This window comes from Podarcis raffonei, chromosome Z (genome assembly GCF_027172205.1).
Source record: "Podarcis raffonei isolate rPodRaf1 chromosome Z, rPodRaf1.pri, whole genome shotgun sequence".
NCBI classification, from domain to species: Eukaryota; Metazoa; Chordata; class Lepidosauria; order Squamata; family Lacertidae; genus Podarcis; species Podarcis raffonei.
The window spans coordinates 13,204,713-13,305,928 of record NC_070621.1 but is presented as its reverse complement, the minus strand read 5'-3'; the positions used below and the strand labels follow the sequence as shown (position 1 = coordinate 13,305,928).

The window sequence follows — 101,216 nt, the reverse complement described above, 5'->3', positions numbered from 1 at the left end:
TTAAATAGGATGGGAGCAGGGTTCTAGCCCTCGAGAATGGGATGATGAGGCTGCAACTTCTCAGGCAGTGCTCAGTGATAACTAGAACTGGAGGTAGAGGTGGTTTTTCAGGCCATGTGGCCTCATTGCATAGCTTTTGTTCCCCTTTGTGTGCAGTGAAAACAGGATGCTGTAAAATACAAACACTGAGAAACAGTACATCATCCACGTGGTTTGCAAAATTCAGCGTTCCTTGAGCAGAATACAATGTCACCTCTTTGCAGAACTGATTTTTATTTAATGAATGTAAAGTTCAAAAACAAGTCTATTGATTGATGGTCTGTGAAGCCACAATAGCACCATTTAAACACTCCCATGTTTACAGGACTGTTTGCCATGAACCCTGAATTAAAAATAGTAAGGGGCCTTATGCTGTGTCAGACCATAGATGCATCCAGCTCAGTATTGTCTATGCCAGTCTTTCTCAGCCTTGGGGCCCCAGATGCTGTTGGACTACAACTTCCATCATCACTGGCCCTGTTAACTAGGGATGATAGGAGTTGTAGTCCAACAACTTCTGGGGACCTCGGGTTGAAAAAAGCTATACTGACTGACAGTGGCCCTCTAGGGTTTCAGACAGAGTCTTTCCCAGCTCTGTCTTAGAGATGCTGGGGATTGAATTTGGAACCTTTTGCATGCAAGGCAGATGGTCTAGGACTGAGCTACCACCCTTTCCCAAAAGCATGGTCCTGCCCATGCATCTTTTTCAGATGCACCACTGCCTGATCTATGATCCCTTTCAGTACTTGTTACTCATTTAAATATAATCTTTACAGAACGTAAAATGCCTGCAAATCTTCAATCACTGATGCAAAGAACTAATTCTTTTTGCTTCAGAATAAATACTTAGAGCCCCACACTATGCATTTGAATATTTCATGAAAGACATTCCCTTTAGTGAAAAGAGAAGCAAGGCAAATCAGAAGGTCTCTGAGAAGTCAGGTCTTTAGCTGCCTCCTTCCACTCTGCACAATAAAGTGGCATTGGTGGACTTCCTTGTGCAGGGAATGCTATGGAAATATGGGAGCTAATATAAGGAGACGCTGTTACTAGGTAGGGTACTTTCCTATTTTAAAAGTCATGCTTTCTCTTGTGATGCAGTTTCAGCACCACCACCCCACATGACATGAATCTGGTACAACCACCATAATTCTTGTGGGTTTTTAGTACCAGCAGTGGTCATTTTGGAGCACCGTGTGGACACAGGGCTGATGGGGATACCTCCTGTCATCTTCTGGGAGGACTTTGGTAAATCTACAGTAGCCCCATTCACTGCAGTGCTCCTGGGCTTGCTCTGAAATTCCCTCTTAGCAAGGCAGAACAAAATTTTATCTTGCACAACTGCCTCTTAATGCAAACTAAGCAAAATCAGAATGTTCTGGGAAAGAGATTGGTGTCCAACCATTGCTTCCCACTTCTTTGCTCCTGCAAAATATATACATGCCTTTGTGACATAAGTAACACCCCAGCTTAAGTCAGACCATTGGTCTGCCTAATTCTGAATGCCCTCAGTTTCCCAAGTTTCTCAAGCAGAGAAGTCTTTCCTAGTTCTACTTCTGAAAATGGCAGGAACTGAATTTGGGATCTTCGGCATGGGAAGATGTTTTTCTCACTGAGCTATAACAAATTACCATTCAATACAGTCAACTGCATTCTTCCCAATGCCCCATTGTGTTTCTGCGCTTCAGTTCTGGAAGTCCCCAACCAGAAGGTGGCCTCAATGTGGACACAATTCTGTTTGGACACCATGTACCTCAGTTTTTGAGCTTCTGGCATGGAAAAATTGTGTATGGCAAGGAGTGCACTGCATTCTAAAGCCATGAACCTCTGAATTTTGTCCCAAACCTAATCCTTTTTTTAAATAAATAAATAAAATGAAATAACTGATTAGCTGACATGGTGGCATTTTATCCTCACTTCATTGCTCATTACAATTGGCAATTTGTACTGTTCACTGAAGACCAGGACTGTACTGGGGTTGCATTAGAACTTACCTATTCCAGTATACAGCAATAACACATCAAGTGGGTCGCCTGTGACAATAACCCCATTCTTTCTGGCCCTTGGTCTTCTCCAAGGAAGTCCATTTTGTGAGGCCCATGCCATGTCTTACCATCTTGATCTCCAGGATCATTCTCTCTGTTGAGCATAAATAGCATCCTGGCTCCGCTGTAGCTATGAGCCTCAAGCTTTGGACAGGAGAAATATTATATTTGGCTAGATTCCTAGACTTTTGGACGGGCATGTGCCAGATTCTGTGGTTACCGTTAGCTTGTTTTGCAGCCTTGCCATTTTTTTGGTGCAAAAAGGGGTGATTGGGTTGGTCTGAGCATCTATAGTGCTCTCCACAGTGGGCTGTAGAGTGACACTGAGGCCTGGGATAGAAAAAAGATGCTATATGTCAAGGGCATTTCACCAATATGACAGTTAGCTAAATGTCTTCACAATGTCCCAATTTGGAGGGTAACTAGAAAGTTGGATTGATGCAAACTAGTGGCACTGATAGACATGGTCTTATCATGAAGGATGCTGTGTTGGTGAATAGATTCAGTTTTTGTTTTTCACAAACAAGTGGATAGTATTACCTGTCCTGCATAATCTGAAGGAGATATTTGTTGACTGGGGGAGGCATACAGAAGACATTCAGTGTGGTGTAGTGCTCACCACTGCAGGTAATGACCAGGGAGTCCCTCATTCAAATTCTCACTTGGCTATGAAACTTATTGAATGACCTTGGGCCAGTCACTATATCTCAGCCTAACCTACCTCACAGGGTTGTTGTGAGGATTAAATTGTGTGTTTAAGGGCAGAAGAACCTTGGGTGCTGCTCTGAGTTTTGTTTTTAGAAAGGGCCATATAAAAATGTAACATAAATACAGAAGAGGAAAGCAAGCTCTAGCTTCTTGTGTCTAATTCCCCCAGTGAGAGAGATATTTGGAACATCACAGATGAAACTCCTGAAACTGGAAAGCTTTTGAGTGTTGGAACTGGGCTGCTTTTTAGTTTTCTGTTATGCTTTTGGTAAAAGACACAGGCTGTGATACATTTAAAGGACAGAGAACGAACTCTGCATTTAGGAATTGCTATTTTCAACACATCTGCTTCCATTGCAGAAGAAACTTGCCTCCTCTGCAGTGGGAGATGCTAAAACAGAAGTGCAAGGGTAGACAACAGGGTGCCCTCCTTTTCTTGTTTGACCACAACACCCATCAGTCCCTCCCATCATGGCCTGTGGTCAGGATGGTGAGAGCTGCCTCCCATAGCATTATGTGCAGTTCTCTCTGTAGCAGCCGCCGACCTCAGGAGTATAGGGTGAGGTATGTGAGCATAAGAATTATCTTGTTGGTTCCCACCAAGGCCAATGGGTTGTATCCAATGTAGCGCTGAATTAAAATCACTTAGCAGTGTACTTGTCTCTGCTACTGAAATGTTTTGCACAAGTGTAACATAGTTGTGCAAGAGGCATAAGTAGGTTGCTCACCTCTCCACTACAGCCTTGGCGCTAGCAGGCAGCAAATGTTGGATACAACTGGAGCTTTGCTTTCAGTCCCTGGCTCCATCTGATTTACCACTGTTGGGAAGAAGAGGCTGGGACCCTGGTGTGATCCAGCAACACAGTTCTTAGTTCCTAAACCTCCTTCATTGTCCTTAAGTAGTTTTAAGGCTGGCCTTGTTGGTTCATCACCGTGCAGGTGGTCTTTCGCCTCCCGCCTCTTCAAGCTGGGCTTCTCATCTCCTGTCTCACTCACCTGTATTCAATTATCATTTCTGAAATAAATGAAAGTTTATAGGTTTTCAGATGTGATTTAATAAAAAGAACCCTTGGGGATGACTGACATTTGGTGTCCTTTGTTCTTTCCACGACACATACCTTGTTTGCTATGCGCCTTGTTTATCAGCCACCCTCAGCATTGTTTCCATTATACAGGAATTTAGGAGACTCATGTTTTCATTATACGGAACACAATTTACTTATTTGGAACATACAGAGTCAGTGTAGTGGTAAGAATGCTAGACTGGGACTTGGAAGACCAGGGTTCAGATTCCCCACTGGGTGACCATGAGCCAGTCCCTGTCTCTCAGCATAACCTACCCCACAGGGTTGTTGTGAGGATAAAATGGGAAGGAGGAGAACCCTGGGTAACAACTTGAGCCCTTTGAAGAAAAAGTGGGCTATAAGCATAATAAGATTTTAATGAAAAAGCTATGTTGTTTAAGTTTTCAATCTGTTAAAGCAACTCACAGGAGGATAGTATGATGATATAATTTGCAAGTGCGGACCTATGTTTTGGTTTTGCTGAGAGCAAAGCATCTTCAAGTCCATGTTGAAGTATCTTTCTGGGCATTATGTGTTTCCAGGATCCAAACTAGTTCTGCCTACCTGAGCATGTTATTGGGTGTTTCTAGACAGGAGGGCTTCCTGTTTGGCCTGGGACTTTGCACGCACAGCAATAGTCTTCCTGGCAAGGGTAACCAACATGGTCCCTCCAAAATTGGTGGACTCCAGCTGCCATCAGTCCCAGCTGACCAATGGTGAGGAATGATGAGTCATCCAGCAACAGCAGGAGGCCATCGTATTAGCGACCCCTTCTCTAGTGTATTTGTTTGCTTCTGACTTCATTGTTCCTGCCTTCTAGCATCCCTCAGTTGCCTACAGCTTAGCCCTCGTAGACATGCACCCATTCACATGGCAGCCATTTATATATCAGTCTTAAACACACCATTCACGTGCACCTTTTTTCTGTGGCTTTCTCTCTCCTCACCCTAGGAAGACCCCACTGCCTTAGGACTTGTAGAGTATCTCTAAAAACAGCAACACAGGTGCAGCCGCAATGTTAGCGGATATTCCATTGTATTCCAATGTTCGAGTCAGTGACCCTGGAGCCCTAGAACTAGCAAGGCTCCAAACATGACCGCTTGTGTTTACTTCCACCCCACCCCCTTTATTTTATCAAGCTTCTCTTATCAGGAAGGGACTGTAAATTGGCAGAACTTCTCGTTTCCTGTAAAGTGACACATTTACATGTCTTTAAGCCAACATGCCTTAATCTGATACTTCATTTATTGTTATACTTGGTGCCTAAAATAGAATCCAAAGTTGGCTTTGCCTTAGTGATCTAGATACAGACTAGATTCCAGCCTGTTGACAATGCAGAAAAGCTTACATGTGGCTTACTGAAACTGGGTTGACCTTAGCAAAGGTGTGGCTTCACTGACCCAGTGGTTGCTTCCATCTGTGAGCTTGGTTTCAGAGGGTGAAGCAGAAGAGGATGAAGGGAATCCCTTTTGCTGACCTGAATCTGGAATGTTAAGTGGCTTCGAGTTGAAGTGGACCTCCTGCTCTTCACCCTACAGTAGGCTTAGCTGCCAGATGTTGTCTTCCAGTGGTGTCTCTGGACGAAGCATAAAGAACCATTGGAACACAACAACACAATATTAATTTGCAGATTTATCAAAGAAAGTGAAAGTGGGGGTTATTAAAGAAATAAAACTGAACATTATAAAATAGAGAAATAAAAAAGTGAACAATACTAATACTGTAGTATCAAAACACACACCATCAATTCACACTATGGATGCAGTAACCATTAGTACATTCAGCTTAAGAGAAACAGACAGATTAATATAAGCCCACATTCATACCACAATCATACTGTGATGCCGCTTTAAATAGTCCCAACAAATTCAGGGAGCTGCAGCTTGCTAGGTGTGCTGAGAGTTATTAGGACACACACACACACACACACACACACACACACACACACACCCTGTTCACCTCACAGAGCTGCAAATTCCCAGAATTCCCTGTGAGGAGGGATTGATTGTTAAACCACTCTGAGAATTGTAGCTCTGGAAGGGAAACTGGAGTCTTCTCACAACTCTCAGCACCCTTAACAAAATACAGCTCCCAGGATGCCTTGTGGGAAGCCATGAATGCTTAAAGTGGTATCACAGTGCCCAGTATGAGCAGTGTAAATATGGCCCAGATGTCCAAATAGGTGTCCACATGAAACTCAAGTTGATAAGAGATAAGTTCAAATGTGGCCAGGGCTGTGACAATTCTGACAATTCTGTAGCAGATGCTGGTTATTTATTTTTCCAGGCTCACAAGTGTATATGAGTTTCTTAGCAACCATAAGGGCTAACAAAGTCCTCTTTTTTTGCCCTGCCATTTAATCCCCATAGTACTGAGATATAATTTTTAATATACATATGTGAGGATTAATAATTTTGCCAATAGCTACATAATGGATGTGGATAACCACATTGTCTGCCTCAACACATCAGCTGCTTCAGTGAGGCATTACAGCATAAAGAATCCAAGTTTATGCAGTGGTAGAGAGTTGGTGGCCACACCAGAAACTGTGAATTAAAACAGAAGTGCTCCCCGCCCCGCCACCCCAAATACTGCTCAGGGTGGAGTCCCACAGGAGGTAGATGATGTGAAATTGTCTCATTTGGGGGGTGGAGTTGATAGAGGATTCAATGGGCAGTAGATATTGGACACAATATCAAAATCTCAGCCTTGCAGAAGCTATGAAACAGAACGATAATTTTTTTGGCTTGCTACCAGATGAAGGAGAATATATTAAAGATGGTGTATAAGTGGTACCTGACACCAACAAAAGAGCGATGGTTAGATAAACTGACCAGAGTTCGCAGAATTAGTGAACATGACCACTAAAATAAGGGATTGTGATGAATGGAGGACAAGGGCTGAGTGGGAATATTTAAAAAGAAATGATATTACAACTGATCTGCAAGTAGGAGTAACCTTTTGAACAACAGTAAGATAAAACTGAGGAATTGGTAGAATTAAAATAAGGTGAAGAAAATAATGGAAATGCAACAAACCAAGACTTTATTAGGATGCCACTGAAAGTTAGGTTGGGAAGTCTGAAAAAAATAGTGTAAGATAAAATGAGTAAGGCCCACTGTAAAAACCAAAAGTGCATAAATAAAAATAAAAAATACACAGTGGGGGGGAAATGAAAGGATACTCTGAGTTAGGGATGGAAGTACAAATTGGTTTCTGTTAAATTCAAACTGACCTAATTTGCACTTCCTGAAACTAAATGCTGACTGGAAAGGCAGCTATCCTTGAAATTTCTCACTTTGCCAGATTCTACAAAGTGGCTATCCAGCCCAAAAATGTGCACAGTAACACACATTAGGGGCAGTAGGGCATATGAATGCACAGGTGGGTGAGAATCACATACAAAAATGTGTTATACCAGGAAAGGGCACTTGGAAAAATGCATATATATTAGGAGATAGGGTCATTAAGATGCCGATGAATTTTCATGAGGATTTGAAAATGGCAGTGTGTGTGATGCAGAATTGTGGCAAACAAGACATATTCATCCACCTGTATTCTGAGGGTGCTCCATGAGGGGATAATGGTGCTTCCCCATGGGGCATCTGGTTGGCCACAGTAAGAACAAGATGCTGGACCAGATGGGCCACTGGCTCCTCTTACATTGTTAGCAAGCACAGGTGAAATGTGGAAGGGTTGTAGCCCAGTGGTGGAGGATATGCACTTTGCCTGCAGAAGGTCCTGTGTTGAATCCCCAGCATCTCCTGGTAAGAGTGGGAGAGACTCCCTGTCTGAAACTCTGGAGAGCTGCTGCCGGTCAGTGAAGACAACACTGTGCTAGATGGTCTTATTCAGTATAAAGCCGTTCTTAAATTGTCAGTTCATAATCGCAGAACATGTGTTAATCACCCTCCACAAGCCAGTGTTACATGCACTCTTAAAAACAAATGCGTAACACAGACACCTTTTGAAGGCAAAAGCAGGAAGAGGAAACTGGTAAAAAAAATGCACAGAATGAATAGGAAGTATCAGGGAGGGGGAGTGCATTGGTTTCTGCTCCCTACCCTCTTATCATACATCTTTCAGCGTCTTTATGTAAATCCAGTGGAGCGATTTGAATTGCCAGGTGGCCAAGTTGAAAAAGAGGCATCCCAGAATGCTGTTGGCTGGGCCTACGTGTCATTGCTACCGTCTCAAGCTAAGCTCGCCTTACAGAAAAGGCTTTTGTGCCTGCTTAGAGGCATTGTTGTCCGGCCACACTCCAGACACTCCCAACTAAGAATTTATTATCATGCCACCTCACTGTACCTACAAATCTTGGTCTTTTGAAAAGGGTTGTCTTGTGGCTCAGATGATGAGTCTTGGACCTAGGCCATGGGATGAGTCTTCTGAGAGCTGCCATATTTTATCAGGTTACAACACACACAGAAACTAATTTTTGCTGAAAGCAGACCCATTGAAATTTGACCCATTGCAGCAGTTTTTGTTCTTTTAGTAAAAACAAAATGAAGCGCTGGTACTCATCTACTGATAAAAGTGCTGTGGGTGCCAGCACAAAATGGCTGCCATGGGCTGCATAGAAAGAGGTGGCAGTGAGTAGTGTCACAAAAAAGCTCTGCATCCAAGTTAGTCACATCAATTCCAGTGGGTTTACTCTAAGTAGGACTTACACTGGATACAGCCCTCCAAGTTGCCTCCAGCTAAATTCTACTCAGAGTGAACCACAGACTTGTTTAATTTAATGGACCTAGTCCTATTATTACAATTATTAGGGTTGTCTCCAGCTAAATTGTACTTAGAATTGATCTTGTTGAATTTAATAGATGTAGTCATAGTAATAATAATAAAAATAATAATATAATTTAAATATTTTGTGTAAACTGCTTAGAGTTTTTGTCACAATCAAATAGCAAAAAAATGTTGTTAACTACATAATTGTTGTTGTTGTTGTTGTTATATAACACAGGGTAGCCACTTGACAGTGGAAAACATCAAAGCTTGCAGGACATCAGTTGAATTGACATGAAAGTACATACTTGGGGCTGGTGGATAATAAAACCAGCTTGCTGATATATCCTTGAAGAACATGGGTGCCTTTTGCTAAAAAAAACAACACAAAGCACCTTTTCTGTTTTAAGACAAAATATATTTTTAAACTATTTTATTTTCTTCATCCGCCAGACTAAGAAGGGTTGCTACAGTCCCTAACTAAAAAGGAAATGTGCCAAGCAATAGTTTGCTCACACCCCTGTGTGTTATGGTTAATTAAGGGGTGAATAAATGTTGCCTCGGTGACTGTAAAGGCAGGAACTCTGCCTCCATGAGCTAACGAGTGATAAATGAGGACACCTTGAACTAGTCTGGACCTTAATTACCTATGAGATGTCCTTCCCATGAGACCATCATATAATTGAAGCTCTGTGGAGCGTGCCTTCTCAAGGATGCTACTTTGCACTTTAAGTCTGAACAGGAGTAACAGAACCCCTGGTGTCCTTGGTAGTTCCCCTCCAAGTCTGACCAGGAATGGGCACTCCTGCTAGTAACTCACCTATTTAAAACACGGTCTTGAAGTCCTCCAAAGTGTGAGCCTTTTCCTCCACCAGAGATTGGGTACATGTTGTTTTACCTGTGCTAACTGCTCACATTTTCCCTTTCATCTGATTCCTGTAGTGTAAAGGCTTGAACCCTCAATAGAACTAGGTTGTTCCAAAGGACAGATCGGGGCCATAAAATACATGCTGGCATGGATGAATGGGCACTAGATTTCCCTATTTAAGAAAACATTCCTTGTGGGGGCTGGCTTTTTCTACTGCGTTGATCAATATAACAGATGGGCAATTCTATAATCGCTTGCATTATACAATCTTTGTATACAGAGGTGATAGCATGCTGGTTTCTGGACCTTAACTGACCCAACCTACTTCCAATACTGGGTAGAGTGAGATGGCACTTAGGTATGGGGTGAATAACAAAGCCCCCAGATAAAATTTCTCTAAAACAAGTTGTGTTTTTCTTAATAATCTAGTAAGGCAATGTTTAGCAATTTTTGAGAAATGTATATTAGAAATAATATAATTTTACCCAGAACAGCAAATATTTTTTAAAAAAACCCAACAGAGATAAATTCATCCAGTTACATCAGTTCTATTCTATTTTCAGTGTTCCAGCTCTCATACAGTTTGAACTATTTTTTATTTATTGCAGTTCTTCAGTCCCAGCTATGCAAGTTTTCATCTCTCTGACTTTATGACTTGCATAATAATAATTTATTATTTATACCTCACCCATCCGGCTGGGTTTCCCCATACTAACTACCCTGTATTCTATCTTTTATCTTCACATATAAAATATTTTCATCCCCTCTAACCTTTTAGCCAAACAGGACAAATGTAGACTTCTGGTTAAGTTTCTGTTTCTCCTTGATTGTCAGGTTGCTAAGATGGACTTTTGACCCTCCTGTGTAAAACTTCCTGAGCAAGGTATCCTCTTAAACTTAACCTTCCTGTGAATTTTTGACCGTCATATGCCCGAGAATATTTTAAGCAAAAAGGAACAACTTTATAAGCCACGTTTTGCAAACAAAAACCTAACAGAAAATGGTCTATACCTTCACAACACCCACAAACCTTCTTCCCCTCATCCATCTCTCTATTTTTGTGCAGGCACATTTTCACACACTTGTTTGGGAATTGTAGTGAAGGCGCAATGAAAGTCAGCATGTTGCCTAAGCAACCCTGGGATGCTCCTTTTCATTCTGTGTATGTAATGCCAAGAAGATTGGAACAGAAGTAACGAAGTCATGCATCTGGGGCTTGGATGCTCAACTTGGCCAGGAGGATCCAATCAACAAGAACCAGAGTATACCTAAACAAGTTCTAAACACAAACACAAAACAAAGAATCCACTCAATGAACAAGGAGAGTCTGAAGTGGCTTAGTAAGCAATCCCTTTTATTAGGGAACTCTGAGAATTGTAGCTATGGGAGGGGAATAGAAGATATCTCTTAACAACTCTCAGCTCACATCACAAATTACAGCTCCCAGAATTCTTTGGAAGAAATCATAACTCGGCATGGAAATATCTGCCCATTTCAATTCTCTGTTTTTCGTTTTCCCATTCTTCAGTTCTCTGGATTCAGCAACATTTTAGTGTGATTTTCTCACAATAAACACATTTTTATATGCAGATTTGATGAATATACACATTATTTGCAACACAATGTTCACTAACAGTACATTTTTATATGTTATTTTCTGTGCTTTTTTTCTAGTAAAATAGCACTAAACCAACACCATGTTGTTACAGTAAGTGACACACTTTTAACAACAACAAAAAGAGGTGCCAGTACTGCGTATCCTTGAGTAGCACTGGTTTAGGGAAGTTTTTAATGTTTGAGGTTCTATTGTGTTTTTAATATTCTGTTGAGAGCTGCCCAGAGTGGCTAGGGGCCCAGCCAGATTAGTGGGGTAATAATAATAATAATAATAATAATAATAATAATAATAATAATAATGTTATTTCTCTAACACCTTCATTTTTATGCACACTTACCACTAATGTATGCATTTCTGTGAACATTGGTTGGAGAATTTCACTGCAAAGCTCAGGTAACTATGAAGTTTGAAGGATAGCTGTGTTTCAGAAAGTATGAATGTGATAGATTTGGCTTTAAGTGAGCACTGGATCAAATTTCTCATCCATGCCTAGCCATGACTGTCAAAGCAGAGTAAGAGTGCTTTAAATGTCTGATACAGAAGTGGCCATAGAGGGATGAGTTGGCTCAAGCAGCCTGGTGGTGATTGAGTGGTATATGATGGGGGTGGCAGCCCCTCCTCCAAATGCCCCCTGAGCCCTCTAACCTCACCTGTTGATTTCAAGTGTGGTGAGGATACATTCAGATCTGGGGAATATTGGGCTAGTTTCCCTGAATATAATGCTGGTGCTTCTGTCCTATTTTCTAACATTTCTTTCATGCTGTAGCACATTTTGTCTTACAGAACCATGGCTTTTCGACTGATATGCTGGCATTTTAAGCTAAATTTCATCCACACCTTTGTGACACATCAATGAGCATCACTGGAGAATGCTGCAACTCATGCTGGTATGCCACCCGAATCTTCGTTATTTTATTCCTGCAATTTTCTGGGTTGAGGCAGCTGCAACTGGATCCCCCCCCCCGCCAGGAATCAAATGGCACCAAAAGGAGTGTTAAGCATGTACTGTATTCTGTTAACATGTTATTTATCTTATTATTTATTTATTAAATTTGTATAAAGATCTCAGGGTGGTTCACAGCACAAAAAATAAAAAATAAAAACACAGAATACATCATAAAAACAAGAACGAAAACAAAACAATACCCCCCCACACACAAAAAACATTTAAAAGGTCACACAATGATAGTCAGCCAAAGGCCTGGTTGAAGAATAATGTTTCCAAAAGTGATTTTTACATCATGGGAAAGCTCATATACAATCTATCCTACTAGATAGATGCTGAGGCTATTCTTGCCGAAGAGCAAGAAGGATTTAGGCAAGGCAGATCTACTCTAGATCATTGCTTTGTCCTATCTCATCTCATTAAGGGGTTCTTTAATTCCTCCTCACTTTCTGCCATCAAAGTTGTGTCATCTGCATATCTGAGGTTGTTGATATTCATACGGCAAACTTGATTCCGGCTTGGGATTCATCCATTCCAGCCTTTTGCATGATGAATTCTGCGTATAATAAGCAGGGAGACAATATACAGCCTTGTCTTACTCCTTTCCCAATTTTCCTCTGAATGAGGGTGAAAGAGGAGAGCACAAAATATGGTCTGAAGCTCAACATCAAAAAAACGAAGATCATGGCCACTGGTCCCATTACTTCCTGGCAAATAGAAGGGGAAGAAATGGAGGCAGTGAGAGATTTTACTTTCTTGGGCTCCATAGTAACTGCAGATGATGACAGCAGTCATGAAATTAAAAGATGCCTGCTTCTTGGGAGAAAAGCAATGGCAAACCTAGACAGCATCTTAAAAAGCAGAGACATCACCTTGCCAACAAAGGTCCGTATAGTTAAAGCCATGCTTTTCCCAGTAGTGATGTATAGAAGTGAGAGCTGGACCATAAGGAAGGCTGATCGCCGAAGAATTGATGCTTTTGAATTATGGTGCTGGAGGAGACTCTTGGGAGTCCCATGGACTGCAAGAAGATCAAACCTATCCATTCTTAAGGAAATCAGCCCTGAGTGCTCACTGTAAGGACAGATCCTGAACCTGAGGCTCCAATACTTTGGCCACCTCATGAGAAGAGAGGACTCCCTGGAAAAGACCCTGATGTTGGGAAAGATGGAGGGCACAAGGAGAAGGGGACGACAGAGGACGAGATGGTTGGACAGTGTTCTTCAAGTTACCAACATGAGTTTGACCAAACTGCGGGAGGCAGTGGAAGACAGGAGTGCCTGGCGTGCTCTGGTCCATTGGGTCACGAAGAGTTGGACACGACTAAATGACTAAACAACAACAACAACAACAAGCACATTTCATAGATAAGTATGCTAAGAAACCACATAATGTGATCTACGCAGCTTTCATTGACTTGAAAACTGCATTTGACTCAATCTCGCAAGTAAGACTATGGGTGAAGCTGAACTCAACCATAGGCAAAAGATTACTGTACCTGATTAAATGCTTATACAAACATACTGTGCTTAAAGTGCGCCGCTCCACAAATGGTCAACTTACAGGATGTGTACCAGCTACAAAGGGAGTTAAGCAAGGGTGTATCCTAGCACTGTTCAACTTATATATAAATGACATTGTCCAGTGCCTAACATCTCCAGGGTATCATGCCCCACTGGCCAGACTCAATTCTACTATATGCAGATGAAGCGATTCTCCTATCTCATACAAAAGTAGGCCTAAAAAGACTGATCAGAGCATTTTCAGGGTATTGCCAGAGAACAGCTGGCCGTGAATTACAAGAAAACCAAAGTCATGGTCTTCTCAAGAAACTTTAGAGCCCATAGATGGCATATGGACAACCAGCCAATCAAACAGGTCAAAGTTTTCAAATATCTTGGCCTTATTTTCCAGTCCACAGGGTCATGGGGAGCACACCAGAAATGTGCAAAAGAAAAAGCACCCCAAAGCACCAAAATTCTGACACACTTTTTCCACACAAAAGGTTGCAAACATATAACCTCAGTTCTGGAAGTGTTCCAAACTAAACCCCTAGCACAGCTATTATATGGGGCTCAGATTTGGACTGGCACTCAACTGGCCTAAACTCAAATCTCTCTGGTCTAATACCCCTAGTGCAACAAGACTGTCACAAGAGTGCCTGGTCTAAAACTGTCAATCAAAAACTTCTCTCTTGTGGTTTATCCCCACAGCCTAAATGATATCGAGCGTCAGAACAACTTGGCCACAATAAGGAAATTTTGCCAATGGTATTTAAAAAATACAGACGTGCCTTTACCCTCACAAGACTGAATGTACTGCCCTTGGATTCCATACGAAAAACGCTTATGTCCCTGTGGAGATGGCAGCACTGAATCAGTGGCGCATGCCCTCCTAGCTTGCACTCTTTACAAAGACCTGAGGAACGAGATTATTGCCCCTCTTTTACTGTCCATCCTGGGTTGCCCAACCACTGCCACAGTGTCTTTACTCCTGGCAGATCAAGAGGAACAGATCACTACAAAGGTTGCAAGGTTTCTAGGTGGGGCAATCAGAATAAGGTCCACTATTTGACTGCTCATTCAGGACTCTAAACTGTGTTTTATATAATCGACTTTTTATTTTGTTCTGTGTATATTGCAATGTTCTTTTGTTGCTATGGCTGATGGCTGATGCAAATAAAGTTTCATTCATTCATTCAAAATGGAAATTAAGAGTTACAGAAACACTGGGGAAATGCAATAAACTGCCGTGTGAGTGCAGCCTAAGATTCAACTGTAAGTCTGTCTTCCTGACACTGACTGGCAGCAGTTCCTCTAGGTTAAATTATTATGAATGTGGTTATGATTATGACTGTAATTATAATTATAATTATACATTATTATTACTGCGCCCATCTGGCTGGGTTTCCCCAGCCACACTGGGCGGATTCCAACAAAAGATTAAAAATACATTAAAACATCAGTCATTAAAAAGTTCCCTAAACAGGGCTGCCTTCAGATGTCTAAATATCAGATACTTGTTAATTTCTTTGACATCTGATGGGAGGGCGTTCCACAGGGCGGGCACCATTACCAAGAAGACCCTCTGCCTGGTTCCCTGTAACTTCTTTTCTCGCAGGGAGGGAACTGCCAGAAAGCCCAGTGTCCGGGCTGAACGATGGGGGTGGGGACGCTTCTTCAGGTATACTGGGCCGAGGCTGTTTAGGGCTTTCGAGGTGGCCACCAACACTTTGAATTGTGCTCGGAAACGTACTAGGAGCCAATGTAGGTCTTTCAGGACCAGTGTTATATGGTCTTGGCAGCCACTCCCCGTCACCAGTCTAGCTACCGCATTCTGGATTAGTTGTAGGTTCCGGGTCACCTTCAAAGGTATCCCTACATACAGTGCATTGCAGTGGTCCAAGCGGGAGATAACCAGAGCATGCACCACTCTGGTGAGACAGTCCACGGGCAGGGAGGGTCTCAGCCTGCGCACCAGATGGAGCTGGTAGCTGCCCTGGACACAGAATTGACCTGTGCCTCCATGGACAATTGTGAGTTCAAAATGACTCCCAGACTGTGCACCTGCTCCTTCAGGGGCACAGTTGCCCCATTCAGGACCAGGGAGTCCCCCACACCCGGCTGCCCTCTGTGCACCCAAACAGTACTTCTGTCTTGTCAGGATTCAACCTCAATCTGTTAGCCACTATCCATCCTCCAACCGCCTCCAGACACTCACACAGGACCTTCACTGTCCTCACTGGTTCCAATTTAAAAGAGAAGTAGAGCTGGGCATCATCCGCATATTAGTGAACACCCAGTCCAACTCCTCTGATGATCTCTCCCAGCGGCTTCATGTAGATGTTAAAAAGCATGGGGGAGAGGACGGAACCCTGAGGCACCCCACAAGTGAGAGCCCAGGCGTCTGAACACTCATCTCCCCCCACTTTCTGGACACCGCCCAGGATGAAGGAACGGAACCACAGTATAACAGTGCCCCCAGCTCCTCTAGATGGTCCAGAAGGATGTTATGGTCGATGGTATCAAAGGCTGCTGAGAGATCCAAGAGAACTAGGAAACAGCTCTCACCTTTGTCCCTAGCCCACCAGAGATCATTGCCCAGCGCGACCAAGGCACTTTCAGTCCCATGATGAGGTATGAATCCCAACTGGAAGGGATCCAAATGGTCCGCATCCTCCAGATGTGCTTGGAGTTGTTCAGCAACCACCTGCTCAATCACCTTGCCCAAGAATGGAAGATTTGAGACTGGGCGATAGTTGGCCATATTGGCTGGGTCTAAACATGTTTTTTTTTTAAGAAGCGGTTTAATGACTGCCTTTTTCAGCGGGTCTGGGAAGGCTCCCTCACAGAGCCCATTGCCCCACAGAACCCTGCAGAGTCCATCGCCCAGCCCTTCCCAGCTCGCTTTTATTAGCCAGGATGGGCAAGGATCAAGGAGACAGGTGGTTGGTTTCACTCGTCCAAGCAGCCTGTCCACATCCTTGGAGGTAACAGATTGGAATTGATTCCATGCAACTCAACTAGAGTTGATTCCGTGCAACTCAACTCTCCTGCCCCGGCCCTGCTCCCACGGCAGAGTCTACCTCTTTCCAAATCTGAGTAACTTTATTTGCAAAAAAGTTTGCAAAATCGTTGCAAGAGATCTTGGGGTCTTTACCAGGCCAGAATGCCAAAGGTGGTTCCATTAAATTGCAAACCACCTGAACGAGTCTCCTGCTGCTGTTTTCTGCAGATGCAATAGAGGCAGTGAAGAAAGGCCTTTTCGCTGTCGCTATCACCACTTGGTAGGCTCAACGTTGAGCTCTAACCCGTGTCCAGTCCAATTCAAAATGAGTTTCCTGCCACTGGTGGAATTATTATTATAATTATTATTATAATTGTTATTACAGACAGGGCTCCTTCCCACCCTACCTGATGATGGCTGGTATTTGAATCCAAATCTTCTGGCACGATAAGGCATGTGAGCTTAGCTATGGGCCTTCTTACCTAGGGAAAAAGGCTGACTTTGTCTGTCACTGGAGCCCTCCCTCCCTCCCTCTCTTCCCTCCCTCCCTCCCGGTTTGGCACAGGTGACTGCTCACCTGCCATACTTAGAAACAGGAAAAGAAAACACCATCTCCTTGACCCTCAATTGCACATGCATCAAGGAAATTCTTGCTTGACATGCTCCACTAAGGAAATCGCCTTGCCAAGGCCCCGGCTTGTAAACAAAACCTGTGGGCAGGATGTGCCAAAGAGGTGTTGCTCAACTGGGCGTCCACGACACAGAAATGGGCAGGCAAAGCAGAGTCCCAGTTCCAATGACAGGGAGGGAGGGAGGCAGAGGCGGAGGAGGGCATGATTGGCTGCATCAATATCTACAAGAAGGCAACCTTTGTACAGTGGCACATCCACCTGAGTAAGCTTTGTTTGGTGGCGACGGGATCAGACGGTTCGCTAGCTGCATTCCTGCTCGGGGTCATCCAGCTTGCCTCTTCTGCCCCCTGGAGGTAAGTGGAGAGGGGCCCCCTCTTACCACGCACGCACCAAAGGCAGGTATGGGGAAAGTGGGTAGCAAAATAAGTTTTCTCTTTCTCTCTCTTAATCATTACTAAAATCAGGAGCCCCATCCAGGAGGTTCAGAAAGGACTGCCGCTCCCAATTATCTTGCGGAACATGCTGCCACAAGAGGCTTGTTCACACATCATACTGAGCTCAGCTACAAACTTGTCTCTAGATTTTTGCAAGTGTTTGTGTGGAACAGTGTGTGCCCCCTTGATTTGTACAGCTCAGCTGTTTGCGTACAGATTGTACACATGTTGGATGTTATTGGAAGACCTCTAAGGTGTGGGCTGTGGCGATTGTAGCCCCTAGGTTTTAGTGATGTGAAAAGAAGTTTGGGTTAGGATCAGAGTTCTGTCCATGACTACTAGTCATGATGGGGAAATGGAACTTCCATGTTCAGGGGCAGTGTATCTCTGTGCATTCAAGAGTGCCAGTTGCTGGGCAGCAATATTAAGATGTGGCTGTTGCTCAGCAGCCAGCAATTGGTTGGCTGCTGTGTTGGGGAGCTCTTTTTATATGAATATATATATGTGTGTGCGCGCATTAATGGAGGATTGACTATTGGCCAAGCATGCTGACTGTTAGTTCCCTCGTAATATCAACATGGCTGCTAGCCATGACAGTTATAGAGCATCTAGGTTCAGGAGCAGTCTATCTTCAAATGCCAATTAGATGGGAAGCAATGGTGGGAGCAGGCAGTTGCTTTCATGCCCTGCCTGTAGGATCCTTGCGGGTCGTTATGGGAAATGGGAAGCAGATATTTCATGGGATCTGGGTCTGATCCAGCATGGCTCTTTTACTTTCATTCATACAAAGTGGTGCTCTGTTTGTTTGTTTGTTTGTTTGTTTGTTTGTTTGTTTGTTTGTTTGTTTTATTGATTAAATGTTGATACGTAATCTGAACTTTTCATAAAAGTGAATCAAGTCAACAAAATCATAATCAGTAAAAAGCAAAATAAAACATAATAAAAAAACCCAGTAAAACAACAGTAAATACCAGTAGGTTAAAAGAAAGTTTCATCCTGCGGAGGCCTGTCTAAGTGGTATAGTTTTTAGAAGATGTCTGCCAAACCTCTGCTGGCAGGGAGTTCCCCAGGGCAGAGCCTGCCACACTAAAGGCTTGCTCCTAGTGAAGACCATCCTCAGAGATGTGGGGCACCACTGGAAGTGCCCCATTAAGAGGTTCTCGGCAACTGAGATGGCGCGTAAGGGATCAGATAATACTGAAGGTACCCTGGGCTCAGGCTGTTTAGGACTTTGTGGATTAACACAAGTACAGTGGTACCCTGGGTTACAGACGCTTCAGGTTACAGACACTTCATATTACAGACTCCACTAACTCCACTAACCCATAATAATAATAATAATAATAATAATAATAATAATAATAATAATTTATTATTTGTACCCCGCCCATCTGGCTGGGCTTCCCCAGCCACTCTGGGCGGCTTCCATAGAAACCAAAAATACACTAAAATATCATACATTAAAAACTTCCCTGAACAGGGCTGCCTTAAGATGTCTTCTGAATGTCAGGTAGTTATTTATCGCTTTGACATCTGATGGGAGGGCGTTCCACAGGGCGGGTGCCACTACCGAAAAGGCCCTCTGCCTGGTTCCCTGTAGCTTTGCTTCTCACAACGAGGGAACCGCCAGAAGGCCCTCGGTGCTGGACCTCAGCGTCCGGGCAGAACGATGGGGGTGGAGACGCTCCTTCAGGTATACTGGGCCGAGACCCAGAAATAGTACCTCGGGTTAAGAACTTTGCTTCAGGATGAGAACAGAAATCGCACAGCGGCAGCGCGGTACCTCAGGTTAAGAACAGTTTCAGGTTAAGAACGGACCTCCAGAACGAATTAAGTTCTTAACCTGAGGTACCACTGTACCTTGAACCTGGTATGGTAGCAAAATGGCAATCATTGTAGTTTTCTTCCTGCTCTGATTTGCAGAGAACGACTTGTGTCTTGGCTCCATTATAGCCTGAGATAATGGCAGCATTCCTTGTCAAAATGATGGTACACCTGCCATGTGTCCCCAGGCAAAGCATTTATTTAGAGCATTTGCAGCCTGCTCTAGAGGAGAAAAGCAAACTCTGGCACCAATTCTTAAACTGATTGCCACAGCCACCAATGGCAGTTTCATTTATTTAACAACAACTACTACTACTACTACTTTATTATTTCTATCTCGCCCATCTGGCTGTGTTTCCCCAGCCACTCTGGGCGGCTTTCAACAGAACATTAAAAACAGAATAAAACTTCAAACATTAAAAACTTCCCAAAACAGGCTGCCTTCAGATGTCTTCTAAAAGTCAGATAGTTGTTTATTTCCTTGACATTTGAAGGGAGGGCATTCCACAGGGCGGGTGCCACCATCGAGAAGGCCCTCTGCCTGGTTCCCTGTAACCTCGCTTCTTGCAGTGAGGGAACCGCCAGAAGGCCCTCAGAGATGGACTTCAGTGTCCAGGCAGAACGATGGGGGTGGAAACGCTCCTTCAGGTATACTGGGCCAAAGCCGTTTAGGGCTTTCAAGGTGAAAATCGACACTTTGAATTGTGCTCGGAAATGTACTGGGAGCCAGTGCAGGTCTTTCAGGACCGGTGCTATATGGTCTCAGAGGCCGCTCCCAGTCACCAGTCTAGCTGCCGCATTCTGGATTAGTTGTAGTTTTACAACTATAAATTGCACAAATGTTTTGTGCATCCGTGCCTAATCTCGCCCTGAATGAATGAATCTTTATTTGCGTCAGCCAATGGCCATAGCAATAAAACAACAATACGATATACAAAAAATAGAAATAAAAAGTTGATTATATAAAATACATTTTAGGGTTTTGAATTAAATAGTGAAATAGTGGATCTTATTTTGATTGCCCCAGCTAAAAACCTTGCAACCTTTGCTGTCACCTGCTCCTCTTGATCTGCCAAGATAAAGGACACTGTGGCAGTGGTTGGGCGACCCGGAATGGACAATAAAAGAGGGGTGATAATCTCGCCCTTTTCTACATTTTTTTTATTAGTGTGTGTTTTTCTTTTTGTAAATCTACCAAAATATAAAATAAAATTGGGATTAAGGTTTTTTCTCAGGACTGTGGAAGGCGTGTGTGCCGTTGGTGAAGTGGTGGTCTTCTTCTTCTGATAGGACATGCTGGGGGTGTGTGGAATGGGGGTTTGAGGAGGGTTAGCTAAAAATGTCCCTATTTTCACCTGAGGAATGTTGGAGGGAATGTTAGACCGGCTTCGTCTTTCTTATCCTTCCACAGGTAGGCTAAAGCCTTCCTGTCCAGACAGACCTTTGGAAACTTAAGGAGCAGGCGACACTGATCACTGACTGGGCTGTGGTCCAGACAAGCAGGATTTTAGTAACTGGTTCCAAATGTGTTCTGATGTATTTCAGGTATTATTTTTAACTAGTCTGTTTTTATGACTCTATATTTTATAATTGAAGTTTTTAAATGCTGTGATCCAACTTGAATCCCAATTTGGGAGTAAGGTGGGATAGAAATGTAAGAAAGAAAGAAAGAAAGAAAGAAAGAAAGAAAGAAAGAAAGTCTGGGGAAATTTCCTGAGGGCCAGACAAAGAGGTATGGAGGGCCGTATTTGGTTCTCAGGTCTAAGGGATACAGCAAACATCCCACACACATAGCAGCAACACATTTGCCCCCCCAACGTAGTGAGAGTATAGCAATGCTCTACCCATCTCTTAAAGCTCCATCATTTTAACACTCTCATAGAAAAGAGAATTCTGGCCAGGGCAGATTCTCTAGTTTCTGTAGAACTGAGAGGTGATAAACCCTATCTGTAAAGTTCCCTCATCCACAAACGGCGAATGGTTCCGCACCTCATATTCTAGGCAACTATTCTGCTTATGTTTCCTCTCCTTGCTACTATTTCCCATGATCTTTTTTGTTTATATGATGTTTTATTCTGATTTGGTTCCATCAATTGTTTGTAGCTATAAAGAGAAAGCAAGATACGTGTTTATTGTAATAATGATTTTAAAAGTGATTTTCAAATAAGTCATGTACAGAGGAAGTAAAAAATAGATGGGCTTAAGTGTCACTAACATCTGGATATGATTATGTTGATACAGTACAAATAAATCATTATTTGGATAAGATTATGTTAACATACAGTACAAATAAATCATATACAGAGCAGACCCATGGAAATCAAAGGGAAAGTATGACTCACATTGCCAATTACATTATTATTATCATCATTATAGGAGCTCTGTCCTCCTTCAGGTGTATTCCTGCCAATCATTTTCTCTACATAAAATAAAAATGGTGAGTGATACCATGGAATGAACCGGCTTAGGTCCAGGGTCTACTTAGGAAGCTGTCATGATGACAGCTAGGTAGACTATTGATCTACCTAGCTCAGTATTGTCTACTCTGATTGGCAGCGGCTCTCCAGTGTTTCAGGCGGGGAATTTTTCCCAGTAGTACATGGGTAGGAATTTAACTTGGGACTTCCTGCATGCAAGGCAAATGCTCTACCACTGAGTAACGACACTTCCCTCCTTGTGTGGGACACCTACCAGTTGACTACCAATTACAGACCAGGCCCATGGCTCAGTTGAGCATGAGATTCTTAACTTCAGAGTTTCAGAATCGTGGGTTTGAGCCCCATGTTGGAGGAAAAGATTCCTGCATTGCAGGGAGTTGAAGTAAATGATCCCCGTGGTCCCTTCCAACTCTTACAATTCTATGACTTTCTATGAGTGAGTGACTCTGTGGTTGATATAAGATTAATAATAATAATAATAATAAATTTCTATTTATACCCCACCCTTCCCGGTTCAAAAACTGGGCTCAGGGCGGCTAACAACAAACTTAAAACACTTAATTGTAAAAGCAGCATAAAATACAGTATAAAAACATGAATAACAATAAAATTCAAAGTTCAGAAATCACTTTGAGGGAAATCCATATAATAAGCATTGGATAGTCACCAGGGCTAGCTGGCTGAATTAGTCCTACTTGGGCCAGCGAGGAGGCCAGGGGAGAATTAGCTGTGGGGTCTCAGAGCGGGTAATCCTCATAAAAGGGGAGGGAGAGGGAAGAGAAGGGAAATAAAAGATCAGGCTGAGTTCAAATTAAAGGCCAGGCGGAACAGCTCTGTTTTACAGGCCCGACAGGTTAAATCCTGAAGGGCCCTAGTCTCATGGGACAGAGCATTCCACCAGGTCGGAGCCATCACTGAGAAGGCCCTGGCCCTGGTGGAGGATAGTCTGATTGCCTAGATAGCTCATCAGTTGGTTAGACAGAGCACGGTGCCGATAACGCCAAGGTTGCAGGTTTGATCCCTGTATGGGACAACTGCATATTCCTGCATTGCAGGGGGTTGGACTAGATGATCCTCAGGGTCCCTTCCAACGCTACACTTCTATGTCTATGTCTATGTCTGACTTCCTTAGGGCCCGGGACCTCTAAACTATGGTTATTCATGGACCTTAAGGTCCTCTGTGGGGCATACCAAGAGAAGCGGGCCCGTAAATACGAGGGCCCTAAGCCACAAAGGGCTTTAAAGGTCCATGAATTTAGGCTGCAATCTTGTACACACTTACCCAGGAGCAATGGAGACTGGTCCATTAGTGCAAATATGGCGCAGTCTCACTAACTTCAGTCTGCCCTCAGCCACTTCCCCACTTCCTGCCTTCCTACTTAAAACCAGTCCAGGAGATGGCCCAAGCTGCCAGCTTACTTCCTCTCCTTAGTCTCAGTGTTGCCTTTAACTCTGCAGGGAAGAGCATGGGGATAAAACTTAACTGGCTCTGCCTGTCAGCAGCTATGGCGCCACCCTCTGTTTAGCTCCCTGCCTTCTGCCCTACCAGTCCCAATGAGCATCAGCCAACACAGCCTGAAAATAACTTGCATTAAACTCAGTGGGGCTGCACTGTTAAACTTGCGGCTTCATCAGATTGCATTTGTAATCACTAAGGCTACCATACACCATGCATTTAAAACACACACAGAGAGAGGGGGGGGAGGGAGGGAGAGAGAGAGAGAGAATCATAGGAACTGTTGCTTGTCAAGGTCTCTCTCTCTCTGCCTCTCCAGCAGTGCAATGGCAGATTCAGAAATGCAGGATCCCTTCATGGTAATCACCCAAGCCTTCTACGATTACCAGGAACAAGCTTAAAACTTTACTCTGCTTATATTAGAACCGGATGCTTAATCCAGCTCTTGCAGAACACCAGCCAGCAGTCTCAATCAAAAACAGTGATAGGCTGATCAGAGAGGAGATAAGCATTCTTTCTAATAAAGTCCTTTATAAGGTTGGAGATCAGTGCAAGTAAAATAAAACAGGTGGGGGGGAGAGAGAACCAGTGCTTTTAAAAGTGAATTATTATACTGTACACAGCATATATGGGTGCTGCTTTGCATATCATTCCGGAAACAATATTGTCCACCAAGGCCAGCCTCCTTTCAAAATGCAGAATATCACCTCTGTGGGAGGGCAGATAATATTACATGTTATGCACAGGAGTCAGCAGCTTGATGAGTTTCAGATGTTTTTTCTTGTCAGTCTGTTACTAAAAGCACACCGGCTTCTAAAGCCACATTCATACATTTAAAGCACTACTATACTACTTGAAATAGTTGTAAGTTCCCTCAAAGAATTTGGGAGCTCTGGTTTGTTCCCTTTCCAGAGCTACAATTCTCAGAGTTCCTGTGAAGAGATACTGACTGTTAACCCACTCTGCGAATTGTAGCTCTGGGAGGGTAATGGGATGTCTCCTGACATCTCTGAGCACCCTTAATAAACTACAAACTTCACAGAATTATTGGCAGGAAGCCATGACTGTTTCAAGTGGTATCATAGCACTTTAAATGTACGGTGTGGCCCAATAATGTATTGATTCTGCCTTCAGATTCCGATGATGATCCCTGAAGAAAGTTGAAGCAGAAGAGCTTGTAAGAGCAAGACGGGTAGATTTTGGGGGAACTTTCCTCAAGAGATTATTTTTTAAGGGTAGAAGCAGCAGTGCAGCCCCAGGAACAGGCCCGTTTCCTCAGCACCCTCACACAGTCACCCTAGACACATTTACCTGGGAGTCCCTTTGTACTCCATGGGTCTTCTCCATTGAGTGCAAAGGGACTTCCTCCCTGTTACAGAAACTGTTTTAGGGCAGCTCCACCGGTTCCCCCACACTTGGCACTGAGTGGAGAGTGCGCCCAAGAACCACTCACCTCCTTCCCAAAGCCTAGTTAGCACTTCCCCAGCTTTGGGAATGGGATAGGAGGGTTCTAGGACCCTGTTGGAACCCTCGCGCCTCCTTCCCAAAGCCCAGCACAGTGGCCTAGCTCAGGGGACCATAGTACCAAAGTCCAGCCCTACCAGGCAAATGTGATATGATGATGTAATGCGACCATAAATACACTCATGCATCTCTTTATCGTCTAGGTTGCCTGCTTGTTCATGTTAAATGTCAGACAGGTGCCTAAGGTGGAGTTTTTACTCAGTAAGGACTGCAGGCTGCATTTTCTTTCATTTGTTTGGAAGATTAGTAGTTCAAGGGCACTACGTTTAGGGGTCGGCATTGTACAGGAGCAACAGGCCCCTTCCGAACAACACACACTCCAGTGTGGGGCTGGATGACTGCAATTCTGCCCTTCTTCCCATGGGCATTGTAAAATGGGGGGGGGCAGCTGCATAGGTAACTGAGGTCCTGCTCCCCCCCTTTCCTACTTGCTCCCCACCCAGAGATCTGAACGGATTACTTGCAGAGGGATTTTAAGTAGGGGATATCTCCCAGCTCCACCTGGAGATAGTGAGAATTGGGAATTTCTGCATCCAAACTACTCTTCAGCTATGGCCCTTCCCCTAAATATATATATTTTTATAAAGCAATATTCTCATCCTCAGAGTCCTGAACAAAGAGCTGTTTCTTTAAAATAGGAACATAGAAAGCTGCCTGATCAGCATCAGCCAGACCCATTGGTCTTTCTAGCTCCATATAGTGGACACTGACTGGCAGCAGCTCTCCAGGGTTTCAGGCCTGTCCCACCTGTTACTGGAGGTGCTGGGGATTGAACCTGCAGCCTTTTGCCTGCAAAGGAGATACCCTACCACTGAAGATTCCACCCCTAGTGCCAAAGATCTGGATGGATGACTGTGCTTGAGGAATAAGGTTCCAGTCCTCATGGTTCTGAATAAAGGACTGGCATGAATAGAAAGCTGCCTTGTACCAAGAAAGACCATTGATCCATCTAGCACAGTATTGTCTACACTGACTGGCAATGGCTCTCCTGGCTCTTTTCCCAGTCCTACCTGGACATGCTACTGGGGACTGAGCCTGGGACCTTCTGCATGCAAAGCAGATGCTATACTGTTGGGCTGTCCCTTCCTCAGCATTAGGCTATTACTCATATCACAGGTGATTTAAGTATATGTGAGTGTGGTTTCAGAGTAAAAAAATTTATCCCTACCACCCCATGTACTTTCAGCCTTCCTCCACACACACACACACACACACAGAGAGAGAGAGAGAGAGAGAGAGAGAGAGAGAGAGAGTCCTATATTTTCTTGCTTTCCATATCTGTCACTGAACCAACCAAACTTCCTGGATTTTTCCATATACCTTTGTTTCAAGTGAAATGACGCAAAAACGCACTGCACCTAACCTTTCGAAAGCGAGACTTGAGACTTATCGCACGATCCATCTTCATTAAATAATAATAATAAAAGTAGTGACAGACCTCAGCTGACAACGTGACTGTGTGCATTAGACATTTAAAGTGTTTTTTAAAATATCCTGCTCTCGCAGGAGAACAACCTGCCAGGCCGCTGTAAACTTGTTCAAACAGCAATGTTCTTGTGCTCTAAGAGATGTCAACGCCACTATTTTAAAGGGCATAGGAGGCTGTTGCAGCCCAGATGTTATCTTGCAAACTCCCCTGACTGAACCCTGAGTCCCAATTAAAGGGGATGTCATGCGTGCCATACCCTTAACTGGAAGGGCTGGATACCAAAGGATGACCAATTCATTTATAATAAATTTATTTACATTATTACATGTGGCATTACAGTATTTATGTTTACTTGTGGGATTAACTTACCCCATACATGCCAACTTGACAACTTCACCCTCAGGAATCAGCACTCTTACAAGTGCCATACAATACTTGTTCCACACCTGAAAGAAATTGAAATTTTAGCTTGGGGCACTTACACTTTGGAACTCCCTGCCTATTGACATCAGGCAGGCGCCTTCCACATCTATTTAAAACATTTTTGTTTAGTCAAGCCTATCCAGACATGTAGACGTGACTTGTTTTGTTTTGTTTTTAGCAAGGGTTGATTTTAATCATCTTTTGAGTATTTTGAATACTTGGTTTTTATCAGTAATTTCAATGTTTTCTTTTATATTGCGTAAATTGCATAGGGGTTCTTGTTTTTCTGGACACCACAGTTTAAGAAAGATATTGACAAGCTGGAGGTTTAGGGTTAGAGTTTTCCTTCTCCTATATGGGCTGCCTTCCCAGGTTGACAAGTTCCATCTGCCCCTCACTTCCCTCTACAGCACATGCAGAAGCCACCTTCTTGACCATTGGACCCACTATTGGTCCCATCTGCTCAACCCGCCGGAGCCTGTCTTTGCATTCAGGGAAGTCCCTAACTCACCAAGGGTTTGAGATGCATCAACTACCTTCACCTGGTTAGCTGGCCTGTTGAAGCCATTCCCGGGTTGTGGTCGCTGTCACATGCTGACAACTTCTAGGAGCCACACATGAGACCTAGGTGCAGAGTCGGTGCCAAAGGAGGACAAACTACCCCAGAAGAAGCATGATGTGTCACCCACCAGAGGTACTACCTCTCCCCTAACACTCCATACACCCCATTGTTAGATATAATATAATTAATAGAATACTGGGTGCAGGTGGCGCTGTGGTCTAAACCACTGAGCCTCTTGGGCTTGCCGATCAAAAGGTCGGTGGTTTGAATCCCCACGATGGGGTGAGCTCCTGTTGCTCGGTCCCAGCTCCTGCCAACCTAGCAGTTCGAAAGCATGCCAGTGTAAGTAGAAAAATAGGTACCACTCCGGTGGGAAAGTAAACGGCATTTCCGGGTGCTCTGGTGTCTGTCATGGTGTTCAGTTGTGCCAAAAGCAGTTTAGTCATGCTGGCCACATGACCTGGAAAGCTGTCTGTGGACAAACGCCGGCTCCCTCGGCCTGAAAACGAGATGAGTGCTGCAACCCCAGAGTCGCCTTTGACTGGACTTAACCGTCCAGGGGTCCATTACCTTTTACTTTAATGAATAGAATAGAAATGAAATATGTGATGTGGGGCTTCTCCAAATAGCGCATTCATTCAGAATTAATCCCAATTTCCTTACACAAAGTTTATGTGATGGTTAGACTGGTCTGGCTTTTATTGAGTATTTGTCCTGCTTTGTTTGTGGGGAAGTTACATGACAATGAGCATTCATTCTGAGTTTATCTTGACCTGCTTACAGAGTATTTACTTGTCTTCCCATTACTCATTTGTTCACCCCACACTTTCCAGTGTGTTTTTCTGTCACTTTCTAAAACATAAAACGTCATTGGAAAAAATTGAAAACATAGGAAGCTGCTTTATACTGAGTCAGACCCATTGGTTCTTCTAGTTCAGTATTGTCTGCACTGGCTGGCAGTGGCTCTCCAGGGATTCAGGCAAGAGAACATTTCTGGCCCTGCCTGGAGATGCCATTGGGGATTGAACCTGGGACCTTCTGCATGCAAAGCAGGTTCTCTGCCCCTTCCTCACAGGACTCAGTCACCAGGCTCCCTCAGCATTCTCTTTGCCAATCTTCCCAGGGCATGTTAGAATAGGTGTACAGGACCCCTGGTCTGCTGGCTTAATTAGTGTGCCTCCACCCCGGCCATTTCAACCAAGCCACATCAAGTGTTGGGCATGTAAGGATGCAGCCAACCCAATAGGGGTTTTTCAGGAAGTAACAATCAACTGGCCAGTGGCACATACAAAGCCCTGTGCACCCAGATACACAACTCCGAAAGACCCAGCAACCAGCTGATTTCAAACCCTGCAACAGGGGATGATGTCATTGTGATACCAGGTGATTGACAAGTGGCCAGCACCACCCCCTGTCAGACTTCACCCGCCAAGGGTGGGGGAGGTAACAACCCACTGGCTATCCAGATCTACTTCACCACACTTGGTTTACACAGACCAATGGGAAGGCAGCATATTTCATGATGGGCAGGTGTGGCTGGTATCAAATCCTTCAGGTGCTCCTCCATCCGCATCCTGCCCCTCCTGCCCACGACTGGCTCTTTGGAATGTGCTGGTGCTGTTAGCCAAGGTTTTATTTCTGGGCAGAAGCCCAAGGCCTTGTTGAACATATGGGTGGATCCCTTTGTTGATCCTGTTTTTGTGAGCTTATTTATTGGCAGTGGATTTATCTAAGGCCTGTTATATATAGTTTCTTTGAAAGGGAATGTTAGACAAGCTATGCCAGCTGTCAAATGGGTGACGGTCAAGGAACCTGCTGAATCAGACCCATTAGGCCATGGGTCGGCAAACTAAGGTCCGCGGGCCAGATCAGGCCCAATGGCCTTTTGGATCTGGCCCATGGACGGTCCGAGAATCCAGGCAGCCGGCATAGTGCGCTATGGTTTTTGCAACTCAACCAGGGTTGGGGGTCAAAAGTGAGGCAGGCGGCTGCTTGAGGCAAGCCCCTTATCCATCTGTCATGTGTACGCAGCAATCTTTTCTTCCGGGGTGGGGGGTGGGGAAGAGGGAAAAGGAGCCACAGTTTGGATTTCCACAATGGAACTGCTGGTGACTGACCTCAGGAAGGGCAGTTGCGGGAGGTGCCTTGGGAACGACGCCCGCCACTTGTTAGCTATACTGTGCGTGCCATGGAAAGGTAAATAGCTGCTGCTGCCTCGTCTTCCCTCACACAGGAAAAAGAACGTTTTGGCTTGAGTGGCACTGGTCTGACATAGCGTGGCTGATGGCTTTTCCCTTCACCCATGCATACGCACATGCTCTCCAGGGCTGACAGGAATGGTGCGCTTACCTCAGCCCCCCACCCCGCCTTATGAGAGAAATAATAACTGTCAACGTGTAAAACACAAAGGAAGCAGCATGGGTGTATGAGGGAACCCCCCCCCCCAAATTTACATTTGGGCAACATTGGGGTTGGTCCCAATAAGGGTTTTTGCCAAAAATGTCATAATCATGGCAACATATAGTCCGGCCCCCCACAAAGTCTGAGGGACAGTGGACCGGCCCCCTGCTGAAAAAGTTTGCTGACCCCTGCATTAGGCGATCTAGCTCAGTACTGCCCAAACTAACTGGCAGCAGCTGTCCAGGGTTTCATGGAACTGGGTGAGAGTTGTTAGGGAACCCTTATCCCCCTCACAGAAATATAGTTCCCAAAGGCCCCTGGGAAGAGGGATTGACTGTTAAACTACATCCAAAATTGTAAAGGAACAAGGGTCTCCTCTTCACACCCTTAACAAACTACAGCTCCCAGGACTCTTTGTGGAAAGCCATGTCTGTTTAAAGTGGCATGATACTGCTTTGATTGTACAGTGCACGTGTGGCCTCAGTTGCTTCACTAACTTTAGGTGGCTTGGGAAGAAATGGATGGAGGAGAGAAGAGCCATCAGCCATAGTAGTTGAAAGAAACCTCCAGGCAAGGGACAGGCAATTCTCATACAATGAGGTCCTTTGTGAGATTACAGTGTCTTAATCTTTTTAAAAAAAGAAACATTTATGATATGTGAACTGCCAAATTCTACTTTTCAAGCAAGGGTAAGCCAGGAAAGAAAACGCAGGCAGAGAATACCTTTCAGAACTTGGCAAGGTCTGATTGGGGAGGTGGGTTAAGGTAAGGTTACCAGGTTTTTTTCAGTGAATCCAGGGACACTTTTTAACTTCAATGGATTTTGTCAGGGGACTGATTTTTAAATCTGAGGACTGTCCCTGGGAAACGGGGATGTCTGGTAACCTTAGGTTAAGGTGCTCATTTGTTGCAGGTTATGGAGGAATGTCCTCTATTTGACAGCGTTCTCTATTTCTCTATTTAACAGGCCATCCAATACAAGTCAACAACTTTAGGCGGGGATGCCAGTCATTCAGTTCCCAACTAGTTGAAATTCACAAGAGGGGCATAAAGCCAACATTCTGTCTATAGTTCTATGCTCCCACCCAGTGGTGTAGCGTGGGGGGTGCAGGGGGGGCCGGCCGCACCGGGCGCAACATCTGGGGGGGGCGCGCTCGCACTGGCAGCTCTCTGCCCCTACTAAAATCCACGGGTTAGGGGGCGCAAATTACTTGCCTTGCCCCGGGTGCTGACAACGCACGCTACGCCACTGCTCCCACCACCCGATATTCTGAGGTAGATTGCATTTGAACATAGATGCTCCATTCTTAACTTTCATGACTAGTAAGAGTCTTGTTGGATCAGATCAATAGCTTATCTAGTCCAGCATCCTGGATATCCCAGTGGTCAGCCAAATGCCCCAGGAAATCCCACAAAGAGGGCTTGAAACCAAACAGTACTCAAAAAGTATTGATTGATTTTAATATTATCAACTTCTGTTCCGTCCCCTGCTGTTTAACAGAATTTGGAGGAAACCTGAAAAAGGCATGGCAGTTATTTCCTTGAAGCGAGGATTGGCATAACCTGCCAAGCCCCCCCCCCCCGCCTCAATATTTATCTTGCTACAACATACAGCAGACTTCAGGCTTGTTCTCAGCTGAGCCACACAGCAAACTCTGGTGTAGCCACCAAGACTAACACATTAACCTTCCTTTTCAAAAGGCACCCACCATGTCTGTCTATGTTCTATCTTAGGGTTGCCATATTTCAAAAAAGTGAAAATCTGGACACAAAGAAATTGTTTTTGATCGGCTTTTAAGAAAATCCACCAAAATCTACATTTCTGACACGGGTTGCCATACGTCTGGGTTTTCCTGGACATTTGAGGGATTTCTGCCTGGACACGACTGCCGAATCCCAGGAATGACCGGGAAATTCCAGGCGTATGGCAACCTTATATCTACTGGCGAAGGCATTGCAACTCTGGATAACAGTTCCTGGGAATCACCAGTGGGGGAGAGTTGCTCTAGCGCTCACTTCCTGCTTGTGGCCTCCCCATGAACATCTGTTTGACCACTGTGGGAACAGGACTGGATGGGCCTTTGTCCTAATCTTGCAGGGCTCTTATTATTTGCTTCTGAGGAAAAGTGCTGATTCACATGCTGCTTGGTAAACAAAGAGCTGGTGTGGTATGAGCTGAGTAATCACTTGTTCAAATGTCACTCCCACCATAGATGCATTAAATTACCTTTAGAAAGCACTTATATGGCCTCAGACAACTCACTCCATTCTCAGTCACAGCTACCTGCCAGTGAGAACTAAGAGCTTTCTAGGTTCCTGCTGCTGTTGCAGCAGCAGCAGCAGCAGCACTTACGGAGTTAAAAGAAAAAGAAAAACCAATTGCACCTGTTTATCTACCATGTGGCCTTGGGAGCTTTCCTTTCCATTCGGATATCTTTAGTGATCCATGTAATTGATTCTGGCACAAAGTCAAGCAGCAATCAGTCGGCCAGAGATTCACACACCCATACCCACACATACCAGGGCTTTTTTTTTCCGGTTTCAAAATTTTCAATAGTGAAAGAATTGGGGGAATCGTCGTTTAGAAGCAAAGTGCAAAAGCTGTCCAGATGTGGAAGTCATCAACTGCATCCCCCAGGATCCTGGGCTCAGTTACAACATAAGAATTTCCTCAGAATTTGCATCTGTTACCGATGCCCCAACTGTACCTGCCATTGGGCAAGTAACTCACTTGGGAGTGATCTGCAGAGGATTGGATTAGGTGACCCTTTAGGTCCCTTCCAGCACTACAGTTTTATGTTTCTGTGATTCGTGTTTGCCTCCAGCCATACAGAAATGCATTGCCTCAGGTTACAGACGCTTCAGGTTACAGACGCTTCAGGTTACAGATGCCGCTAACCCAGAAATAGTACATCGGGTTTGCTTCAGGATGAGAACAGAAATTGCACAGCAGCGGTGTGGCAGCAGCAGCGGGAGGCCCCATTAACTAAAATGGTACCTCAGGTTAAGAACAGTTTCAGGTTAAGAATGGACCTCCAGAACGAATTAAGTTCTTAACCAGAGGTACCACTGTAATTCATTTACTGTGTCAAGCTTTCAAAATATGTACGTGGAAATGAAAATAAATCCACAAAAGTTCCTATCCCCACCCACCTGCAAAAATAAAAACCCAAACTATTTTCCCATATGCCCTTTAGTCATTCATTCACTCATTTAATCTTGACTTAAAAGTGGCTATTCAGGACTGGTAATAAGCTTACATTCTAAAAGTCATAGAGGGGAGGGGGAAGGGGGTAGCAAACTCAGGGACCAGTTCAGTTGCCCAGATATCCCTGTGACAGAAGGTGATTATGGTAGGGTTGCCATATTCGCAAAAGTGAAAATCCGGACAAAGTTGTTGTTAAATTGTTAAATCTTTGGGATTTTTACAGCATTTTTCTTAAGAAATTGCTCTAGTTGCCATATATCCGGGCTTTCCCAGACATCTTGATAATTCGATGAAAATCTGCCCGGATGCCATTTTGACAGCCTGATTCCCAGACATTCCAGGAAAACCCAGATGTATGGCAGCCCTAGATGATGGACTATCTCTTGTTGGAGCTTGGTTGGTTGGTCTCTGTCAGGGATGATAAAATGTCAAGATTCCTGTACCAAGAAGGGAACTAGATTAGAGGACTTCCCAGATCCCTCCCAGCTCATGAGTCTATGATTCTATTATCTTGATGGATGGACAGGAAATTCTTCATGTTTTTACATATTTAGCTATGGGCAACAGATGGAGCAACTGGTACCTCCCAGCAGCCCTGGTGATTCTGAGCATGTTCTCCCTCACAGCCCTGCTCCTCATTGTGGTGGGAAACCACAATGTCACACTGCCTCCAGACAATAAGGTGAGTGTGCAGCCATACCTGATACCATGGACCTTTCTTTGAGGCAAATCCACTGAGTCAGTTGTTTAAGAAATAAATGTCTTCCTATTATATAGGTGTGGGGAACCTCAGGCTTCTCCATTTGGCCTCCAGGACTCTCCCCAGGCCATACACCCCTCTCCAGTCACACCCCTCATTGGGCTCTTTGAACTTTTCTGCCTGGCTGGAACATGTCCCCTTGAACTCTGGTTATAACGCTTCTTTGTCTGGATGAAGGGTTTGTGGGTGGGTGTAAGCTAGCCCACTGTACAAAGTGAAGAGAAACACTCATTGCTCCACCTGCTTGTTGCTGCCCATCACTGGCATGTGGCGCCCAGGGAGTTACCCAGAAAGAAATTTGGCCCTCCGGCCAAGGAAGTTCCCCCACTTCTATCTTAAACCCTGATGAGAGTTCAGTGGTTTGTTGGTTTGTTTGTTTTGCATTCTAACTTAGCAGCTCAGGTTTTGCACCACCTGACTCTTTCATTCTAAATGTCTCCCCCTCCAGTACGGGCTGGTGTTTGATGCGGGCTCATCCCACACCTCGCTGTTCGTCTACCAGTGGCCAACGGACAAAGAGAACAACACAGGCGTTGTCAGCCAGACCTTCTCCTGTCATGTCAATGGTCAGCTTCTCCTAGTTACATAAAAACATGGCAGGGGCATCTGAGGACGGTGGGAGAGGGATCCAGAAGGTCTAAAATATCAGCTGTATTCAACTCCCAGTGACCAATACCACATTGATTATGGAATATTGAATACAGTTGACTCTCACCTTACGTGGGGGTTATGTTCTGTACTGCATAAAGACAAAATTGCATAAAGACAAAATACTCTCTCTGCACCTCCGAATACCCTCCCAAGGTGAGTGTCATGGTGGCTGGGATTGCTGACCTTCCCCCTCCCATACAGGCACCTGCCCCCTTTTAATTTTTTTGTAAAAAAAAATTCGGCCAAGCTCGTAAAGCTGACTTTGCACAAATTAAATGTGCCTAAGTTGTGAGTCAACTGTATATGGGTCACAGAGAGAGAGAGAGGGAGAGAAAGAAGGCATGTCAGAGAGGGGGGAGAAGCAATGTCACTCAGAGAGGGGGCATCAGAAAGGGGGTATGAGAAAGAGAGATGGGTGTCAGAGAGCGCTGGGGTGTCACAGAAAATAGAAGGGATGTCATGGGTAGGTGGGTGGGTGAAAGGAGAGTAGGGATAATGGGGATTCAGTTCAGTTTGCAATTAAAAGGAAACTTAACCTAATTCACATTTTCCAAAACAATAAAAAACTGTTTAAAGTGCTCTCACAGTGCTTTTAATGTGTGGTGTGAATGTGGTCTAGGTTAAGCAAAATTACCTACAAACACAGGGATATTAGGATAAATTTGCACTAAAAGCCTTGATGGTGACTTTAAAAAATAAGCTGAAGATCTGGATATATGGGGAACCGAAATTAAGATGGGAAGAAGTAATATGTGGACAGATTTGCCCATCTCTATGTTTTTTTGTGTTTCAGGGAGCGGGATATCAAGTTATGCCAAAAACCCTCCGCAGGCAGGTGCCTCCCTCAAGGAATGCCTGGATGCTGCTATGACCGTAATCCCCCCAGAAAGGCAGCAGGAGACGCCAGCTTATCTGGGAGCCACAGCCGGCATGAGACTGTTGAGGTACAAAGACAAAGAGCCAGGGTTTACAGAGTGAGGTGAAACCAGTCATGTTAGCAAAACAGCTGCCTAATAATAATAATAATAATAATAATAATAATAATAATGGATCTCAGATTAGGAGTCTCAATTTTGAGTTGCTTTTTTTTAAAGAAACAAGTGTCTAGTCTTTACGGATGCAAATACAGTATAGGCTTGAAAGAGCAGCAGTTCTAAGGGTACAAGGCATGGCTTAGGACCAAGCTATCTGAAAAGCTCCATTCCATCATACGAACTTGGCTGAGAGCTCAGATATTTAGGGGAGGCCCTTCCCACAGTCTCACCACCCTCTCAGGCATGCTTGTTAGGGACATGGGAGAGGGCCTACTTGGTGGCTGCTCCCGAACTCTGGAACTCCCACCCCCCAAAAAAAACCTAGACTGGCCCCCTCTCTGGTGTCATTCTGCCAGCAGGTGACAACTTGCTTGTTCCAACAGGCTTGGGAGAACTGATTGCTTTTAAGGAAAGGACTTATGTCATGCTGTTTATATTGTAACTATCTACATGTTTTTAATCTCTCTCTCCCCACCTCCTCTCTAAGTTTTAATCCTATCATTGTTTAATTGTTTTTAATTATTATTTTTCTATGTTTATAGTAATTCTTATTTTTATATGTAAGCTTCCTTCAGTACTATCAGAGGGAAAAGGTGGGGTGCAAATAAATATATTGTTGTGCATCTCCCCAATAACTGAGCAGTATGAGATTCCAGGGTTTCCGGTTGGCTTACTCAAGGTTAATGTTTCATTTCTGGAAAATAAGGCACAGCAGAGGCTGTGGTGTGTTGATGATATATGGTTTATTTACACACAAATACAAACTGGGCCTACAATGGAGGGATTCATCATATCAGCGCTGCCAGAGGAACTTGCTTCTCCCACAGGTACAGCTATGACATCAGCCATTGTGCTCTGCCTCTGGCGTTCTATGTCACATAACTCCTAACTCTCTAAGCTCTGTGCTTTATTTCTAGGCAGAGGCCAAATCATTTGCAACCTCACACCTTTCCTTGGATCCTCTGCTGTCCTAATGGTCCATTACCTTAGGCTATCATCTCATGGGAAGCACCAGCTTGGCTTAATGAGCTTTTTTTAGCACATGCTGATTCCAGAGTCTATAGCAATATCTCATACACAGCTTATTAATACACAAGGTCAGGGAGACTATAAGTTTCAAGCGCACAACCTAAGACACATGGGTCTAACTATTTTGACACTCCAAGCATTGATTAAATTCTGCCACATGCTCAATCCAGAGAACATAGTGGTCTAGCATCCACAAATTCATAACACTATAGTAGTAGTGTCAGGGGCTCAGGAGCAGAAGCACAGGGGAGAGAGGAAATGGAGAGCGAAGGGGAAGAATCTGAGGGCAGCGTAGGGGAGTATGACAGTGACCCGAGAGATTCCATGAGCTTCTCCAGCGAATCAGAAGATTCCCAGAAGGGGGCGCCGATGGTCAGGGCAAGGGGGGTCCCAGGGGGGACGCACCAGAAACCAGGGGCCAGCGGGGACTCCCAAAGCAGCAGCGGGAGATCAGGACCAGCTTCCCCACCAGAGCGTAGTGGGGGGGAAGAGTCCCATGTGTCAGGACCAGCGTCTCCTCCAGCGGGGAGAGAAGATGAGTCAGGGCTGACCACGCCTCTATCGGAGAGTGGGGGAACGGAGGGGAGGTCAGTTCCAGCTAGCCTCCCCGAAGGGGGAAGCAGTGACAGGAGCAGTGTAACGGTCAGGAGGAAGGTTGCCGGCTGGGCGCGCGCGCCAAGTTCGAATGTACAGGCGCGCGGGACAGCAGAAAACCCGGATTGGGAACCAGGTCCTAAAGCCCGGAGGCAGGGGGAAGACTCAGGGGACTCAGCGTCAGAAGAGTCTAGGAAGGGCGAGACCCCGACGGACAGGCAGAACCAGAGGATGAAAGAGCAAAGGAAGAGGTGGAGCAAGGCTAGAGTCTTAAACTGGTGTCTGGGGGGAGGAGATTCAGACGGAGCTTCAGCGGTCTAGAGTTTGAGACGTAGAGCTGTGAAAGCGAAACTGAACTTCAATAAAGACTTTCGTACATAACAACGAACCGGCGTTGGTCCTTTGTGAGCTGGGACCTCGGGCAGCTCTGACAAGTAGTATCCAATGTGAGTCCTACACAGAGTAGAACCATTCACATTAAAGAGCCTATGTTAGGCCCCATCTACACTATTCATTCAAAGCTATATCATACCATGTTAAAGAGTCATAGGGACTGTAGTTTGTTCAGGGTGCTGAGCAGTCTATTCAAAGGTAGAGTGTCCCTAGCTCTGGATGTTCCTTTCAGCCACTGTGGATAGCTCTTCTGTCCTCCATCAATTTCTTACAATGTTGTCCTCAATCCATCTAAAGTTAGTAGAGCAACTCAGGACCCAGCTTCACTGCACATTTAAAGCATACCTCTCTAAACAGTCATGTGTCTCCAAAAGAAGTATAGTTTGTTCAGGGTGCTGAGAGTTGCTAGGAGACCCCCCCCCCCGAGCTACAATTCGCCAAGTGGTTTCACAATCAACCTCTCTTCCCAGGGAACTCTGGGACATGACTAATTTCAATGGTCCTACATTACATTGGCTGCAACCTTTCATTTTCAGTCTTCTGCTTTCTACACTACTCAGTTTTATTTGCATATACAGTTGTACTTTTAAAAAAATCAAGCTTTAAGTAAATTCTGTTGAATGTTGTTTGTATTTTTTATAAAACACATTGAGATTGATTGATTGATTGATTACTATATTAAGCAGTATATTTTTTAAAAGTACACACACACACACACACACACACACACACACACACTCTACTTAATTTGAAAAGTTGTTTGCCTGTCAGTACTCTGTGCATTTGGACAACTCTTAAGATAGTGTAACCAAATTTTGGATGATGGTTCCTGAGATCAATGAATGAGCACTTCTGCATTTGATTACAATTGGACACCATTTTGCTCCAAGATGGCAGACTGAACCTTTCAAAACCACACCAATATTTGGGTTTCTTAGAGTACCTGAGCAATGCTGGGTACGAAGCTGCCAGTAAATAAATAAAACAAAAGAACCCCAAACTCCAAATTAGCCTCATGCTTCCAAATTCACAGTTCTTCTTGGCAAATTACCCTACAGAATGGAGAATGAGTCTGCATCAAAACAAGTTCTGGAAGAAGTTGGCAAGACTATCAAGCAGTATCCTGTGAGTTTCCGAGGCGCTCAGATCATCAGTGGAGAGGACGAAGGTGCTTATGGCTGGATCACCATCAACTATCTGTTGGACTCCTTCACCAAGGTGGGGCTGATTCTACAAGACTATGAACAGGTTTAGGATGCGTATATCAGGCATATTGTTCCAGGGCTAGAACAAGAATAAGCTAGATATTTCTGGAGTACAGCTGCCATCTTCCCTGGTCATGCTGGTTGGTTCTGATAGGAACCCAATAAGGATAAGCTATGTTGTGAACTCCAAATACTGTTGTGCTCTCCAATCATTCCTGACCATTGGCTATGTTGGCTGGGGCTGGTGGAAATCCAACAACATCTGGAGGTCACTATTTTGGCTACTTGTGGGCTAGAGCATCTTATTAGAACTAGGAAGAGCTGGGTTTGAACCCTTCCTCAGCCCATGAAGCTGATCTTGGGCCAGTCACACACTCTCATGTAAGCCTACAAGGTTGTATTAAGGATAAAAGGATTTGCACTAGCTCAAGCTCCCTTTAGCTAGGGTGGGACACAAATATAATTCTTTATCATCATGATGCTGGCTGAGGCTTGAGAGAACCTATTCCACCATGAGCTACTACATTCTCTGTGCCTGCCACGGCTACTGTTGCTTAAATATTGCTTCTGGCCCTGCCCATTTCTCTAAGTCAGTGGTTTCCAACCAGTGTGCCGTGGCACCCTGGGTGCCTTGAATGATGATCAGGGGTGGCGTGGGCAACCCTAGCCTCTGTCCCTCTTTCTTTCCCTCTCATGTCTCTGCCTCCCAGAGGCTTGCACAGCTGCTTATTGCAGCAGCCCTGTCTATAAGCTCCGCAGGCAAGGGTGCGGGACAGTACAGAGACTAGGGATGGCAGCAGCTGCTGCCCAGAGGACTCCCAAGGAGATGGGAGAGGAGGCTAAGGGAACACTCTACAAGGGAGGATGTTCAAAAAGGGGTGAGAGGTTGCCAGCTCTACAGGCAAGGGGTGACATAACTGGGCTCTTGAGCCCCACAGGGGTGTCGCAGAAAGAACGCAGTTGGTCAAGGGAGCCGTGGACTCAAAAAGGTTGAAAACCTCTGCTCTAAGGAGCCAATAACAGTTGAGTGGTGGGACATTTTCAAGATGGCAGATATCCACCAGCTGATTAAAGGGGAACATCCAGCCATTTGATGTGGGCCAATTTAAGAATACAAGCCCTGGTGGATCAGATCAAAGGCCTGCCTCTGGTATGGGGACTCTGTAGGCCCTCCAGATGTTGCTGGAGTTCCAATCCCATGAACCCCAGACTTTTGTGCTGAGGGTTTCTGGGGTATAGTAAACTAATCAGGTATGTTTGTTTTGAAAGGTCTTTAAGAGCTTACCCTTGTCTAGTCAAAAGACCATAGTTAATAAACTCTAGTTAAACCACTGGACCGGGTTCTCACGTAATGCTAAACCATGCTTTATCAAACTATGGTTGTTAAATCATGGTTCAACATTGTGTCTGAACAAGGCCATAGAGCATTAGGAAATGCTAACCAGAATAAATGCAGAGGTGGGAAGATTGTTTTTTCAAAAGTGGGAAGGAGCTCAGTCCTAAAATCAGGAAGATCTCTAAATGATCTGCCCCTTGCCAGGCCCCACAAGTGCTAACCTATTGTGGTATCTCTGCAGTATTCTGCTAAAGACAGAGAATGGATTCACCCCACTTCAACCAATATATTGGGCGCATTGGATCTCGGAGGGGCATCGACCCAGATTAGTTTTGTTCCAGCTGGCAAGATCACTGATCCAAACGAAGCCGCTCACTTCCGACTCTATGGGTTTGATTACACCATCTATACCCACAGCTACCTGTGCTATGGTCAGAACCAAGCCCTCCAGCACCTGACCCGGATTATAATCGTAAGTCACCCGTTGCCATTCAGAAGCTAGCCCTGGGCAGAGAGACTTGGCCGGTGGTGAGAGGTGTTAACTGAAAGGGACAGGAATATCATCTAGGAATATCATCTACAAACCCCATGAAATCTCCTGAGATTCTTGGCAGACCACTTAATGATTTTTCTACCTGTTGTACCCATTGAAATGTGCTGTGCTAGATGCTGTATGACTTTTAACGGTATTTTTATTGCTACTTTTATTTCTTACATATTTTATTTTATTGTATTACAGTTTGTTGCATTGGATTAAAATCGAACTAAAATAAGCAATAAAAATACACTTTAAATCAGTATGAATATTTAACATGAACGTGCGACAGACCACCTGAACAATGCTCACAGACCGCAGTTTGCAAATCCCTGATCTGGGCTACAATAAAACAAAAATAGGGATCAAACCTTAAAGAATTTCATGCACAGTGTGGTTTTTAGATGTTCTTAGAGAAACTTAAAAAGCAGGCACCTTCATTGTATGTACTCTTTTCAGTGCCTTATAAAACCATACTTATTTAGGCAAGCCTATCCAGACTTTTTTGGGACGCGGGTGGCGCTATAACCACAGAGCCTAGGACTTGCCGATCAGAACGTCAGCGGTTCGAATCCCCGCGATGGGGTGAGCTCCCGTTGCTCAGTCCCTGCTCCTGCCAACCTAGCAGTTCGAAAGCACGTCAAAGTGCAAGTAGATAAATAGGTACTGCTCTGGCGGGAAGGTAAACAGTGTTTCTGTGCGCTGCTCTGGTTCGCCAGAAGCGGCTTAGTCGTGCTGGTCACATGACCCAGAAGCTATATGCTGGCTCCCCGTCCAGTAAAGCGAGATGAGCGCCGCAACCCCAGAGTCGGTCACAACTGGACCTAATGGTCAGGGGTCCCTTTAACTTTACCCAGATTTTTAGAATGTTGGCTTGTGTTTAATCTGGTTTTAATTTATCATTGATTCATTGATTTAATTCTGTTTACATTTTAAGCTGGGGGGGAGTGGTAATTGTAAAGATTTAATATTATTATTATTATTATTATTATTATTATTCAAAAATCAAAAAATGATAAATTATTTTTAAATTGTACCCCCCCCAATAATTTTATTCTTTGATTTGCTTTGTAAGGTTTTATGAAGCTATTAAAAATAATTTCGGATAACAAATGCAAATGAAAAGGTATAATTAACAGGTTGTAGGTAAACTTAAGGTTTATCCCAACTCTAATTGTCTTGTTTGCAGGAGTAGGATTGATTTGTTTTCAACCACATTAGCCTCATCTGTGCTACACACTTAAAACAGTATCATACCACTTTAAACACTCATGGTTTCCCCAGAAGATCCTGGGATGTGTACTTTACTAAGGGTCTGAGAGATGTTAGGAGATCCCCTATTCCCCTCTTAGATATACCATTCCCAGAGTTCCCTCTTCGATTGCTAAACCACTCTGGGAACTGTAACTCTATGAATGGGAAATAGGGATCATTCCACTCCTCCAGGAAGTAATGATGGCAACTATTAAGTTGTGGGTGAACATATCAGACGACACAGCAATTCTTCAAACAGCTCTTGTTTATTCACAGGCCAGGACAGAACTGAGCTGAAGTGTTCAGTCAGCCTGCTTATATAGAGCTCCAGTACAACATAACTGTAACAATTTTCTAAAACTATTCAATCACTGAACGTCACTTTCGATCCCTTATTTGCATAACTATCTACAGTATCCCCCTGCTGGCCCAGAATGAGAACTTCAGTACATAACACCCGCCAACTTCAATGACTTCCGAAGAGGATTAGACCAATCCATAGAGGAGGATAAGGCTATATGTTCCACTTCCACTGTATGCCTCTGAATGTCAGTTGCTAGGAATTGCACAGCACTATTGAGCTCAGGTCTTTGGGCTTCCCATTGGTGCATCTGGTTGTCCATTGTGAGAGCAGGATGCTGGACTTGTTGTGCCATTGGCCCAATCCTGCAGGCCTCTCCTTATGTTCTTATGAAGGTACATCTGGACTATGGTTTCACTCTGTGGTTCTTGCCTCCAGGATTCAAGCTCATCAGATCGGGTCGATCACCCTTGCTACCCAGAAGGCTACATTTCATCCTTTACAACTGCATCTGTCTATAGCAGTCCGTGTGCCAAGCAATCAAAGCCACCTCCAGCCTCGAAGAACTTTACTCTGGTGGGCACAGGCAATGCCACCCTTTGCCGGGAAACCTTCAAGAGTATTTTCAACTTCTCAAAAAACTGCAAATATAATGACTCCTGTGGTTTCAATGGGGTCTACCAGCCTAAGGTCAACGGGAAATTTCTGGTACGAGAGCATGCTAATTCATGCTAAAAAGTTGGGAATAGGGATGTTCCTCTGTGTGTCTGTGTTTGTAATAGTCCAAATGCATATAGGCGTAGCCGGGGGGGCAGCTGCCCCCCCAATAAAGTAATTAATAAAAATACTTAAGTTAAAGTAGAAATTGTGAGATTTTTCTGAATGCTTTGGGTCAAAAGAAAGTAATTTAAAACAGCTGATGTTGAGGCATTTCATTCCAAATCTGCTAGAAAGAGCCAGGTAGAGGATGATGACGGGTAGGTGTCCTGCCCCCCGTAACATAAATCCTGGCTACACCCATGCAAATGCAATGTATCAGTTGAATAATACTGGAATGTTTATTACTTTGGTTTATTGTTTGCTTATTCCACTGAAACATAGTTTTGATTTTTTTTTAATCTCTTTTTCTGCCTTGTAAATGAATTTCATTACTGATTTATCATCTGATTTTATTTTGTTGCAAGCTTTATTCAAGGACCTCATCCTTCGGTTGATTAGCTAAAGTAAAAAATAAAGTAGAAAACTGCTTTATATTGAGCCAGATTACTGGTCCATCTATCTTGCTGGACTGACCGGGAGAGGAACTCCAGGGTTTCAAGCAGGGTTCTCTCCAGCGCTACCTGGAAATGCCATCAGGGATTGAACCAAGGACCTTCTGCATGCAAAGCAGATGCTCTACCATTGAGTGATGGCCTTTCTGCTAAAAAATAAACTAAGATCCTAGTTCTCATGGTTCTGAATAATGGGCTGAATTAAATAAGAACATTGGTCCATCTAGTTCTCTCCCAGCCCTACCTGGAGATGCTGAGGAATGAATCTGGGACCTTTTGCATTCAAAGCATCTGCTCTACCACTGGTCCACACCCTTCCCCAGGCTTCTATAGCCATTGTTGGTTTGATGTCTCTCACTCACCTGCTCATGTTTTATTTTAAATTTCAGGCTTTTTCTGCCTATTACTATACCTTCAATTTCCTGAACTTGACTGAAACTCAGCCACTGGCCACTGTTGAAGATACGATCAAGACGTTCTGTGCCAGGAAATGGGACGAAGTAGGTATCCTATCATCCTGGTGTGGTTTGGAAGGAGGTCACAGGAGACTTGTTGACCAATCTGTAAAATGAACATACATTTACGAATATATCGGTTGAGGCACTCCAGTTTGGTAGCCCAAATTCTGCTGCTCGCACACCAAATCTCTTGGGCAGAGTTGATGAAGGACCTTTTTCTGCCTGAGGACCACATTCTCTTCTGGGCAACCAGACAGGTGGCCACATATCATTGATGGGTGGGGCCAGAAGTACAAGTGGGCATGGTTAGAGAGGCAAAGATGGGCAGAGCAACCCATGAGAATTTTCCCTTTCGTACAATAGCCTCCTTCTGTACACATCCCTATCTATCCTCCATCAAGCAAGAAGCATGATCAGAGTTCAAATGACACAGCCCAGCCCAGCCAAAACACTCAAGGAGCGCGCAGAGCACAGTTGCGGAGATGTGTAGATTGGGGGGAGCAAGTGTGGCTGGAGAGGAGCCAGTGTGGTGTAGTGGTTAAGAGCGGTGGACTCTGGGTGACCTTGGGCAGCTGCTGGGTGACCTTGGGCTAGTCACACTTCTCTGAAGTCTCTCAGCCTCACTCACCTCACAGAGTGTTTGTTGTGGGGGAGAAAAGGAAAGGAGAATGTTAGCCGTTAGTGTTTGTTGTGAGGGAGGAAGGGAAAGGAGAATGTTAATCCTTCAGGTAGTGATAAAGCGGGATATCAAATCCAAACTCTTCTTCTTCTTCTTCACCTGGCAAGAGGCCTGAGGGCCAAATACAGAGATTTGAAGGGCTGGATTTAGCCCCTGTACCTGAGGTTCTCCACCTTTTCTCTAGGAAGACAGCCAACAGCCTTCAGATGCTACCAAAGCCCCAGACTCAGTTCCCTGGGTCTGTTCTCAGCCTGCTCCAAAGCCGTCAACAATGCTTTCTACCTACACAGAAAGGTGTTTTAGCAGGAATACTGTGATATGAACTACACCTGCCAAAATCTTTTGTACTATGCAACCATGAAGAACAAACTGTAGCCCATGGTCCCTTATCCCAGATGAGGCCTTGTTTGAGGTACTGCCACTGGGGGCCGCCCAGTTGGCATTGACCTATGCTCATCCTTAAAGGTGCCACAAGACCCAAAGCTGTCTTTGCTGAAACACAGCTGCCCTTCTGGAAAGTCCTGAAGGTTCACACACAACAGGACCCTTCAGTCACCTTAATCCAGGCATGGGAAACCCCGTCCCCCTCCAGATGTTGCTGAACTAGAATTCTCACCAACCCCCAGACAGCACAGCTCATGGTCAAGGGTGGTGGAAGTTATAGTCCAATGACATCTGGAGAGCCACAGGTTCCCCATCCTTGCCCTCAAATGATTTCAGGTAGTTGCGCTGAATTGCTGCTGGTCAGAGTAGCCAATGTGGTACCCTCTAGATATGGTCAGACTCCAACTTGCATCAAATCAGGCAGTATAACCAATGGTCAGGAAATGAACACTCTCCTACCTCAGCTGCTCTTGAAATGCTGTCTCTCTCTCTCCCTGCCTTTCCTCAGTTGAAATCCAGTTACTCCAGCGAGAAGGAGGACCATCTGAAAAACTACTGTGCTAGTGCCAACTACATCCTTACTATCTTGCTGGACGGTTATGGCTTTCGAACGGACACCTGGAACAACATTGCCTTCCGGATGCGGGTGAGGCCAGAGCTAGAGGTCATGTCAGTATATATGGTTTAGGTCCAATGTATCTGAACCAGCCCAGGTTTTGAAGGGACTAATTGTTTGCAGAGAGTTTGTCCTTACCCCTTCTGTCTCTGCCCATTTCACTTCCCCACCCCCACATAAGCCATTCCTTTCTCCTCCTTGCTAATGGTCTGAAAAAAACCACTTTCACAAGGGCTTCTGTAGGCGAAAATAGATATAGATCACCTGTGTGGGATAATTAACAAAATACTTAGCTGGAACTCTAGATCCAAAGCGCAGGACTAAACACTTTCTCCAGCAAGAGAGAGCCCTCAGCAACAGAGCTTAAAAGTCACAAAAGCAAGCAGCAGTGTAGTGTGAAGATATAGGCTGTTGAAACCATTTTAATATCCCATTTAGTCCACTTTCAGAACTTTCCTGTTTCTATTGCTCTTAGCCACAGACCACACCTTAGTGAGTTTTGAAATGCTTTACTTACAAAGTTCCAAAAGTCAGGTTCATGCATTTATCTATATAGCAGCAAGTAAACACGGGTAGAAATCTTGGGATACAAAATATAGTGAAATAGCCCTAAGTATACGATCTGACCCTGGAGCCCCAGGTTCTCTCCCAGCTCAGGAGATGCTGGGGATTGAACCTGGGACCTTCTACATGCCAAGCAAATGCTCTTCCTATGACAAGGAAGCACACCTCTGCCTAAAATGCCAGCTTTGTGTTGGCTCATGGCAAGGCTGTTAGAATTAAGTGGTGAGCACTGTGTTTGCCTTCCTTTGTGACTCTACTCTCTCTCTTGCAGGCTGCCAACTCGGAAATTGGCTGGACTCTGGGCTACATGCTGAACCTCACCAATATGATCCCTGCAGAGGCCCCCCGACAGCTGAGAGGGCACGAGGAAGGGGTGTGGGCAGCCAGCATTTTCTTCATTGCCGCTGTGCTGGCAATCTGTATTGCCCTGCTGGTCATGTATTTACTGCGCTGAGAGAAAGGGGCTGCATTTGGACTGTTCACCTCCCCGCAGCCTCTGTGTGGGTTAGGGTGGGGCAGTCGGCACCAGCCCCTCAGCCGACCCACAAGCAAGCAAACACTAAACAGATTGGCAGGCACCACCAAGCCAGACCAGCTTCAACTCTCTAAGGCCCAATGGGACAAACATACACTACTTGCCCAACTAACACTGATTATGCCTTTTCTTTTCAGAAGTACATGCAGTATATAATTTATTGTACCGCAATCACCCCTCCCCAGCAATATATTAGCTATGTAAACCATAAAGTCCCTGGTTCGAAACTTATCTCTTCCGTGAGCTGTTGCAAAGGCCAGAGGCAAGCTGCTTTCTTTCTCATCAACCCCCCCCCCCCCAAAATGGGGTGATGATAAAACTGTTCCGTGTTACAGGAATCTCCTAAGACTCACTGGGAATAATGGAGGTAGGGTTTTTACCCCCCTCGAAAACACTCTATTATTAATGAAAATTAATTGTAATAGGAATGAATTTACAAGTACTATTAATATTGTTTCTCATCCGCTGTTTACTGGACCAGTAGTTCACTGGTGCCAACCTGTGGGGCCCATGCAAGCAGCCGGCAGGTGCAGATGCCTGCCTTGGTGGGCAAGAGAGCGGGACTTCAAGGCTGCTTATCAGGTCTTCAGATTGATCTTGGCACCAAGATGAGAGGTCAGTTTAAAGCAGATGATAGATTCTCAGGCAAAGTCCGGGCAAAGGAATTGCTGGGTGCCAGGAGTCAGTCAGACAGGAGCTACAGTGGTCTGATTCAGGCTTGGAAGAGGAACTGCCTGGGATGGGATCCCCAAAGATGCAGCCACAGACGAAAAAAGCGGACTAGAAACACCATGCAAATACTGTAAATACTTGGGGGAGTTGATTCTATGGGGCTGGTTCTCATCTCCCTATTGTGGACAACTAGTTACATTCTTTTTCTTTTTTGCACCAAAATATTTTTGTGGGTGAAAGGATCTCTCTCAACCCCATCAGGAACAAACATTCCACAAGACTTAAGGCATGTGCAGGCTGTCTTCATTTTCCAGTTGGGATTCCATCACATATCAGCAAAATTCAAATTTGAAATGAAATTGAACGTGGAGTACTTGGGCAACAAAAAGAGACCTGGACTTTTTGTGGCAAGAAATGCGATGGGAAAATGCGTGGAATAGCACTTACATGACGCGACACCATAGAAATTCCCTGCAAACAAATTGGAATGAGTGTGCAATAAACAGTTGGACACTGTATGACCTCCCTGCAAACTCTGCACAAACAAATCAGGACAAATGTTCAATAAACAGGTCTTCAGGAACTGACCTCACAGTGCTCGCTAGAAAACTTTATAATTCTTTTTACTGCACATTTCTCAAATAAAAACTTTGCTAAGTGTTTATTGTGGACTTATGAAACCAGGAATTATCTGCAGTGCTCTGCTTTTATTGAAGGATTTGGTAATGAAGACCAAATTTGGCCTTCAGAGAAACTTATCTTTCATGAAGGAAGCTTTGCACTAGTCCTCATGGGTTTATGAAACCAAGGATTACCCACTTTTCCTTTTAGTGCAGGATTTGGTATTGGAGGCAGGGTTTGGCTTCCGTGATTGGCTGGGGATGATGGGAGTTGTAGTCCAAAAGAGCTGAGGGCGCCAGGTTGGGGAAAGCCTGCCTTACAGGCTTAGATGGCTGTAAAAAAGGGGAGGAGACAAGTTCAGGGAGCTAGATCCACAGCATACATTTGAAGCACGCCTAGTGCATATTTAAAGGTTGTAACTTCTCACAAAGAATCCTGGGAACTATAGCTAGTTAAAGATGCTGTGAATTGTAGCTTTGTAAGGGGGAAACCATAGCTTCTAGGATTCTTGTGGGGTGGGTAGGTGGAAGTCATGTACTTCAAACATGCATTGGATGTGCTTTAAATGTATGTTCTGAACCTGACCTTAGTCATGAGGTAGGGACACAGGTGGCGCTGTGGTCTAAACCACTGAGCCTCTTGCGCTTGCCGATCGGAAGGTTGGCGGTTCAAATCCCCACGACGGGGTGAGCTCCCATTGCTCTGTCCCAGCTCCTGCCAACCTAGCAGTTCAAACACATGTCAGTGCAAATAGATAAAAAGGTACCACTGCGACGGGAAGGTAAACGGTGTTTCCATGCGCCGCTCTGGCACTCATCACAGTCCTCTGTGTGCCAGTAGCTGTTTAGTCATACTGGCCACATGACCCGGAAAACTGTCTGTGGACAAACGCTGGCTCCCTTGGCCTGAAAGCGAGATGAGTGCTGCAACCCCATAGCCGCCTTTGACTGGACTTAACCATCCAGGGGTCCTTTACTTTACCTTACCTTTACCTTTTACCTTTTAGTCATGAGGTCTAAATTCACATTCAGCAGATCACTAAATTACAGTTGCTGGGGAAAGCTGTCCTTGCAGAATGGTTGTTGCCTTCCAGCCCTGCACATATAGCTTTGGTCTGATCCTGCAGGGCTCTTCTCATGTTTTAACTGTTAGCAGACCTTGCAGCTTGGAATTAGAGTGGAACAATCACTTCCAATTTCTGGAATTCAAAGGCTTTATTCATGCAGAAACTGTTTACAGAATGAGTGGAGATAGGAGAGAAATAGCATATATCTTGTCTCAAAAAGTTAGGACAGAGCAACAAACAAAATAGCTCAGCTTTTAGGGGTGGCATTAAGGATGACAAAGCAAAGACGATAAGCAAGTGCTGGCAAGATTGCTAGACCAACAGCGCCCTCTGGTGGTTTAAAGTAATTCATGCATTAACTACAAACTCAAGAGAAGGAAATATATTTGCTTTTCACCAACGCTCCAATCCAATTAACTTTATTGTACTAGCCATTGGCCATGACAAATCTGAATCAAAAATAAATACAAGCAAAAGGGATGCTGCGCCACAAATAATAGTCTCTATTTAGATCTCTGAGTTTCCCTTACATTTCACTGCTATATTGTCCAGGGTATTCTTTCTGATCTTTTCAGCCACCAAAGCAAAAAGGGTGACTTTATGAGTCACTGAAATGTTTCCATTACTAAGAAGCCAACACTTCACCAACACTTAGATGCATTTTCAGCATGTCTGAAGGGCAACACAGCACCTAATGGCAAGGGAAGGGTTGATTGTAGCATCTGTGATTGAATGGGTGGGTGAGCTAGAGGACAAGCCCCCTTTTTTCTGCTCTAGGAGCAGGTGTCAACAGCACTCTCGCACAGCAAAGCATTTTGGGAAAATGCCAGTGGTTCCATTGCAGCGTCCTTCCAGCCACTCCTCGTTCACTGTGAAAACACAACCAAGGTGAAGGCAGGTGGGTTTACGGCCAAAGGCACAGATCAAGAGAAGGGGATGAAGAAAGTGCCTCTGGTGCCTTTTAATCTGGGAGGGGGGAACATTTTCCCCTTCAGGGACCATCAAACATCCATCTCTGCCCTGCCTACCTTCAGAGAGGATCTCCAGCTTGTCACCTTCTTTGAAAGACAGATCCTCCTGGCCCTGAGCAGTGTAGGGGTGACACGCTGTCATGTGGTAGAGTACTGGTCTGCTCGTGGTATCCCTTTGGGCCTTCAGAACACACACAAATGGGACTGGATCAACACATGCACTGGAATCAGAGGGTTGGTAAGGAATCTCAAGGGTTATCTAGTCAAACCCCCTACCAATGCAGGGAATCCACTACTGCAGCGCCTGTAATAGGTGGCCAGCCAGCTTCTAACAAAGGACAGCCGGTAGGAATTTCGCTTCCACCATCCAACAGCTTTTACTGTCAGAATAAGGTCATAGAGGGAGCTTGAGCAAAACAATTAACTCTACCGCTTCAGGTTGGAGGATACAACTTCTGAATATTAATATTATTAATAAAAATAATATCTCACTAAAAATTGAAAACAGCAAGGCAGGACTGGTGTGCTAGCCTCCTGTTTGCAGGGAAAGTTGTTGTTGTTGTCCAGTCTTTAAGCCCGATAACCCAACACCAATCAGCACGTACCTGGCACCAGAGGGTCAGCTGACCACCTTCCATGCTTTGCCAGATGTTCCTCAGTTCTTCATCATTGCTAACAGGGATCAGCTCATCACTACCTGAAATCTTGTACCTGAAAAGGGTCAGTGATGCAATCATCCACAGGTACATAGGAAGCTGTTAAGGCAAGAGTGTCATGGACACACCATACATTTAAAGCTCATGGCTTTTCCCAAAGAACCCTAATACATATGCATTTTTGTAAACATTGTTGGGTTGGAGAACTGCACCACAAAATTAGGAGAAGTGCAAATTTCAAAGGATAGTTGTTGTGTACTGTATAGGTTTGAAGATTGTGTTGGAAAGCAGCAGATCAGATAGATTCGGCTTTCATCCCTACCTGGTGCCAGTTCATGTGTATCTCAGAACCTACCTCACTGACATCCGTGTAGCCTGCTGGCAGCATTCTTCCTGTAGCAGGTTCCTAAAGTCAGCCAGGGATGGGGCAGGACTCATTTTCACCTTGACGGAGTAGGAAGTGTGAATCTTCAGCAGGATGAACCCATTGGTGATGTCACCAGCCTCCTCAGAAGAGGGTAAGTCCTGCTCAAGAGATGGAAAGGTATGGCTGAGCAAAGGGAACATCTGAAACAGTGTGTGTGTGTGTGTGTGTGTGTGTGTGTGTGTGTGTGTGTAGTAGATATAAAAATATAACTTAACTCCCCTTCCTGACACCCCCAAACAGTATTTTGGGGTACAGATTGTATTTCGTGGAAGCACAATATAGTCTACAAATAGGATTAGGAAGCTTCTATTTTAACTTGGTATTCAGTCTCCTGTAACAGTATTTTTCCCTTCACAGTGATCATTGTTTATTTATCACCTACAATCAAAATAAATGACTCTGTTATTTAGATCCACATCTCGTTTTTCTTAATTTATCTAACTTTTCTCCAGTTAATCCTATTTTGCCTTGCAAAGACCATACCATCTGAAATGTAGTTGGCAGGGCTGGCCCATCCCGTTTTGCCACCTGAAGTGAAACAGGAATTGCTGCCCCACCACACCATGTACCCCACTTCCACCACCACTGCACCCCAGTTTTTGCCAAACTCCTCAAAGCATTGCAATTCAGCTTCTCCGCCTTGGGGCAGTGAGGATGAGTAGCAACACTGTGCATCCAAACACCTCCCTCTTGACGATGGAAGTGGTGGGAAGAGGACCGCCTCTTGCGCTGAGGTGGGTGTTTCACCCCTCCTCATGGATGGGCCAGCTCAGTTAATTGGAACCATTCTGCCAAATTCCTGACTATTTATAAAACCAATAAACAAACACCAGTCTGCCAAAGACATGTCCGCCTTTCTTTGACCTCTCATTGCTTGGATTTTGTGAGACAATCTTTCCAGGACAGCTAGCTGGCAAACTTTACAATGCCAATATTATAGATTCATAAAACTTACAGTTCTTCTGAAGCAGATTTTAGGGCTGTTCATGATGCAATAGCTAAAGCCCTTTTGCAACTACATTATATTACGTTATGTCACATTATTGCCATGGCAAATATAGAGTCTCACCTCCAGGGATGTATTTTGACCAGTGATGTTCATGTCTGCCCTGTCGTCATCTTCCTTGGCTGGTGCTGCAAAACAAGCTTCACCCACTTACTAATAAAGCTGCATATTCTTTATATTTTACTTTTTTTTTAGTTAATATTTATTTAATACTTAGATTTTAAAATTTATACCCCGCTCTTCACCATATGGCTCTCATAAAGGGAGGTGTAAACTATAGTTCCCAGGAATCTTTGAAGAGGAGATGTGTTTCAAATTCCAGGTGTGTACGCAGCCTAATTCTATTAGTTAAACCCTGCCTTTATCATATTACTTTTATACCCCACCTTTCATCCATGGTTCTTCCTCCTCCCCATTTTGCCCTCAGAATCCTGCTGGATAGATTGGGCTGAGAGACGGGGAGAGGAGCTACTGGCCCAAGGTCACCCAGTGAACTTTGTGGCTGAGTGGGGATTTGAACCCTGAGCTCCCAAGTCCTAGTCAGACACTCTAACCAATATGCAACAATGGAGAAAGGAAGCAAACTGGTTCCTTCTCCTTCTATCTCCTTTGCTGTAGGCTCCGTAGCTCTGCGCACCCACTGGGAGAAATGGGAGGATATAAAGGGTCCCTCCAGATATGTGACAAATCCCCTTCTTGTGGCTGACCTGACTTCTGAATATTTTGCCTCTCGCAGGGCAGGGTGGGGGGTTCTTTTCCAGGTGGTGGGGGAATCCCACTGCTGCCTTTCTGCAAGAAGTGAGAAGCTTCAAGATATGCCAAATCCCTTGTACGCACACACACAAAAGGTTGCTACTCTCTTTGGCTTGGGGGGGAACAAAAGTAGATGATAACAAGAGGAGGAAAGCAAGGGGTGCTAAAGTTCAGGAATACCTAATACAGGGTTGCCAACTTTTCCAGCCAGCCTCTGTAGCTGTGCCATTTAAGAGCAGCTTCCTTTGCATCTCTGAGATGGTTAATATGTTGATCTATGCACTGCAGTAAGTTTCAGTGGCTGATTTCTGCACATCAGCAAATATTGTATTGAACAGCGAAGGCACTGGCCACTTTCAGGTCAGCTGGCCACCTTATGGCTGTGAGAGAGAGGCAGGCTGATGTGGCAATCAAGGAAGTATACGTGGTTTAGGGCAGGCAATGCTTCTAGAGAGAAGCCAGGGGAAAGAAGTTGGCAACTGCTGTCTCTGCGCCAAGAGCCCATGAGCAGCGCACATACTTCCCTTGCTTTCCCCCCTTCACCTGGGGCTGGGGCTCATGAAAGCCGATGCCACAATCTTCCTCAAAAGCAGAAGAGATGACCTGTGAAGGGAGGGTGGCATAAAATGAGCATTACTTTATTTATGTTTTTCAATTTTATACATTTCACTGATTTCACTATCATTTTGACATTTCAAAACATGACTTCCTTCCCCCTCTTTCTGCTGTTCCTTAAATTTATTTTTAATATTTTCTGCATATCCAAATTAACTTAATTTGCTCATTTATTCATCTATTTTAAATATATACTCTTATAAAACTGCAGGTTATTACAATAATCCTGCCAATGTTCTTATCTGTTTACAATTTATCTGTAAATATTCAGTAAACCATTTCTATTCTTTTATAAAAAGTTTGTTATCTTGATTTCTTATTTTTCTGGTAAGTTTTGCCATTTCTGCATATTCCATGAGTTTTTGTATTCATTCTTCTTTTGCTGTGTCGTCTTCTTCTTTCCATTTTGGGTCAAGTAACATTCTTGCCACTGTAGTTGCCTGCATAAATAAATTTCCATACAGCTTGGGTAGTTCTGACCCTAAAATGAACATTACAAGCCAGAGGAGTGCAGTGTCAACTACCGGCTGTTATTTGGGATCCTGAGAACAAATACATGTTAATGGGCCTTCTCTTGGAAGCCTCTCATTTATGGAGTTCCTGGCTCCAACCTTGTCATTGATTTGGCACTATTTTTGATTTCCCAGGCATTGGGGCAATGCCTATTATTTGCTATTGTACTGTTAAATTTGTGTTTCACAGTGCTTACGTGACTTTGTTGTATGTTACTGGTTGTAAAGCAAAGTATTCATTTAACAAACCTTAACAACAACAACAATTTTCTCTCTCCTGGCTTGGCTCATCCATCTATCTCTCCATCTCTGTCTGTCTGCCTGCCTGTCTATCTGTCTATCTATCATCAGCATAAGGGGCACCAGCTGAATGCAAAAATGGTTTGGAGTAAGGCAGACCTGGCTGTGGGTCGTGAAAGCCGCTCCCTGCAAGGCCCTTTCCACCTGGCCTAGGGGGCGGTGCCCACACTCACTAGCCCTACTGAAGAGGCTCCTCATGAAGCCGGAGGAACATCGCCCGGCTATTGTTTTATTGTTTTATTGATTTAATATGCTGTAAACCGCTTTGAGATTTTTTATTAAAAATATAAAGCGGTATAGAAATTTAAAAATAAAAATAAATAAATAAATACTCTGCAGTTTGTGCAGCCATAGGTGGCCATGCCAATTCTAGCATGAGGAATGGCAGGCAGGCACATGCAAGCTATTTAACAGAGGGGAAAGCAAGCCACTGTATGAAGTGACTACCCCCTCCCTTCTTTAAAAGGACATAGAGCAAGAGAGGAGGGGCTTGGGACAAGTAGGATGAGCAAGGGTGGGAGCCCCTAGCAAATCCCTCTAATTGATGATGGCCAAAAGTCAAAAAAAGAAAGAAAAAAAGAAAGGGTGCTTTTGCCTGTTGCGAAACAATGGCAAAATTGGTGCCAGATGGGACAATTTTGTAAACAGTGAACCTCCCCGACAAGCTTTATTTCTACATGCAAGGTTGTTGGGGGAGGGGAGTTGTACAGAACATTCCAGAATGAGAGCCCCATGCTGACTCCCTTTGGGGAAAACTAGCCCCATCACAGCAGAAGAACATCACCCCTTTTATCTGCGGAGTCAGAGGTTGTACCTTGGCCTGGCCCAGGAAGTCTTTTTCTTCCAGCTCTTCCACGTCCTTCTTTGGGGGCTTGAAGATCTCCCCCTGAGGGACACTCCGGGGTTCCAAGAAGAGATGTTCCTAGGACAGGGCAGGTTTAGGGTAGACTATTCACAACAGGGTCATCTTGTCTTGGATATACACATTTACCTGAAGCTGCAGAAAGGAAGTTCATCTTGTCTAGGCTCCTGCCTTGCAGAGGAAACTCCTCTGTGCCAGAGAACAGTTTTCTATTTCGGGGGTGGGGAACCTCAGGCCCAGGGGCCATATGTGGCCCTCCAAGCGTCTCCACCTGGTCCTTGAAACTCCCCAAATGCCACACCCCTCGCTGGCCTCTCTTTGCACCTCCCTTGAGTGTTTTTCCTTGGCTGGAATGTGTCCTTGAACTCCAGCAGTGCCTCTTGCTTGTCTGGATGGAGAGGTGTGAGTGGGCAATAAAAAGGGCATCTGGAGACGTCCTGTGTGAGTGTCGGCCTCTGCTAAGCAACCTCTTCCTTGGAAGGTGGATCTACACTTCCAGGAAAAACCGACTTCCTCAGGTTAATGCAGCAAATCTTACCTGGACTTGCTTCAGAGCACTATCAAGGTGGTGGATTTGACCCTTTGGGGTCTCTCTAGCAGCCTCCTTCAGTGTTTGCTGAGCATCCTGCCACTGTCCAAGATGGCAGTGAGCCGCAGCAGTGTTGTACGCCACCTGCAGACCACACAAGAAGTAACATTTCTGCTGGATGCAAGCCTCAGACATTACACTGGGTTCTTCAGCAGGAAGGAAAGTCCTCAATTACCAACTTTGTAAGACCTCTAAATAGTAAACTCTTATCATTACACAGGTTTCATGGCAGAGAATCGTAGGGTTGGATCCAGTGCTAATCTTACTCAGAGCAGAGCAGACCAGTCAGATACCTCTTGTTGGAAGACCACAAGAAAGATCTAATTGCAACCACACTTTCCCGATACATGATCCCAATACATGAGTTCAGTGGCACCCTGTCTCTGACAGTGGAAGTGGAACATAGCCATTGTGGCTAGTAGCCACTGGTAGCCTTATCCTCTTCTTTGAATTTGTCTAATCCTCTTTTAAAGCCATCCAAGCTGGCCACCATCACTACTTCCTGTGGGAGTTCCGCCTCACCGAGTTACAATTTCAAGAGTGGTTTAGCAATAATCGCTCTTCATGGGGATCTCTGAGAATTGTAGCTCTGTGTGAGGAATGTGTATTGGGGGGGGGGGGTGTTAGAAGTCTCGGCATCCTGAACAAACTACACTTCCCAGGATCCTTTTGGCTAATCCCTGACAGTTCAAAGTGGTATGCTACTGCTTTCCAGAATGGGAAGTCCATGTCCCAGGGGATTCTGGGGGTACATATGCACATGTTTATTTGTACCGTTCAGCTTCTTTGTACACAGGTACACAGACTATTTGGGCAAGCTGTGAAGGGAAGGGTAGAGGAAGTATGAGAGGATAGGCTATGAAAGGGGAGGTGTGAGGTGAAGGAAGTGTAAAGGGAGGGGGGTTGGCCAGGTGTAGATGAAGGGAGGTTGGCAAAGGGGTTTGTGAGCAGAGCAAGCAGGGGCAGCAGCCCCTAGTTATGTATATTATGGATTGTGTTGCTGCGTCATCATCGTATGATTCACTTAACATCACCTTACCTCCCAGGCACACAACACAAACTTCAGACCCAGCTGCTTATAATCAATGCAGGGGTTCTTCCTGAGGTGCAGCAGGGCAAGCCTGAAATCATTCAGAGCTTCTTCATATCTGGCAGGGGAAGAAAACAACAATGTCTGTGTTTAGGAAAGTAAAAATACGGTACAGTACTGAGATCAGGAAAAGAATTGCACTGTTATTGCTGTTAGATATATCCTAGGTGTAAAGAGCCCCAATGGGGTCTGAGGACCCTCCAGACCTCCCCCTTTGGCCAACATCCCCATAACCATGCCCACCTACCCCACCCCTGATGACATATGTGCACAAAACAGGATTGCAGAGACGGAGCTGGATTTACAGAAGCCGTCCCGGTTTCTGATTTGATTCTGGAATGTCTCACTTTTCCTTAGGACGTCCCAACATTTCATCAGAGAAATGTTGGAGCATATGGTGTGCAACCCTCAAGCCAAGGAGATAAGTAGCTATACATCCTTTAGAAGACATCTGAAGGCAGCTCTGTATAGGGAAATTATTTTAATGTTTTATTATGATTTTTATATATGTTGTAAGCCGCCCAGAGTGGCTGGATGGAGCAACCCAGTCCAATGGGTGGAGCATAAATCATAAAGGTAGTAGTAGTAGTAGTAGTAGTGTGGAATCGGACATCCCTGTTTTCATTGGAGAAATGCTGGAGAGCATGGGATTGAACTCCACTTTCCGGTTTACAGAATCCACAGGATCTCTGTTTCCTCTCCACATTTAACAAACCCCCTAGTGTAATTTATTAGAAATTCAACAGATGAACATTTTTCTGGCATGGAGCGAAGCTGGAGGTAGCTGAATTCTCTCCACCATTCCACTGCTGTTAAAAGGTGGAGGAGGCTCCACTAAGAAAAAGGTGGCAACTTGACATCAGTTTCTGCCCCACTATGTTGCATAGCTTGGCTGGTTGTTTGCCTTCCTTTTGCCAGCTTGTGCGCTGGCTTCATTCTGGCTCCTATAATATTTGTGTGAGCTCAATTATTGTACCCTTTGACAGTGAAACAACAGACACTCACCTCTCCAGCAACAGGTAAGCATATCCTCTCTGGAAGAAACCCACAGCTAAGCAATTGTCTTTGGAAATGGATCGGTCAAATGCCTGGAGGCAGAAAAATAGCATTAAGGTTGCCAGATTTCTTTTTTTACTCCTGTGCTTTTTAACAGCAGGAGAAATTCAGCAAGAAATGCTTTTTTCCTGGCACAGAGATGAAACAATGAGAAAAGGCATCTCTTGTTTGCTTTTACTGGGTGTCAGGCTGTTTACAGGCAGAGAAATAAAGCCGGCCATAAAAAGTTGACAGCTTTTTCTCAGCAGGGCAAAATGCATTTTGAGCATGTTGTTTGATTTGGTTTGATATAAGGAGAATTCCCTGGATGTCTAGATCCAGATTTGGGGCAAGTACTCTTTGGTGAGAGAGCACATGCAGTGATTTAAAATCTCAAAACATGCAGCAAAGTAAAGTGTGGAAATGCAGGATGTTAGACGTTTAAAATATCCCCTTCTAAGTTGATACAAAAGCTCCCCACTTTCCTTAGCATATACGATATGCTTGGTAAGATAAATATGATTTACTTACAAAACTATTCAAAGATCAGATTCATGTGCTTTTCCATACAGCAGCAAGAAAAGCCAGGCAGCAAAACTTAGGTTAGTTGTAAAAAGGTAAATGTTTCTAAATCATTTGCATAGAAACACAGAGATGGCTTGCTAAAGCCATACTGTAGAAGCTTGGAGCATTCAGCTTAGGCACTCTTACTGGAAGAGTTAACATGGTGGGGGGGAATGGTGGAATGTAGGAAAACAAAGAGTTTGGTAGCCCTTCCTCCCAGCCTGAGGGGGTGTGACCTAGTTAAGTGAGGTAGGACAGCTTACTCTATGTTTTTAACTCCTTCATGCATTAATTATAGTTAAGCATGTTGGTTATATTAGGTGAGATATTTCCCACAGAGAAAGGGACTGCAGCTCAATGACTTTGAACCCACTTGCTTTGCACATGGATGGGACAGGGTTCAAAATTGACACCTGACATCTCCAGTGAAAAAAGTGGGGGGTGGGGAGATCCCAAGTAGCAATAGCGAAGGAAAAGTCATATTTTTGACCAAGACCCCAGAAAGCTGCTGCCAATCAGAGTAGGCTACACTGGTCTAGATGGGCAGATATTCTGACCTGCTGGCATAACACAGCTTCCTATGCAGGAACCAGGTATGAACTAACTCAGCCCACCTTCCCAAGCTTGGTGATTCTGAGACAGAAATGCAATGTCTCTTCCGGAATTTGTTACCTTAAGCTATTGCTGCACTGAGAGGCTAATTCTGTTTTTGCTTGCAAAGTAGGTCAGGAATTCTTCCAGGGATAAAGCATTAAGGAAGGAACTTGCAAAATCATTGTTTCTTCTGTAAAAAAGGTATTCCACTGAGGCTTAACTAAGGTTGGACAAATCAATCAATTTCAGTTTCTAATCTTTCCAACCTTTTATTCAGTTTGCCAAATTTCTGGATCAGTTTGCAGATTTTTTAAAAAAATGTTCTCATGAAAATTGGGCAGCTTTGTACACATTTCTGCCAACATGCACCTCTCTTTTTTGCAAGTGATGTCCCTGTTACGGAAATTACGGGGGGGGGCACATCTTTAAAGTTAAATATTACAAATATTATGCCTGAATGTATGCTTTCAACTTGACAGCTCAGGGAAGTTACCTAGCTTTAAAAATAATATAAAATCATCTCCTTTCCCAGTTTCCTCCATTCCAAAGCTATTTTCCCCTTGAAAAAGGACTCCAGGAAGTTCCCAGAGGTGACAATTGCTGGGCTCATTGTTAGCCAAAGGAAGCCAAATCTCATCACCAGACTCACCTCAGGCTCCAGACATGCAAAGGAACTTCTATTGTACTTTTGGGTGGTGGGTACTTAAGACATATTTGTCTATGCTAATCTTATACCTGAGTCTTGCCCTGCCATGTCTGCTTATGCTAATCTTGTACCAATGACTTGTCTGGACATGTTTGCCAAGGTTAACCCCTCCCCTTTTGTGTCATGTCAGTGATGTAGCAATGATGCTGTTCGAACTGTATTCTGGGATACGGTGGGAAAGTTTTAAAAGTCTTTGTCACCCCATCCTCGGGGTTCAAATTTGCTCTTTGAACCTATTGCGCAATAAACTTTGGTCTACAGCTATTTGCTCCGGTTGACTGGACTCCTTCCTTTATTCTGCAGGGACCCGCAGGCTCTGCCCGACGAGCTGGGTGACTGAGCAGCCTCACACCTAGATTTTCCATAACATCCCCTAATATTTTTGTATGTTATTTTCACTAATATTTTCATTATGTGTTCTTATGGCTGGAGAATTACATCACAAAATTTGGTGCAAATATTTGAGCATGTGAATTAGGTATCTTTGCATTAAAATGAAAACTGAACCAAATTTCTTTCTGTCCCTAGGCTTAGCCATACCAGAACACTTTTCCTGTGTTGGGCTTCTTGTATTCTGCCTCACCAGTCCCAATGGGCACCAGCTAGTTCTGGAATCTGAGGCATGTTGCTGACTCATTCGTTCTGGGAATTGCTAAATTTGTTCAACAGTTGCTTCCTGCTGTGGTAACCTGGTTCTCCAGGAAGTGCTGAATATGAATATCCTTTGTCCTCCCCACAACACTTTTTATACCTGCATTGATTTACTTTATGTGAGCCACTTCACACGTTACATTCCTTACGTGCACAGTTTAAATACTTCTTTCCTCCCACAACTGTATAACTATTTATTTATATTACTTTTAGTGTCATAGTGCAACCCTTATTTATTTATTAACATTTGCAGCAGACCACTTATTTGATTTTTTTTAAAAAATCACATGCCTCTAAGCTAGGGGTTGGCAAACTAAGGCCCGTGGGCCAGATCAGCCCCACCTGGGTCGTAAATCCAGCCTGTGCCCCATGCCACAAAGCCAGAATCCGCCATAAAGCTGAGACTCCCAGCGACAGCAGCGGGAGGAAGAGGCTGAGCGGCGGCAGCTCTGCCAAGCAGATGCCACGCCTGGTTTACCTCAGCGCGGCGCAGGGATGTCTCTGCCAATCAAATGCTGCGCCTATTTACCTCAGTGGCGTTTGATTGGCAGAAACATCCCCACGCCGCGCTGAGGTAAACCAGGCACGGTGTCTGTTTGGCAGAGCTGCCGCGACTCGGCCTCTTCCTCCCATCGCAAGGAGGCAAGGCAGCGCCCACCACCGGCTCCGGCTCCTTCCGCCTCGCCACCTCCAGACAGTGGACCGGCCCGCTACTAGAAAAAATTGCTGACCCCCTGCTCTAAGCAATTTACAATGGGCAATCTAAATCTGTCATTTAAAAATACCAGTTAAGAGAAGCATGGAAAACGGGTTAACATACATTTTAAAAATATAATAAAATCAGCAGCCATAAAGCCGTTATGCATAATAAAAACACATGTAAAAGTTGGTTGTTAAAATGACATGCCTGGGTAGGTTTGTAGAAGTAAACAAAACAAAAAAGTACAGTGGTATCTCGGTTTATGAACTTAATTCGTTCCGGAAGTCTGTTATTAAACCAAAACCGTTCTTAAACTGAGGCACACTTTCCCTAATGAGACCTCCTGCCGCTGATGCCCTTCCACCATTCGGATTCCGTTCTTAGACTGAGGTAAAGTTCTCAAACCGGGACACTATTTCCGGTTTTGTGGAGTTCGTAAACCAAATCGTTCTTTAACCAGACTGTTCTTAAACCAAGATACTACTGTATTTAACAATTGTTGAAAACAATATAGTGAAGGCCTCACAGGGTTGTTGTAAGGATAAAATGGCAAGGGGGGCTGCCACCTTGAACTCACTTGAGGAAAGTTGGGATATGAATGTAATAAATAAGCAGATAAAATATAAATATCATCAATACATATGAATATGCCATACAGGCAGGTCTGGCTCTGGGTTTGAGAGGCCCAGGAGCAAAGTGTGCTCTAGTGGGCTATACGCGGATGACTTTCTTGGTGGTGTCAGTATTGGTGGCTAAAGGACTGCCATCTTCATTTCCCACAATGCTCTGGAGCGCCCAATCTACTGCCACCCCATGACGTTGTGGGGAATTAAAACAGAGGTAGACCAGCCTTTTTCAGCTTGGTGACTTCAGGATGCTTTGGACTACAACTCCAATCAGCGCAGACAGTTCTGTGTTGTGTGTATGCTCCATGGAAAACCTGAGTTTGAACCTGTCATGTGTGAAATGGTCTTAACACCTACCTCCAGAGCTTGCTCCAGGTCTCCCCTTGCAAGATGCAGGCAGCCAATGTTGAAGTTGATCTTTGAAGGAGGGTTTTCAATGCTGCAGAAGATGCGTAAGGCAGATTCCCAGCTGCCCTTCTCTAGAGCTAAAACTCCTTTGTTCCAATGCCTGACCAGGTTACTGTAAGCCATTGTCTTTCTAATATGAGAGGAAGCAATCTGATTTGGAAGGCCTGGCTCTTTAGAGCTTGCTCAGACTATGTGCTGTTTGGCTTTGCTTCCAGAGACAAGCATACCAGGAAGTTGAGCATCTCTCTCTCTTTTGGTCCCAACTAACCTTTATTGCTCAAACAGGGAAATACAGGCAGAGGAGGAGCCACTCTGGCAGCAGGTCAGTTTACAGACAAAGTCTTTTCTGTGCAGAGCCTGGGCAAACAACAAACCCTCTGTCCCAACTTTTTTATCATTAGGTGCACTGTCTCTTTTTCCTTATCACAATGTCCAGGTCTGTAGTAAGAACTGGAATTTATGAAGTAATATTAAAGGAGAGCCTTTGACCAGGTGTAAAGTGCCTTCATCTCCACGGACTACAACCTTTACTGCCCTTGAGCCATTTAGAAGAAATGCAGATTTTCTGTGTCCCTTCTCCTTCCACCCTATCCCCATTTCTATTCCCAAATCCTGCTGAATAAATGGGATTAAGATCAGGAGTTAATTACAGACTGCTATGAGCTGTTCCGCCTATATCAATGACCAGTGAAATGTGGCTCTTGCTAGCTGCTCCACTCTATAACTAATCAACTGCATTTTGCACTAACTGGAGCTTCCATGCCATCTTCAAGGGCAGCCCCAGCTAGAGCACTTTACAGTAGTCCAGAGCATGAATTATTATGGCCAATCTAAGAATGGCCATATGTGGCAAACCAGCCCATAGCTGGTCAAAGGCACTCTGCACCAGCAAATAATAATAATAATAATAATAATAATAATAATAATAATAATAAATGTTATTTATACCTTGTCCGTCCCCCCCAGCCAAGGCCGGGCTCAGGGCGGCTAACAACCAATAATAAAAACGAGTTGAATGAATACAACTTAAAAACAAGATTAAAATACAACATTAAAACATTAAAATGCAGCCTCATCACAGGAGGAGAAAGGAGAAAGAAAGAGGGAGGAGGGAATCAAATTGACTCCAAGCCAAAGAGCAGGTGGAACAACTGTCTTACAGGACCTGCGGAAAGAAATCATATGCTGCAGGGCCTTTGAGCCTCTGGTGACAAAGGTGGATCTAGGATATGGGTGGGGAACTTCTTTCAGCCCGATGGCTGCATTCATAATGGGGTCCTTAATGGGGTATAGACCTTGTCAGGTGCCAAATGATGCCAACCTCTAGTCCCTTCTTTCTGGTCCCTGGGGTGTCACTTGTCCCTGTTTTTGGCCTTTGTTGTTGTTGTTTAGTCGTTCAGTCGTGTCCGACTCTTCGTGACCCCATGACCTTCTTAATTTCTTTTGTGAGAATTGGGCACTTAGATAAAGAATGAACCTATATTCATCTTCAATATGTTGGGAACTGTAAAGGATTTATTTATTTAATTTATATACTGCCCTTCCTCTGAAAGGGTTCCATATCTATGAAGAAAGACCCTGGTGAGACCCCAGTGCACCAGTCTCAGAGGGGCTGCCTGCTGCATCTTTGCAAGATTCTCTGCTCTTCTGCCTCCTTCTGCTCAGCATCTATCCAGAGACAGTCATTCTGCCTCATCTCTGCATCATGTTGGGTGTGAATGGAGCATTCAGTCACTGCAGATACCCGGATGCAGCAGAAATTTGAGGAATGCTGGGAAAAGTTAAGGAAAGGGAATGCCTTGGCCCAGATGAGCCTCCCTGTACTCTGAGATCATCTGACAAAGGGATTTTGTTCTAATTACCTTCATGTCTAAAAATGCACATTGTTAAGTCTTACTTTTCTCCAGGGCCTCAAAAAGGCACTTCAGCAGAAATTTTTGCAATGCAGAAACACACTAAAGTATGATCAATGAAGGCTGAAATGTGATGTACACTTATTTGACAGTAAGCCCCACTGAACTCAAGCGGGACTTGCTTCTGAGTAAGCATGCGTAGGATTGCACTGTAAAGTCACTGGAATGCAAAGTGTTAAAGAAATAGTTCTATGGGTTTTGGGTTGATTGATTGGTATGTATGCAGTAGTTCAAATAAGAGAATACAGCTCTCCTAACAACTCTCAGCTTCCTTAACATCATCATCATCATCATATTAACAAACTACAACTCCCTGAATTCTCTGGGGGAAGCCATGAGCATTTAGAGTGGAATTGTAGTGCTTTAAATGTGGGGTATGAATCTGACCTAAGATGGCCCTATCCACCCATTGGAACAGCACGGTGCTTATCTGTGTCACAGCAGACATCATGGCAAAAGCTTTCCGTCCTGGGTGAGAGGAAGAATGACTCTTCTATGATAGCCTCAGTCACGCATTGGTACTGCACCCTGATATGGGTACATATTACAAGCAGGTATCACAGGAAAAGTGTTTCCTCCTGTGTGAGAGAGAACAGGGAATGCCTTCTCTAAGATGGCGCTAGGCCACCTGTTGGCTTGGATGATGATGTGTCTATGCATCTCGTGAGCCCACGTGAGAGAAGAGGCAATCCCTCATGTTTGAGAAACTGGGTGATGCCTCTTCCAAGATGGCATCTGCTGAGGGTAGCCAAAAGAAACAAGGGCAAAGTTAGCATAAAAAATGGCATATGCCAATTTATATAGATGTCAGTTTAGAATTATAATGAAGGGGGTTTGACTAGATTTGCCTGAGATCATTTCCAACAATTTTATGATTCTTGGATGCCTTCAAACAGAAGACAGACCTTTCAGGTTTTATACACAGTTGCATTAATAATACTGTTTTCTTTCTTTCTTTCTTTCTTTCTTTCTTTCTTTCTTTCTTAGCAACTTTCTAATTAGTCTGGACACAATTTTTGTCGATGAAGTGTTTTAAATTCATTAATTTGACTGATTAATCAATTAAATGTTTGTGGGCTCTCTCAAAAACCAGCTCAATGCATTTGGTTTTGCAATCCCATTGGGAATCACGGGAAATTAATCTCACAAATTGCAGAAACAGGGAGAGAAAAGAAACCAACAGAATTTATTGGTCATTTGTCAATGTAAAAAAACAAAATGAAACAAACAAGACAAAAACAAGCCTCCATGGCAAAGGTGTGTGATTGCAAAGGAGATGCTGGTTAAATTCATATATATTATATTATGTACACATCTGAATGCCATTTCTAAATACAATATGTACACAGTCATACAACAGCCGAAACAAACAACATAAATCTGAGCTTGGTTAGCAAAAAATAAGGCAGCAGTGGGGAGAGAGAGAGAGGCCTTGTTTGAGGGAACTATATGTGCTCTGGGACAAAATGGCTGATATATCCACAGTTTCGAACTTCAAGTAACACGGGAAGAAGGTGTCCCAATTCAGGCTGCCCTCAAAAGATGAAGCAAAAGGTGCTCTCTCAACAAAATCCTTCATTCCTATCTTCTGTCGCTGGGTTGTGCACTAGAAAGGCCTGGCTGCACCCTGCCTTGGTCATTTGCTGGGTCATTTGCAACATTTAACCTAGCAACATTGCTTGGCTGGGTCATTTGCAACATTTAACCTAGCAATTGACTCCTAAAATGGCCAGAGGACCAGAGGATCAAAAGCAAGAACATCCTGGCCTGTTCCTACAGCCTACAGTTGTAGAACAGATGACCTTCCAGATGTTGCACTGCAACACCCATCAGCCCTTAGACAGCACAACCAGTGGTCAGGAACAATGGATGTTGTAGTCCAGCAACACCTGGAGGACCAGAGGTTCCCCATCCCTGGAGAAATCAGCCAGTGAGGCTTTCCTTACCATCTCCTATGCATGTCACAGCAGAACAAGCTGCTGTTCAAGGCACAGGAGAAAGGGGACCCTACCTGTTTCTCACATGGCCAGGGATTTAAGATAGCCACTGGTGATACCCCCAAAATGTATGGCAAAGTTCTCTCCAGTGCCAAAGCTCCTTTGCCATACATTTTTGGTGGAAGAGCACCTGGTTGGAGTCTCTAAGGCTTCATGTTCAATCCGTCACATCTCCAGTTCTCAGTGCTGGGAAAGATTTCCTTAACACCACTGCCCAGCCACTGTAGACATACTAGGCTAGAGCAGGGATGGGGAACCTATTGTCATCCATATGTTATTGGACTTGAACTTGCATCAGCTGGCATGGCTAATAATCAGGGATGATGGGTGTTATAGTCCAGCAGCTTCTGGAGGGCATCCCTCCCCCGTCCCCAGGCTAGAGAGAGCCCTGTGGTCAGGCCTAGTATAAGGTAGTTCCTTTATAGCTGTTAGTTTTGTCATTTCCATGACAGCTGGGGTAAAAACCGGGACTTCTGACCCAAACTAGTATTTTACATGGTAAAACAAGTCCAGTGGGATCCAATGACTAGAAACCAGATGGTTGTCATTCTCACTGTAGAAAAGCCATTAAAAATCCTCCCTATAAAATGGAAGTTATGGCCTACTTCATATGGCTGTTGTGACAACCGCTGTAGGGAGTGGGAAGCACAGAGGACAATAATAATACCACATTGGGAAGGGGAGTGGCACAACTAGTGAATTTTCCATGTGAACATCTTACTTAACATCAAGCGGGTGATGGCACGGGCACCCATAGCATGCCATGGAATGTTTGCTAACATTTCTAACTTCAGAGGGGAAGGCTCAGTCATGGAATGTTGAAAATCAATACACTTGCTGCTAGGAAAGTGGTTTGGGGGTTTTCTGGTGCAGAGGGGAACTTCACACCAGAGTTAGGGAGAAAAGCAGCTGTGTAGTGCTGGGGAGGAATCTAGGGAGGTGAGACGCTTCAGAACGGCTGAAAGCCCGAGTTTTAGCAGTAGGGGGAGCTAAAAGATGGGGAGGAACAACATCACACATAGGAGTGAAATGAGAAAAAATTGGCTGAAATTTCACATTCAGAATGATGAGACAAACAAAAATATTTGGTCTCCAGTTTAACACACCAAGATAAAAAGTCCAGCCTGAGAAGCACTGAAATTGCTTCAGAGGCTCTAAGAGCCACGTCCAGAGGAGCAGATGCAAAAACAGCAAAGAATCTTGTGGCACTTTAAAGACTAACATAAGCATAAGCCTTTGTAGACTACAGACCACAAGTTCATCAGTTGCATGAAGGTGTCATCCTGAGTTTTAAGCATATTTCACACAGAGTTTGGGAAGCGTGGGGATTGTAAAAAGTGAGGTCGGAGGGAAATGAAAAAGTACAGACAGTGATAATCATGTTCTTAACAGTAGCAATTCACTAAACAGTTCTTGACAACACAGAAATCCTGGCATTGGCAAGCACATATAATGTGCTAAAGATCCTTTTGTCCAATATTTCAAGCACTGGATGACGCGAGCTCTAGTCCACAAAAGCTTATGCCATATAAAGACTCTTTGTTGTTCTAAGATTTAGGACAGGGTGGAGCTGGAGGGTGGTGTTATAGGGCAGGAGGGGCCACCAAGAGCAATGAAGCAATGAAGATAAGCCACTGCTGCTTAGGAAGGACAGGTTCCCATAGTTAAATCTGGTTGGCCATTGTGTGAGTTCCAGTAAGGATCACTATGGGCAAACCCATTTACTTGCATTCAATATGTGCATGACCGAACATATGTGCATCGGCCCAAACCCAGAAGTAACCTAAAAAGTCACAAGAAGGGGCGGAATGGGGTATTTGCAGGCTTTTTCAGTGGTGTTTCAATTATAAGCGATTTCACGGATGCACACAGTGCCTCGAAACGTAACCCTCGCGTAAATGGGAGGTTGCCTGTGCTTATAATATGTCATCAACAACCCAGACTGCAGTCATTTCCAAAAACCTCTTTGCTACTTAACAATGCTACAGTCAATTACCGTATTTTTCGCTCGATAACACGCACCTGACCATAACACGCACATAGTTTTTAGAGGAGGAAAACAAGAAAAAAAAATTCTGAATGAAACAGTGGATGTATCATTTTTGTGCTTCATGCTGCGGCCACAGACATGTGATTTGACCGTGAGTTTGGGGTAGCCCAATGCAAAGATCCTGAGGATCCATGTGGATCCATGCTTTGTAACCACGTTTTTGCACCATTGCAGCCCCAGGCAACAGTGGGTGCATGATTTTTTTGGTGCAGGCTGTAGCCATGGACATGCTATGTGATCTGATGGTGAATTTGGGGTAGCCCAATGCAAAGATCCTGAGGATCCATGTGGATCCATGCTTTGTAACCACGTTTTTGCACCATTGCAGCCCCAGGCAACAGTGGGTGCATGATTTTTGGGTGCAGGCTGTAGCCATGGACATGCTATGTGATCTGATGGTGAATTTGGGGTGACCCAATGCAAAGATCCTGAGGATCCATGTGGATCCATGCTTTGTAACCACGTTTTTGCACCATTGCAGCCCCAGGCAACAGTGGGTGCGTGATTTTTTTGGTGCAGGCTGTAGCCATGGACATGCTATGTGATCTGATGGTGAATTTGGGGTGACCCAATGCAAAGATCCTGAGGATCCATGTGGATCCGTGCTTTGTAACCATGTTTTTGCACCATTGCAGCCCTGTTTTTGCATCAGATCATTGCTATGTGATCTGATGGTGAATTTGGGGTGACTCAATGCAAAGATCCTGAGGATCCATGTGGATCCGTGATTGGAACCACGTTTTAAGTAGGGAGGGAAGGAAAAACATAGAAGCGACAAGGAGAGGGGTGTGCAGAGAAGCAGCTGGCTAAGAATGCAGGAGAGGGGTTTTACCGGAGGGAGGAAAGGAAGGCAAAAGTCCCCCCCCCACAAGCCAACCAGCTCTCTCTCTCTCCCCCCCCCCAACCTGCATGTTGCCTTCGAGTCCCAGACGCACGGAGAGGAATCTGTTTTCCACTCTGCTTGCCTGGAGGGGAGGGGTTTTCTCTGCTCTTTGTTCCGTCTGAGCAAACACAGTAAGGAAACAGAAGCGGGTGGGCAGTAAGACCCTGAGGCAGAATGCAGGAAAGCAGCAGCTTTCCTCCCTTCTCCGGACGATTTTATATTTGCCTGATTTTTGCCTTCACTCGCGCTTGTCAGCTCCAGGGACCACACATTCGCTCAATAACACGCACAGACATTTCCCCTTACTTTTTAGGAGAAAAAATCTGCGTGTAATAGAGGGAAAAATACGGTATATATCTGATGCTCAGGTTATCTGAATTCCAGTTATCCCCAAATTTCTGGCTCCCTGAATATACTGCTGCAGGTTCGTAATAATCTTCTTTTCCTAGGGGGTGAGGGCTTTTCGAAAGCTGCTTCTTCAACCCCCACCCACCCCTTTCTTTTTGGATTGCAAACCATTTGGTGCCCCTGACACTCTCACCCACCCCAAAAAGTGAGAGGTTACACAACCCCTTTCCGTTGGAGATTAGTCGTCTCTCCCCCCCCCCCATGATTAAGCCCCAGGTTTCACTTTTAATTCCCTTTTGGTGCCTTAATAAAGTGGTATCTGGAGACAGAGGGAGGTTTCATTTACAGCATACATTTAAAACACATTTAAAGCACATGACTTCCCCCCAAATAATCCTGGGAACTGCAATTGGTCAAGGAATGGCAGCCCTGTAAGGGCTAAACTACAATTCCCAGGATTCATTCAAAGGAAGTCAAGTGATTTAAATGTGCTTCAGTTGTATGGTGTGGATGCGACCAGATATCTATGTCAGTCCGTTTTGGCAACATGTTCATTAGCACACAAGGCATCAGCATCATCATGACAGTAGTAACAGTGTCCACTATTTCCCCCTAAAAGATCTTCCACCACAAAAAAGACCTCTATTTACCAAAGAGCCCTCAGTGACCTTCCTTTGACCATTAACATTCTTTTGCTCCTTTTTAAAACAATTTAAAAAATCCAGTGTGTAAGAATTCACACACGTACACCCTCCCTGCGAATATGCAGTCACAACAACCTCCCTCAAACCCCTGAAAATGAAGCTGTGCAACTCTTTGCTATTGTTCTGGTCACAAATGGCTGCCCTCCTGTTCCTTGTAGGATTCCTTCAGGGAGAACAACACACCAACATGGCTTCCAGGAAGAGTGAACACACCCCTGAAGAACTGAGCTTTCTTGACAGGTGGAATAAACCCCAACTGTGTTTTGAATATAGCAGTTGCTGGGAATCACGAGTGTGGAAAGCGCTGTTGTGCTCAGGTCCCGCTTCCACCACGCTTCCCACTGGGGCATCTGGTTGGCCGTTGTGAGGATACTGGATTAATGGGCCACCTGGCCTGGCCAACCAACAGGACTCTTCTTATAGTCTTCAAAGAGAGTGTTTTTTGCCACTTTTGTGAGGAGAAGAGGAGAATGGGCTGATACAAATACCCTCTCCAGGAAGGAAGGCCCATGAGAAGATGTTTCCTCAGCCCAGAGAGTCTCTTGGCCACGGCTGAGGGAGGCAGCAGCTGCCATGGCTGCCTCCTTGGAGCAGAGGTCCCAGGAAGTGGATTTTGACTAAGGCAGTGAAGCCCCCTCAAGTGCAGCCGTATTTCTTTGGTCATGGCAAACGCCCATGCAAACTCTGTGGTACAATACGCAGTAGAAAGGGCACGTCACACCCAGTTCCAAAGGAATCCCAAGAGATAACCACCCCAGCTGTTGCCTCAGTTGTCTGTTGAAATCCACCTGGTTTCTAACAATGTGGCAAGGGGGCACAACCAAAATGCTAGAATGTTTTAGGCCAAGAAGAGGCAGGTGGGTATCTCGACTGTGTCCCTCAGGTGCTTTTTGCAGGTCAAATGCTACCGTCCATTTGCTCCACCAGAAACAGGTGGATGGCCTCGAATGCTGGGCGATCTTTGATGTCACGGCTCCAGCATTTCATCATCAAGGAGAACAGAGGATTGGGGCACAGGGGCGGCTGAGTCAGATAGACCTGTGTGAGCAGGAAAAGAAGAGTGAGGGTGGCGAGGGATTTTGGAACCACAGATTTCTGTGCTGTGCTGAAGATGCTACCCATCTAGTTACTCTTTAATGGACTGTTGCTGTTTTACTGGTTTAAATTTGTATAGATATATCTCCATCCTACATAAATAAATGTAGAACTCATAGGCTTTGGCTTGGAGCTCTTCCTCCAGTGAGCAGCAGCTGGCTGTGATTCTGAAGTAACAGGAAGAGGTAATAGTATCCAGAACCAATCACAGCATCACATACAGGAAGAGGAAATAATGATTTCCTCGCCTCTTAAGCAACCCAACCTCTGGCTTTGGAGCCCATCCTCCAGAGTGGATCAGAAGCCAATAAAAGAAGAGAAAGAGGTGGCACACAGGAGAAGAGGAGACACTGATTTCCCCCCTCTGATCTCAGAGCCATTCCTCCAGGGAATAGCTCTTGGATGTGATTAAAAACTGAGGAAGTGAGAGAGGAAGGTACCAAGCAAGGCTCACACACCACCAGCAGCACATACAAGAGGAGAAGAAACCAGCTTCCCACCCTCTTCAGCCCAGCATGTCAAGCACCAGCATCAAAAGGATGTGCAGGTTCCCACCATGCAGAACATCTGTTTTGGGTACCTGCCGGCCTTGGTCTCGGAAGAACTCCCCCGTGTTCTCAATGACCTGCTCATCAGATAGCCAGCTGTAAGGCTGCTCCTTGCACAGTGTGAACATCTCCCATAACGTCACACCAAAAGCCCAGACGTCGCTGGCCGTGGTGAACTTGCCCTATGAGGAAAGAGAAGAAGACCACAGTGTCAGAAGACCATGGCAGTGTGCACATCCCTCCCCACCACTAAGAATCCTTGGAACTGTAGTTTACCCCTCACAGAGCTACAGTTCTCAGCACCCTTAACAAAATATAGTTCCTAGGATTCTTCTGGAGGGAAAATGTGCTTTACATCTATGGTGTGTGCACAGCCTATATCAAGACTGAGCTACTTTTGGCCCTTGGTTGGGAGTTGTCATTGCCACAAACCGTGAACCTAGGCAACAAAGTCACACCATAAATAGCATTAGTGTGCAGATCCCCCATCAGTCACTAGCTTTCCTCAAGACCTCCCTGCTGCAGATTTGATGCATCTAATCAAGAGATTTAGATGCGGTTTAGCAGCCATTACCTCTCCCTAGGACTGCCAGGGAAGTGTTGTTCGGGTGGGGCCCCCCGCTAGTGATCTCCAATAGATAATTCTCAACTACACTACAAATCCCAGGATCCTCTGAGGGAGCAAAACAGTTGCAGTCGTATATAACGAAGTTAAGTTCATAGGGCAGCAGACATGAGGCGAAAACCTTCAAAGCAGGGCTGGTAAAGGGTGTGGGCAGGGGAGAATTCCAAGGGCCAGACAGAGAGGCTTGGAGGGCCATGTTCACCCCCTATACCTGAAGCTCCTCCCCAATCCTGTCTTAAATACATTTGCAACAACAGCAGAGAGATATTGGGCCTCTTACCAGCAGGATGCTTTCCCAGGCCATCCAGCGGATTGGCAGCACAGCCCGGCCCTGGATCCGGTAGTAGTCGCCACTGTACAGGTTCCTGCTCATGCCAAAATCAGCAATCTTAATGGTGTAATTGTTCCCAACCAAGCAGTTGCGTGTGGCCAAGTCCCGGTGCACAAAGTTCAGGGAGGCCAAGTACTTCATGCCAGAGGCAATTTGGGTAGCCATGAGCAGGAGGTGGAGGCAACTGAGAAATGAAGAGAAAGGCGAGATAATCAAGGGAGGATCTTTTAGAATCCCACCAAACCTCTGCCATATCTGCAGGTCAAGAAGGGCAAATCTGTCGATTTCAGTTTCTCTCTTTTCTCATCATAAATTCAGTTCTCCACACCTACAAATATAGGTGTGGAATACTGTATATATATATATTCCTTGTGAAAATTATTTGGCATTTTAATGCCAATTTCTCCCAATATGCATGATTTTTGGTATGCAATTTTGCCCCATACACTCTGTATGTTTGTTGAAAGCTGCCCAGAGTGGCTAGGCAAGGTATAAGAAATATATTATTATTATTATTATTATTATTATTATTATTATTATTATTATTATGAAATTCCATGTATGATCTTTTAAGTAATACATGCATTTATCTGCACACTTGGATAAAATGCATTTTTTACCCATCAGTTGGCTGTGGGGTTGCACTGCAAAATCTGGAGGAACTCAAATCTCCCCAAAGTTGGCTGTGTTTCAGTTCCTGCATTGTTTTAGAGTGAGAATTTTGCAGGCTTACCTTGAAATGTGAGGGCTACATCCAGCCTCCACCTCCACAGTTAGCTCTATGTGGTGGGGAAGGATGTGCACTTGCCACTAAATACCAGTAGCTGGGCTCCCCACAGGCATTTTGTTGGCTACAGTGGGCTTCATTCTGTCTAATGGCAGGGTTGACTCTATTGGCCATGATTGCTATATGCAGCTCCACATCTGGAATCAGTATGCCACAAAACACCAGTAGCTATTTCCCTTATAGCTTGCTTGTGGGCTTCCCAAAGGCCAATTTGGCCACTGTGGGCAGCAGCATGGTGACCTAGTCAGGCCATTGGTCTGGCCCAGCAGGAACAGCACAAGGGGGGGCTACCCGCTCTTTTCTCCCCCCGGCCCACTGCCCCTTCCCCTCCATCACCTAACACAGGGAATGTTGTTGGAGAGTGTGAAGGTGCTTCTGCTCTGGCGTTGCAGCAGGAACTGGTGGAGATCCCCGTTCTCCATGTACTCAGTGATCATGCACAGCGGATCGTCCCTCACGCACACACCCAGCAGGCGGATGATGTTTGGGTCCTTCAGCCGGGACATGATCTTGATCTCCTTCAGGAAATCGTTCCTTAGAACAAGGAAAGGACACGTAAAGAGAGTAAGCTGGTCACATCTTAAGTCAATTTATCAATGCGTTTTAGCCAATCAAGAGACTGCTCAACGACATGATGTGCAGGGGTGGGGAACCTCAGGTCCAGGGGCTAAATGCAGCCCTGCAGGCCTGCCTGGCCCTCAGAATTCACAGAGGCCACACCCCTTCACTCTGAGCCCTTGGAACTCTCCATAGGTGGGTTTGCACTAAAATTATTAACAACAGCAACAGACTAATTGTCACCTGTACAATTGTCTCACGGCAATGTTCAACAAAAACTGCAAACAACAGCTAAAAATACACACAAAAGTACATTTGAAACAGAACTAAAACCACACAAAAGGTAAACAGCTTTGGAATTTTTTGTAAAACACTTTGCTTTGAGCTTTTTTACAATCAAGAGGTGTATAAATTTTTATGAAACGAAAGATAGATACAATGGCAAAGACCTGTTTGTCAATCTGGGAAAGTGTGTCTTATTTTCAGAGGTGGGTGGTGGGTGGGATGTAACTATGTACACAAGTTCTGGGAGCAGGTTGCTCAGCTGAAAGGACCACCTCTCCCCATATAAACCAACCCAGGCTCTGTGTTCATCATCTGAGGCGCTTCTTCTTGTGCATCCTCCAAAAGCAGCCCAGAGTTAGGCAACACAAGAAGGGGCATTCTCGGCAGCAGCTCCCTGTTTGTGGAATGCTCTCCCCAGGGAGGTTCATCTGGGGCCTTCATTATACATCTTTAGGCACCAGGGGTAAACATTCCTCTTTAGGCCTTTGGCTGACTAATATTCTACAGCCTTTTTAATGTGTTTGTGGGAGTTACTGTTTTTTGTTGTTCTCGTTTTAACTATTTATTTGTGCTTTTACCTTGCTTTCTTATCCTGTGGACCACCCTGAAATCTTATGAAGGGCCGCATATAAGTCCAATAAATAAAATATAAATAAATAATAAATAAAAATAAATATGAGCTTATTTGGCAACATTCATGATTATTTTATATGTTTGGTACAAATAAGAACTATGGGGTCTCTTTTACACCACTCATTCTTTTTAATGCTTTCCATGATTTTTATTTTATTACCCTGTGATTTATTCTTCCTGCTTTTATGACTACTTTTATTATTGCTTTTAGGGTTAGGGTTTTTTCTTTGTTTGAATAATTTTAAATACATATATATTCAATTGTTTCTGGAAAGTGCAGTTGGTGGGTCCCTGTTGTTTCTTGACAGGAATTACATTTCCACAGAATAGGGGCAGCCACACTAGAACCACTGCTCAGAGTTACTGCAGAGCAGGCTTCTGAGATCTTTGGAACTTGCAGCAGCAGTAACAAGTGAATGGATTTCTCCCAAACCCCCATCCCTCATGAGAGCAGACTCCCTCTGGAATTGGCACCACAGCTTCTGCTCACCTGGCTGTCTTGGTGACATTGGCTCTCAGCATCTTTACAGCTACCAGAACTGCCTGGCTGGAGGCTTCTGAGGAAGCACGACCCAAGAATTCCAGCAGACCATCAGCTTCGCACAGGTGGACCTTCGTGGGAGAGGACAAAACCAATTTTAGAGTAATTGTCAAGCAGAGATGGAGAGAAGTAGACTCCTCTCAATGCCCTATCCATACCGTCCATTTTACCCACAAGCATGTTAGGTGCATATTAGAGCAGGTAGCTAATTAACTCTCTTGCAATCTACCTGAAGAACATTTCTTAGACTATTTGGAGATAATGGTAAAGGCTAGATCTAGCTAGGAGGGCCCAGGGTGCAAAAGAGTCCAGTAGTTGTTCACAGTTGTTTTGTCAGCTATTTTTCCAGACCCTGTTCCTTAATCACCATTGCTCCAATGTGTGTGCTCTACGGATATAAGGAGGCAGAGATTTCCAGAGTTTGTCGCTGTCAGCACTGTTTCTGTTCCACTACGGTTCAGCTTCTGCTAAATCCTATGTTACTTGTCATGCAATTCACAAAGGTCAAAATGAACGTAATTAATTTCAATGCATTTCAGTGAAAGAGGGGCATCAAAAACAATGCAGAAAGCAATGCAATTATTTCTGTAGTGTTTGTGGATTAAAAAACAACGATGATAGCGGATATTGCTTGTGTCCCCTTGAGTGATTTCTGCTCCTGACCTCACACGACTATGTGCAATGTGGCAAATTCTATTCAGCATTATTGTTTCCAGGGGAATTCTCTGAGGGTTCGGCACACATGCAACCCAAATTCTGCACCTAGAAAAGCTGGACTCTGAGACATGAATAAATTATGTGAATAGAACAGATTTGCTCCCCCCCCCCCGTGGTTATTCTGCTAGTGATAAGGAGTTAGGGACAGGGATCATAGCTTCACCCCAACCATAGGGCATGAGATTCAGCTACCCTTCTGTCTGGCTGAGAGGATTTCTCTCTCACCCTCATAAGGACTAGAAAGCTGCTCTCTTTCAAGCAGAGCTGGCATTTGCAAGAAGAATGATCTCTGAGCCAGCTATAATCCTCAGGGTTCTTTTTCTGCTCTTTGGGGAAATGCAGCTTGCACAGCCTTGTCAATTGGCAGCCCTCAAGCCAAATGGTGCCAGCTTTTCTCATACCTGGTTTTAAGTATATCTGGAAAAAGGAATAAACACACACCTCCCCAAACTGCCCTTCTCCCAGCTTTTCCTTGAGCCGCAGCTGCTGCCTTGGGAACTCAGCCACCGTGATGTCCTTCTTGGTCAACGAGTCCACTGTGATGGCTGGCACAGCATATGTGTTGTTTCCTGTGACGCCCTGCAGGCTAACAATGTCCGTCTCTGCGTAGTGGGGGACGTTGTTCTGGAATCCCTGGTGAGGGGTGCACTTGGTGATGTCTGGCTCGGCATAGTCACCGCTACATGCTAGAACAACAAAAAGGGAGGTTGGCAGATGAAGATGTTGGACTTTTTGGAGCTGGCCGACCTTACTGGAAGAATCCGTGATCAGAAAGAGGAACATCAAGAAGATTGGAAGAAAGTTAAGGAATATTTAGCTAGATATCATAATATAATGTAAGTTGAAATACTTGCAAGTACTAAATTGGCCTAGGATTAAAGCATGTTGAATTGTATAATACTATGGATTGAGAATATTATGAAAAGGAAGGAAGATAGCAATTTGAACAAGTTAATTTTATTAGAAAGTGGATATTGGAAAACTGCTATAATGAGATTTATTGAAATTCAGTTGGGGGGATTTGAGGAAGTCACTTAACAATGGAAATAAAATTGGATTTCTAAAAGTTAAGTGTTTTGCATGTTTGTTTGTTCTTCTTTTCAATATTGTAATGTTTTTTTCTTTTCTGTGTTATGTCTGTTATATCTGCTAGAGGCAGAGAACATAAGTATATGCTTCACCCTGCCTACTGGTAGAGCCAGCAATAGTTCAGAGTTCACACAGCCCAATCTGTGTGCTCTGAAATGCATTGCTGCCACTGCAGGTGGTCCTACCTGAGTCCTCAGCGCTTTGGGAGAGCTCAGGCAGTTTCTGAAGGAGAGTGATGGGCTGGTGATATTCCAGGTCCAGTGGGAAGACCCTCTCATAGGTGGGGTTAGTCTGGTGGATCTGTGTCTGGCCATTGACAATTCTGGAGCTGTAAAAGGACAGCCGAACGGTGGCATCTTCTTCCAGGATCCGCCGAGGAGCCTAAGGGCAGAGAGGAGAAAGCTGGTAAACCCTCTACATCAGGCATGTCTAACTCCCAGGAGACTGCGATCTACTCCCACTATAAAAAAAACTGGCAGTGATCTACCCATTGAATTGACCAAAGTTGTTGAGTTTTTTGGAGGGAGGATTGATCAGAGTTGTTGAGCTTTTTTGGGAGAGGAACCCTAATGACTGCATAATCATCCTTGAAAGTGTACGGTCAATACCTGATATTTCAGAAGCAAAGGAGCATGTATCCTTGTGCTCTTTTGTTTGCTACCTTATCCTTGTACTTAAGGAGTGTGTGAGCCTATCAGCCAAAAGTCTGCCTTTCTGAATAGTCTATTTGGTCAGTTAGTTAACAACAACAACAACAACAACAACAATAATAATATTTTACTTGTATCCCGCCCTCCCCGGCCGAGGCCGGGTTCAGAGTGGCTAACATCACAAAAATGCTCTTTGATGGCTCAGGATTGACTGGTATTCTCTTAGTTGTGAAGAGAACATAAGAAAAGCCCTGAAGAATCAAATTAAGACCCATCCTGGTGTCCTGTTTCCCATTGTGGCAAATCAAGACACCACCGGTAAGCCCACAAAAGCAGGGCTTGAAGGCAATAGCCCTTACCCATTTTTGCTCACTAGTGGATGATGTTCACTGGTTGACTTCCTCACGCTCAAAACTAGAGACCTCCTTGCCTCCTCCATAATTGTGTCTAACACCCTTTGAAAGCCATCCAGATGCTCACACTGCATCTCTATGACAGTGAATCCTGCACAGAATCATAGAATTGGAAGGGACCCCAAGGGTCATCTAGCCCAACCCTCTGCAATGCAGGATTCTCAACTAGACCATACATGACAGATGGCCATCCAAGCTCTGCTTAAAAGCCTCCAAAGAAGGAAACAGAAGTCATTCCTTTCATCTGTCCTGAACTGCCCCCACAGGGTGATCCAGTTCCCCACCCCGATCCAAGTTCTAGAACACTCAGTGTGGGAGATGCTCATGTGATTCCTCAGTTCCCCAAGCAGGAAGGGTCACAGCTATTTGAATGGAAAAGGTCCCAGGTTCAATCCCTGGGATCTCCAGGTAGGTCTGGGATAGGGCCCTTGTCTGAAATCCTGGAGAACTGCTGACAGTTAGTCTAGGCAGGCACCTTTCAGGTGGGCACCACTGCCATTATAAGAGAACAAGGGAGGTGTTCGTGATGAGTTCCAAAACTTCTTTTTCTAGAAAAATAGCATTGAGTGTAGGCATTATTGAGCTAGATGGACCAATAGTCTGGACTCAGCATAAGGTATCTTCCTACGTTCCTATGAATACCTATGCAATCAATCAATGGGGTTGGATCCTCTCCTTCCTGGAGGATGAGCTTGGGTTGCTAGGACAGCCTTGCACTTAAGCACTAGCCTGGTTACCACTGGTGAGAACAAATTCTACACTGGTGAGTGTGCTGGCTGGCAAAGGAGAAACAGAGCCCTCTGTCCCCCATTCTGATAGTTGAGGAAGCTTGTTTGCTGGCTGGTAACATTTGTGGGCTTATTTACAAGGCTGTGATAGGAAGTTTCCCCGCAGCCAGTCAATCTACCATAGGACACAAGATACCGTCTCCAGCCGCATCTGGACGTGCTGCCTCCACAGGATAGCAACAATGACGAAAAGCAGCAGCAGGATAATGGCCACAAGGCAGCTGACCAGACTGGAGGTGTTGGAGTCCTCTGCCTTCGGAGCCACCCAGGGACTCGTTGCAGCAGGTGGCGAGGTGGTCCCTGCAATGGCAAGGAGGTGGGCAATCAATCAATCAGTCAGTCCATTAATCAAATAATTGTACTCGTGGCAGATTCCACAGTGGTCACTGAAAGGGCAGGCAGTAGCAGTAGATATAAGAATATTTAAATAGGCTGAATGCTAGTCTTATTCAGAGCAGACCCAACAAAATTAAGGGATCTAGGTTTTTATGTTTTAATTGGAATTGCTTTTAGAATGTTTTCAGCTGTAACTGCTTTCTGTTATTTTTGTTTGCAAGTTTTTCCAAAATATTTTAATCAGTTTTGGAAGGAATTTGCTTTTTGTTTTTTAACCAAGAGCTGTTTAGGGTGAAGAGGGTATAAATACAATAAATTAGCCACGACCATTATTTTCCATCGGTCTACTCTGGATTAGGGCTAACTTTGAATAGTTATTTATTTATGTGACTTGCATTTTGATGCTTAGGATGCCTCAAGTATGCTGCAGTCAAACTGGACCATCAACACATCATTCCTCTTTATTAGTTGTTCCCAAATGCTTCCCCAATGTTATTAAATTATTGGTGTCTGGAGGGGCTCTCTTGAGCTACAGCACAATAGACGTGGGGGGAATTACAGGATTTCAGCAGGAAGTTACAGGACATGTGCTGATTGAAAATGAAGCTGGATGTCTGCCCCAGGGAATGGTAATGAAATCAGTACAATGTATAAGTGTTCCAGTATAAAGAATGCACAATGATCATGAATGCAGAATAAAAAAGGGCGCCTGGATACAGAAAAATATCTAAGTGGATCGCACAAAATGCTATCATAAAAGCACAAGCCAGAATGCAAATGGTTAAAAAAAAATCAATAGAATATTAAGCAAAATGTTGTAACAAAAATGCTGAGCAGTGTGATCAGAATAATAATAATAATAATAATAATAATAATAATAATAATAATAATAATAAATTTTTATTTATACCCCGCCCTCCCCAGCCAAGACCAGGCTCAGGGTGGCTGAGTATAAGTAAAGTAAGAGTCAGTGAAAGCAGTAGTTGTAGAACAAGCAACAATCTCGCCTACATAGCTTTTATTCCTTTAAATTGAAAAAGTCCCAGACGCTTTCAACTGGGGAAATGACCTTTGCCAACCTAGTTGCTGACGTTCCTAAATCCTTGGCAGGGACACCAACTCCTTGGGGTCCGAATCCTTTTCAGCACCCTCAGTATTATGGAGGTAGAGGCCACCCCCTCCCCAATATCCCACAAGCGCAGAGCACAGCGTGGTGCAATGCAGCTCAAGTGGCTGGCTCCTTCTCCCCCTCCTTCTCTTGCCGCAGAGGGGAAGGAGGGTTGATGGAGCCTCCTGCCAGTGGTGGTGTCAGGAGGAGGCAAAGGAGGAGCCACCAGCCGTTGAAACCATGCAGCCAAAGTGTTCAGCTCTGCCCCTGGCTCCACCGAACGTCCTCTGGCACTTCTGATCCATGGACATAGCAATCGGCCTCATACTTACACCAAGTCCCTTCTGTTGCGTTGAGTTCCTCCGACGGGAGTATCTCTGAGGTTGTGCTTGAGGCCAGAGTGACCATAATGGGGTCACTGGCATCCATATCTGCTGGAGAAGCAATGACAAGAAACACATTAGTCTGTTGCTCAGAGCCTGGCCATTTCACACTGCGGAGCCAGGTAGAGAGAACTTGGCCATCCAGACACTCAGCTGGAGAACAGCAAGATCTCATTTTCTGTGGGGTTTATCCACAGGGGGGCCTTCCAGCTGTTATTGGACTCCAATTCCCAGCAGCCCCAGCAGCCTGCATAGTCAACCGTCAGGGATGAATGGAGCTGTACTCCAACAAAATCTAAACAACTACAGGTCTCCTATCCCTAGTGCCTCAGACTGGTCATACTGGCTAATGGCACTCCAGATCAGGCCGTCTTCTGTAGCCCTCTCCCTTTTTTTGGTCATGCATATTTTCAACCATAAGGGCTAGATACTTCTTTAAATGAAAGCTTACATTATAAGAAAACTGAATTATTTACACACCACCTATACCAGTGTGGTATAGAGGACAGCGTGTTAGAATAGGCCCAGGGAGACAAAAATTCATAACCTCCACTTAGCAATGAAGCTTTATGACATATAAGACAGCAGGTCTCTAGCCTGGGAAATTTCCAATGCATAGTTTGACACAAAGAGAAGCAAAGATGAGGGAAGAGAGGAGTGGGAAGGCAGGGATTGACAGAGGAAAAATGGGGTTATTTCAATTACACCTATTTAAAACTTTGTTCTCTTGAGCCTGTCACTCTTATATCCCACAGTCCAACCAACCTCAAAGGGTTGTTGCGAAGATAAAGTGGGAGGGGGGATGGTACAAAAACCCAATAAATAATAAAATAGGGGCGCAGGTGTCTAAACCACTGAGCCTCTTGGGCTTCCCAATTAGAAGGTCGGTGATTCGAATCCCTGTGACAGAGTGAGCTCCTGTTGCTCAGTCCCTGCTCCTGCCAACCTAGAAGTTCGAAATCATACCAGTGCAAGTAAATAGGTACCGCTGCGGCATGAAGGTAAATGGCGTTTCTGGCATGGTGTTCCATTGAGCCAGAAACGGTTTAGTCATGCTGGCCACATGACCCAGAAAGCTATCTGTGGACAAACGCCAGCTCTCTCTGCCTGAAGCGAGATGAGCGCCACAACCCCATAGTTGCCTTTGACTGGACTTAACCGTCAAGGGGTCCTTTACCTTTTTTTTACTCAATAAATAATATAATAATTAATAATTTGATGCTGTTGAGGCGCATCTGGAAGAAACACAGTATATACTAGGCAAAATATTATCCTGCACTTGCAAATGAAGCTATTCCCAAGGCTGCTCACCTGATTGGAAGGAAATTTCGCTGATCATCATCCAGGTGTCAGCAAAGTAGAAGTGGCAGAGTATGGCTTTCCCCACACGCTGACTGAGGGGGACGGTCACAAATCGTGCGCTGGGGTTCTTGTCGTCCAAGACGGTGTCCACGCCCACTGGGTCTGGCTCCCACTCAGCAATCAGCCGTGGCTTGAAGAAGCACTCCACCCTCTCAAAGATCTTCACTCCCTTGGAAAACATGTTGTTGCAATGGACCTGGAGTTGGAAACAGCAGTGGCCACGTTCAAGCACTCTTTTCTCCCTCAGAGGACCGGGAGGGTTATAAAATGGCTACCAATGCAGGAGGCATGCAACATCGCTGCCAATGGCCCTACCTTCATGGAGGTTGGTTTTTTAAAACATAGTTATTGCTTTTTCTGATGCAAAGTGAGTTATTAACATAACAGGCTTAAAACAGTTCAATAACTATAAATACTGGTAACCTTATTTATTTATTATTTATCTTAACTCTTTCTTTTTCCATATATATACAGTATATGGGTTACAGGGTTCTGAGGTGAAGATATAATCAAAAGGTCCACTAGTGTTAGGGTACATTGGAGGCAGAGAGCAGGCATTTTTCTTATTTCTATGTTTTCTCAAATGAGTTCTTTATCTTTTGTCCCCTGACTGCCTTTAGTTTTTGTGTTAATTTCTCTAAAATAGCCAAGCCTTTCAGTACCACTGGCTGATAGGAACTTTCCGTACTGTCCATCAGTTCTGAGCTCAGGCAGCCAACAGTAAACGACTCAGCAGCACTTTATGGATGAGATCTAAACTTCTGTCTAGAAACGTATTTAGCAACACCAACATCAAAGATGGATGTATCCATTGACCAGTAATCTCAGTTCCATACCTTCATGGATGTGAAGTTCCTTTGCCGATCGAACTGGAACTCCATCTCAACAGCACCACTGCTGAAGCTGTCATTCTTCCAGCCAACGTAGTCGTAGCCTGGCCACACGCGGTACTGGTGGCTCTTGGTGAAATCGTCCAAGCCCAGGACGCCATCTGTCAGCTGGCCCAACCCACCATGCAGGAGCCTGGCAAGAGAGCATTTGCAGTTACACGCCAGCAAGGAGCATCCCTAGACTGAGAGGTGCCGTCTTCAAAGACATGCCAGGCCTTTCCACCGAATGATTAGCTTTCATTAAAGGGAGGGGATATGAGAGGGTTAAGAAGGCAGACAAAATACACTTAGAGGCAGTGCTTTTTTCTAGGGGGCACTCAAGGGTATGCAGTACCAGACCTCTTTTGTTGTTGTTAAAAAGTGTAGCACTTACTGTAACAACTTCATGGTGAGTACCGGTACCTATTTTTCTAGGGGGGAAAGCACTGCTTAGAGGGAAGTGGCTAGATAAGGGCAAAGCTAAACGGGTTGTTAAATTGCATGCATAGACAATGCATGTGCGTTATCTTTTTTGCTATGCAAATAGCAGCTGGCGGGAAAAGAGGAATTTAACTCATTGGGCCTGCCAAGAGCTCCTTATTTAGTGTACATTCATGATGACTGATGCTCTCGATGGGCCTGTGAATGTTTCTTCATTTCCAACTGGTGCATGTCCTGCTACTTCCTGCTGAAATCCTGCCACTTTTCATACCACAAATGTTCAGGGTGGGGTGCCCCGCTTTTGTTGTGTCATAGCACTAGAGTGCCCCACCGGATGGCAATAATGAAGCAATGCTGGGGAAGCATCATGGAACAACTCAAACAGCAGAATGATATAACAAAAAAATTTTTTCCTTCCAGTAGCACCTTAAAGACCAACTAAGTTAGTTCTTGGTATGAGCTTTCGTGTGCATGCACACTTCTTCAGATACGAAAGCTCATACCAAGAACTAACTTAGTTGGTCTTTAAGGTGCTACTGGAAGGAAAAAAAATTTTTGTTTTGACTATGGCAGACCAACACGGCTACCTATCTGTAAGCAGAATGATATGTGGACAGTCCTGTATAAATCCAGCACAAATACTCTATTAAACCATCAATGGCACACTGCAGAATACACCCACATTTAAGAACAAAAAACACCACTCTGGAGGTGCCCTTTCTCTCCCTGTCGTGCCGCTGACCAAAAGATCCCCTATCAGAAGCTCTGCTGGTGCAAACCAAGCGGAGTGTCTCTTGAAATGAAGCTTCAGAGAGAAGAGATTTCTGTTGAGACTGCCTGAGGCAGTGAGAGAAAGAGCTAACCTCTCCCCCCCCACCACCACCACACCTCCCCGCTCACTCTCATTAGTCCTGGGGCTGCTTAAGATTTCCCTTGGGTGCCATTTACAGGACAACAAAATGTACTTTTTAACTGCATTCCCACCATTAACAGCACACCCAGTTTAGCCCTAAGATTTCCAGTGGCTGGGCAGTGTGGCTGCAGCCTGACTCATTTGCTCTCCCCTGTGACTAATAGAGGTCAAATAAGTTACACAAAACATATATGCATATTTTCTCGATCTGTTATGCAGATTGCGAAATGCAGCTTCGTTGCGTCACACAATTTTTGTTGTCATAGTTTGAGTGCAGTCCACCCACTGTCCAGCTATTTAACGCCTGTTCTGAGCACCCAAAAAATCCCAGGCACTGATCTCCTTCCATCGCCCAGTTTGGAAGGTGGCCTTCAGGCTGAAAAAGGTCCCCCATCCCTGTTTTAGAGTACTGAGGGAGAAAGGGATGTTTCACCCACCCACACAGAGCTCTTCTTACCTGCGCTCCTGATAACCATCATAGGTTGAGTCGTTGAGGTAAACGATCGGGTGGCCGGGAGCTGCAATCATCTCCCCCTCTGGCACACTATAGGATTCCAAACCATCTAGGAAAGGATACAACCAGGGGTCAGTTAATATAATAATAATAATAAATTTTATTTATATCCTGCCCTCCCCAGCCGAAGCCGGGCTCAGGGTGGCTAACAACAATAAAACAGTACAAAAGTACAGCACAAACAACACTCTAAAATCATTCATTATAAAATTAATTAATTCAAGCCACTGGCAACCATTGGGCCAGAGCTCCACGAAGATTGCTGAGGGAGGGAGTCAGGCTGTGCCCTGGCCAAAGGCCTGGTGGAACAGCTCTGTCTTGCAGGCCCTGCGGAAAGATGTCAAGTCCCGCAGGGCCCTGGTCTCTGGTGACAGAATGTTCCACCAGATCAGAGCCACAGCCGAAAAAGCCCTGGCTCTAGTTGAGGCCAGCCTAACTTCTCTGTGGCCTGGGACCTTCAAGATGTTTTTATTTGAGGACCGTAAGTTTCTCTGTGGGACATACCAGGAGAGGCAGTCCCGTTGGAGGCTTTTGAGCCCTCTGCCTGCACAACTTACCTGAGCTAGACGAGCAAGGGTCTTCTTCCCATCTCTTCTTGGCCACAGGTGGCCAAGGCAGAAAACAAGCAGGCTTTCAAGCCAGGCAGCCTTCTGATGGCAGCTCAATCAATACCTGAGCAATGATTTGCTCAGTGTTGTGGATCTAGACCAGAGTAGGCAGCTATATAGTGCGAGTTGGGACTCTGACCAGTAGTGCTGCTGAAGAAAGAACCCAGCAAGCATCTCCACCTCAGCGTACCATATGGAGCAGCCTTCTTCAAGTTGGTACCCTCTAGATGTTTTGGACAATAACCCCCATCATCCCTGATTGTTGGGGCTATTGTGGCCAGGGATGATAGGGGTTATAGACCAAAATATCTGGAGGACACTGGGAGGAGGACAGCTGATACATAGAATTACAAACACCAAGGTCCCACTACCAGAATTCCCTGGAGCCTTATCGGGGACTTGCTGAAGTTCAAGTCCTTACCAGACCAAACACAACCATAGAGTTCCACCCGCATGCAGACAGTCATGGGCTGCTCAGTCACTGGGATCACTCGGATGTAGCGGGCAATGACAGGCGGGCGAAGGTCTTTCAGGACAACGTCATATGTGTCAGTGTTGCCTTGAATCACCTGGATTGGGAAGAGGTCACGATAAGGCTATTGTGCAATCAGCATCTGATAAGCAGCAAACACTAGAGCACTGATGAAGAATCACAGGCCAAGGGGTTAAATGTGGCCCTCTGGGCCCCTCTATCTGGCCCTAAGGACTCTAACCATGCCACACCCCTCACCAGCCCTACTTTGCTACCACACAGCCTGTTTATCAAGCATTCCCTGATTGGTTTGCAAGGGGATTAGATGACGTTGGCTATTTAACGAGCATTCCACCTGATTTGTATGCGGGGAGGTTAGATGATGGTTGCATCAAAACACATGAAAACAAAGACCACCACAGCCAACCACAAACAAACAACCACACCCTAGGCCAACCCCAACCTCTCTCACCACCAAAGGAACACAAGTGAACAGCAAAGAACCTGCACAAGCAACGCTGACACCAAACCCTACATATAGTAAGTAAAATAGAAACATCGCCACCCGATAACACCCCCACCCTTCTTCCCCCCCACCTCTTTCCCCCTTTTCTTCCTAATGTCTCAATAAATGAAACTGATCTGTAAAAATGTTACATGGGGGGGGGGAAATACGAGAGACATTGCACACACACACACAAAAACAAGGGTTATGCCTGGAGAGCCACTGCCAGTCAGTGTGGACAACACTGAACAAAATAGGCCAGTGCACTCAGTATAAAGCAGTTTCTTATGCTTCAAAGTAAATACCTTGGCATCCGCTGACAAATTTTCAACCCGAAACAGATCCAGAGATTGGTCTGAACCGAGCGCAATAAGGAGTTCAAGGGCTGAAGTTAAAGAGTGGTTGGAGGTCACCTGGATAGGTGACCTAATAATTATTTTTAATGAGGTTTAGTAACTTTTGCAGATTTTCAAGGGCTCGTCACTTTCTTCAGAGATGTCCTGACAGCATCTCACCCACCTGCTTGTTCTGACGATCTTTCCAAGAGAGCCATCGCTCCCCGTTGCGGCTATAGTCGATCCGGTAGGCACGGGCAAACTCTTTCCCAGTTGCCCGGGCATGCCGACCTTGCGTCCCCACCAGTGTGATGAAGAAGAGTTTATGTAGGTCTATCTGGAGAAACTGCACATCTTCAGGTTGCAGGAGACCGGCTGGACACCATGCCCCATCACCCTCTTCTCTCAGCAACCTGAGAGATAGAGAGAGAGAAATAATGTCAGAGCTCAAAAATCAGGTATGAAAGTGGGAAGAACATGCAAGGCCAGCCTGAGCACAGAATTCATGTGTTCTATGTGAGGCTGCTCTTGAGATTGGTCTGGAAGCTGCAGCTAGTGCAACATGCCATGGCTTGAGTGCTCACTGGGGCAGGATATCACCACCATGCTCTACTACTGCTGGGAAAAAAATGCACTGGCTGCCAATTAGCTACCAAGTTATGTTCAAGATGTTGGTTCTGTTGTATAAAGCCCCATACAGCTTGGGACCAGAATATCTGAAAGATTGGTTCATCCATTATATATGTGATTGATCACTGTGCTCTGCAGGAGAGAGATGCCTATGGATACCACCTTTCCAGGAGATTGTTATGCGCAATATAGGAACCTTTGGTATAACACCAACCTTTTGGAATTCCCTCCTGTTAAATATTATGACAGGTATAATCTCTGTTGTCTTTCTGGCAGCTGCCGAATAGCTCCCTCTTTCAACAAGAGGTATTTCCCAGACTGTACTGGATTTTTTCTTTTAGTTCTGCTTTGTTTTATAGCTTGCCCTGAAGCTAAGCCCCACCGGTCATCCTGCTCACCGTGCATACTGAGGCCCCGTGGAGTCATACCACTGGCTGGAAGCAGTGATGTCCTCATCTCGGATGGTCCCTTCGTGCATCCCCAGAGGGTATCGGCATATCGCTGAGGGAAGAAGAAGAGTTTGGATTTGATATCCCGCTTTATCACTACCCTAGGGAGTCTCAAAGCAGATAACATTCTCCTTTCCCTTCCTCCCCCACAACAAACACCCTGTGAGGTGAGTGGGGCTGAGAGACTTCAGAGAAGTGTGACTGGCCCAAGGTCACCCAGCAGCTGCATGTGGAGGAGCGGAGACGCGAACCCAGTTCACCAGATTACGAATCTACTGCTCTTCACCACTACAACACACTGGCTCTCAGGGAGGGAGGGGACGGGAGGCAAAATGGTCACATTAGCATAAAGGCAGAGAACTTTTAAGAAAGCAGAGATATGCCTGGTTATCACTCTACAGGATCCACTTTCATTTTATCACTGCTCAGGATTGATTCATTGTGGGTGGGGGGGAATGGGCTCATGTTAACAACACTGGGAGTAGCACTGCTTTAACTGACCGCTTGCCACAGCCCTGCGCTCATTCTCCACATAACACCTTCTGAAGTTGCAGAGTCGCCAATAAATGCCTCCTTGGGTACTGTGAAGTCATGAGAGCGCACAAACTGCCCTGCTAAATTGCCTTGTCAGAGGGGCTGCAGTTCATGGGTGGGGAACCTTTTTTAGCCCAAGGGTCACATTCCCTCATGTGACACCTTCTGAGGGCAATGTGCCAGTGGCTGGAGCAACAGGTGTGGCTCCTAGCTCTGTACAGTAAAATCCAGAGGTTTCTACATGCAGCCAACCCTGCACGCATCTCACAGACTGCTATCCATGCAAGCAAGAGGCATAACTGCAGTTCAAAAGCAGGCAAAAGCTCTTTGAGTAGAGAGCAGAGCAGGGCCTTCGAGGGATGGGGGCGGGAGCTTGGGAAGAGTCCCAAAGAGGGCCACTTTTGGGGCCCAAGCTTGAGGTTCCCCACTTCCCCTTGTGGCTGCAAGATTCCTGCCTTGATCAGTGGTCAGGCTAGATGGCCTCTGAGTTCCCTTCTAACTCATATAATTCCTTCAAACCAAGCATCTGAAAGCCAGTCACCAGAGCTCTCTCCACCAAACAAGATGGAAAGGGTGCCAATCCTATGAAGGCCGCATTTGTCAGGCTCCCATCCCAAATCATGACCATAGCAACTTTTGCTTGAGAGCAAGGAGCAGATCTTTATTCAAGCTGGTACAGGCTCTGTGACAAGTGCAAGGCTCCACAGTCAAGATTCCAAGGTCTATGAGCAAGGCAAGGGGTTCATCATGGTCAAGCAAAATCTACAAAAGTGTCCCGACAAATGACACACCCCTCCCACCGAGCTTTTAAATATGAGGTGGGTGAGGTTGCTTATAGAATTCTCTTGCCATCCTAAGCCTGATGCACATGCACCCATGCATTCCACCTGGACAGATGTGTCTGATTCCCACCTAGGAAGGTACAAGACTGTGTCCTGCCCCACCCCCTCCAGCTCCACTGCCCCCTCCTCCTATTCACCCCCTCCCTCTGGCTAGCCAAAGTCCCCCTCCTCTCCAATGAAGAAGAGTTTGGATTTGATATCCCACTTTATCACTACCGGAAGGAGTCTCAAAGCGGCTAACAATCTCCTTTCCCTTCCTCCCCCACAACAAACGCTCTTTGAGGCGAGTGGGCTGAGAGACTTCAGAGAAGTGTGACTGGTCCAAGGTCACCCAGCAGCTGCATGTGGAGGAGCGGAGACGCGAACCCGGATCGCCAGATTATGAGTTCACCACTCTTAACCACTACACCACACTGGCTCTCAGACAGGCGGAGAAGAGAGCCACCAGTTCTGCTTCTCCCTCTTTGACATCTAGAGGCACAAGGCAACGTCCTCTCTCCCGCCTCAATCCCTGGGGGCCAGCCTTCCAGCCCTCCATCTGCTGCTCCTCCTTTGTCTTCTTCCATCTGGGGCTGCCAAACCATGCCAGATCCTGACAGAGCTGAGGGGCCAGTGAAAACTCAATACTTGGCCTGATATTCTTCACCTATAGATAGTCCCTGGGTAACATCGATATATCCTTATAGCTTCCAGCGCCACTAATAGGCTGGTAACTCCCACCCAGCCCTACACTGCCACCCCAGAACCTCCTCTCACTCTCCTGTCCTGCACTGCCAAGCCTGTCCATTTCTGGCACCACTTTTTAAGAAGGATGCAAGAAAATGGGGTTCTGAGCTTTACCCCACAGTCAAATCTGGCCTGTGAAGCTAGATCCTGATAAGCATCTGGCCCATGGAGCCAAAAATGTTTCCCCACCCTTGTTGTCAACCAACCCTCTCATCTTTCCTGCCAAACCCTGCCCTCCTTGTTCATTCTCCTGCGTTTACTTTATTTAATTGATTTGATTCCATTTATGAACCGCTTCCCATAAAATATCCCGAGGCAATGTCACCATAAAAACACCACTAAAAACAATTTGAAATAATCCCATATGGAAAAATAATTATATATGTGCAAACATTAAAAGTAATATATATATAAATGCAATTAAAAACTACAGTGGTACCTCTGGTTAAGAACTTAATTCGTTCCAGAGGTCCAGTTCTTAACCTGAAACTGTTCTTAACCTGAGGTACCACTTAGCTAATGGAGCCTCCTGCTGCCGCCGCACGATTTCTGTTCTCATCCTGAGGTAAAGTTCTTAACCCAAGGTACTTTCTGGGTTAGCAGAGTCTGTAACCTGAAGCGTCTGTAACCTGAAGCGTCTGTAACCCGAAGTACCACTGTATTCTTAATATAAATGCAGTTAAAAACAATTAATTAATGCAATATATTGATGCAATTTTAAAAACTTACATACAGTCATACCTCGGGTTGAATGTGCTTCAGGTTGAGCGCGTTCAGGTTGCACTCCGTAGCAACCCAGAAGTAACGGAGCGTATTACTTCCGGGTTTCGCTGCTCGCACATGCGCAGACGCTCAAAATGATGTCATGCGCATGCGCGGAAGTGGCAAAACGCGACCCGCACACATGCAGATGCGCCATCATGTCTTACGTTCCACTCAGAATGTGAACGGGGCTCCAGAATGGATCCCGTTCGCATCCCGAGGTACCACTGTATGTAGTTGCAAATTTCAAAGTTAAAGGCATAGAACAGGCATACTAGCCTTGCCTTTATCTTAACTCCTCTTCTCCTTTTGTTACCTATATTCTGTCCACTGTCAAGTCAGGTCAGGTCACCTTTTACAAGAAACATAGCCAAACACAGTGCCTTTCAGAGGCTGTGGACTACAACTCCCAACAGGCTTGGCCCTCGCCCTTGCTGGCTGCTGGAGTCCAGTGTCATCTGGAGAGAATCATGCTGGCTACCACTCTTTTACAACATTGCAAAAATACAGCCCTTCCTCTCTGTCCCCTTGGCAGAAACCAAAACAAGCTTGTCTACACTTTGTCACCTCTTACTTAGGCCAGTCTTCCCCAGGCTTGTATCCTACAAAGGTTTGGACTCAAGCTCCCATTAGCCCTAGCTAGCATAGCCGATGGTCAGGGATGATGGAGCTGCAGCCTGCCTGTTCCAGTGCCTGAACCTCCAATTGCCCCATGACCTGCCATGAGTCCGGCACTTCTGATCCCAGCTGCTGCCTAAGAAGGTAAGGAGAGTCTGCTGGATCAGGTGAACAGAACGGCCCATCTAGTCCAGCACCCAGCACTCACAGTGGCCAAGCAGATTCTCCAATGGGAAGCCTGCAAGCAGGACCTGAGCACAAAAGCGCTTTCCCTTTTTGTGGTTTCTAGTCACTGGTATTCATTGATAGCTACAGGTGAAACTCGAAAAATTAGAATATCATAGAAAAGTTCCTTTATTTCACTAATTCAACTTGAAAGGTGAAACTAATATATGAGATCGACTCATGACATGCAAAGCGAGATCTGCTTCTACTTCCCAGAGGTCCAATCTTGCTCGATTTGCAATCCTTGTTTTGCTGATTTCCTTGAATATTCTAATTTTCTGAGATGGTTAATTTGGGGTTTTCATCAGCTGTACGCTGTGATCATCGCAATGATAACAAATCAAGGCTTGACATATCTCGCTTTGCATGTCACGAGTCTATCTCATATTAGTTTCACCTTTCAAGTTGGATTACGGAAATAAAGGAACTTTCCCACAATATTTAATTTTTTGAGTTTTACCTGTAGAACAAATCAAGGCTTGATATATCTTGCTTTGCATGTCATGAGTTTATCTCATATATTAGTTTCACCTTTGAAGTTGAATTAGTGAAAGAAAGGAACTTTTCCACAATATTCTAATTTTTCGAGTTTCACCTGTACATCCTCCATGAATTTGTCCAATCCTATTTGAAAGCCATCAAAGTCGGCGGCCATCACAGCCTCCTGTGGGAGTGAGCTCCATGAAGTTAACTATACACTGTATGAATTTATTTCTTTTATCTATCCCGAATCTTCCAGCATTCAGCTTCACTGAATGTCCACAAGTTGTAGTGTTTTGAGAGAGGGAGAAAAACTTTCCTCTATCCACTTTCTCCATGCCATGCCCCATTGTATAAACTTCTATCACGTCACCTCTTACTCGTTTCCCCCCTCTAAATCAAAGTCCCAAATGCTGCAGTATCACCCCAATTTCTGTCTCATACAAGCTGTGCTACGGCCTCACATTTTGTTATAAAACACAGCAGCTAGCACTGAGGGTACGATGGGGGGAGAAATTAAGTTTGCACTGAGAGGCATAGCAACATAATCTGTATTTTCCAAAAGAAGATGGCAACTAAAACACAGCCATCCTTCAAAATTTGCACTCTTCTGAATTTTGCAGTGCAGTTCTTGTCAAATAATGTGTGCAAAAAATTCAGACGCCAGGGTGTAAGTGTGCATAGAAATGCATTCGATCCTGAAAATAGCACAAAATTGAGGGAAACTTCCTTGCAAATGTTTTCTAGGCCAAATTGCAATTTTAAAAATGGAGGAATTTGCACTAAGATGCTAATGAATTTTATTGAGGGCTTTTAAAAAAACAGCAACCACAGACTGATGTGGAGAGCTGAAAGTTACAATGGATACCGAAATTGACAGACTGTTTTTCCCTGAGGGTCTCATGAGCACCACAAGTGGCAGGAACCCAGAAGTCCCTGGCTGTTGGGGTACAGAGATTGGGATGGCTCACCCAACAATTTTAACAACACACAAAGGGCTTCCTACCAGGGTTGACTTCAGAGCTGGAGCAACAAGAGAGGCTGGCGAGCAGGACGAGTAGCAAGCAGAGCATCCTTGGAGATGTGGGAGACGATGCCCACAGCCCGCGGGGTCAGTCGGGCGGTCCTCCCTGGCCGCCAGTCACTGCCATTCAGATCTCTGAGAAAAGGAAGAAAGACATGATTGGCTTGCAGCTATATTTTCAGGTGATGTTTACCTATGGTGATATAAAAGTGGTGTCTAACCGTTTTTTGTTTTTTGTTTTTTTGTTCAAGATCTGCATTCACCCCTGGCCTACTCTTTAATTAAATAGAGATTTATGGACCCAGGGCATGCAAGTTTACTATCTTATATGACAGGGATAATCATGCATGTAAATTGTATGCAAATTATCCAAGGGCAAGAAAACATCATAGGGGTGGGCTAGCTGGCTATCATAGGTGCTGACCCTTGAGTGTTTCATTGGGCATGTTCGGACTTGCTATTTTGGGGTAGGATTCAGTCACATACTGGGAAATTCAGCTTATCCAATTATAATTGATTGGGAGGTCACTCCCCCCCCACAAAAAAACTTGACTTTTTGAGATAAGGAAGGTGACGGGGAAATGTACTGGAATGGTAGGGAGACTCTTTGCTTTCACATGCCATCAGCTAATCTTCCTACAAGCAAAGCAGAATAAATGCTCATTAAATAGCCAGCTTAATCTAATCTGTCCAGAAATAGATCCGGTTGATCAATAAAATAGGTGTCAGGAAGCACACATTCATAGAATACCTCCAGGGTGAATTTTTATTTAAAAATATTTCCAGGTTATAAGAACATAGGGAGCTGCCTTATACTGTACCATGTCAGACCATTCATCCGTTTAGCTCTATATTGTCTACACTGACTTGTAGCAGCCCTCCAGGGTAGGGTTTACTTATTTACTTATGTAGCTGAAGCCAAGATACATAAAACAAAACAAAATACATGACAGGCAATATAATTATTAAAACTGTGCATTCCGCCAAATAAAAATCTGCTGCACTGAAGAATTTAACATGATTTCCACAGACACTTCTCTGAAAGATTTAAATCTTTGAACAAGGCTGTTCTTAAGTCCTCATAAACATGTACAGACTCTCTCTTTCGGAGGAATACAGGAAGCTGCCTCATATTGAGGCAGGCCATTGATCCCCTTAGACAACAAGGCTCCAGAAGATTCCTACCCCAGTCTGTGCTGATTGCAAAAGTTGTGCTAGGGGCTGGGGGCTGGGTTTCCTTTCCACCCTCTTCAATGTAATGGGATTCCTTTGCATCCCTCCCACCGGTAATACACATTTGTCCCAAACCTCCTCACTTATGCCCAAGCACAGATAGGAAGGTGAAACCAGAAGCAGCCCAAATTGTCCAGACGGAGAGCTCGTGAAAGTGTTAAGATCTCCTCGCCGGGGGCCCGGGGTGGATCTAGTTGCTAATTGCTAACAGCTGGCAAAATGTACATTAAAAAAAAATCCACCACAGCCATTGGATGAACAGAAAGATTGGGAGCCCATCACAGAAAGAAAGAGGCGGGCTAGGAGAAGAGGAGACAGAACAGCTGCTTGAACCTTGAGTTGGCGGGAGGGGTGGGGGCAAAGGCACCCATTCCATGCTGGAGAGAAGCCACTCACTTATTCTTGTCTCATCTCTCATTCTGTTACATACGTGTGCACTGCCTCTTGTGTGCCCTTGCACATGCAAGGCTCCTGGTGCTCATGCTCTTGCAAACTCAAAACATTGCTACATGCGCACCACTCTTGATAGCACACAACACACCCCTCCTCCAAGTCCTCTGCAGGGAGCTGTTTCGAGGAGGAAGTGGGCCCTCAGCATCTGCCCACCTCCTGCTCCTCTCTCAAAACCTTGGTGGAGTGACTAGATCCACACAAGCTCCTGCCCACTTCCCACAGCCTGGTGCGCCCTCCGCAGACGAAAGGGTGCTTGTTATTTGTTCTGCCTCATTCCATCCCTTTGCCCACATCTCTAGATTTCTCCCCAGTTTGGAATCGGCTGAGTTGGGCCCACACATTTCAGCTGCCAAGGGAGTGCTGGCTTTTTCAGCCAGAGGGCCACAATGCCTGCTGGATGACCACCCAGGGCTGTAAGCCAGTGGTGGGCAGGGCCAGAAACAAAAGTGGTTGGAGCAATACATGTAATGTACAACACGAGTTGGGCAGCTTCAAGTAGTGGCACCACCATGTGGGAAGTCAAGCACAGATGCAATACACCAGACAGGCCATTTCCGGGATTAAGGGAGGTCAAAGTGGAGGCAAGTATTTTCAGCTAGGCTAAAGGTATTCTATCATGGCAGAAGCTCCATGTTTGCCAGTTAAGAAATGGAGCAGAGGTAGCTTTTCAACTTGTAAGCCAAGGGTGAAGAAACTTCTTCAAGCCAAATGCGGCATGGCATTCCCTTCTCCACAACTTTTCAGGGGCTTCATGCCACTGGTGGGCAGGGCCAGAGGCAAAAAGCAGGGACAATTAATGCAAAAAAAAAAAAAATCCCTTTGTACAGTAGACACGGTTCTACACACTCTCACACGCCTCTCCAAAACCTCAATTCAGGCAAGCAAGAAGCATGATCAGAGCTCAAGCACATATTCCAACTAGTCTATAACACTTGGCCTGGAGATAGTTCCTAGGGCCAGACAGAGAGACCTGGAGGGCCACAAGAGGGCCCCAGCCCTCAGATTCCCCACCAATGTAGACATGTGGGAGGAGGGGCATAAATGTGGATTAGAAATTAATTGGGCAAACAGAAATGATGGATTTATGACAGCATAGCCACCCATGTGTCATCCAGACCATTTCAAAAAGCAAGAAAGTGGATCATGCTCATCACTATCATCATGGCATGCACATGCTGCGTATAGATTCCCCAAACATCACCAATGCTTCTGCGTGTCTTATGTTCAGAGGCCAGGGCCTGCTTTTGTTGCAAGAAAACATGGTACACTTTCACCAAGTAACACATTGCACATCGGCTCTCCTCACGTGAGAAGAGAACGTCATGAATTTCCTGCTCTTGTTTGACCGAGAGAACGCTGCGCATCTCCTGCACACTCGAAGCACACCAGTTCCTGCCCTTCCGAAAATAAAAGAGCCTGATCCATCTTCCCCACACACAAAGCGGGGACGCCGACACCCCTTTCCCTCCTCCCAGGGGAAAGGCGAAGCATCCTTGCGCCCCTCCTGGCCTCTGCGTTGCCCACTCCTGCTTGCTGTGGCCAGGGCACCCAGCTGAGTCCTGTCCCTCCACAGCCAGGAAGCACAAGAGGGCACAGCTGGGCCTCAGTGGCTCCAGGAAAAGAGGGCAAGCAGCCAACATTGTCTTGAGCCCGAACAAAAGAGAAAGCATGCAGGAGAATTTGCAAAGGGGGCTGACCAGAGTTGCAGAGAAGGGCCCTACCTGACAGGCCTAGCCTTTGTGCAGCTGCCGCAGCTGCCTCCACCGCCATAGCAGTCCCAGCCTTCCTACTGCCATGGATTCCGCTGCGCTGGGCTTCCCAGCATCTCTCCCAACACCACCCCGCTTCACAAGCAACTTTTCCAGCAGTTTGGAGTTCCGCTCAAACTTGTGGCTCAGACTCCTCCTTCTCTCTCCCTCCAGTCCTTCCACACACAGGCCCAGGAGACTTCCTTGCCTTTGTCACTACAGTTTCTATGGCAACACCCTGACGGAGGCCATGGAAAAGAGATTTCTGTATATGTGTGTTAAAAGAGGGAGAGAGGCGGGAAAGAAAAAGCTGCTGTCTCCTTTAGCTTCTGTCCCTCCTTCCTTCTCTCTCTCTGCCTCTCCCCACCTCCCACCCCCTTTCTCTTTTCCTCCAGCCCCCTTGGCTGGGAGCAGCCACCATTGGTGGCGGGGCCAGGCTTCAGCCTGGAGTCAGGCCAAGCATTGCATGCACATGAAAAACCCACAACATTAAGGAAGGGTTTTCTCTCCCCCCCCCAGTAAAACAGGGGCTGTGTGGTGTGCTTCAAGGCTTTCTTCTCTCTCCCCACCCCCCTTTGACTCCCCTCACCCTCAGTTTATTTCCATATCCCTACAAAAAACTGGGAAGTCCCACACCAAGGCTGGAACCGGCCCAGAGCTGCTGCCGCCGCTCCTCCTCCAGGATCAAATCTCAGCTCGACAATGCCGAACTTTTGCCCTTTGCAAATGTTGTGGTTCGTCAAGAGGGTTTTGGCCTGAGGGTGTCCAAGGCATGCACAAGCAAAACGCGTATATCATGTAGGGCATCTTGGAGAAACGGCCACTGTCAGAGCGAAGGACGTTGGGCTGTGCAATGTCAGGATTAAAGGCAATATGTGGTTGTTCCCTTCCTCAATTAATCCCCGCAACAACCCTGTGCAGTAAATTAGGCTGAGAGGCAGTGACTGTCATCCAGTGAACTTAATGGCTGAATAGTGGTTCAAACCCTGGCCTCCCATGTCCTAGTCTGACACTCTAACCACTACACCACACTGGCTCTCATATGATGCCCACTCTTTACTGAGCATCTATTCTGATTTGTTTGCAAGGATGTTGTTGCGTTACGCTACGTTACGTTATTGATCTCCCACCTTTTTCTCCAAGGAGCTCAAACTAGAGTGCAGGGTTCCCCCCCCCCTCCAACCGCATTTAATCCCCACCACAACCCTGTGAGTGAGGTCAGACTGAGAGGTAGTGACTGGCCCAAGGGGTCTCCTGGGTCCTAGTCCAACACTAACCATTTTACGCACTGACTCATTGTTATAGGACAGTGGGTGTTCATCTTGATTTTGATCCCATTGCCCTATACATAGCAGTATCATGCTACTTTCATGATCATGGCTCCCCCTCTTGCCACCAAAGAATCCTGGGAAGTGTAGTTTGTTATGGGCGCTGAGAATTGTTCCGAGACCCTTATTCCTCTTCCTAGAGCAGGGATAGGCAACCTAAGGTCCGTGGGCTGGATGTGGCCCAATTGCCTTCTCAATCCGGCCCGTGGACAGTCCAGGTATCAGTGTGTTTTTACATGAGTAGAATGTGTGCTTTTATTTAAAATGCATCTCTGGGTTATTTGTGGGGCATAGGAATTTGTTCATTCCCCCCCCCCAAAAAAATAGTCCTGCCCACCGCATGGTCTGAAGGACGGTGGACCGGCCCATAGCTGAAAAAGGTTGCTAACCCCTATCCTAGAGCTACAACTCCAGAGTGCTTTAACAACCAAACCTTCTTCACAGGGAACTGTGGGAATTATAGCTCTGTGAGGGGAATATGGGGTTGCCTAGCAATTCAGTGCTTTGGAGGGGATACTAAAGGGTATGCAGCACCGGTACCTTTTCCACCCAAATGTTAAAAGTGTGGTACTTACTGTAACAACTTCATGGTGCGTACTGACACCTCTCTCTCTCTCTCTCTCTCTCTCTCTCTCTCTCTCTCTCTCTCCATTGCTCAGTACCCTTAACAAACTACAATTCCCAAGGTTTTATGAGGAAACCATGACTGTTTAAAGTGCTATGATACTGTATGGTGCAGATGCGGCCTAAATCTCAAAGCGGGAAAGTGGATGTGTATTCCACATTAAAGGCACACAAAGGTAAATAATGTGTGTACGTGAAAATGAAGCACAGTCTGCTGTTTCACATACCCTGCAGCTGCCGAGGTGTGTTTCGAACTGTAGATAACAACATTGTCAGGCAATGCTGGCTCCGCCTGCCCGCCCACCCAAAATTTAAAACCAAGGAGTCATCATCCTGTTCATCTTTAACTTGGTAGGGGACATAATAAACCAGACTTCATAAACTTGACAGTCTCCAAATGTTTTGGACTACATGTCCCATCAGCGCCAACCAGCAAAACCATACTGGGGGGCAACTATCCCCCACTCTGGGTTGCCTGTTTCCTTCCTAATTGTCTCCCTCTGTGACAATGGAGTCTTTTTGCACAGGATCCTGCTGTCTTTTTGTTGACTAGCAGCATGAAGGGCTTCTTTTTTCTTTTACAAATTCTTCAGAGAACAAGCAACCACCACTCCAAAACGTAACAACATAGGAAGAGTCCTGATGTGGGATCAGGCCAAAGGGGGCCCACCTAGTCCAGCATCCTGGTCTCACAGTTGCCCACCAGATGTCCCACCATCCCGATCGCTCTTCTCTGCACCATTCACAGCTGTACAAAATCATTTTGGCGAAGTGGCAGTGTAAAGTCGTGAGCCTTTGATATAATGTCTTAACGCCCATCACGCATCTGGTTTTACATGTCTGTGCAATGGGAACAAGAAGCATCCATTCCTCTACCACTGCCACCACTGCCCAAGATTTAACTTTTAGGAAGAACCCAAGGCACCAAAACTGCTTGCAAGTCATCACACTAACAGCATTTTAACAAGGCAATCCCCAAACAGGGTGGCGGCGAGGGGGCGGTTATGGACAATAATTTGCCAGTTATGTACACTCTGTGGGGCAACTAAGTAATTTTAGACCTTGAAAGTTTTCTATTCAGGGAAGGGGAGGCCTTTACAGTCATGGTGAGGCATCAGATCAAGATCTGTATTTTAAAATTAGCTTAAAAAAATATATTTGCAAATGTTTGTATCTCTCATGCCAGGCAGAAGACCAGCTGGGTTTGGCATATGTTTATCTTCCTGGATAAGGGCCCCCTGATTTATTGCAGGAGACGAGTGCCTCAGGGTTGTAAAAGGAAATTACAGGCTCGGAGCAAAAGGTCACACTGACCATACAAATTACAGAATACAATCAAGCTGCAAAAGCACTCATTGTTTAACAAATAATAATACCATGTGTCTTCCATTAGAGACTTGAGCCAAAGGTTAAAGGGTAAATTGAAGAAGTTGCTTTTAGAAAAAGCAGTTGGCCAGGAAAAGGGGGGGTTGCTTTGGAAAGTGTTCTTATTAAGTTTCCTTCTAAAAAGCTATATATGTTAATGTATGAAATATATTGGCTTAAATGTAATTATGCAAAGGATTTAGAAAGTAATAAATGTTAGATTCTTATGTTAGATTCTTATTTCATAGAATCATAGAATCATATAGTTGGAAGAGACCACAGGGGCCATCGAGTCCAACCCCCTGCCAAGCAGGAAACACCATCAGAGCACTCCTGGCATATGGTTGTCAGGCCTCTGCTTAAAGACCTCCAAAGAAGGAGATCTTTCATTGATGATGCGTGAGAATGTGAACCCAAGATCTCTGACCTCTGTTTAAAATAAAAATTTAAAACCATTAGCCATCTGTTTTGGAGGGCAATAGGGCAAGGAGGGCAAGAGGTGAGCTGGTAATTAAGGTGCCTTGTTGAGGCAAATGTAAGATATATGACTATTTATTTGCCATTTATATATAGAAGGAAATATAGCTCTTTGTCTCCCATAAAAGGTAATAGGAAATGGGTGTATCTTTTATGATTGGTTCTAGCAAACAGCCAATAGGAATTTCAACCAGGCTGATTGGACAGAGGCAGCCAAAGGAGGAGCAAGGGGGCTGGGCTGAGGCAATATAAGTGCTGGCCATCAGGGCTGGAAGGGCAGAGCTTTGGTAACCATATACCACTGTGTCTCTCATTTATTTGTCTGACAAATAAATTATTATTTTAATTTCTCTATTGCTGCGTTGAATATTTCATTCCAGCTAAGCGTTAACCACAAGCAGGGTGCTACAATGGTACTACTTCAGCAATGAAGTGGACAATCAGCATTGCTTTTCTCCCTACAACCCCCTGTCCTGCTCCAGTACCGCTGAGCGCCATACCACACTTGATAGCTGCTTCTACATTCTTGATATGTTAGAGTAGGGTTGGGAAGCTTCAGGCCTGACGGACAGAATGCAGGCCTCCAGACCTCTCTATCTGGCCCACAGAACTCTCCCCGAGATGCACACACACTTCACCAGTCCATACCCCTCTCCCCAGGTCACACCTCCTCCATCCAGACCACACACCCTCTCTCCAAGACACACCTCTTCCCCAAAGGAAATACAGTGGTACCTCGGGTTACAGACGCTTCAGGTTACAGACTCCGCTAACCCAGAAATAGTACCTCAGGTTAAGAACTTTGCTTCAGGATGAGAACAAAAATTGTGCGGTGGTGGCGCAGCAGCAGTGGGAGGCCCCATTAGTTAAAGTGGTACCTCAGGTTAAGAACAGTTTCAGGTTAAGAACGGACCTCCGGAACAAATTAAGTTCTTAACCAGAGGTACCACTGTACCCTCAGGATGTACTCCCTCTCCCCAGGCCACATGTCCACTCTACAAAACCTAGAGTCTCCTTAGTCC

General features: G+C 45.1%; 3 protein-coding genes and 1 long non-coding RNA gene across 8 annotated transcripts; 1 reads left to right on the top strand and 3 right to left on the bottom strand.

Moving 5' to 3' along the window:
* Positions 1–17,348: 17,348 nt before the first annotated feature.
* Positions 17,349–46,754, top strand: ENTPD8 (ectonucleoside triphosphate diphosphohydrolase 8). Its single transcript, XM_053374575.1, has 10 exons — positions 17,349–17,507; positions 33,407–33,534; positions 34,061–34,178; positions 35,057–35,207; positions 38,372–38,531; positions 40,096–40,326; positions 42,383–42,652; positions 43,605–43,715; positions 45,245–45,382; positions 46,188–46,754. The coding sequence occupies exons 2-10, from the start codon at positions 33,409–33,411 to the stop codon at positions 46,368–46,370; spliced, it is 1,488 nt and encodes a 495-aa protein (XP_053230550.1). The 5' UTR covers positions 17,349–17,507; positions 33,407–33,408; the 3' UTR covers positions 46,371–46,754.
* Positions 46,755–48,939: 2,185 nt separating this feature from the next.
* NOXA1 (NADPH oxidase activator 1) lies at positions 48,940–63,523 on the bottom strand. Of its 3 annotated transcripts, none has more exons than XM_053374578.1 (12): positions 63,418–63,523; positions 57,597–57,681; positions 56,541–56,649; positions 55,451–55,585; positions 54,835–54,972; positions 53,167–53,226; positions 52,578–52,659; positions 51,934–51,998; positions 50,793–50,962; positions 50,387–50,492; positions 49,839–49,962; positions 48,940–49,679 (listed from the first exon to the last, which is right to left on the bottom strand). In XM_053374578.1, the coding sequence occupies exons 1-12, from the start codon at positions 63,434–63,436 to the stop codon at positions 49,597–49,599; spliced, it is 1,176 nt and encodes a 391-aa protein (XP_053230553.1). In that variant the 5' UTR covers positions 63,437–63,523; the 3' UTR covers positions 48,940–49,596. The 3 variants fall into 3 exon arrangements, with proteins under 3 accessions (XP_053230553.1, XP_053230551.1, XP_053230552.1); XM_053374576.1 differs by lacking the exon at positions 63,418–63,523 and adding an exon at positions 61,825–62,111 and having other exon boundaries at positions 57,597–57,679; XM_053374577.1 differs by lacking the exon at positions 63,418–63,523 and adding an exon at positions 61,825–62,111 and having other exon boundaries at positions 54,865–54,972; positions 57,597–57,679.
* Positions 63,524–64,953: 1,430 nt separating this feature from the next.
* Positions 64,954–66,802, bottom strand: LOC128406829 (uncharacterized). The gene is made up of 2 exons (XR_008328638.1): positions 65,495–66,802; positions 64,954–65,454 (listed from the first exon to the last, which is right to left on the bottom strand). It is a non-coding gene; the product is annotated as an uncharacterized LOC128406829 (long non-coding RNA).
* A 2,520-nt stretch (positions 66,803–69,322) lies between these two features.
* Positions 69,323–96,740, bottom strand: LOC128406824 (discoidin domain-containing receptor 2-like). 3 transcript variants are annotated; one of them, XM_053374568.1, is made up of 17 exons: positions 96,374–96,740; positions 92,949–93,101; positions 87,705–87,807; positions 86,861–87,089; positions 85,786–85,933; positions 84,700–84,805; positions 82,856–83,042; positions 81,969–82,215; positions 80,607–80,708; positions 78,967–79,130; positions 77,165–77,360; positions 76,332–76,576; positions 75,123–75,244; positions 73,493–73,690; positions 72,319–72,553; positions 71,446–71,595; positions 69,323–70,808 (listed from the first exon to the last, which is right to left on the bottom strand). In XM_053374568.1, the coding sequence occupies exons 2-17, from the start codon at positions 93,013–93,015 to the stop codon at positions 70,668–70,670; spliced, it is 2,640 nt and encodes an 879-aa protein (XP_053230543.1). In that variant the 5' UTR covers positions 93,016–93,101; positions 96,374–96,740; the 3' UTR covers positions 69,323–70,667. The 3 variants fall into 3 exon arrangements, with proteins under 3 accessions (XP_053230543.1, XP_053230544.1, XP_053230545.1); XM_053374569.1 differs by having other exon boundaries at positions 80,607–80,705; XM_053374570.1 differs by lacking the exons at positions 86,861–87,089; positions 87,705–87,807; positions 92,949–93,101; positions 96,374–96,740 and adding an exon at positions 86,647–86,721.
* Between the last annotated feature and the right edge of the window lie 4,476 nt (positions 96,741–101,216).

Excerpts from the sequence above, each read along its gene's own strand:
- LOC128406824 (XM_053374568.1), bottom strand. The coding sequence starts at position 93,015 with ATGCTCTGCTTGCTACTCGTCCTGCTCGCCAGCCTCTCTTGTTGCTCC. Across the intron at positions 87,090-87,704 it reads ACGGGGCCTCAGTATGCACG|GTTGCTGAGAGAAGAGGGTG; the intron begins GTGAGCAGGATG and ends TCTATCTCTCAG. Across the intron at positions 82,216-82,855 it reads GGAACTTCACATCCATGAAG|GTCCATTGCAACAACATGTT; the intron begins GTATGGAACTGA and ends TTCCAACTCCAG.
- ENTPD8 (XM_053374575.1), top strand. The coding sequence starts at position 33,409 with ATGGGCAACAGATGGAGCAACTGGTACCTCCCAGCAGCCCTGGTGATT. Across the intron at positions 38,532-40,095 it reads TGTTGGACTCCTTCACCAAG|TATTCTGCTAAAGACAGAGA; the intron begins GTGGGGCTGATT and ends GTATCTCTGCAG. Across the intron at positions 43,716-45,244 it reads GTGCCAGGAAATGGGACGAA|TTGAAATCCAGTTACTCCAG; the intron begins GTAGGTATCCTA and ends GCCTTTCCTCAG.
- NOXA1 (XM_053374576.1), bottom strand. The coding sequence starts at position 61,998 with ATGGCTTACAGTAACCTGGTCAGGCATTGGAACAAAGGAGTTTTAGCT. Across the intron at positions 57,680-61,824 it reads ACCTGGAGCAAGCTCTGGAG|GCATTTGACCGATCCATTTC; the intron begins GTAGGTGTTAAG and ends TTCTGCCTCCAG. Across the intron at positions 52,660-53,166 it reads TTCATGAGCCCCAGCCCCAG|AAAGGCAGCAGTGGGATTCC; the intron begins GTGAAGGGGGGA and ends CACTTCTTGCAG.